This window comes from Macaca mulatta, chromosome 20 (genome assembly GCF_049350105.2).
Source record: "Macaca mulatta isolate MMU2019108-1 chromosome 20, T2T-MMU8v2.0, whole genome shotgun sequence".
In the NCBI taxonomy this organism is placed as follows: Eukaryota; Metazoa; Chordata; class Mammalia; order Primates; family Cercopithecidae; genus Macaca; species Macaca mulatta.
Window position 1 is genome coordinate 53,083,809 of NC_133425.1, and position 141,536 is coordinate 53,225,344.

The 141,536-nt window shown below is 49.4% G+C and overlaps 3 protein-coding genes across 49 annotated transcripts in view; 2 read left to right on the forward strand and 1 right to left on the reverse strand.

Annotated features, from left to right (window-relative positions):
• Positions 1-29,518: 29,518 nt before the first annotated feature.
• On the reverse strand, positions 29,519-52,990 carry CCDC102A (coiled-coil domain containing 102A). The gene is made up of 9 exons (XM_015126250.3): positions 52,347-52,990; positions 44,428-45,159; positions 42,435-42,661; positions 38,268-38,376; positions 35,921-36,037; positions 35,363-35,572; positions 33,591-33,761; positions 32,638-32,741; positions 29,519-30,068 (listed from the first exon to the last, which is right to left on the reverse strand). Exons 2-9 carry the CDS (start codon positions 45,010-45,012, stop codon positions 29,939-29,941), a joined length of 1,653 nt encoding a protein of 550 aa, XP_014981736.1. The 5' UTR covers positions 45,013-45,159; positions 52,347-52,990; the 3' UTR covers positions 29,519-29,938.
• ADGRG5 (adhesion G protein-coupled receptor G5) lies at positions 45,130-95,360 on the forward strand. Of its 31 annotated transcripts, XM_077986199.1 has the most exons (20): positions 45,131-45,292; positions 45,410-45,588; positions 47,894-48,004; positions 51,203-51,273; positions 51,533-51,667; positions 58,122-58,357; positions 58,480-58,558; positions 59,158-59,227; positions 78,793-78,894; positions 79,121-79,196; positions 79,855-80,011; positions 80,616-80,762; positions 82,348-82,464; positions 83,909-84,061; positions 84,781-84,902; positions 85,158-85,426; positions 88,581-88,698; positions 88,872-89,177; positions 92,981-93,258; positions 93,613-95,360. In XM_077986199.1, the coding sequence occupies exons 6-20, from the start codon at positions 58,302-58,304 to the stop codon at positions 93,711-93,713; spliced, it is 2,151 nt and encodes a 716-aa protein (XP_077842325.1). In that variant the 5' UTR covers positions 45,131-45,292; positions 45,410-45,588; positions 47,894-48,004; positions 51,203-51,273; positions 51,533-51,667; positions 58,122-58,301; the 3' UTR covers positions 93,714-95,360. The 31 variants fall into 31 exon arrangements, with proteins under 31 accessions (XP_077842336.1, XP_077842325.1, XP_077842337.1 ...); XM_077986210.1 differs by lacking the exon at positions 88,872-89,177 and having other exon boundaries at positions 45,130-45,292; XM_077986211.1 differs by lacking the exon at positions 88,872-89,177 and having other exon boundaries at positions 45,131-45,301.
• A 40,358-nt stretch (positions 95,361-135,718) lies between these two features.
• The window catches only part of ADGRG1 (adhesion G protein-coupled receptor G1), a 55,017-nt gene continuing 49,199 nt past the window's right edge, over positions 135,719-141,536 (forward strand). For 9 of the 17 annotated variants that reach the window (XM_015126161.3, XM_077983290.1, XM_015126168.3 and 6 more), the window contains exon 1: positions 136,331-136,472. The gene's annotated coding sequence lies outside the window, so the exon portion shown is untranslated. Of the gene's footprint in view, positions 136,219-136,330; positions 136,473-141,536 lie in introns of those variants that run through there. The other 8 variants (XM_077983288.1, XM_077983307.1, XM_077983301.1 and 5 more) reach the window with 2 other exon arrangements.

Below are 141,536 nucleotides of genomic sequence, written 5' to 3' on the forward strand. Positions count from 1 at the left end.
GCCCCCACATCTCAACCCCTTCACTTCTTCAGGAGTCGCATACACACCCAGACTCCACATCAGCTCCCAGCCCCCACATCTCAATCCCTTCACTTCTTCAGGAATCACATACACACCCATTGCTCCCCTAACCGCATCGTGACTCTCTGGACCCTCACAGCCCAGCTCCCCCAGCCTCACAGTGACCTCCTCTGCTACCCCTCCTCAAGTAGCCGCACCAGCGCCTCTGTCTCCCAGATCTCCTCTCCACCCTCAAAACATCCAGTTCTCCTATTCTAGGTGTCCCTGAGACTTTGCCCTCAAGCCCAAACTTCATTCCCCTCCATTGCTCCCCCCACCCAGCCCCCAACCCCCTCACCCCTGCTCTTCGGGCCTGAGTCAATGATCTATCGGAATCATCAAGAGAAGTTGCCCAGGGCCTCCTGTGGGGAGGAACTGACCCCTCCGGTTTTCACATCTTTTTACACCAGAGCTTCTCAAGATTTTTCACCTTTTTACACCAGAGCTTTTCTTTTTTTTTTTTTTTTTTTTTTTTTTGAGACGGAGTCTCGCTCTGTCGCCCAGGCTGGAGTGCAGTGGCCGGATCTCAGCTCACTGCAAGCTCCGCCTCCCGGGTTCACGCCATTTTCCTGCCTCAGCCTCCCGAGTAGCTGGGACTACAGGCGCCCGCCACCTCGCCCGGCTAGTTTTTTGTTTTTTGTTTTTTTTTTTGTAGTTTTAGTAGAGACGGGGTTTCACTGTGTTCACCAGGATGGTCTCGATCTCCTGACCTCGTGATCCACCCGTCTCGGCCTCCCAAAGTGCTGGGATTACAGGCTTGAGCCACCGCGCCCGGCCTACACCAGAGCTTTTCAAAGTGTGGTCCTTGGACCAGAAGCTTCCCATCACCTTGAAACTTGTTAGAAATGCAAATTCCCTGTCCTACCTCAGACCTATGAAATCAGAATTTCTGGGAGTTTCCAGCAGAAATGTGTATTTTAACAGGTTAGGTGATTCTGATGCGCACTAATGTGTGAGAACCACTGCTTTAGACCATATATACAAAACAAAACAATAGGCCACCTGAACAGCCAGAATCCTGAGAAATGAAAATATCTCCACGTCCAGCTACTGTCCGGGTGTCTCAGAGGAATAGGCCTAAAGCAGTGAGGGACCAAGGATCCCAACACCCACCCATGGAATGCATGCCCCTGCCCTGGAGACACCTGGGCCTCAGCCTTGCCCAGGGAGCTTAAAGGGAGGCTGCCTCCGGATGTCTGAAAATGTCCCTGATGGTCATTGTAGTGTCTGTGATCAGCCTGAGTTAATCAGCCCCAGGCCCATGGCCAAGCTAGCGTGGGCCTCGACCTCCTGACCTCTCTATGCGTCTTTCGAACTTGGCCTCACCTGCTTTGCTTCAAACCACAGCCCATAAAGCTCCCAGCACTTGATTCATCATAGCAAACTGTTTTTCAATACCAGAAACCTCTAGGGGAGCTTTGGCCAACAACAACAACACAAATGAATTTTCACAATAAAAAGCCATCATTTTTGGCACTGAGGCTGGAGTGCAGTGGCGTGATCTCAGCTCACTGCAACCTCTGCCTTGGGGCTTAGGTGATCCTCCCCGCTCAGCCTCCTGAGTAGCTGGGTCTACAGGCATGCACCATCATGCCTAGCTAATTTTTTTGGATTTTTTTTTTTTTTGTAGAGACAGGGTTTCACCATGCTGCCCAGGCTGGTCTCAAACTCCTGAGCTCAAGCAATCCGCCTGCGTCGGTCTCCCAAAGTACTGGGATTACAGGCATGAGCCACTGTACCCCGTATGATGATTTGCTTTTTTACTGTTGAATTTCGAGAGTTATATATTCTACCTACTAGTCCTTTGTTGAACATGTGGTTTGCAAATATTTTCTCCCAGTCTGTAGCTTGTCTTTTCATCCACTTAACAGGGTCTTTCACAAAACAAAAGTTTTAAATTTCGATAAAGTCTGAACTATCCATTGTTCCTTTTATGGATTATGCTTTTGTTGCCCAATCTAAAAACTCTTTGAATTTTCTCCTATGTTTCATTCTGAAAGTTCCATAATTTCATTTTATATTTAAGTCTGTGATCCATTTTGAGTTGAATTTTATAGGAGGTGTGAGATTTGATAGAGGTTTTGATGACTTTTTTTGGTTTAGGTTTGATTTCTTTTTTTTTTTTTTTTTGCCTGTGGATGTCTGATTGTTCTAGCTCTATTTGCTGAAAAGACTCTCATTGAATTGCTTTTACAACTTTGTAAAAAATCAGTTGGACATATTTCTGGATTCTCTGTTCTATTTCATTGATCTGCATGTCTACCTCTCTGTTAATAACAGTCTTGATTACTATACCTATATAGTAAGTTTTAAGGCTGGGAGCAGTGGCTCATGCCTATAATCCCAGCACTTTGAGAGGCTGAGGCGTGGATTACTGGAGGTCAGGAGTTCAAGACCAGCCTGGCCAACATGATGAAACCCCCCTGTCTCTACTAAAAATACAAAATTAGCTGGATGTGGTGGCATGTGCCTGTAACCCAGCTACTCAGGAGGCTGAAGCAGGAGAATCGCTTGAACCCAAGAGGCAGAGGTTTCAGTGAGCCAAGATCGCGCCACTGCACTCCAGCCTGGGCAAAAAGAGCAAAACTCTATCTCAAAAAAAGAAAGTCTCAAAATCAGGTAGACCAGTGGTCCCCAACTTTTTGGCACCACGGACTGTTTCAAGGAAGACAATTTTTCCACTGATGTTGTGGGGGTGTTTCCAGGATGATTCAAGCACAATATCTTTGTTGTCCACTTTATTTCTATTATGATTACGTTGTAATATATAATGAAATAATTATACAACTCACCATAATGTAGAATCAGCAGGAGCCCTGAGCTTGTTTTCCTGCAACTAGACAGTCCCATCTGGGCGTGATAGGAGACAGTAACAGATCATCAGGCATTAGATTCTCATAAAGAGTGCACAACCTAGAACCCTCGCATGCACAGTTCACAATACGGTTTGCGCTCCTATGAGAATCTAATGCTGCTGCTGGTCTGACAGGAGGCAGAGTTCAGGTGGTAATGTGAGCAATGGGGAGCAGCTGTAAATACAGATGAAGCTTCATTCATAGCTGCTCACCTCCTGCTGTGCAGCCGGGTTCCTAACAGACCACAAACCAGTACTGGCCTGTGGTCCAGGGGTTGGGCACCTCTGAGGTAGACTGTTATTAATTCCTCCCAAGTTACTGGTTTGCTTGTTTGTTTGTTTGCGACAAGGTTTCACTCTGTCCCCCAAGCTGGTGTGCAGTGACACAATCATAGCTCACTGCAGTCTTGAGCACCTGGGCTCAAGGAATCTTCCACCCTCAACCTCCTGAGTAGCTGAGACCAACCATGCCCAACTAACTTTTTAAAATAATTGTGTAGAGACGGAGTACTTGCTATGTTGCCCAGGCTGGTCTCAATCTCCTGGCCTTAAGTGATCCTACCAGCTTGGCCTCCCAATTGTTGGGATTACAGGCACGAGCCACTGCGCCCAGCCCCAACTTATTCTTTTTCAAAATTGTTTCAGCTGTCCTAGTAATATTCTTTATCTTTCTATGTAAGTTTTAGAATAATGTTATCTATATCTACAGAATATCTTGCTGGGATTCTGATAGAAATTACATTAAACCTGTATATCAATTGGGGAGCATTGACATTTTTACTATGCTGAGTCTTCCAATTCAAGAACACAGTATGTCTCTCCACTTATTTATTTATTTTTAACGTCTTTCATCAGCATTACGGAGTTTTCAGCATACAGGTTCTATACACATTTTGTTAGCTTTCCACCTAATTATTTTATTTACTTATTTTTGGTGATTTTAAAAGGTATTGCATTTGTAATTTTGTTGTCTATGAATGAGTTCATTGCTAGTATACGGAAATAATTTTTGTATAATTATATTTTGCAACCTTGCCGAACATATTAGTTCTAGGAGGTTTTTTTCTTTTTCTTGGTAGATTCTTTGACATTTTCTATATAGATAATCATGTCATCTGCATGCAGAAAAGGTTTTTTTCCTCTTTTTCTACCTATTTGTTAGTGGTTTATCGCATTGGCTAAAATGTTCAGCACTATGTTGTAGTATGAGCTGACATCCTTGCCCTATTGCTGGTCTTCAGGGAGAGCATTCAATTTTTCATCATTAAGGACCAATGTTAGCTGTAAGTTTTTTGTAGATTCTATTTATCAAATTATGGAAGTTCTCCTCTCTTATTTTTTGAGAGCTTTTACTATTAATGAATGTTTAATTTAGTCAAATGCTTTTCTATACTGACTGATGTAATATATGATATTTCATCTTTAGCCTGTTTTTTTGTTTGTTTGTTTTTTTTGTTTTGTTTTCCTTGAGACAGAGTCTTGTTCTCTTGCCCAGGCTGGAGTGCAATGGCACCATCTTGGCTCACTGCAACCTCTGCCTCCCGAGTTCAAGCGATTATTCTGCCTCAGCCTCCCATGTAGCTGGGATTGCAGGTGCCTGCTACCACACCCGGCTAATTTTTGTATTTTTAGTAGAGACAGGGTTTCACCATGTTGGCCAAGCTGGTCTTGAACTCCTGACCTCAGGTGATCTGCCTGCCTCGGCCTCCCAAAATGCTGGGATTACAGGTGTGAGCCACTGTGCTGCACCCGGCCAGTTTTCTTTTCTTTTTTTATGTACTACCTTTATCTGGTTTTAGTATCAGGGTACTGACTTTATAGAATGAACTGAACAGAATTCACTCCTATTTTCTGAAAACAATTTTGTAGAATTAGTATTAAATTTTTAAATGTTTGGTACAATTCTTCAGCAAAAACATCTGAGTCTGGAGTTTTAAAATAATACTAATAATAATTTTTTAAAATAAAACGAGATGGGGAGTCTCACTATGTTGCCCAGGCTGGTCTCGAACTCCTGGGATCAAGTGATCCTCCCGCCTTGGCTTCCCAAAGAGATTTCTTTTTGGGAGTTTTAAAATTTAAAATCTAATTTCCTTAATTGTTACAGGACTACTCAAATGAACTATTTCATGTTAAATGAATTGTAACAGTTTGTGTCTTTGGGGAAGTAGTTATTTCATCTAAGTTATCAACTTTATAATAATAATAAACATTACCTTATTATTATTATTACTGATGTCTTCAGGGTTTATAGCAATATTCCTTATTTCACCTCTCTGACTTTTTTTAGGTATAGGTATTTGTGTCTTCTCTGACTTTTTTTACTCTCTCAGTCTTGCTAGAGGTTTGCCAATTTTATTGATCTGTTCAAAAAACCAAATCTTTGTTCCACTAATTCTCTCTCTATATATCCCTCCTCTCTCTCTCTCTCTCATTTTAGATTTCATTGATTTCTGCTCTTATCTTTATTATTCCCTTACTTCTGCTGGTTTTGAATTTATTTCACTGTTTTTTTCTAGGTCTTTAAGGTGTCAGTCTATCAAGTTTAGATGATATAGAGTTTAGATGACAGATTTAAGACGTTTCCTCTTTTCTAAAGTGAAATAAATTTCCATATTAGTGCTGCTTTAGGTGTATTTCACAAATTTTGGTATGTTTTACTTTCACTGTCATTCAGTTCAATGTATGTTTTAAAAAATTCCCTTGAAACTTTATCCATGGATCATTCAGAAGTGTACGGTTTAATTTCTAAGCATTTAGAGAATTTCCTGTTCTCTTTGTGTTACTGATTTCTAGTTTGATTCCATTGTAGCCAGAAAAAATACTCTGTAAGATTTCAATTATTTTAAACTTGTTAAAGTTTGTTTTATGGCCAGGATGTGGTCTATCTTGGTATATGTTCATGGGCACTTGAAAACAAGGTGTGGGCCTGGTGTGGTGGTTCACTCCTGTAATCCTAGCACTTTGGGAGGCTGAGGCGGGCAGATCACTTGAGGCCAGGAGTTTTTTGTTTTTTTTTTTTTTTTGAGATGGAGTCTTGCTCTGTCACCCAGGCTGGAGTGCAGTGGCCGGATCTCAGCTCACTGCAAGCTCCGCCTCCCGGGTTTACGCCATTCTCCTGCCTCAGCCTCCCGAGTAGCTGGGACTACAGGCGCCCGCCACCGCGCCCGGCTAGTTTTTTTGTATTTTTAGTAGAGACGGGGTTTCACCGTGTTAGCCAGGATGGTCTCGATCTCCTGACCTCGTGATCCGCCCGCCTCGGCCTCCCAAAGTGCTGGGATTACAGGCTTGAGCCACCGCGCCCGGCCGAGGCCAGGAGTTTAAGACCAGCCTGGACAATATGGTGAAACCCCGTCTCTATGAAAAATACAAAAATTAGCCAGATGTGCTTGCTGGAACCCAGGAGGCGGAGGTGGCAGTGAGCCAAGATTGTGCCACTGCACTCCAGCATGGGTGACAGAGCAAGACTCTGTCTCAAAAAAGAAAAAAAAGAAAACACAGTATATTCTGCTGTTCTGAGGCAGAGTGTTCTAAAAATATCAGTTAGCTCCTATTGGTTGATGCTGTGGTTAAGTTCTGCATCTTTTCTGATTTTATATCTAGTTGTACTATCAATAGCTGGAGAGAGGTGTTGCTATCTCCCGCTGTAAGTGTGGATTTGTCCATTTCTCCTTTCAGTTCTATCAGTTTTTGTTTTGCATATTTTGTAGTTCTCTTGCTTGGTGCATATGTATTAAGGATTTCTTTTCTTCTTCTTTTTTTTTTTTTTTTGGGTATGGAATCTCGCTCTGTCACCCAGGCTGGAATACAGTGGCGTGATCTCGGCTCACTGCAATCTCCGCCTCCCAGGTTCAAGCAATTCTTCTGCCTCAGCCTCCCGAGTAGCTGGGACTACAGGGGCGCACTACCACACCTGGCTAATTTTTGTATTTTTCGTACAGATGCGGTTTCACCATAATGGACAGGCCAATCTCGAAATCCTGACCTTGTGATCTGCCTGCCTCGGCCCCCCAAAGTGCTGGGATTACAGGCATGAGCTACCATACCCAGTGCTGTATTAAGGATTTCTATATCTTCTGGATAGATTGACACTTTTACTATTATATACTGTCGCTCTCTGTCTCTGGTAGTTTTCTTTGCTCTAGAGTCTACTGTGATGATTAATTTTGTGTTAAGAGACACCAGGATAGGTGGAAAAGCATTATTTCTTTTTTTCTTTTATTTTCTTTCTTTCTTCTTTTTATTTTTATTTTTTCTTAATTTATTTTTTTTGAGACAAGAGTCTCGCTCTATCTCCCAGGCTGGCGTGCAATGGCGTGGTCTTGTCTTCTTATTTTTTTTTTTTGACTGTTCGTTCTCTTTTTTATTTCTGTGTTTTCTTTTTCCTGCTTTCCTATGTGTTACTTGAACAGTTTCTTTTTTTTTTTTTTTTTTTTTTTTGAGACAGAGTCTAGCTCTATCGCCCAGGCTGGAGTGCATTGGCCTGATCTCAGCTCACTGCAAACTCCACCTCCCGGGTTCAAGCGATTGTCCTGCCTCAGCCTTTCGAGTAGCTGGGATTACAGGTGTGTGCCACCATGCCTGGTAAATTTTTGTATTTTTCGTAGAGACAGGGTTTCACTATGTTGGCCAGGTTGGTCTTGAACTCCTGACCTCAGGTGATCCATCTCCCTCAGCCCCCAAGAGTTCTGAGATTACAGGCGTGAGCCACCGTGCCTAGCCTGAACATTTTTTACAATCTCATTTTAATTTACTTATTATGTTTTTGAGTATATCTTTTTGTTTAGCTCTTTAGCGGTGTTGCTTTAGGTATTACATCATCTCTATTTAATTTCTCTCAGTCTACTGAGATTGTTCTACTAGTTTGAGTAAAGTATAGAAATATTACCTGTTTATGGCCAGGCGCAGTGGCTCACACCTGTAATCCCAGCACTTTGGGAGGCCGAGGCGGGCGGATCACCTGAGGTCGAGAGTTCGCTACCAACATGGAGAAACCCCATCTCTACTAAAAATACAAAAATAGCTGGGCGTGGTGGCGCATGCCTGTAATCCCGGCTACTCGGGAGGCTGAGGCAGAAGAATCGCTTGAACCCAGAGGCGGAGGTTGTGGTGAGCCAAGAACGCGCCATTGCACTCCAGCCTGGGCAACAAGAGTGAAACTCCGTCTCAATAACAACAACAAAAAGAAATATTACCTCTTTATGTCCCTTTATCCTCCCCAATCTATAATTGTGTTAAAATTTTCCTCTATATACATTTAGAACTGTATCAGAAGCAAAATAATTTTACTTCAACCATGAATAATAATTTAGAAAATTCTAGAAGAAAAGCCTATCGTGTGTGTGTGTGTGTGTGTGTGTATATGTGTGTGTGTGTGTGTGTGTGTATATATATATATATATTTTTTTTTTTTTTTTTTTTTTTGAGATAGAGTCTCACTCTGTGGCCCAAGCTGGTATGCAATGATGTGACCTTGGTTCAGTGGAACCTCTGCCTCCTGGGTTCAAGCGATTCTCTTGCCTCAGCCTCCCAAGTAGCTGGAATTATAAGCAGGTACCACCACACCCGGCTAATTTTGTATTTTTAGTAGAGATGGCGTTTCTCCATGTTGGTCAGGCTGGTCTCAAACTCCCGACCTCAGGTGATCCACCCTCCTCAGCCTCCCAAAGTTCTGGGATTACAGGCATGAGCCACCACGCCTGGCCAAGCCTATTGTGTTTACCCATATGTTTGCTTAATATGTTATTTCATCCCTCCTGATTATTCAAAATTTCTTCTTTTATTGTTTCTATTTCGAGAATTTTATTTAGCCATTTTTTAGTCTAGGAGTAAATTCTCTTAGTTTTGTTTTATTTTAAAATGTCCAAATTTTCCCTTCATTCCTGAAGAACATTTTCACTGGGTATAGGATTCTGGGTTGACAGTTCTTTTCATTCAGCCCTTAAAAAATCTTGTTCTGGTCAGGCACCGTGGCTCACGCCTGTAATCCCAGCACTTTGGGAGGCCAAGGCGGGCAGATCATGAGGTCAGAAGATCGAGACCATCCTGGCTAACACGGTGAAAACCTGTCTCTACTAAAAATACAAAAAATTAGCCAGGCATGATGGCAGACACCTGTAGTCCCAGCTACTTAGGAGGCTGAGGTAGGAGAATGGCACGAACTCCGGAGGTGGAGCTTGCAGTGAGCTGAGATTGTGCCACTGCACTCTAGCCTGGGCAACAGAGTGAGACTCTGTCTCAAAAAAAAAAAAAAATTTCTTTTTCTACCTCCTTCTGACCACAATGGATGGATGCTTTCTCCCTTCCCTCCCCTCCCCCCTTCCCCTCCTCTTCCCTTCACAGAGTTTTGCTCTTGTTGCCCAGGCTGGAGTGCAATGGCATGATCTTGGCTCACTGCAACCTCTGCCTCCTGGGTTCCAGTGATTCTTCTGCCTCAGCCTCCCAAGTAGCTGGAATTACAGGCGCCCGCCACTACGCCCAGCTAATTTTTTGTATTTTTAGTAGAGACAGGGTTTTGCCGTATTGGGCAGGCTGGTCTCGAACTCTTGACCTCAGGTGATCCGCCCACCTCGGCCTCCCAAAGTGCTGGGATTACAGGCGTGAGCCACCATGCCCAACCGACAACTGTGGTTTCTGATGAAAAAATTGCTGTCATTGGAATTGTGTTTGCTTTATCTGCGAGGTATTGTTTTCTCTAGGTGCTTTCAAGACATTTTTATCTTTAGTTATCAGAAGTTTAATTATGAGATATTTTGGAGTGGATTTCTTTGGGTTGCCTCTTTGAGGTTCACTCACATTCTTGAATCTATAGGCTTGTGTCCGTTACCAAATTTGGACAGATTTCAGCCGTTATTTCTTTTCTTTTCTTTTTTCTTTTTCTTTCTTTCTTTTTTTTTTCTTTTTTGAGACGGAGTCTCACTCTGTCGCCCAGGCTGGAGTGCAGTGGCGTGATCTTGGCTCACTGCAAGCTCCGCCTTCCGGGTTCACGCCATTCTCCTGCCTCAGCCTCCCAACTAGCTGGGACTACAGGCGCCTGCCACCAAGCCCAGCTAATTTTTTTTTTTTTTTTGTAATTTTTAGTAGAGACAGGCTTTCACCGTGTTAGCCAGGATGGTCTCAGTCTCCTGACCTAGTGATCCACCTGCCTCGGCGTCCCAAAGGGCTGGGATTACAGGCGTGAGCCACCGCACCTGGCCTCTTTTCTTTTCTTTTTAGATGGAGTCTCGCTCTGTTGCCCAGGCTGGAGTGCAGTGGCGTGATCTCGGCTCATTGCAACCTCCACCTCCGGGTTCAAGCAATTCTCCCACCTCAGCCTCTGGGTAGCTGCAATTACAGGCATGTGCCACCACGCCAGGCTAATTTTATAATTTTAGTCGAGACAGAGTTTCACCATGTTGGCCAGGCTGGTCTAGAATCCTGGCCTCAGGTGATCTGCCCGCCTCGGTCTCCCAAAGTGCTGGGATTATAGGCATGAACCACTGTGCCTGGCCTCAGCCATTATTTCCTTGAGTGCTTTTTTTTTTAAGCCCTGTCTTCCTTCTTCTCTCTTTCAGGGACTCTGATGGCACAAATATTAAATCTTTTGTTATAGTCCTACAGGTCCTGTATTTTTCAGTGTATTTTCTCTCTGTTGTTCAAATTGGGCAATTTCTATTGCTCTCTCTTCCAGTTCACTGATTCTTTCCTGTTCCCCTGATTCTGTCATTCAGCCCACCCACTGAGGTTTTTATTTCAGTTATTGTGTTGTTTGAAAATTCCCACTGGATCTCTTTATACCTTCTGTTTCTTTGCTGAGACTTTCTATGTTTTTTTATTTTCACTTGTTTCAAGCATATTTGCAGTTGCTTCTTGAAACATTTTATAATGGCCACTTTAAAATCTTTGTCAGATAATTCTAACATCTCTGTCATCTCAGGGTTCAAATCTATTGATTGCCTTTTATTTTTCATTCAGTATGAGATTTTTCTGATTCTGGGGATGAGTGCTTTTTGGAAACCTGGATATTTTCATATTATGTTATGAGACTTTGGAGTTTGTTTAAGCCTCCTGTTTTAGCTGGCTTTCTCTGATTACTGCTCTAGCAGGGGAAGGGGAGCACCACCTAGTTACAGTTAGGTGGAGATAGAAGTCCTGGTTCTCCACTTGGTCTCTGTTTACATCTTGCAGGAGGCTGCCCACTCATTACTATTGGGCAGGGACGGAAGTTCCAGCGTCCTCATGTTCTCCACTGATAGCACTGTGGAGGTGGCTTCATTACTACTGGGCAGTAGTGAAAGACCTGACTTTTCACCTCTGACACAACCCCAGAAGGGAGGGAGAGGGACACCTCATTACTACCAGGTCACGTGGAGGTCCAGGCTTCCCATATGGTCTACACTGACACGGCAGCAGGAGAGTCTCGATTTTGGCTGGTGGGAAAGTTAAGGTGCCTCGTTACAGACTGACAAGGGCAGAAATCTAGAGTCCTGGACTGGGCGCAGTGGCTCACGCCTGTAATCCCAAGACTTCAGGAGGCTGAGGTGAGTGGATTGCTTGAGCCTAGGAGTTTGAGACCAGCCTGGCCAACACGGCAAAACCCATCTCTACAAAAAAAAAAAAAAAAAAAAAAAATCCAGGTGTTGTGGTGTAAGCCTGTATTCCCAGCTATTTGGGAGGCTGAGGTGGGAGGATCACCTGAGCCCAGGAAGGTTGAGGCCACAGTGAGCTGAGATCATGCCATTGCACTCCAGCCTGGGTGAATGACAGAGCGAAACCCTGTCTCAAAAGAAATCTAGAGTCTCCACTAAGCCTTTGCTGTTATGGGTGGAGGTGGGACCAATTTTGTTTGTTTGTTTTGGTTTTTGGCTGGAGCTGAGTGCTTATTGTCTAAACATTTGATGTCTAGCCAGGATGCCCCTTTCTTGGTCCTTTGGCTGGAGAGAGCAGGCCTTTCTCATTTGGTGGTATTTCTTGCTCTGTGCCCGCTGACATTTCTGGGTTGCTGGCCTTTTCAGCTCCAAGTGTGCCATGTATGAGGCAAAAGAAAAACCCAGGAAAATCACCAGTGTGTTGTTGCTTGAGTCCCACATTCCCTAGCCCGTCCGCCTTCTTCTCTCCATCTTTCAGAGTCTTCTTGTGTTTGTTTTGGATATAACTTCCAAGGTTTTTAGTTGTACTTACTGGGAGGAATAGGAAAAAGTAGGCCTACTCCATCTTCCCAGAAGCAGAAGAACCAACTCACTTAAAAAAATAAATAAGCACCAGCTCTGCTCTGCCCTTGAACTAGGAGATAAGCAATAATATCCATGAAGTCACAGATCCAATGGTGATAGTTTTGTGTGTGTGTGTGTGTGTGTATGCATATGTATAAATAGTTTTGTTGAAGTATATAACATACAGTAAACTTCATGTATTTAAAATGTACAGTCTGATGAATTTTGACATAGTTATACACCCAGGAAACTAACAGCACAATTAAGTTAGTGAGTATATCTATCATTTTATAGTTTTCTTCTTCCTTACATTTCTTCTTCATCATTTCCCTGCCCCTGTCAGTCTGCAGGCATCCATTGATTTACCTTCAATCACTATCTATTAGCCTACATGTTTGTTTATTTATTTATTTATTCGATATAGGATCTCATTCTGTCGCCCAGGCTGGAATGCAGTGGCGTGATCATAGTTCACTGTAGCCTCATCTTCCTGGGCTCAAGCAGTCCTCCTGCCTCAGCCTCCCAAGTAGCTAGGATTATTGGCACGTGCCACCACACCTGGCTAATTAAAAAAAAAATTTTGTAGAGACAGTGTCTCACTATGTTGCCCAGGCTGGTCTTGAACTCCTGGGCTCAAACCACACTCCTGCCTCAGCCTCCCAGGGTGCTGGATTTACAGGTGTGAGCCATTGTGCCTGGCCAGCTTGCGTGTTAAAATAATTTAATAGACATATATATACACATTGGAATACGGCTCAACAATAAGAGGAATGAAATACTGCAACAACATAGATGAATCTCAAAATAATTACACTAAGAGTGAAGGAAGCCAGACAAGTACATTCCGTATGATTCCATACACACACATGCGTGTGCACACACACACACACAGAGACACACACACATATGCCTACACACAACGCATGTGATATGTATCACAATACAGCATATACAATATATACATCCATCACATACCAAAATCTGAAACTGTTTCGTTCATGTGTTACCTTGAATCGAGTATTTGCAATCTATTACTACGAAAAATCTTCCCAAGGTCCAGTTTCCAAATCTGACCTTAGAAGTTGCACCCTGTAGGTGTTCATGCCACCCTTGGGTGTGGGCAGGGCCGGGGGTTGTGGGCACTGTGGATGACCAAGAATTGATTGAGTGGAGACTGAAGGGTGTGTCTCAGCTGCAGCCCGATGTTCCTCTGGTTGTGAGGCCATTGGCAAGTGCTTCTCCTTCCTGGAACCTCAGGGCCCCAATCATGAGTGGAGCTGGGTGTGGTGGCTCATACCTGTAATCCCAGTACTTTGGGAGGCTGAGGGTGGAGGATCACTTGAGGCCAGGAGTTTGCGAACAGCCTGGGCAACATAACGAGATCCTCATCTCTAAAAAAAAAATTTTTATATTAGCCAGGTGTGGTAGTGCATGCCTATAGTCCTAGCTACTCAGGAGGCTGAGGCAGGAGGATGGCTCGAGCCCAGGAGTTGGGGGCTGCAGTGAGCTATGATAGTGACACTGCACTCCATCTGGGTGACAGAGCAAGACCCTGTCTCAAAAAATAAATTAATTAAATAAAATCCTGGGAGAGACGCAGGGCTGCACTGAAATTTATAGATGACAGTCTCCGCTCCATTCCCCAGCACTGCCTAAGAGAGGTTAAATGAGGCTGGTGTGACTGGGTACACCCCTCCAGCTCACAGCCAGGGGCCTCAGCCTGTTTTAGTCCAGCATTAATGCTGGGCCTGAGGCCAGGAGGGGCTGGGGGCAGCACGCTGGTCCCAGCTGTGTTTGCTTTATTAGATCCTTTGTGCCCGAGCCTGCAGAGCCAAAAGGCCACCATCACTGTCGTGGGAGGCTCACAGTCCATTCAGCCCCAAGCAGCCCCCACCAGGGCCCCTCAGCCCCACCCTGCGGATGGATTTTATCATCTTACATTTTCATTCCTCGGCCAACACTCTTTCCAGATGGGAAGACTGGCTTTACTCCTCACCTGAGCATTATTGGGGCTTTTGGTGGCTCTGGGTGCTGGCTTTTGCCCCAATTTGTCTGGGAGGAAATGGGCTTGAGCAGCCACAAAGGAAAGAGATGGAGAGATGGCAGGACCAAGCTGGATGCTCTCATGGGCGGAATCTGGTGAAGCCTGGGGTTGTGATGGCAGCCCCAGGCTGGCGCCCAGACCTGGGGCTTCCCTCGACTCCTCAGCCAGGAAGGAACACCAAGGCCCTGGTAATCATGACCTCCAGTCAGAATGTGACGCCTAGGGAAACTGAGGCAATTGAGTAAGGGACAGTGAATGAGGCAGACTCATCTCTGCACCTCTGTTTCCTCCTGGAAATGGAGGTGGGTGAGCCTCACATGGCCTGCCCAAAAGGCTGTGCTGTAAAGGACGAGAAGATTCCAGGCAGAGAAGGGTGGTGCTAAGGTATGTAGGTTCTAGAGCCAAACCACGGTGTCCGAGCCCTGGTTCCACACTTGGGCAACTCACCTCGCCTCTCTGTGCCTCAACTTTGCCGTCTGTAATGTGGGGTTGATGAGGGTGATGATAAGAGTGTCTCTCCTTCTAGAATCATGAGGAAATAGATATAAAGCTGTTGGAACAGGCTCCAGCATGTGAGAATGTGATTGTACCTCCTCTACCCACCCACCATGGGCTGTTTTGGGGGTGGTGTGGGGATGGTGTTCCGTGAGGGGTTACATACTGGCCTCCGATTACCTCCTGAGCGCAGATGGCAGCCCACACCTCAGGTCCTAACCCAGGCATCCACTGGGAGAGGGTGTGAAGGAGGCGGTGTCCCTGGCACTTGGAAATCTACACTGAGAATGGAGGCAGGGAAGGATCTGGGGCCAATCCCAGCTCCATCTTGGGTCCTTTCACCATTGAGAACTTCATTTTCCTCCTCTGGAAATGAGAACATTAAAAGTTTAGTGAAATAAGACCTGTGGAAACATCCACCTGGTTCATGGAATGGAGGGAGGCTTGTCACAAGTATTGAGAGTTTGCGTTTTTGCTTTTGTTTTTTGTTTGTTTTTGTTTTGTTTTGTTTTGAGATGGAATCTCGCTCTGTCGCCAGGCTGGAGTGCAGTGGTGCGATCTTGGCTCACTGCAACCTCTGCCTCCCGGGTTCAAGCGATTCTCCTGCCTCAGCCTCCCGAGTAGCTGGAAATACAGGCACGCACCACCATGACCAGCTAATTTCTGTATGCTTTTGTTTTTAGAGATAGGGTCTCACTGTGTTGCCCAGGCTTAACTACAGTGGTGCAATCATGGCTCACTGCAACCTCGAACTCCTGGGCTCATGCGATCCTCCTGCCTCAGCCTTCTGAGTAGCTGGGACTACAGATGTCCACCACCATGCCTGCTTGGCTACTTTTCATTTTTTTTTTTTTTTTGAGATGGAGTCTCGCTTTGTGGCCCAGGCTGGAGTGCAGTGGCCAGATCTCAGCTCACTGCAAGCTCCGCCTCCCGCGTTCACGCCATTCTCCTGCCTCAGCCTCCGGAGTAGCTGGGACTACAGGCGCCTGCCACCTCGCCCAGCTAGTTTTTTGTATTTTTTAGTGGAGACGGGGTTTCACCGTGTTAGCCAGGATGGTCTCGATCTCCTGACCTCGTGATCCACCCGTTCGGCCTCCCAAAGTGCTGGGATTACAGGCTTGAGCCACCGCGCCAGGCCTATTTTCATATTTTTTGTAGAAACAGGGCTCTATGTTGCCCAGGCTGGCCTCAAGCAGTCCCCCAGCGTTGACCTCATAAAGTGCTGGGATTACAGGTGTGAACCACTATGCCCAGCCAACCACTGTTTTAACCATCTTCTTTGGGCCTTAGCCCCACAAGCCTGAAGTTTTCACCCAGGAAAGGCAAAGCCCTTTTGTGACATGACTTTTCCACGTCCTCGACCTCAAACCGTGTTTATACCGCACACGAACGTTTTCAGGCAATTTTTGCCCACACTATAAAAGCATTTCCCAAGCCTGGCCATTCTAGCTACTCTGTGATTTTTGTCAGATTCAAGCATCTCCTCTACTATTATTTGCTCAAGACCTTGCCTTAAATCACCTCACATTTTTCTATTTGCCTCAAGAACAAACTGTATAAATAAAATACCTTGAAAATAAGACAAGCACATTCGACTGGGGCTGGCAAACAATGCCTGCCTGGAAAGCTCTGAGGCTTTTGTTAAAAGGAGCTCAGCACATGTCGGAGAGAGGCCAAACCCATGCTACCACCTGTCTGAGGCTTTCCCCTTGACAACAGTCAGAGAAGGAAAAGAAAAACGAATAGAGAATTGCTTTCTCATAGTTCAGCCCAGTGTTGATTAAGGCCATTTTGTAGAGTGTGGCTCACATCACTGTGTCTATCACCATGGTGTGCTCCACACCTGGGGAAACACCTTACTAGCCTATTGAACCTCACGGCAGCAATTCCCATTTCACAGGTAGAGAAACTGAGGCCCAGGAAGTAGAAGAATCTGTCCAAGATGATGCAGTCATGCCAGGACTTGAACAGGTGACCCTGGAGACTCTGTTGCTTGGGGCCTTGGCATAACCTAGAAGGATGGGGGTCCCTGTTCATGTCAGCCTTCTATGGGGCCTCTAGCAAGGTCCTTGCTTCCCCCACACCCCTCAGGTCTACTCTTGGGGAAAAGGGTAAGCTCTACAGAGCCAGGTGCCAGGCCCAGGGAAGAGGATGACACCTGGAGTCCCCTGAATCCTGGGCAATGTCACCACAGCCATCAGACAGGTGAATTCTTCTTTTTTTTTTTTTTTTTTCAAGACGGAGTCTCACCCTGTTGCCCAGGCTGGAGTGCAGTGGCACGATCTCAGCTCACTGTAACCTCTGCCTCTTGGGTTCAAATGATTCTCCCGCCTCAGCCTCCAGAGTATCTGGGACTACAGGCGCCCACCACTATGCCTGACTAGTTTTTGTATTTTTAGTAGAGATGGGGTTTCACTATGTTGGGCAAGCTGGTCTCAAACTTCTGACCTCATGTGATCCGCCCGCATTGGCCCCCCAAAGTGTTGAGATTGCGGGTGTGAGCCACCACGCCTGGCCATGAATTCTTTTCAAATGACATTGGTGAGAGGCTGGTGTCTTCGAGAGCTACACAGGAGCACTGAGAGCTGGCCCCGTTGGCCAGTTAAGATTAGGCCTTGGCCCAGTGCAGTGTAATCTCAGCACTTTGGGAGATTGAGGTGGGAGGATTGCTTGAGCCCAAGAGTTCAAGACCAACCTGGACACCAAAGCGAAACCCTGTCTCTACAAAAAGTAATAATAATAAAAATCAGCCAGGCGCAGTGGTGCATGCCTGTGGTACCAGCTACTCAGGAGGCTGTGGTGGGAGGATCACTTGAGCCCAGGAGGTCGAGGCTGCAGTGAGCCATGACTGTGTCACTGTACTTCAGCCTGGGTGACAGAGCGAGACCTTATCTCAAAAAAAAAAAAAAAAAAAAAAAAGAGATGAGGCCTCTTCCTGTCTCCCTCCCCAACTCGACAGTGACACAAACCAGCCTCCCCAAGAACCTTCACATCAAAGTGAACTGACCAGGAGGGGCGTGGAGAGGAAGGAGACGGGGGCCCCCTAGCTCCTTTAGCTTCCTCCTGGGGAGGCCGGGTGAGGGGTGATTTCTGATGGGCTCAGAGAGCAGCTCACAGGAAGGAGGCCCGGGACAACATTCCTGCCCCACCTCCCCACACAGAGTTCTCCCTGGACTGCCTTCCTGAGCACACGTGTGAGACGCTAATAGCAGGTCTGACAAGCTGCTCCCTGGACAGGCAGCAGTGAAGGGAGGCCAAGTGCTTGGGCCAGCCTCCTCTCCCTCCCTGATTCATTGATCCACTCAGCAAACATCTGAGCACCTACTCTGTGCCAGGCACTGGGCACTGGGGACACAGTGTTCCACGGGAAGAGCCCATGGCCTTGCGGAGTTCATGGTCTAGTGCAAGTCACCGGCAAGTGCAACTGTGAGAAGGGCAGAAGGAGTGGAAGCGGCTACAGGGGGCTAGAAGAGATATGGGGGCCAGGCATAGTGGCTCATGCCAACACTTTGGGAGGCCAAGGTGGGAAGATCACTTGAGGCCATGAGTTTGGGACCAGCCTGGGCAACATAGTGAGACCCTGTCTGTACAAGGAAATATAAAAAACTAACCCGGCTTGGTGGCATGTGCCTGTAGCCCCAGCTACTCGGTAGGCTGAAGCAGGAAAATCACTTGAGCCCAGGAAGTCAAGGCTGCAGTGAGTCAAGATCATGCTACTGCACTCCATCCTGGGCAACAGAGGGAGACCCAATCTTTAAAAACAAAAAACCAAAGACGGAGATACAGGGAGACCTGATTTGTCTGGGAAGGCTTCCTAAGGAAGTAGCCCTTAAGGTGAAAGCGAAAGGATTAGGTAACCTGGTGAAGAAGGGAGAGAGAATGTTCTGGGTAGAGGGAACTGCACGTGTAAAGGCCCCTTGGCAGAAGAGATCCTGGCCTGCAGAAGGGCATGGGAGGAGGCTAGGGTGGCTGAGTGCAGTGAAGAGGGGAAGCACAGTGCTTGGAGAGGCTGGATGTAGGGTCTTGAAGGCCAGTCCCAGAATTCCATCTCTATCTTAAGAGTAACAGGGAGCCAGTCAAGGGTTTTACACGAAGCAGGAGATAAGATCCAATTGACTTTTTTTTTTTTTTTTTCAATAGAGTATCACTCTGTTGCCCAAGGTGGAGTGTCGTGGCACGACCTTGGGTCACTGAAACCTCTGCCTCCCAGGTTCAAGCAATTCTGCCTTAGCCTCCTGAGTAGCTGGGATTATAGGCACACGCCACCATGCCTGGCTAATTTTTGTATTTTTTTTAGTAGAGATGGGGTTTCACCATGTTGGCCAGGCTGGTCTTGAGCTCCTGGCCTCAAGTGATCCACCCGACTCAGCCTCCCAAAGTGCTGGGATTGCAGGCATGAGCCACCGCGCCAGGCCCCAATTTATACTTTGAGAAAGAATCCCTCTGGCTGTCCTTAGAGAATATATGGAGGGGCCAAGTGGAAGTGGGGGAGCAAGACAGGAAACAAGAGCAAGTCTCGAAGGAGAGAGGTGGTGAGTAGTGAGAGGGTTGGTGGCTCTGAACAGGTCTGAGAGATCTTTAGAATGACAAGTGTCCCTGACTCCTTGGTGATTGGCTACTGGAAGCCAGGACACTCAAGGATAAGAAGGAAGATAAACAATGACCCTGGGACGAACATTATCGTCTCAATGCCTCCACAGATATAGACAGAAAACCAAGCCCATGTTGGACGCTTTTTTCCAAAACTGATTTTTCACTCACTCCCTCTTCTTTCACAGGACAAAGTGAATTTTACCAACAGTCTGACATGCCCCTAGAGAAACGCACTGTCATTTATTTAGCCAGCCCCTGACCACGGCCATTTAGCTGTCTCTATTTTTGCTTTTGTAAACAGTGCCACAATGAGCACTCGTGTGGCTAAATATTTGCACCTGCACTTATAGATGATGTGTGCTTACAGATTTCCTTAGGAGAGATTTCTCAAAGTGAACTGTTTCTGCTGCATTTTGCCAGCCTGCCCTGTTCCCATCTGAGGGTGGGCATCAATGGAGGAAACCTTTCTGATGCCCATAAGGTCAAAGCTGTCTTACCTTTAATATTCAGTACCTGGGGAAAAAAACCCCTCGGGAAACCAATATGTTGACCAAAGGCTATTAGGAATTCCCCAGATGATTTACTTCGTTCCTCCTCTGCTATGTGGACTCCGAAGAGTCATACCTGTTTGGGTGAAACATTATTTCCTCAGTCCACAGATGAGGCTTGGTGAACATATGTGTTTGGGGACACCCCTTGCCATACCCTTAAGTCCCCTCCCTGGGGTCTGAGACTTAGCAATGCTTGGAGAAATCATTTCCCACAAACTTGCACATCCCCTGAAGGGCCTCTGCAGTGAGCAGCTGGGAGGACCCGGGCAATGTGAGGAGGGAAGGTGTGGGGATTAGGTCAGCCCTCTGCAGGGACAGTCCATGGCCTAAAGGTATGGGCATTGCCCTGGGGATGCACCCTGTGGCCATTTCCTGAAGCAGCACTGTCCCGTGGCAGCAAGATTGGCCGCATCATTTTCGGGGCCCAGCACAAAAAGAATATGTGCCCCACCAACAAATGATTAATACATTGCCGAGGGGTAACAATAGAGTATTAAACCAAGCCCTGGGCCCTGTAGGGCGCTGAGTAACAGCACAGGTTGCCCGCACAACCATGAAGTTGGCCTTCTTGGCAAGTCTCTTCCTCCTGGAAAAGAGGTCTTGCAGGCGTGGAGCAACAGAGAGGAGGTAAGCGTGGGACGCCAGCTCGGGGAGCAGCCCAGCCCAGCCCTGGCTCACTGCCAGGTAGACGGAGAGCCTCTGGGGCCTCCTTCAGGCTGCCTGTCAGGCTGATGGAGTGGATAGATGCGGTAGAAGCAGATGGGGCCAGTGACCTGGAGACAGGTGTTCACATAACACCTCTGCAGCCACAAAACTGTGCAAGCCCAGCATGCGGGAGGGAGTGGCGTGGCAAGAATTTGAGGGCAGCCTGCAGAGCAGGAGAAGGAAGCTGAGATTAATAACAGCGAGAGCAACATAAGCTCTTCCTGCACTCTTAAGGGGGTCAGGTGCTGTGCTTGGCCTGAAGAGCCATCCCTTGAGACTGGAGCCACTGTTAGCCCCACTGAATACAGGAGGAAAGAGGCCCAGAGGGGAGAAGTGGCAGGGTCTAGAAATCCTGAGCCCCCTTCTCTGTTCTTCCTTGTCCACCTCCAGCCCTGTCCTGCAAGGGACCAATGCCTGGAGCGGATGGGGAACTGGCCACCAGTGGCAAGGGAGAAACCCAGGAGTCCCACCTCCCAGAATGGGGCTTTGCCTTGATGTTGGGGGGCCTGTTGCCCCAGTCCTTTGTTGAGCCTCCACCTTCTCCTCCCTTTACGAAGCCTGTCCTTTGGGACTTGGGACTGAGGACAGAGATGTGTGTGTGTTTGTGTGTGTGTGTGTGTGTGTGTCCTGGATGCACAGGGGCTTCCCCTCCTTCCTCAAGGGAGTCAGCCACCCCCTGCCAGGACCCACAATCAAGGCCAGCTCCATGGCCGAACCCCAGATGTTCCTCCCTGGCGCCTCTGTTACTGTTTTTGAATCAGTCGTGCGGTAGCCCCTCCACCCTATCCGGGTTTGATCGTCCATAAAAAAATTAATGGTCCCTGCGAATAAAGAAGCACAACAACAGAGGAAGGCTTTTTAGACAATCAATTAAAAGCCTAGGAGAGGGATTATCTCATTGAAATATCAATTTTTAATAGCACTGCATCTTTGAGTTTCCTCTCAAAAAACTTTGCACAGTGCATTTGCCTGACTTGGTTTCTCCCTCCTGCTCTTGCTGCCTTCGAGTGCCCAGAGCAGGGGCCTGAGAGAGAGCCTGGGAGGTCATCCATCCATCCATCCATCCAATGCTCAGTGAGCTCCCGCTATGTGGCTGGCATAGGTGGTGGGGGCACCAAGGTGAGCAAAAAGGAGGAACTTGCTGGCTGGCAAGGGCACGGGAGGGCTGCACCAGTCAAGTGAAAACATTGGCAATGAGGAAAGTGAAGCCATCTGGAAAAATCAATGTCAAGGGACTGAAATGCAGGTTAATAGGGGCACAGGAGAGGGTGTATCCTTTTAGCTAGAGGAGTCAGGGAAGCCCTTACCACTTCCTTGCCCTTGGGAAATTACCTTTAACTTTTTTTTTGTTTTTGAGACGGGGTCTCACTCTACACCCAGGCTGGAATGCAGTGGCGTGATCTCCGCTCACTGCAACCTTCACCTCCCAGATCAAGTGATTCTCCTGCCTCAGCCTCCTGAGTAGCTGGGTTTACAGGCATGCACCACCATGCCCGGCTAATTTTTGTATTTTTAGTAGAGATGGGGTTTTGCCATGTTGGCCAGGCTGGTCTTGAACTCCTGACCTGAAGTGATCCACCCACCTCGGCCTCCCAAAGTGCTGGGATTACAGGTGTGAGCCACTGCACCTGGCCTGGAAGTGACCTTTCAAATGAGACTGGAAGGATGTGAAGGAGGGAAAGGTGGTTCTAGGCAGAAGGAACAGCATGGCTGGAGGCCCTGAGGCTGGAGTGGGACTGGGGTGTTGAGGAGTGGAAAGGAGGCCAGTGGACTGGAATATAGTCAGGGAGGGGGCGCTGTGGGGAGATGAAGCTGTGAAAAGAGACACCATCCAGACCTCAGGGCCCCAGGAGGCCCGGGAAGAGGTGTGTGTTATATTTAGGGTGTGCCACGGGCAGCAGATGCAGTGGGGTTACCAGCCCTAGTTCTAGCCCTGCCTCTTAGTTGCTCTGAGACCCCGGGAAGCTGCTGAAGATCTCAACCTCAGTTTTCTCACCTGTAAGATAATTATTATCCCCTTATAGGGGATAATTGTGATCACCTCACTGGGCTGTCAGGAGCATCAAAAGAAATAACAAAGTCAGCCTGTTTAGCCTGGTACCTCTTTTTTCTCTCTGCCCCTACCCCTCTTAGTTTGGCAGCTTCCTCAGTTTACCCTTCAGGGATTGGGGGACTAGATAAGCTTCATCTGATAAAGGATTTCTACCAGACTGATTCCTACAGGATTTTTTTATACACCTGAGTCCAGTTTATCAGCCATCAGGGCGGGGGTGGTGGGGACAGGGTGGTGGTCCAGGGACAGACAAAGGTGTCACTGCTCTCCAAGCATTGCCATTTCCCAATCCCATCCTATCCTGGAATTGAGATAGCTCGGCATTAAGATACCTGAGTGGGCCAGTAGCGGTGGCTCACACCTGTAATGCTAGCACTTTGGGAGGCTGAAGCGGGTGGATCATGAGGTCAGGAGTTCAAGACCAGCCTGGTCAACATGGTGAAACCCCGTCTCTACTAAAAAATACAAAAATTAGCCGGGCTTGGTAGTGCACGTCTGTAGTCCCAGCTACCTGGGAGGCTGAGGCAGAAGAATTGCTTGAATCTGGGAGGCGGAGGTTGCAGCAAGCTGAGATCGCGCCATTGCACTCCAGCCTGGATGACAGAGCAAGACACTGTCTTAAAAAAAAAAAAAAAAAAAAAAAAAGATACCTGGGCGGGTGATCGGGTGGAGGTTTCTGAGAGGGGACTGAGGGCAGCGGGAGCCACGTGTGGCTGGGTGGGGCAGGCCGTGCAGGCAGAGACAGATCCTGGATAAGGATCCTGCCCCAGTGTACACGAGTGTGCTTTTTTTGCCTGAACAACTGGTCTCCCACACAGACCTGACAGGTGCCCTGGGACAAAGGTGGACACACAATACTGCTGGTGCTGGACCCTGTGTGAGGGGCTTGACAAAGGTACTTTCTAAGCCCCACAACACATCCCGTGTTACAGAGGTGGAAACTGAGTCTCTAAGAGGTTGTGCGGCTTGCATGGTTAGGAGTGGAGGCAAATCCACATCTCTCTGAATTTATGATAATGAAGGGGTCAATATTTCCTTAACTATGGAAAAAAAAAAGAATGGGTGGGGGATAAAGGAGCGATGGATTACCGCCTAATTAAGAGGATCTGGGCCGGGCGCGGTGGCTCAAGCCTGTAATCCCAGCACTTTGGGAGGCCGAGGCGGGCGGATCACGAGGTCAGGAGATCGAGACCATCCTGGCTGACACGGTGAAACCCCGTCTCTACTAAAAAATACAAAAAACTAGCCGGGCGAGGTGGCGGGCGCCTGTAGTCCCAGCTACTGGGGAGGCTGAGGCAGGAGAATTGCGTGAACCCGGGAGGCGGAGCCTGCAGTGAGCTGAGATCCGGCCACTGCACTCCAGCCTGGGCGGCAGAGCGAGACTCCGTCTCAAAAAAAAAAAAAAAAAAAAGAGGATCTGGGGATTCTCAGGACACAGAGGCTGGGTACCCTGGGACAAGCCACTTCGCTCTCGGGACCTCCGTTTACTCACCTAGGTAATGAGATTCCCAGCTGCAACCCATCCAAGTTAGGGGATCAGGTGAGGCTCTGGGTGAGAAAGGGCTTTGCAGAATGATCTGAGGGGAGAGGGCTTGGTGACAGCTGTCAGGTCATCACTGGCTCGGCGCTGTAGCTGAAAATGCCCAGCCTTTGGAGCTACCTTGGTTCATTCAAATCCTGATCCTGCCACTTCCTGGCTGGGTCCTTCCCTCCCTGGGCCTCAGTTTTCTCATTTGCCATTTTTCACCTCCCAGGGGGTTGTGAAGGTAAAAATTAAACAGCAACATAGAGAAGGAGCATGAGCCCCGAATGACGCTCTCCTTCCTTTCCTGGGGACACACTCAGACTCCTGCAGGCAGGATTCCTGCCCTCTGAGCTCGGAGCTCGGGGTGGGCTGACGAAGCATGGTCCTGAATCCCTGTGTTCTCTGGCATGCAGTCAGACCAGGTCATTGGTGCTCAGGTCACAAGGCAGGTGCAGTGGCATTGCTGGGGAAGGCAGTTGGGGAGGAGGAGAGGCTGTAGCAAGAGGCCCATCTGGACTTTTTCCGAGAGCAACAGGGAGCTGAGCCCACTTGGAGAATGTGCTCAAGGGCGAGAGCCTGGGGCACCCCAGGGGCCAGGATGTGGCCAGCCCTGCTAGGCCTTCAGCAGGGGAGGGGAAGACCAGGCTGCTCCTCTCTGACGTAGGGGAAGCCTGGGAAATGGGAAAGCCTCGGAGGAAGGCTTCACGCTTCCACCTTTTCAGGCCCCCTCCCTGGGATTGGGAAGGAGTCTGAGCACTCTGGAGACCACCCCCAGTGCAGCTGGGTCTGTGGGGCTTGAGGAAGACTGGGAGGCTTTCCAGGGGGGCCCTGCCCCATTGGGAGGCGCCTGCCTGGGGCCTGGGAGGCAGATGGCATCTTGCAACCCTGCAATTAGTAAAGTAGGCAGGGGAGCCAGTGGTGGCGGGGGAGGTGGGAGGCGGCCGGCTGAGAGCTGCAGCTGGCTTCTGGATGCTGCCACTGCCTCCAGCCCCCCTCCACTGGCCCAGAAGGGCTGCCTGGAGTGGCTGGAGGGCCCCAGGAAGACAAAGCAGTGGGGGCTTGGGAGGAAATACAGGGCAGCAGGGAGAGTCAGAGAAGGAATAGAACGGCACAGTCATGTCAGTGAAGGTGGATTTGGACAGCCCATTTGTTCCTGCCCCCATTTGACAGATAGGGAAACCAAAGCCGATCAGAGAGAGGCTGGGGCCAGAAGCCAGGTTTGTCTGGAGGGCTGGAGTGCAGAGGGCTCACTGCTGGGCATGGATTTCTAGGCAGAAATCCCTAGGCGCTGCCTGGTAGAGTCAGGCTGGATAAAATGGCCTTGGCTGGAGAGGAAGGACAGGCTCAGGGCCCCCAGCCCTCCCACTACAGGAGAGGAGGGACCGGGTGGCGGGGTAGTGTCTGGCTCAGCTAGTTTTCCAGCCCGTCTGGGCACTCCAGGCCTATGAGGAGAGGCCCTGGCACTGCTGCCCCTGGGTTGCTGTGGCTTTTGGTACCTGGGCTTGGGGGACTTCCACGCCCCCCACTCCAGGAGGAAGACTTAGCTGGGCAGCAGAAAGACCCTCCTAGGACTGGCCTGGCAGTTATTGCAGTGGAGCCGGGGGTGGGGTGGGGTTCTGGTTTCAGCTTCTACCATCCCACCCATCTGTCCTTCCTCCATCCATCCTTCCATGCATCCATCACGCTTTCCCTCCTGCCTCCCCTCTAACACTTAAAGAAATGCCCACTAGGTCCAAGGCACTGTGCTGGTTGCTAGACGATTCTCTGCCCTCCAGGAGCAGCCAGGAGGCAGAAGCAGCAGACACATAAACAGCTCCCCTAACATGCTAAGAATGAACCCAGTAGACCGAGCTCTGAAGGGCTGGTGGGACTTTGATGGGTGCAGGGCAGTACTCGGGGCAGTAAGGAGGTTGGCATGGCTGGAGCTGCAGTGTCTGCAGAGTAGAGTGTGGTGGTGTGGCAGAGGGCAGGGGCCACACGGGGCCTTGCCTTGGAGGATGGGGTGGCAGCCCATGATCAGGAGTGTGGGCCAGGCGTGGTGGCTCATGTCCATAACCCCAGCACTTTGAGAGGCCAAGGCAGGTGGATCACTTGAGGTCAGGAGTTTGAGACCAGCCTGGCCAACATGGTGAAACCCCATCTCTACTAAAAACAAACAAACAAACAAACAAACAAACAACAACAAACAGCTGGGCATGGTGGCACATGCTTGTAATCCCAGCTACATGGAAGGCTGAGGCATGAGAATCTCCTGAACCTGGGAGACAGAGGCTGCAGTGAGCCGAGATTGTGCCACTGCACGCCAGTCTGGGCGACACAGAGAAATGCTGTATAAAAAAAAAAAAATTATAATAATAATAAAAATAAAGGAGTGTGGGCTCTGGCCTGGGATCCCAGTTTCATGTCTAATCAGCTGTGTGGCCTTGGAACAATCACTCTGTCTCTCTGAGCCCCTGGATCCTTAGCATAAAATAGGATGATGATGGTGACACCTACCACGTGTGGCTGTTGGGAGCGACCAGTGAGAGGATGCCTGTGAGGCACCGGGGGGTGGGACGGGGGCTCAACACATTCTGGCTGTTCTCAGCAGTCACCCCTGGAGTGACCAGGAACCTGCGGGGGATCTGAGCCTGCGAGTGACATGTGCCCTTGGCCTGACTACACTTCATGCTGGCGGGCTCAGTGCTTCCCCTTTCTCTGTTTCCTTACTTGTTCAAAGAGAAACTGGACTAAGCCTGAGGAAAAATCTTCAAATGTCTCCAGGAGTGGGGCAGTAATTTAAATGAGTGAGGGCGGTGCAGGGGAAGGCTGCAGGGAGTGGTGGGGACTGCAGTGCCTAGGGTGCCTGTGTCCCACCCCAGGGAGCAGCCTCCTCTCAGCCCAGCAACTATAGCCATGTGGGAGTGAGTCCAGACTGGTCAGAGATGCTAACTTCTCAAGAGAGGGAAACCCACGCCTTTGTGGGAAAACCTCCATTACCAATGTTAGCAATGCATTAAATATTTTTTTTAAAGTATCACATGTCGCAAAGCTAATGCTTCTGTTGGCAGCGGCCGCCATGACCACTAGGTGACTTTCTCTGCAGGTAAGGTGGGGAGCCACGGAAGGGTTGTGAGCAGAAGCAGCACGCGTTCCAGGCTGGGACCATCTCCAAGCCCTATCTACAACAGTCCCTCCCCTCCCGAGGCCTGTTTTCCTATGTACCGTGGAGGTGGGAAGCCAGACCCTCTCCTTGCTGACATTCTTAGGAGCAGTCTGCCTGGAAGATAGGGGCTGTAACGAGGCCCTGGCTCAGTGCTATCTCACAAGAGGTGCCAGGGAGTCTGGGGGAGCCTGGCCGCGCCAGACGGGGTCTGCTCTGTGTCTGGGAATGGCAGGTCCAACAGGTCCAGCCGGAGGTGGCTCTTAGAGCTAGTGTCAGTGAGGGCCTGGCTCCTGCCTCCTAGCTCTTCAGGGTCAAAGGGCAGCACTTTCAGCCTTTTCTGGGACCAACTTCCTATTTGGGGGAGAAAGCAGACAGATCCCTGGCAGGAAATGACCTTCTTCCCAAAGCCCTGTTTTCCACTGGCGCTGACTTTCCACTGGCCACAAACGGGGAGTCCCCATGGTTGTCTCACGCAGCCCCCTCCATCCCCCTCAGAGCCCAGGGGCCTCTTTGCCATGGCAGCAAACCCACCTCGCTAACATAATTCATTTAGTCTTGGCAAGGGACAATTTTTCAGTGCCCGTATTTATTAGCGCCCAGCTGGGCTCCTGGGTCTGCCTCTCCCCTCTTCGCAGTCCCCAGGTCTCCTGGTGACCCTGAGGCCCAGCACCAGGTGTCCCTGGTGCTCTAAGCACTGTGGCCTCAGGGCTCCCTCTTAACTAGGCCACACCAAGAGAGAAAATCATTTAGTGCAGCTCTCCTACCCTGAGCTGGCAGCCCCTTAATCATCTGAATTTAACTCCTCTTTGGTGCCAGGCTGGAGCCCTAGCCTCTCCTTGCACACCCCTAAACACAGGGAGCTCACCACCTTCTTTATGCTAGAATAATTCTGGCAATGCTTCCTTCTGCAGAAAGCAGGCCCGGGTACTGAGAATTTAACTAAAGGGTCCTGTCCAAAGAGCAGATGCCCTGAAAGCCACCTAGACTGTGAAAGATCAAAAGTGTATACTACTGTGTTTCTTTCTTTTTGAGGCGGAGGCTTGCTCTGTTGCTCAGGCTGGAGTGCAGTGGTGCAATCTCAGCTCACTGCAAACTCTGCCTCCCAAGTTCAAGTGATTATCCTGCCTCAGCTTCCCAAGTAGCTGGGACTATAGGCGCCTGCCACCATGCCTGACTAATTTTTGTATTTTTAGTAGCGACGGGGTTTCGCCATGTTGGCCAGGCTGGTCTTGAACTCCTGACCTCAGGTGATCCACCTGCCTCAGCCTCCCAAAGTGCTAGGATTACAGGCGTGAACCACCACACCTGACCTGCTACCGTGTTTGTAATCACTATTTCCATCAGATGTAACATAAATCTGCTGGTTATGGAAGGTGTAGAAATTAAATACCAAAAATAAAACCGCCTGTAATTTCGCTACCTAGGGCAGGGCTGGGGAAAAAAAGAAAAGGGTTTGTTATTTACTGTGTCCACACCTACCTCTAGGTAAACTTCCATCAATCACCTGAACTTCATCCCCTGCGCCCATCTGGCAAATTCCTCCTCTCCAGGGAAAACCTTTAGGTATTTAATATAGCTAACCTTTACTGAGCTCTGGGTTAACCTATCTAATTCTTGTGACAGCTCTGAGGCATCTTACAAATGAAAAAACTGAGGCTCAGAGAGGGCAAGTAACTTCCCAGAGGTTGCACAGCTAATAAGGGGCAGAGACATGAATCCATCGGGTGCCGGAACTGAAGTCTCTAGAGTAGACACGCACTATACTTTCTTCCTCCTCATCATAGGAGTGGATACCAGACTGCTCAGCAGCTCAGATGTTCGTTTATTCATTCTTTGCGGGGGTTTTTTTGAGACCGAGTCTTGCTCTGTTGCCTAGACTGGAGTGCAATGGTGTGATCTCGGCTCACTGCAACCTCCACCGCCTGGCTTCAAGCGATTCTCCTGCCTCAGCCTCCTGAGTAGCTGAGATTACAGGCGACCGCCACCACGCCTGGCTCATGTGTGTGTGTGTGTGTGTGTGTGTGTGTTTCATTTTTGTGTTTTTAGTAAAGACGCGGTTTGGCCATCTTGCCCAGGCTGGTCTCGAACTCCAGGGCTCAAGTGATTTACCTGCCTTGGACTCCAAAGTGCTGGGATTACAGGTGTGAGCCACCGTGCCTGGCCTCATTCATTCATTCTTTCTTCTTCACATTCACTCATTTAAGTTACTTGACATTCCTGAGCTCTGGTTCAGTGTCAGGTGCAGGCCGATGCCGTCCCCCACACCCCCCGCCCACATCCACCACACTTTCAGATGCCCCAAGAACTTGAACTTCATTTATTACAAAGAACTGGGTTCACTGCATTGTATGATGAACAGTGAAGCCTAGAGGGGCAGCCCAGGCTGCGGCTCCAACAACCTCCCCCAACATGGCCAGCCCTGCATGAAGTCCTGGGTGGGTGAGGTCACCTGGACTGGGCCTTGGAGCTGTCCTGTATTTATAAAACCAAATGGGTCCAAAGACTCCTGGAGATACATACATATATATATGAGAGACATAGGCTTCCTTTCCACAGGGCGTTTGTAAGTGGGACTGTTGACACCATCCCTGGGAGAGAAGAAAGTCGGCTGTGGCAGGGACTGGTCCCAGAGTGAGCCTAGGCGCTGCATCAGTTTGAGTGGCTGGTTAGCCTGGACCCTGGGCAGGTGTGGGGCGGCCCATCCTGCCAGCCACAGGAAGCTCTAGGCCACCTGGATTTGCAGGTCCTCGTCCTCGTCCAGGTCGCTGGCTCCATCCCCGGCCTCCTCGGTGCCAAAGCGAGCACTGCGGATCTTCCCGAAGAGGGGAGCGTTCTGCTGCTGCCTGCGGAGCCTGCGGGGTTGAGGTGACAGGAGGTTAGAGCAGCCTGGCCGGCAGTCCTCCAGTAAGGTGGCTGCAGCTGGTGCAGCAGCAGTTAAGCCTTCCCTGGCGCTTTCCCTGCTGTCTCATCTCCTGTAATCTCCTTATATGATAGAGGTGCCATTATCACCCCCATTTTATAAGCAAGGAAACCGAGGCACAGAAAGGTGAAGTCATTCGCTCAAAGTCACACAGATGGTGGGGAGTGGGGCAGAGCTCTGAACTGAAGTGGGTGGTGCCAGAGCAGCTGGGCGGTTAGAGAAGTGAAGGAGTTGGCTCAAGGTCATGCTGTGGGATTTGAACCCAAGCCTGGCTCTCAGAGCACAGGCAGCAGAGTTGGGTGGTGGCGACGGTGGTGGTCGGCTGAGCCCTCTACATTCCCAGTGTCAGTGAGAAAGGGCTCAGCCCCAGTTCTTCCTCACATTAAAATTCCTAAAGTCAAAATTTACGAGCAAAACTTTGACTCTAAGAAGAGCTGGTGAAGGAAATGCCGATCCTTCCCCCCACCCCCCAGCAAAGTGGCCACCCCGGCTGCATCTTACTGGAAGGCATGAATTATTAACACGCAAGGGAGGGGCAGAGGCGGGGGCCTCCATTACTGCACAGTGATTTAGTGAGCTGTCCCCGGAACATTAAAGCACAAAAAGTTGGAAAGTAAAACGACACAGCGGTCCTGGGTGGCCCCACCCTCCCGGATGGAAGCACTTGAGAGGCTCAGCAGAGCCTGCCTGCCCACTTCTGGAGTTTATGGCTCCTGAACAATGTGACCCAGACTGCGGGAAAGCCCCAAGGCTAAGTGGGCTTTTGAAGGGTGTGTCCTGCGGGGTCAGAGTGGGCAGAGCCAGCCAGGCATGGGTCCTGACTTGGACCCATGCCTGGGCCCCTGCACAACACTTTATGGGCATCATCCCAGGCGGGTGGGGAAATCGAGGCTCAGTTTACCATGGGAAAACGGCTGTTAGGTCTCTGCAGCCCATACTCTAAGCCACAAGATCTCAGCAAACAGCAGCATATAGTAAATGCTCAGTAAATAAGGGCTTGGATGGTTGATGGCCAGGGGTGATTCTGCCTGGCCACCCATGAACTGTGTGGCCATGGAAAGACTTACCCTCTTGGGCCTTAGTTTCCTCATCTGCCAGCCCCCTAGGAAAAAACATCTTTCCTTTCTCTCATAGAAGCGGTGTGATGCTGAAGCACAATATGTAACCCAAATATAAGCCCCTCCCCAGCAGTAGTAGTAATAGTAGTAATAGCAGCAGCTGCTGACAATTACTCAGCATTTATTATGTGCCAGGTGTTTTCCTTTCTCTCTGTCTCTGTCTCTCTCTCTCTCCCTCTCTCTCTGTCTCTTTCTCTCTTTCTTTCTGACAGGATCTCACTCTGTCTCCCAGGTTGGAGTGCAGTGGTGTCATCACAGCTCACTACAGCTATGAACTCCTGAGCTCAAGTGATCCTCCTGCCTCGGTCTCCCAAGTAGGCGGAACTACAGGCACACACCACCATGCCTGGTAAGTTTTGTATTTTTTTGTAGACATGGGGTCTTGCTATGTTGCCCAGGGGTCTCGAACTCCTAGTCTCAAGCAATCCTCTTGCCCCGGCCTCTCAAAGTATTGGGATTACAGGTGTGAGCTACCATGCCTCGCCTCCAGGTACTTTCATAAGAATGGATCAGCTCATTTAATGCTCACAACAATCAAGAGGTAAGAACTATCACCATCCCCATTTTACAGATGAAGAAACTGACACAGAGAGGTTAAATAAGTGTCCCAAGGCCACACAGCTGCTAATGCTGAGCCAGGCTTCACACCATTCAGGCAGTCTGGCTGCAGAACCGGGCACCCTCTATTCCACGAAAGAAGAGAATGCAAGTAAATGCATTCTCAGGGCCCGGCACCGGTCAATTCTGTGATCCGGCACAGGTCAATGCTGTGGCTCCAATGCTCCTTGGGCCTCCCAGCTGTGAAGTGGGAGGGACCTGGACTGAAGTTTTCTGATATCACCTGGCTCTGTGATTCACAGAGTGCTGGGAAGGAGACAGGGCTGGGGGAGGGAGGCAGGGCGTGCTGGGTGGGGCCTGTTGGCAGTGGAGGGGATCCAGGCCTGGGGCCCCTCCACGGTTCCCTGCTTGCCAGTCTCTCAGATCCCTGATGTCCTGGTGTCACCTGGGCCCAGTAACCCTGAGGACTGCTTATTCTTCTTGTCCATGAATCTGGAGCCCTGCTGGCCCCACCCACTGTCCCCCCCACCCCCGCCTTGGGCCTGACCTCTCCAGCCCGCCCTTCCGGCCCTCACTCCGCCCACCAGCCCTCCCACTAGAGGAGACAATTCCAGGGCCTGCAGCTGGCCTGACTTCCTGCACCCCCTGCCCTGGTTTCCTGGCTCTGGCCCTTCCTGCCCGGAGGGGAAAGGATTCTGGCTCCAGGCACCTGGATCTCTTCCTTCTCCGTCTCCCCCACCAGCCTTGGTTTGGGCTCCATCCCTGACTGGAGGGTTCCCTGGCTGGAAGTCTCTGCCCTGTTTTTGTTCCCTGCCTGGGGCCCACCTGGACTGCAGGTGCTCCAGTTGCACTTGCAGGTTCTCACTCTGCTCCGTCTGCTCGTCCAGCGACCGCTGCAGCTTACGTGCCTGGTTGTGGGCCTCGTCCAGCTGTGGGGGGGTGAGCAGGGCCGAGAGCATGAGGGTCACCCAGGGCTGGGCAAGGCCGGCCACCCGCCCAGGGACAACCACTCCCAACGCTGTTCCCTGGGAAGGTGCTCCTCCCAGAGCGTTTGCTCCTTGAGGCCTAGGCTAAGGTTTACCTCTTCCAGAAAAGCATCGCTTCGGTTCCTCTCCATCCCCTTTGCCTCCTCTTGCACATCTACCCATCCTCCCAAGCCCTGCACTACTGATGCAGCCATCCACCTCCTATCCTTCTGTCCCCATCAGTCTGTCCATCTGACCATTTGTCCAGGGAGATATTCATCTGCCCATGGAGACAGTCACCCATCACTCCCCATCCATTCATCTAATCAGCTGCCCATCCAGCATGCCTAGCCATGCCTTCCTGCTCTCCCGGACACACCTATCTTCCCATCAACCTGGCCTTTCTCCCTCTCCATTCGTTCTTCCACCCACTGACCCAGTCAGCTGTCCATCCGTTTGTCCACTGTCTACCCATCCAGCCATCATCTGTTCATACATCCATTGGAACCACCCATCCATCCGCCGCCCTGCTTCTCTCTCCCATTCATCCATCCACTCATTCCTTCATCTATCGGTTCATCCATGCACACATCCATCTTGTCTTCTCTTCATTTTTCTTCCTATCTTCCCACCCACATGTCTATCCTGCCATCCATTCATCACACACCTACCCACTCTACCCTGGGCACCTCCTGAGAGCCAGGCTTGTGCTGGGCACCAGGGGCTGAGAATGGAGAGGCCAGGAGGGCCCTGCGGCCCCCACTCCTCCCTGGCTGAGGTCTGTGGCTGCCCCTGCCCCTCCGTGGTCCTCACCTCATCCTCAGCCTGGGCCAGCTCCTTCTTGAGCTCCTCCACCCGCAGCCGCAGCTTCTTCACCTCGGCCTCGTGCTGCTCCACCCGCCGGTTGGCATGTGCCAGCTCTGCCACCTTCTCCTGGAACTGCTTCTTCAGCTTGCCATGCACATGCTTCAAGTCTGCCAGCTCCTGCAGGGCACAGGGATGGGGTGGGAGGGAGGGGGGATCAGTATCAGCCTGGGCGCCATGCCAGGGAGTCCCATGAGGTCAGGCAGTTCTAGGGATGCTGGGTGTCTCTCCTTCCCAGAATCTCTCCATCTGCTGTCTGAAATATCAGCATTAGAGGTTTGGCTGAGAAGCCAGAGGCTGGAGGTGCCTTCTAGGGAGTGAGAAGGCTGGATGGGTGGAACCTGTGGCTCCAGTTTGGATGTGTAACTTTCAGATGCTACTGGATCTGCCCTGGAGCTGTTGAAGCAGAATCGGGGTTTCTGGGGAAGGATGAGGTCTGGAGTCTTCAGGGGCATATACATGGCATTGAAAGACCTGGGTTGGGAATGAGCTAGGCTGGGGAGTAGGTGGGTGTCTCAGAGCCCAGAGTGGTTGGGGAGAGGAAGGGCAGCCAGCAAAAGAGGTGCCTATACTCTGGAGGTCTGTGAGTTCTCCCAGCCTCAGTTTCCATATCTGTAAAATAGGAATAGGCATTGCCTGAAAGTCTCGAGTCCATCCTTTTTGTTCCATCTCCACCGACTGCAACCTGGTCCAGGTCTCCTCCCTCTCTTGCTGTCCAGAGAATGTCAACAGCTTCCCCCCAGCCTGTATTCCCATCCTTTGTCCACACAGACTGCTCACACTTTCCTCCTGCTTTAAACTCTCTCGAGGAGGCCCACCACTCCTGCCTCACCTACCACATCCCCCCGCTCACTCCCCTCCAGCACACTGGCCTTGTTCCTCCAAAGCTCTGTGTCTCTTTCACCACGGACGTTTATTCATGTTAGTCCTAACTTCTCTCCATCCCCTCCCCTAAATCCACACACTACCAGTCAACAGCTGCTTTTCCTAGAGAACTCAGTTTATTTATTTATTATTCTTTTTTTGAGACAGAGTTTCTCTCTGTCACCCAGGCTGGGGTGCAGTGGTGCAATCTCAGCTCAGTGCAACCTCCGCCTCCCGGTTTCAAGCGATTCTCCTGCCTCAGCCACCCAAGTAGCTGGGATTACAGGCGCCCACCACAATGCTCGGCTAATTTTTGTATTTTTAGTAGAGATGGGGTTTCGCCATGTCAGCCAGACTGGTCCCAAACTGCTGACCTCAGGTGATCCGCCCGCCCCAGCCTCCCAAAGTGCTGAGATTACAGGTGTGTGCCACTGCGCCCAGCTGAGAACTCAGTTTAAAATTCACTGCCTCCAGGAGACATTTCCAGGACCGTGGGCCTAAGCCAGGTCTCCTGGTATCCCCTCTTCTTGCTGGTGACCATGAAGCTGTGTGATTGGCATGAATCTGTGTGACAGAGAGAGCCACGTGCACATCCCCCAAGTGAGCCTTCAGCTCCATGAGGGGAAGAGGGGAGGCCACATCTGTCTGCTCAGTGCTGTGTCCCTGGCACCTAGAGTGGAGCCTGGCACACAGTAAGTGCTCAATGAATGTGGCTACTATAATTACTAACTGGTCTAGCACACAAGGTGCTCAATACATGCAGCTACCATAATTATCACCAGGCCTGACACACAGTAGGGAGGCTACGCTCTGGGAGGTGGCGGCCCCAGCACTGGCCACTCCACTCCTTGCCCCACCTTGTTCTTCTCGAAGAGCGCGGCCTGGCTGGCCCTCAGGTCACAGTCCAGTGCGCTGGCTGTCTGCCGCCGCCGCCGGGCCAGCGCCTCCTCCAGGTCCCCGACCTGTGCCCGCAGCTTCTTGTTCTCCCGTTCAAGGCCCAGTTTCTCTGTCTCTAGCCGCTCCCGGCGGCCCCACTCCGCGGCATTTTCGGCCTGCAGCCGCTCCATCTGCAGCAGGGCAGGGCAGAGTGAGGACTCCCAGGGGAGGGGGCATGCAGGGCCTGAGCTGGATGCCCCCACCACCTCCTGGAGCCATTTTTGGCTCCAGGAAGCAGATCCAGCTGCACTGGCTATAATTAAGCTGGGCTCATTTCATGGTGTACAGGATGTGAGAGCGCTTCTGGCCTCTGTATGGGAGAGAGGCCTGCCTCCTGCAGATCAGGACACCCTTGGATGTGGCTGGTCCTCCTCAGAGCATAGGCCTGGCCCCTGCCCTTTTCCCAGTGACCCGCTGATGGAGGCAGGGCCCCAGGACCCCTAAACCCAAGTCCTCCTGGGTCCCATCCATGGCCTCACCTCGCCCCTCAGCTCGGCCATCTTCCGGTCCATGCTGGAGCGTGCACCGAGCTCATCCTCCAGGTCCTCAGACATGCGGCCCAGCTCATCCTGGTGCGCCTCCTTCAGGATGCTGAGCTGCAAGGATAAGGCCCCACCTGGTCATGAGAACCACCAGGATACAGCCTGGAACCAGCTCCAGGGGTAGGTACCAGTGCAGGAGTGCTCAGCGTAGAGCCTGAGGCAGCACCCAAATGGGGCAGGCACCAGGTATTCCAAACAGACCTCAAATCTGACCACTTCCGCTCCTCCCAATGTCTCTCTTCCTCATTACTGTCTAGCCTCCCAGTGTCTACATCTGGCCCTTCTCCGTCAACCCATTTTCCACAACAGCAGCCCAGAGGGAGCTTTTAACAAAGATGAATGCAATCATACCACCCTCCTCCCACGAAGCCTCTGATGGCTCCCAGGTGCCTTAGGGTAAAGTCCAGCTCCTCTCTACACTCACAAAGCCCTGCACGATTGGGTGCCTACCCACCACTCTCCCCTTAGTTCACTGTACTCCAGGCACCATGGACTCCTTTCTACTCCTCAGACACACCAAGTTCCTGCCCACCACAGGGCCTTTGCACATGCGTGGAACATTCTTTCTGAGACACTTCATAGGACTGATTTTTCTTACTCTCAGGCCTTGACCTAAAGGTCCCCTCCTTAGGGATGCCTCCTCTGTCCACCTGGCTTGGAGGAGGGGCCTCCTCATCCCACTCCCCACTGGAAAGCTAGCCTGGGAGGATGGGGAGCTTCTGTGTCTGTCCACCTTTGTGTCGTTGTGTGGCCTGGGCACAGGGCTGCCCTCAGTGTGTAGTGACTGATTCCAACACTGCTCTGCACACGGATGCATCAGAATTGCTTGGCATGCATTTAAGACAATAACATTTCTTGTGGGATACAGCAAACCCCAACAAACTGCTGCTCCCTGCAACACATGGATGAGTTTTCAACACACAGTGTTGAGGGAGAAACGCCACATACAAAAGAGAACCTTTATAATTTTCTACTAAATTGTACATTTGTGTTTCCTTTGCTTTTCTTCAAATGATTATACTTCATAATTTGAAAAGAATACAAAACAGGGTCCTGGACCCAAGGCTGAAAGGTGCTGATTCAGGAAGGTGGAGGTGAGGTCTGGGAATCTGTATTTTAGGAGATTTCCTAAGAGATTCTCATGTAAGACCAGTCTCGGTCCTCTCCAGGACAATTTTAGACTCTAAAGGTCTGTGATCCTCCCAGCTGCTAGAAACCGACTGATCCAGTGCGGCGTTCCGTGGCTGGCTGCGCCCTCTGGTGGCCACTGAGGCCTGCACAGGAGGCAGTAGTGGCAGCTCAGCCTGCTCTGAGCCCCCACACCGGCACTGTAGCCTCAGTTTCCCCATCTGTAAGGTAGGGATATGAGGACTCAGCTCCCTGGACTGCCATGAGGCTTCAGTGACACCTAGTACAGATAGGAGCCCAATGAACGCCACATCCAGACTCCTCCTCTTCATCTTGGTCTACAAGGCCCCCTCCTGCGGCCTCGCCTCTCACTTCCTGCTCTCCAGACACTTGGCCCTCCCTGTTTCCCGCACATGCTGGGCTTGTTCCTGCCTCAGGACTTTGGCATCGCTGTGCCTTCTGCCAGGAACACTCTCCCCTGTATCTTCTCAAGGACAGCTTCCTCTAGCCCCTTTAGGTCTTGCCTCAAATGCCACCTTCTTAGGCCTTTCCTGACTTACCAGCCCATCTCTCTCATTCCGTTTTGACTCTCTCATAACTCACGAATCTGCCTGGTGACTGTTGGTCTCCCTTGCCCTCAGCCCCCACAAAGTGAGCTCCTGAAGGCAGGGACCGTGCCTGCCCAACACTCAGGACAACTCAGAATTAAATAAATAAATAAATAAATAAATAAAGCCAGGCATGGTGGCTCACACCTGTAATCCCAGCACTTTCGAGGCTGAGGCAGAAGGATCACTTGGGTTCAGGAGTTCAAGACCAGCCTGGCCAACATGGTGAAACCCTGTCTCTACTACAAATACAAAAATTAGCTGGGCGTGGTTGTGGGCGCCTATAATCCCAGCTATTCGGGAAGCTGAGGCATGAGAATCACTTGAACCTGGGAGGTGGAGGTTGCAGTGAGCTGAGATCACACCACTGCACTCTAGCCTAGGCGACAGAGTGAGACTCTGTCTCAAAAAAAAAAAAAAAAAAAAAAAAAAAAAAGAACGACTGTCAGATGAATTAATGAATGAATTCTCTCTTCTATTTCCACTACTGAAATTCAACAGTGTGATCCTGCCACCTCCAGGAAGCCCCTCTGGTCTCCAAGACTCACCTGCTTGAGCATCTCCTGCTTGGTCTTGCTCAGCTCCTCATACTTGATCTTCCACTGGCTGAGCTCCCCCTCTAGCTTCTCAATGTTTCTGCTCAATGCCAGTTTATCCCTAGGGAAGGCACAGACACAGGGGTGAGCCCACCGAGGCCCTCTGCTTGGAGTCCTCACCAAAGGTGGCCCTGCCGTGTACCCTCTGCACTTGTTGAGCCCAAGTCCAAAATCCTTGCCTTGGTATTCAGGCCCAGGCGCCCTACGTGGCTACAAGCACCCTGGCTTTGCAGTTCTCCTGGAACTGCATTCCCTATCCAAGTGCAAGTGCCCTGCTCACATTGCGGGGAGGTGGTTGGGGTTCCAGCGCACTGAGCATCCCCGGGCAAGAACCTCTCTCCTGCTGTACTCCAGGCTCATCTGAAAATGGCTCCAGGAGGTGGCAGCCCCAGCACTGACCACTCCACTCCTTGCCCCACCTTGTTCTTCTCGAAGAGCTGTCAAAGGCCACCCTGCTCCTGTCTGTTTTGTAGACTATGTTCCCTGCAAGGCTTGGTCTGAACACACCGTTCTGCAAATAGAAACGCTGGAAAACACTGTCCAGTGACCTGGAGAGAGGGTCCTCTCTTGCCATCGTCACTGTGTGGGATCCCTACATCCTCCCATAACCGCCACCCTGCCTTGATCTTGAATGAGGCACTGTAGGTAACAAGCGTGATGCCTGGCCCTGGCAGAGTAGGTGCTCACCAATGGCTGAGCTCAGCATCACCTTCCAGCACGCTGCCCTTCATAACCCCACACCACGCTGGCCTCTCTCTCTGAGAGTGGAAAACTCCACGCCTCCAACATGGGGTTCCCAGAGGGGACGTCACCCTGTAGGAGGCATGTTGAAAACCCACGGGGACATTTTTGGCTATCCCAGTGATTAGGGGTCATTTAGTGGGCGGGGGCCAGGGTGCCTGACTCCCTGCAATGCCCTGGGCGTTCTGCCCATCAGGATGCATTCTGCATCCTACTGAATGCACGCACAGCCCACTGGACATTGCTCGGGGTGCAGATGAGCTGAGCCTAGAGCCTCACTCTGATTTACATCGAAACACAAAGTAATGTTTATACTAACACACACTGAATTTTCTAGGAATGGAATCACTGTATAAACTGAGGGAAGACTGCACTTTTCTTTGTTTTTAGAGACAGGATCTGGCTCTGCATTCCAGAGACTGGAGCGCAGATCACAGCTCACTGCCTGGAACCGCACTCCCTACCAGAGGGCAAGTGCCCAGCTCATACTGTGGGGAGGGGGTCAAGGCTCCAGAGCACTGGGCATGTCTGGGCAAGTACCTCCCTCCCGCTCTGCCCCAGGTTCGTCTGTCAAGGACCACCCTGTTCACAGGGTGAACTGTTCACAGCTCACTGCAACCCTGAACTCCTGGGCTCAAGCGATCCTGCCACCTCGAGCTCCCAAAGTACTGGGATTACAGGCATGAGCCACTATGCCTGGCTGCACTTTTCTTTGTTCAGAACTTTACCAAAGGTTGTTCATCTCTCAAGAAACCTCATCATCACAGTGACACTACTTGTGTCTTTGAGTTGCTAACTCTGCACACCTGCATGAGCCGCCTTTGTAGCTGTCTTGCGAGGTGACTTAAATGTGCAGATACATGTAAGCCTTCAACACAGCACCTGACTCGGAGCATGTGCTATGTGTTTGCTGTTGTAACTATCGTCACTATCATCCCATGTAAAGACACCCACTCTGACCACTTCATCATTTCTTCTGGAGGAGCTAGCCCAAGCCCTTCCATATCACAACATGTGTATTTTAAGTTACTTTCAGGCTGGGTGCAGTGACTCATACTGTAATCCTGGCACTTTGGGAGGCCAAGGCAGGTGGACTGCCTGAGCTCAGGAGTTCAAGAGCAGCCTGGGCAACAAGGTGAAACCCTGTCTCTACTAAAAATACAAAAAATTAGCTGGGCGTGGTGGTGTGTGCCTATAGTCCTAGCTACTCAGGAGGCTGACGCATGAGAATTGCTTGAACCAGGGAGACAGAGATTGTAGTGAGCCAAGATAGCGCCACCGTACTCCAGCCTGGGCAACAGAGTGAGACTCTGTCTCCAAAAAAAAAAAAAAAAAAAAAAGTTACTTTCACTTCTACTTTATATTTCAGTTAGTGCACTAGGTTGATTTTTTTGCTTGTTTGGCTTAAACAGTCAAAATTTATTCTCTCATATTTCTAGAGGCTAGAAGTCCAAGATCTAGTTGTTGGCAGGGCTGGTTCTCTGAGGGCTGCGAGAAGGAATCTGTTCCATGCGTCTCCCCCAGCTTCTGGCAGTTTGCTGGCCATCTTTGGTATTCCTTGACCAAAGATGCAACGATGTCCACAGAAGCATCGTCCTGATCTCTGCCTACATCTTCACAGAGGCATTATACTGATTTTTTTTTGAGACAGTGTCTCTCTCTGCCACCTAGGCTGGAGGGTACTGGTGCAATCATACAATCATAGCTCCCTCAGCCTCGATCTCCTGGGCTCGGGCCATCCTCCCGCCTCAGCCTTCCAAGTAGCTGGGACTACAGTGGCACAGCACCATTCCCAGCTAATATATATATTTTTTCTTTTTTTGTAGGCTGGGCACAATGGCTCATGCCTGTATTCCCGGCACTATGGGAAGCTGAGGTGGGTGGATTACCTGAGGTCAGGAGTTCGAGACCAGCCTGGCCAACATGGTAAAACTCCGCTACTAAAAATACAAAAATTAGCCAGGTCTGGTGGCACATGCCTGTAATCCCAGTTACTCGGGAGGCTGAGGCAAGAGAATCACTTGAACATGGGAGGCAGAGGTTACAGTGAGCCGAGACTGTGCTACTGTACTCCAGCCTGGGCGACAGAGTAAGGCTCTGTCTTTTTTTGTAGAGACAGGGTCTTGCTGTGTGGCCCAGGCTGGTCTCAAGCAATTCTCCTGCCTTGGAATCCCAAAGTGCTAAGATTACAGGCATGAGTCACTGCACCTGGCCATTATATTGATTTTTTTTAAAAGGGGTATGTAGATAGGTTATGCTATTGATGTATTTAATTTCTGGACAGAAAAACTGCAGAATATTCATTATCATCAAGCTTGGGCCCTCTAAACTGCCCTGATCAAGGTCACTGGTTACCTCCACATTCTAAATCCAATGGTCAGGGCTCAGCCCTGTTCTTACTGATCACTGTGTCCTCTGGGAAACCGTTTCTTGTGGTTCCCCTTCCCCAGCCCAGCTTCCTTCTCTTGTCTCCTCTGCTGTTTCCCTTTCCTCTAACAGACCTCTAAGCTTGGCACTTCAGGGCTGGATCCTCTGACCTCTTCCCTATCCACACTCACTCCTTGGCCCTTGGCCAGGCTCATGGTTTTTTTTTTTTTTTTTTTAATACAGAATCTTGCTCTGTCACCCAGGCTGGAGCGCAGTGGCACAATTCTGGCTCACTGCAACCTCCACCTCCCCACTTCAAGCAATTCTTCTGCCTCAGCCTCCTGAGTAGCTGGTATTACAGGTGCCTGCCACCATGCCTGGCTAACTTTTGCATTTTTAGTAGAGATGGGGTTTCACCATGTTGGTCAGGTGGGTCTCGAACTCCTGACCTCAAGTGATCTGCCCACCTCAGCCTCCCAAAGTGCTGGGATTACAGGCGTGAGCCACCGCACACGGCCCAGCTCATGGCTTTCAATATCATCTCTTCACTGGTGACTCTTGCATTTTTACCTCCAGCACAGGACCGTCTCATGAACTCCAGACTCATTCACTTCCCCAGCTGCCTCCCTGCCATCTCAAACTCACAGGTACAAAACCAAAGTCCCAGCTGCAACCTACCAACTTCCCTGTCTCCATTCCCTGCTTTTACCCTGCCCACAGCCCTCTCCCCCAGCTAGAAAGTAAGTTTCAGGAAGGCAAGGGCTTCTGTCTTATTTATGGCTGTATCCTCAGGGCTGAGCACAGTGCCTGGTCCAGAACAGGTGCCCAGTAACATATTATTTGAATGAAGAAATAAAAACTTGCATTGAGTTCTCGGGTGGAACACCACTGCTCTACAGTTCCAAGACACAGCCTAAACACTACCTGTCATCTTCGCGAGTCTAAAGTTCTGTCATTCTGGGGGTGCTCACCTGGCCCTACCGCTGCCCCCTCCTGCCTCCCACGACTCACTCTCGCTCCTTGAGCAGCACCTTCTGGGACTCATCCAGTCGTAGCCGCAGGGCAGTCAACTTGGAGGCCTCCTCCTCCGTGGTAGCTGTGTCCTCCCAGGGCAGCCGGCTCCGCTCCTGGCGGCCTGAGCTGCCCCGCGGGCCCCCGGCCCCCACGCTGCGTGCCTCCCAGCAGTCCTCAGACTCCTCCGGCATGCTCTTCAGTAGGCTCTCCACCAGCTCCAGTTCCTGCGGGGACCAAGGTGGAGGCTGGAGCAGTGGCCGCCAAGCCAGGCCCTGGGTCTGAGATCAGCTTGATGGGTAACCTTGGGCAAGTCACTCAGTGTCTTTGGGCCTCAGTTTCCTCTTCTGCTGCCTGCCTCTCCAGCTCAGACACGCCCTGCTCTGGGCCTCCCATTTCACCTCCTGGAGCTGCAGAGTGTCAGCGCCATGGTTCCCTGTATCCTAGAAGATTCCCCAGGAGAGGTGGTGAGCTCCCTGTCACTGGAAGTATGCAAACCTATAGTGGGGCACTGATGGGAACAAATGTTGAAGCAGGAATTCCTGTAATGGCTTAAGCCTAGATTCCTTCCAAAGGAATTCCAGCTCTAAGATCCTGTTTTTTAAGGGGCAAACAGTAAAGCATGGGGAGACTGGTGACATGGGCAAGCAGTGCCTGTGAAGAGAGCCAGCTCTCAGACAGCAAGCAGTGAGAAATTACGAACCCAGGGCCGAGACCCCTTCCTTCTTGCCATCTTCCCCTTCTTCTCTGCCCCTGCCATCCCCAAGGCCTGTCTCTGACACAAACCCACAAGGACCACAGCCCCCGTTCCAGCTTCTCCCACAGCCTTTCCAGATGAGTCCGGGCCAACCTCTTCCTGGCTCGGCCCTCGGTTTCTCTAGCTGGACTGGAGTGGTGGCCCTGAGGACTCCCTGAGGAGTGAGAGCTACTCTTCTGTATCTCAGATTATCCAGGTGGGGGTGGCAACTGGTTCAAAGCCCTGTTTTACTAATGGGGAACAGGGAGAGATAGGACTTGTTCTGGGCCACAGCATGAAGAGGCTGGGCTGGAGGACAAACTCAGACTGCAAGCCTAGGGCTCCTGCGACTGCCCACAGCCCTCTGGCCTGTGATGGACAACTGGAACAAGGACAGGACAGGAACGCATTGTGCACAGTGAACACCACCTCCAAACACCAGGTCGCCCCAGGGAAGAGGGGACTTCAGCCACAGGAGGCAGCAGTGCCCGAGCTAGCCTATGGGGTGGAGGGGGCTGGGCAGGAGAGAGGAGGGGGCAGTCTTATCTGGAAGAGTTGGCCTGTCCAGGGACTGAGCTGGGGACAGAGCTGGGGAGCTGAGCTTGGACCCTGCCCCTAGGTGGTTTTCTGGTAACAGGCCTGCTGGCTCAGGAGAGGGTGCCCTCTGCAGCAGTATAATCATATTTCACTGCAACCTCGACCTCCTGGGTTCAAGGGATCCTCCTGCCACAGTCACAGCCTCCCAAGTAGCTGGTACTCCAGGTACGAGTCACGTCGTCCTGCCCTCCTGGCACTTTTCACAGCTAATTCCTACTTATCATTCTAGTCTCAGCTTGAATGTGCCCTCTTCCAGGAAAGCTTCTGTGAAGCCTGCGTCAGGGACCTCCTTTGTGATCCCAGTGCCCTGATTTCCCCCACCGCTCAGCTCTGATTGAATCAATGGACTCAGCTCTGCTACGAATCAGCTAACTTCCAGGCAAGCTGCTGGATCCCTCTCCTGCTCAAAGGGGATGATTCCTTGGTTCTGTTGACTTATCAGGTGTGGGAGTGGAGGTATCACAGAACTTGGGATTCTCCACCCTGAGGTCTCCGGAAGGAAGATGATGTGAGGCCCCACAAGGGTAGAACCCGACCTGGAGAAGTGAAACCTCCAGGAGGCCAGGCCTTTACTAGCTTGTTTCTGAGCCCAGCAGCTCAGGCCAATCGGCCCCGCCCACTTCGAGACTGGGGCGCGAACGCCCCGCCCGCGCCGCGCACCTGGCTGCTGGGCGGCCTCTCGGATCCGACGTCACGCACTGGCTCGCGCTCCGCCTCCGGCTCGGGGCCGTCGCGCATCTGGTCGGCGACGCCTCTGGCGCCCCTCAGCCGCGCCAGCTCGCGACCCCGTGCCTCGCACTCGCCCTGTGCCTCCTGGCGCTCGCGCCGTGCGCCCGCCAGTTCTTTGGTGAGCGCGTCCAGGCGCTGGCGCAGCTGGCGCACCTCTTCGCGCGCGCGGTTGCGCTCAGCGCGCACCTTGCTCCACTTCTCGCGCCAATTGGCAGTGCAGTCCGACCACCAGCGCATGGTCTTCTCCATCTGCGCCGCCCGCGCCCGCGCCTCCTCCAGCTCCCGCAGCCGCAGCTCCTCGCGGCTCTCCCAGTCGCCGTCGGCCAGCAGCGCGGGCGCGGGGGGCAGGGGCAGCGCGGGGGGCGGCCCGGGCGAGGGCGTGCCGCTGGGCGGCGTGGGCGGCAGGGAGTCGGCAGGCCCCATGCGCTCCGGCGACGGGCTGCCTAGGATGGTCAGGAGGCTACCCTTGGACAGCTGCGGGGATTCGGCCAGCCGGGGGCTGGGCCCGTGGCTCATGGTGCGGCCGGGCGGGCCCTGGGCTCGAACTGGCGGCCGGGCTCAGGGGCGGCTACGGGGACGCGCGGCGGACGCGATACCACTGTGCATGATGGCGCCGCGCCCCGCTTCTCTCCAGGCCACAGGGCGGAGGACGCCTCCTCGGACCTGCGGGAGAACGCAACCGTTATTGGACTGACCACCGTCAGTCTGGAAGATCAGCCGCGCTAAGGGCCAGGCGGAGAGAACCGAACGGCCAAGGTGGGAGGAGTGAGTTCTGTTCCAGGAGCGTCCCAGTGAGGCAGGATTGGTGGCGCAAAGGCCCGCAAAAGCCTCCTCAGTGGCCTCCAGACTCCCATTCCAATCCCTTCACCTAGCGGCGCTGATCTGAAACCTTGATCTGTTCTTTATCATCCAGGTCCCATCTCGATGGCTTATACTATACTACTGTCCCACTTCCGCACGGGACCCACTAAGGGGCACTGGGCTGGTGCCAGGAGTCCGCTCCCTGCCTCTTCCTGCACTGGGCTAACTTCTTTAAAATTCTTCTGAGATATCACCTCCTCCTGGAAGCCCTCCTGGAGCTCCTCAGGCCAGGTCTGTCAGCCCCTTATGTGTCTCCATCACTGCACTAACTTACCCTGCCCTTTATGTGTCTGCTCTGTACCCTTAACCCAAGGCTGTGAGAGTTTGCTGTGGTCCGGGACTGGGTCGTGGCCACTGTTTTAGTCCCAACACATGATGACAATGATATTTGTGGAGGGCAGGCCACAAGCCAGGCATTATGCCCAGGGCTTTAGGTGAACGATCTCATTTATTCCTTAAAGAGTGGAGGTGAGGAAAATGATTACCTCCATTTATGGTATCTATGAGTCCAAATGCAAACTCTAGTAAGGATTTGCTGAATGAATGCACGCGCTGGGGATGATGATGGAAATAAACCAGTCCTCAGATGGCAGGGGCTTCTGAGAGTACAGCAGGATGTTCCCTCCCCTTCTTTGCTGGAACCACCCCTCCCTGACACCCTGACTCACTGCAAACATCTCTCTTGTTCTCTGTGTCTCACTTCAGCCTCCCCATTGCCCAGCAATGGGCTCTGCCATTTATGGGCCATGCCTCTGCCTTAAAATAAATGAGAGGCATGTCCTTCTCTGTCCCCAGTCTGACCCAGTCTCCCTCCATTGTGGCCTCTGCTGACTGCCACCCACCAATAGCCCCTTGGGACATCACACCTTTCCATCCCCATTAGGCAGAGAGCCCTGGTCCACAGATCTTCATGCCTGCCCCTAAGACTCACCCTTTCTGAGTGATCAGTGCACTGTCGGTGGGACTCTCAGCACTGGCTGTCCCCAAGGCTGCCTGGCAGCCTTCTGTGTCCCCTCTCCACCCTCTTCCAATCTCTAACCCACCTCATTCTTGGCAGATGATCTAATGTCAGGGTTTGCAGTGAAAAAGGAAGCTGTCAAGCCCCACGGCTCCCTCCTCTCTGCCCCTAAGAGGACAGAGGGGTTCTCCTTGAGCCGAAGGCCCCCTCCTGCCTGTCCCACCCTAGCCAGTGACATCCTCTCCAGGGGCCTTACCCCTGCTGAAGTGTCTCCTGGCACCTTCTTCTCCCCTCCCCTGGCTCCTTCCTTTTAAGGCCCTTCCAAAGTGGTCCACACTTACTGTCTCCACTCCATCTACCTCCTTGGTGCTCTGCCACCCAGCCACCTATGGCAGGCTGGTTTCCAGGCCCCTGTGACGGTGTCCCCTGTGGACCTACCATGCCACCTGCTTCCCTGCCTCACTTCTTCCACGTCTTCCTCTCCAGGTTTCCCCTCCTCTCTAGCTGCTCGTCAGCCTCCCAGGTGGACCCCCTGGGCTTAACCCTCGAGTGCTGCTGTCATCCAGCCCTGGGCCCCCTTCTCCTCTCACGCTATCCCTGCCCGAGCCATCTTGCTATGTCCTCAACCCTCAACCCCAAGTCTCTCTCCAGCCCAGGTTGCCCTCAGAGCCTGCCATACCTCCATCCAGATGCCTGATAGACAACTCAGGCTCGTCTTGGTCAAAATGGAACTTGCTGCCTCCATTCCCCCCATGACCAGCTCCTTCTGGGTGCTCCTCCGAGAGAAGGCACTTCCTCACTCCTACCAGCTGTGGGGGCCCCTGAAATCTGCCTTCTCTCCTCCCCCACCCACCACCAAACCTTGTCAGTCTGTCTGCCTTGCATCTACCTTCCATCCACCTTCTTTGTCCACAGTCACTAACCTGTCAGGGTCCACACCACCTTCACTCACCTGGGCAACAGTACCCACACCCACCTCCCTGCCCATCATGCACTTTTGCCTCCTTCAAATCCGTTCTCAAAAGCAACAGCCAGAGTTGCTTATAAGAACCTGACCACTCTGGTGGCCACCCCTTGTGTCATTACCAATACTGATTCCTCCCTAGCCTCAATTCTAAGGTTACTCCCTCTAGGACTCAACTCCAAATACTCTCCAATCCTAGCAAGGAGCCACAAGCCACTGATCCCACCACTGCACTGCCCACCCCCCACGTCCCTCTCCTTCCCAGCTCACCTTCGGTGCTCCTAATCTCTCCCTTGCCAGCACCCTCCATGCCCTAGGCCCCTTCTGTTGTGGACTGTCCCGGCAAACGCCAACCCTGTTCCCTCCACTGCTTTGCTCGCTCTTACCTTCAACTGTGGAGCCAGGCATTGGAGGTTTACACCACTAGGTGGAGCAGTATTTTTAAAAATTCATGACCTTTTGTCAAGGTTCCTCCATGCTGCTCAGAGACCCCACTGCATTTCTCTAGGCCATTTGCTGTTCGTTTATTGTCTGTCTGCCTTTACCATGCATGAGGTCTAGGCCCAGCTCTGACACCAACCTTATGTAAGCCACTGTCCCTTTCTGGGCTTCAGTTTCCCCATGTGTAGAAGGGAGGATGTGTGAGAGAGACCACTGCTTCTTCATCAGGGTATCCTTCAGATTCACCCGGACACTTGGCCCCATACCCGAGAGAGTCATGTTTGGTAGGTGTGGAGCTGAGAATTTGCATTTTAATCGTTTGGGGTATTTGAGTATTTGGCGTTGCTTTCTTACTACCCACAGTTCCATAAACACAACGTGTACATCCTGACCCTGATAACATCTGTGTCACACACCCAGATACAGCCATACAGATCCAGGCACTGACATCCCGGGAGATCCCTAGCAGCCTGTGCCTCTGTGACTCAGTCTCTCCACCTGTGCAGTGAGTTCGCTGGCCTTGATGCCCGTGTGTGTTCACAAACATCTGTGCACACACAGACATGCAATCCCATGCACAGATGAGAACACCCAGGGGCAGATACACATATGCTCAGATGGACCAACAGGCACACACAACTACACGGGTGCATGGAGAGACATTCGCCTGTAGACACAGACACACCTGAAGACACACACATGCCAGCACACTGACACACAGGTACAAGGACATGCAAGGAGACATGCTCATCCCCAGAAGTAGATACACACACACACACACACACACACACACACACACACACACACGCAGACACACACACTCCTCATTTTCCTGGCCTAGCTCCACATAGAGAAGCTCTTGGAAAAGAAAAACAATGTGAGAGCCTGCGGGGGAGGAGGGGGGGAGGAGGAGGAGGAGGAGGAGGAGGAGGAGGCAGGAAACCCGAGTGCCAGCCAGCAGCTGTGCTGGGTATGGGGGCCTGGGCCCTGTCGGCTGGGCCCTTCCCGCAGCCCCTGAACCAGGAGCCTGGCAGGGAGGGGGTCATTGCCACATCCTCCCTGCCTCTGGGAGCTGCCAGGCCTGGCACAGGGCTTGGCCCGGAGAGGGCCACCGGCTCCTTCCAGGAATCCAAGCCTGTTGCGCAGGGCCAGGGCAGGCACCACCCAGGCCCCTAATGGCTTCCAGGCACCCATGCTAAAGGCAGAGATGCGGGATCCAGACTCAGCTCGTTCTCCTTCCCAGCGTCCTGGCCAGGCCCCTCCTAGGAGGAAGGAGGAGAAAGGGGCACAGCAGGGCAGGGAAGTTTTGCAACAGCACTCCCACCTTTGTACTTCAGGCCCAGGGTCCCCTGGAGCGGGTGTGTGGGAAGGGGTGGGGTCAGGGTCCTCAGGAGTTTTCTGGAGAAGCCCACCCCGCCGCCAGCACACCAGGAATCCTGCACTCCCACATAGACCCAAGGGCAGCCAGACCCTGCCTAGCAACACCTCCCCCCATCCCTCCCCACTCATACAGCACAGCCCTGGGGACACACACTCACATACAGCCCCAGTAATGCACACACTCACACACAGCCCTGGGGACCCGCATTCACACACAGCCCCAGTAACACTCACACACATGGCCCCAGGGACCCGCACTCACACACAGCCCCAGTAACCTGCATGCTCACACACACATAGCCCTGGTAATGCACACACTCACATGCAGCCCCAGTAACACGTGCACACTCACACTCACACACACAGCCCCAGTAACGCGCACACTCACTGAGGGGCAGCAGCAGCGCAGAGCATGGCCCACAGTCATGGAGATGCCCCAGCTGCCCTGCCCACCCCTTCCAGCAGGCTCAGTGCCCTCTTCCCATGAGGTGTGTATGTGTGTGGGGTGGGGCCTCCTGTTCCCTTGGCATCACTGCCCCACCAAGGGGCAGGTCATGGTGGGACCACCCACCACAGGCCCCAGGGAGCCTTTCCTATCCCACTCTCTCTTGTCCTGCCTCCCAACAGCCAGACGGGTCTGTTACTGCTTTAAGTCTCTGGGTTTGTATTCCAAATGCCCCTGTCCCAGACTCCAGAGCCCCCACCCATCTGCAAGTTCAGCTGCCACCAACTCCAGGAAATGCCTTGATCTCCCCAACCACCCCCCAACCTGGGGAGCACAGCCCTACAACCTCCCACAGCCAGGCCTGGCAAGCTGCCGTCTCCTGGCAGTACAGGCTTCCCCCATCCAGATGGGACACTTGTGCCACTTAGAGCTTCTAGGACAGGCCCCACAGATACTAACTGATTAATGCTAGCTGGTGGGCTGGAGAGCAGAAGACTGAATTACGACCTTACATCCCCTTAGCTGGGCAGCAGAGCTGAGTAGAAACCAGGGCTCCTGAACCCCAGCCCCACAGCTGTGCTCACTGGTAGCTCACTCCAGGACAGAAACAGGAATATTTTGGTCTGACACTTGCTCCAGGCTAGGCCCTCATCAGCCCTGCCCACAGAAAGTGACCAGTGGTTCCTGTTGCTTGTGGACTTGTCTGGAATATCTCTCCTTCCTTCATCAGCAAACTCCTATACATCCTTCAAAACCCACCTCCAGCGTCCCCTCCCCTGGGAAGCCTTCTCTAACCTCTGTACAGAGTATGCTCCCAAAGCACCAGGCACCTCCCTATTCTACAGCAAAGGCTTCACTTTGAAGTCCACAAGTGAGGGCATCAGCACAGGGCCCAGCATACAGCAGATGCGTGATGGATGGAAGGTACCCCTAAGAAGGTAGTACCACTCTTAGGGGTACCCTTGTGACCATGCAGAGTTTGGGAAGGTTGAGTCATCCTAAGGATCAGGAGTCAGTCTGTGGCCAGGCTCTGAGACAGGTAGGTATCTGAGCCTGTCTGTGGCCATGGTCGGAGTAAGAGGTCGTCTCACGGCCAGGTCAGCTGTCCCACCTTTTACCTGGGGAAGCCTAATTGACCCAGAGGGAAACAATGTTGTGTTTTGTCCTCAATGTTTGGATGGGTCTCTCCATATCCAGTGAGAAGAATGAGTAATGCCAAGGCCTGGACAGGGGCCAACTGAAGGGATGGGGAGCCCAGTGGCCCAACCCCTTCCCCCAGGTCTGAAACCCTGTAGATCCTCCCAGAGCCTTTCAGGTAGGGCCCTGGGACAAGCCCATGGCCACAGGCCTGGCTGCGGACAGAAAGCAGAGCCCAGTGGGAAACCACAGAGGACAGCCTGATTGAATAAGTGCAGGGCCCAAGGCTGGTCAGCCCACAGACTGCGGGCACCTGTCCCTGTGACCTGCTGCCCAGGCTCCAGCTGTAGGACCTCTTGGGGGAGCTCGCTGGCGGGGAGGGAAGGGATGGAGGCTAAGCCTCCAGGCTGGACCTGAGCTCGGGGGTAGGCACCCCTGGTCTGTTCCCAGGTACCCCTATCTTAGACTGAGGAGCTACAGAGACAGCCTGGATCACTGATTTGAACTCCTTTCTTTACAGATGGACCAACTGAGGCACAGAGGTACAGCTACGTGTCTGTGTCCACACCATAGACCAGCAGAAAGGCCAGGGTAGGGAGCTGGAGATGGGATGCTTCCTCTCCTGGGTCTTGACCACCTGAGGGGCACAGTGCCCACCTACACGATGTGGGTCCTACACGATGAGGGGCACAGTGCCCACCTACACAGAGCACCTACACGATGGGGTCAGCAGGCACCAGGCGAAGTGGATACTCACAGCTGGGATGGCGGCGTGAACCTTCATGGGAGCCGACCCCGACCCCAGCCCCACCCCTCTCGGCAACACCGTGAACTTGTCACTCTTGTACAGCAGACATCCCACTAGTCCCAGCTCCGTCACTGATATGCTGTGTGATATCTGCAAGTCTCTGCCCTCTCTGGGCCTCAGTTTCCCTACCTACAGGATGGGGAGAGGCACTAAAAAGATTCCTGAACGCTCTAACAGGTGGGCAGACTTCGCTAACCCAAATCAATCCAACCCCCACAAAAGCCCTGGCAGAGCGGGGGTGGGGAGGTAGACACCACCCCCATCTAAGGTAGAGAAACTGAAGCCCCAGCCCTGGGTCGTCTTACTCCTCACTTAGTCGCCCCCTCCTAGGCTGCCGGCCCTGCTAGCCGCCCGGCTCCCCCTAGCGGCGGGCGGAGGGTGGAGGGGGTTCCCGGCCCGTGCGGCGCGGTCCCGCCCACCCCACCGCAAGGCCCCCATTGGCAGCCGCCGCGGCTCTGGGCAGAGCGCCGTGTTCTGATTGGCCAGCACCGCCCGTCCATCCCGCATTCGCCATGGCGACCACGTTGGGTCCCCCGGGAGAGTTCCAAATTCCGTCCCCGCCCGCCGCCCCCTCCCGTCCGGCCCGGGCCGCGGCATTCCGGAGGCGCCTCCCCTCCCCCATCTCCCCGCGGCCCCTCCCCACTGGAGACCTGGGGTTCCAGCGGGTGAGGGAGTCCGGGGAGGGGTCTAGAAAGTTCTGCTCTGAGTTCGGGGGTTGCCGGGGGCGCCCCGACTGTGTCTGCTCCTACAGCACGCCCCACAACTTAACCCCTTTTTTCCCGCGGAAAGCGCGCGGCCTGGAGCAAGTTCCCGGGCCGCTGTGGCGTGCCGCCCCTCGCCTGCCGCCCCCACTCACCGCGGGCCGAGACCTGCGGGCTCCGGCCGTCCGAGCCGCCGCGGCGGGGTGGAGCGGACACAGTGCAGCGGCGACCGCCGCTGGAGGGGCCGAGGGAGGGCCGCGGAGTCTCCTCCTCCCTCCTGGGGGGAGGGGAAGCAGGGGGAGCGGCGGGGCCCCCGAGGCGGTCGCAGGCTGCGGCCCCGCTGTGACCCCGGCCCGCCGAGCTGCTGTGGTGGAGGCTCCAGCCTAACTTCTGGGCGAGGGGTGCGGGCCGGGGCGGTGGGCTCTGCTGCAGAGCTGGCCGGACCCCGATGGAGGCCCCACCCCCATGAGGGGCCGAGAGTGGGGGGGCTCGCCTTTCTTGGTTCAGGTTTCCTCAGCGCCAACTAGGTACGAGGCGCCCCCCGCAGAAACGGGCACCGCGGGTCCCAGCTCGGCACGTGGAGCGAGCTTAGCAAGTCTTCACTGTTGTTACTTGCATTCTTCCCTGGGCCAGCTCTGCCACCGAGTGGACGTGGGCCAACAAGTCTGTACCCATCGGGCCTCAGTTTCTCCTTCTGTACAACAAAAGGGTTGACGAAAGCAGCCTCGCGCTTAAGAAGTGGGGGGCGCGGGGAGCACTCGGCCCGGCGGGCAGAGGCTTTTCTCCGCATCGCGATGGTGGTTAGCAGGCCCTGGGGAATTACGGTAATGCACCTTCGGGGGCGCCCGTATGTTTTGGGGGTAGGGTGTTTGTGATCTTGGCTGGAAAGCGGGGACAGGCGTCTGGAGGACTCCCCACCACATCCTGTACCCTGGAAGGCCCCCGAGGTGAATCTATTTAAAAGAAGACCAAAAATTCACCAAGACAGTGGAGAAAACCCAGCCTGATTGGGATTTTACCTAGAAAAAGAAGCTAAATATTACAAAGATAAGTTCGTTTTACCCCATGATTAACAGAGTTTAGATTATGATTGCAACCACGCACGCCTTAGAATGAACCAAGAATGAATCAAATGTTAACACTGGAAGTCTTATTTTTTCTTGTAGTGGTTGAGTATGTAGCATCCTTCCCTTCTGATTTGGTTTTTGCAGTAAGAGTCATTTTTGCAAAAATATTTGAAAGCTTCCTCAAACTCTAGGATCACTCTGAATCCTTTGGTAGTCCAGTGATTTTTTTCGGGTCTGGGTCACTTCCCTTGCAGACGTTCCCTTTCTCTGTGGGCAGCGGCTGTTCCATTTCTCCTGCATTGCTTCCACCAACTTCATGAAATCCCACACTTTGCAAGACTGGTAGTTTCACTTGTCGATTCATTTGCTTTGTATTTGTTCTGCATGGCTGAATGCTGACAGCGTCTGTTCACCAGCCAGAGACAGATAGGGGATGTATGCGGTTTGAGTACTCAGAGGACAAGGGCATCCACGTTTTACAGCTGGGGAAGTGAAGGCTCAGAGAGGCTCTTGGCTCAGACTTGCACAGGGTCCTAGAGTCAGTGACAGCCTTGGGTCAAGAGCCCAGAGGTCTTGCCCAGAGTTTTTGGAGGTGGAAATGGGGCTGGGGAAGGTGGTGGAGACTGAGTTGATGGTGCACCTGAACTCCTCACTATCAGGCCTTCTCTCCTTAGAGAGAAGCAATAAATATTGTCCTGAGGGTGTCTTTTGCAGGGGCTAGGGTTGGGTGATGTGACCCACCCGATCGTAGAACCAAGGTAGGTGCTGGCCACAGGTTCTGGCAGCTCCCATGATGTTACCTTAGTTACCTTGGGGCTGGGTGTTATTACCACCGTGTCATAATGAGAAAAGTGAAGATCAGAAGTGACTGGGCTGGGCACGGTGGCTCACACTTGTAATCCCGGTGCTTTGAGAAGCCGAAGCAGGAGGATCGCCTGAGGCCTGGAGTTCAAGACCAGCGTGGGCAACATAGGGACACCCTGTCTCTACAAAAAGATGAAAAGTTTAGACAGGTGTGGTGGTACGCACCTGTAGTCCCAGCTAACTTGGGAGGCAGAGGCCAGAGGATCATCTCAAGTAACTGGCCCGGGGTCACCCTATGAGATTTTGGATCCTAGATCTGACTGTTTCAATTTTACTGTAGTTCTCTTTCTAGAACAACACCTCCAGGTGCCTCTCTGAATGCAAGGTTGATCTGGCATCAGCCTCCCCCGTGGTCTTGGTAGGGTTTCTCTCTGGCAGTCTGTCCCACTCCTCTCAACTCAGGACAGTCAGGTTTTTGAGGTGTGTATCGATATTTTTCACACTTCAGCAGTTCTCTTCCTGTATCACTGCCATCACTTTTTGCCACTAACACATGACGCTTGTGCCCTTATTTACTTAGCATTTTTCTTTAAATCATTCCACTGTGGAGGATCTACGTGTATCTTAAAGGCTATTTCATATAGCCAGGTAAATAGAAAATTTGTATAATTTGCCAGAAGTAGAAGAAAATCACAACAATAAATAGCATGCAAATAAAACAACATTAGTAAAGTCTAGCTAGAAACGTTCTCTTTGTTAAGAAGGGGCATCATTTCTACACCCATGTTCATTGCAGCATTAATCACAATAGCTGAAAGGTGGAAGTAACTCAAGTGTCCATCAACAGATGAATGAACAAAATGTAATGTGTATTATACACATAGTGGAATGTGATTCAGCCTTTAAAAGGAATGAGAGTCTGACACACTACAACACGGAGGAACCTTGAAGACATCATGCTAAGTGAAATGAGCCAGTCACGCAAGGGCAAAGACTGTGTGATTCTACTAAGATGAGGTACTTAGATTGGTCAAATTCAAGAGACAGAAAATAGAACTGTGGCTGCAAGGGCTTGGGGGAGTAGAAAACAGGAAGTTCTGTTTCATGGGTATGGAGTTTCAGTTTGAGAATATGAAAAATGTTTTGGACATGGGATGTGGTGATGTTTGCATGACAGTGTGAAGGTACATAATACCATTGCACTGTACACTTTTTTTTTTTTTTTTTGAGACAGGGTGTTTGTTTGTTTGAGACAGAGTCTCACTCTATCGCCAGGCTAGAGTGCAGTGGTTCGAACACAACTCTCTGCTGCCTCGACTTCCTGGGCTCAAGCGATCCTCCCACCTTAGCCTCCTGAGTAGGTGGATCTACAGGGGCATGTTACCATGACCAACTAATTTTTTTTTCTGTTTTTTTTTTTTTTTGTAGAGTCAGGGTCTGCTATGTTTCCCAGGCTGGTCTTGAACTCCTGGGCTCAAGTAGTCCTACCACTAGGGCTTTGTCCAAAGTGTTGGGATTATAGGCGTGAGCCACCCCACCTGGCCTGAATCTACACTTAAAAATGCTTAAAATGGTAACTTTTGTTACATATATGTATGTGTGTGTGTGTATATATATATATTTCTTACCACAATAAAGCATTTAGAAGTCAGACATCCTGTTTTGATGTCTAATAAAAGATTGAAAAATGGGGAAAAATAAGGGACCTAGTCCTTTGTGAGAGAGGGGTTAAAACAGTTTAGCCCTTGGCTGAGCGCGGTGGCTTACGCCTATAATCCCAGCACTTTGGGAGACAAAGGTGAGCAGATCATTTGACTTGTCAAGAGATCGAGACCATCCTGGCCAACATGGTGAAACCCCGTCTCTACTAAAAATACAAAAATTAGCTGGGTGTGGTGGCGTGCGTCTGCAGTCCCAGCTACTTGGGAGGCTGAGGCAGGAGAATTGCTTGAACCCGGGAGCAGAGGTTGCAGAGAGCCGAGATTGAACCACTGCACTCCAGCCTGTTGATAGAGTGAGACTCTGTCTCAAACAAACAAACACACAAACAAACAAAAAACAAAAGAAACAGTTTAGCCTTAAGCTGAGGCTTCTGCTGGACACAACCAAGATTGAGAAAGACGTGTAAATGACATTTTTTGCAGTGTAACTCAGTTTATCTAAAGTCCTGTTGGGGTCCCACTACAGTCTTCTTGCAGCTCACCAGGATTAGTAGCCCCCATATGAGGAGACACTTTACTGGGATGGTATGTGGCCTCCTCCCTGCCTGGGGGCCTGAGAGAAGACTGGCAGGCTTCCTACCACTCAAGCATCCAGAGTGTTTTGCAGAGGGGCGGGAGGCAGAGAAGCCTTCCTGGAGGAGGCAGGATCCAGTGGAGCCCTGATGGGTGGAGAGGAGCTGGAGGGCTTCCCAGGTACATGTGTGGGACCACAGCTGGGACCGAGCAGGGAGGTGGGTATTAATATGGCAAGCACACTCAGACTGGGTGGCGGTGGAAGTTGGATGGGGTTAGACTGTGAAGGAAGCCACCACTGGTTGGTTGGTTGGTTGGTTGGTTTGTTTTGTTTTTGAGACGGAGTCTCGCTCTGTTGCCCAAGCTGGAATGCAGTGGTGTGATCTCGGCTCACTGCAACCTCCACCTTCTGGGTTTAAGCGATTCTTGTGCCTCAGTCTCCCGAGTACCTAGGATTACAAGTGTGTGCCACCACGCCTGGCTAATTTTTGTATTTTTAGTAGAGACGGGGTTTCGCCATGTTGCCCAGGCTGGTCTCAAACTCCTAGCCTTAAGTGATCCACCTGCCTCTGCCTCCCAAAGTGCTGGGATTACAGGCCTGAGTCACCGCACCTAGCCTCACCACTGGCTTTTGAGCAGGAGAGTATCTTGGTAGTGAGTTTCAGGATCAGGAGTGCAGGGCTAAGTAACAGGCACTAACTTAATCCCCAACTGAAGCACAGCACAGTGAGGCTGGTACAGACCCAGGCTGGAAAATAGAGGGGCTGTGGGGTAGGCAGGGCCTCCTCCTGAGCCCTGAGAACAGCCAGCTGGGCTCACATTCAGCATGAGGAAGGAGGAGGTTGGCATGGCAATCCTAGCGGTAGCTGGGTGACCTCAGAAAGGAAGGGCCTGGAGGTCAAGGTCTGGATCATGATCAAAGAAAACAGAAGTGCCAAGAAGGTCCAAGGCTTGTCCAAGTCACCCAGAGGGAGTGTAGCCCAGGAGTCAGGACACAGGTGCACTGGTGTCCCTGCAAAGCCTTCACCGTGCAGCTGTGGTGGGGACCTGCCTGCCCTCCAAGGAGCAGCTCCCTCCTGCTTCCGCAGAGGCACTTGTACTACCTGTGAGGTGTGCTTGGGCTGATGCGGGAAGGGTCCCAGTGAGGCAGAGAGGAGGGAGACCGTGTTAGGACCTGTCTGGTTTCTTTTGCTGCCTCTCCATCTTTCCGCCAGGGCTGGAAGAGCACATTCCTGAGTCACAGTTTTCCCAGGAGTCTGGATGGGGCCCAGGCAAGAGAGAGCACCATCTCCCCATTACCAACACACACACTGTCTCTCTCTACCCCCACACACCTCTTGGCTTTCCCTTAGAGCTCTTCAGAGGGTATGGCTGATGCAGTTCGGGCCTATCCAGACCCCTGGCTCAGGGAGAAGCTGGCCAGCTTTCCAGCCCCACGTTTTCTGGGCTCTGTGGCCAGGGAGGCCCCTCTCCACCAGGCTCTGCCACTTGGTAACTTTGGGCCAGGCCCTGGTCCTTTCTGGGCTTCAGATCCTTCATCTGTGAAATATGATGGCTTCATAGAGTGCTTCCAGTGACTTTGCCAGCCTTACCTTTTGTAAGCCCCACACTACCCTGCAAGGTGCTACTGTCATTATCTCCATTTTACAGAGGGGAAACAGGTTCAGAGAGCGTGAGTGGCTTGCCCCAAGTCACCCACCCAGCAAGTGGTGGGCTTGGTACTTGAACCCAGGCAGTCTGACCCAGCTCCTGCCTGAGGTCCTTGCCATCACCGATATGCCATCGATTGTCAAATCAGGCAGGGATCATTTTCCCTTTTCTATAGGTGGGAAAACTTGAGCCCCAGAGGGGTGACATCTCTTGCCTAAGGATGCGGAGCTCAGGTGGGTCTTGAGCACTGCGTAAGGCCATTTTGCCATGTCCTCGAGCACCTCCACAGAGAAGCCACCACCCCAGGAAGTGCTGCAGGCTCTACGGGGTGATACCATCAAAGGGTGACCAGGGCATGACCACCGGCTTGGAGGAAGCAAAGAGGATGCTGTTAGTGAAAGGAGAAGTGAAGTGAGAGTGTGATGCCTGGGCCTCGGGTGGAGGGAGCAGAGAGAAGTGCAGTGGGGGTGCAGGTGTGGGGCGAAGGGAGAGGCCACCCACAGACGCCTCCCAACTTCCCCTTCTTCCTGCAGAAGCAACAAGACAGCAGCCGAGACAGCAGCCGAGACAGCAGCTGAGACAGTAGCTGAGACGGCAGCGGCAGCTTCACAGGTCAGCCTCCTCTGGGCCTCTCCCCACTCTGCCCTGCCCAGTTCTCTGTCCTTATCCACAGGCCCCTCAGTGGGTACTGGGCATACCCACACCTAGGTGGGCACAGGCCTGGGGACATCCTGGGTGAGCAAGCTGGGGACCCACCCTCCTTCCCTTTCTGGTTGGCAGCTCCACATCTGGGGGAATGTAGAGAACTATGCTTTTGGAAGGAGGGGCGATTTAAATTAAGAAGTGGTTAGGCATGGGGCTTGAATCTTAGCTTCCCCACGAGGTCTGGGACAAGTGAAGGGTAGTTTCTTTTCTGGACCTCAGTTTCTCATCTATAAAATGGGGTGAGTCTGGGAACCTGCACCGTGGATGGTTGTCAGGGGCTCAGTAGAGGGCCTGGCACATACTTTGTGCTTGGCAGACTGGAGCAGGTGCAGCTCCTTTCAGAGCGACCTAGATTGGATCCTGGGGACAGCATGTCTCAGGGAAATGGCCCTGCTGCTGGCTTGGTCACAGACTTCCTGTTGGGCGCCGGGGGGGGCCTTTCTTTCCCAGCCTGTGAAATGGGGTCACTAATAGCATCTCTTAGGGCTTTTTTTTTTAATTTTTAGAATCTTGTTCTGTTGCCCAGACTGAAGTGCAATGGCGTGATCTCAGCTCACTGCAACCTCCACTTCCCAGGTTCAAGCGATTCTCCTGCCTTAGCCTCCTGAGTAGCTGGGATTACAGGCGCCAGCCGCAATGCCTGGCTAATTTTCATAATTTTAGTAGAGGTGGGATTTCACCATGTTGGTCAGGCTGGTCTCGAACTCCTGATCTCAGGTGATCCATCTGCTTTGGCCTCCCAAAGTGCTGGGATTACAGGTGTGAGCCACTGCACCTGGCCTCTTAGGGCTTTTTTTTTTGCAGAGACCACAGGTTGGTTGATTCCTCACCCAGGCCAGAGGCAGGGGCTCCAGACTGTGGTTGGCAGGGGCAGGTGGGGCTGTGTGTGGAGAATGGCTGGCTCAGTAGGCCCTCATGCTGCTGGGGAGAGGTGGGCTTCTGGGGTGCGTGGTCAGCTGCAGGGAGGAAGGCAGGGTTTCCCAAACCTTGTGCTCAGATGTGTTCCTGACCAAGGACTTTGGCCAGAGCCCTGGACCTGGCTCAGAGCCTGATTCCAGTAGAGGATCAGGGAAATTGTTGTTGGAGTTTCTCTTTCTGGGAAATAGGTTTCCTTGGCCTCATTTTACGGATGAGAAAACCTGAGACACAGAGAGGTCAAGTGTCTTGTCCGGTGTCACACAGCCTAGGCACTGAATACTGGCACTGGTTATCAGATTCTCATCTTCCAAAGGCTCTGTCCTGTGCTCCACAGCTCGTCATTTGTCTATTGGCCTAAATAGAGTGTTACTTGTCTACACAGCAACTCAGCTGCCCAACCATCTTTGGGAGGCTGCAGTGTGCAGGGGTAGCGCCCTGGACCCTGGAGGCCTGGGTTTGAGTCCCAGCTTGCCCACTGGCCTGCTGTAGAACTCAAGCAGGCTCCTCTGTGCAGTATTCAGTTTCCCCACCATCGACTGGAACCATTCTGGAAGTCAGGTAAGGAAGGGATTGCTATTTCCTAGAAGGCCCCAAATAATGAATTGCAGGGTGGAAAACGAAATGACTCAGCGTGTGAGATGATGGTGAAGGGATGTGGAGGGGAATTTGGAGGTTGCAAGCAGAAGTGAAGACCGTGGTTTGCTCCTGGGAAAGGGGGTGGAAACCACAGCTTCTATCTGGAGTGCCTGGGGGAGGTATCACTTCTGCTTTGGCCTCAATTTCTTCAGTTGTGTAGTAGGGTCAGGCTTGTCTTCCCTCAGTGCCTGCCTGGAACCAGTGTGGGTAAGAGCCTGGTCTTAGGGTCCACACCCTGCAGGTCAAATCCATCTATCTGACTGGACCTCAGTTTCACCAACAGTATAGTGAAGGGGCAGACAAGTTGGCCCAAGATCCTTTCTGTGCTATCAGGTCCTCCACTACTGGGCCTCAGTTATCTCTCCTAAATGATTTCCTTCAGTAGCTCAGTAGCTTCTTTTGCCTCCCCAAATCTTTTTTGTTTTTTTGTTTTTTAGACAGAGTCTCCCTCTGTCACCCAGGCTGGAGTGCTGGAGTGCAGTGTCACAATCACGGCTCCCAGGCCCAAGTAATCCTCCCATCTCAGCCTCCTGAGTAGCTGGGACCACAGGCTCATGCCACCATGCTGGGTTAGGATTTTTAATGTTTAATTTTGTAGAGATGGGGTCTCCTTATGTTGCTCTGGCTGGTCTCAAACTCCTGGGCTCAAGTGATCCTCCTGCTTCAGCCTCCCAAAGTGCTGGGATTAAGGCATGAGCCACCGCACCCGGCTCCCCCAAATCTTGTCCTTTGTCTTTTCTCTGAGGTTCTGAGAGGGTAAGTAAATAACACAGCCAAATAAATAACCAAATAGCCAAATAAATAAGAACCCAGCCTTCTGTGACTCCAGAGTCTCTATTTCATATTTAAAATAAACATATATATTAAAAAATTATGTTAAGAAAAATGGGTGACCACCTGGAAAGAAAATGAAATTGGATTTATATTTCCCACTGTACCCCATTATCAATGCAAATGGACTGGAGATTTCAATTTGAAAAATGAATCTATAAAAGGACTGGAAGAAACGGGTAGATTCCTTCATGACATTGGAGTAGAGACCGGGCTTGGTGGCTTCCTCCTGTGATCCCAGCCCTTTGGGAGGTTGAGATGGGAGGAGGGAGGATTGCTTGAGCCCAGGTGTTTGAGACCAGCCTGGGCAGCATGCTGAAACCACGTCTCTACAAAAATAAAAACATTAGCTGGGCGTGGATGTGCCAGTTGATACAAAAGTGCCCCAGTTGATACAAAAAGTTGTATACTCTACATACTATTCTACATTTTGCTTTTTCACTTGAAAATACATCTTGGAGAGCTTTCCATGTCAATAAGAGGAGAGCTTCCACTTTGTCATCTGCATATTCTAATGTTGTAGAGATAAGCTACAGTTTATTTAACTAGTCCCCTATTCATAGACATTTGTGCTGGTTCTATTTATTTGCTCTTACAAACAATGTCGCTATGCTTATATTATTTCTCACATGTGTGAGTTCACCATTTATTTATTTTTATTTTTTGAGACGGAGTCTTGCTCTGTCACCCAGACTGGAGTGCAGTGGTATGATCTCTGCTCACTTCAACCTCCACCTCATGGGTTCAAGACATTCTCCTGACTCAGCCTCCTGAGTAGCTGGGATTACAGGCATGCTCCACTGCGCCTGGCTAATTTTTGTATTTTTAGTAGAGACAGGGTTTCACTATGTTGGCCAGGCTGGTCTTGAACTCCTGACCTCAGGTGATCCTCCTGTCTCAGCCTCCCAAAGTGCTGGGATTACAGGCATAAGCCACCACGCACGGCTCTATTTATTTATTTCTGATACAGGGTCTCACTCTGTCACACAAGCTGGAGTGCAGTGACACCATGATAGCTTACTGAAGCCTCAAACTCCTGGGCTCACGTGATCCTCTCACCTCAGCCTGCCAAGCAACTGAAACTACCAGGTGCGTGGCACCACACTCAGCTAATGTTTTTGATTTTTAGTAAAGTCAAGATCTTGCTATGTCACTCAGGCTGGTCTCGAATTCCTGAGCTCAAATCTTCCTCCCGCTTTGGCCTACCAAAGTGCTGAGATTACAGGTATGAGCTACCACGCTCCGCCATTTGCCCATTTTTATATTGGGTTCGACTTTTCCTTATCAATTTCTAGAAGCATTTTACGTAATAGGAAAATCAGCTCTTGTCTGTTATACATAGATAAAAGTATTATATGCAAATAGTTTTCCTAATCTGACATTTGTCTTTTAACATTACATATGGCCTTCTTTTGGCCAGGTAGAAGTGTCTTTTTAAACAATTTTTTTTGTTTGTTTTTTTCTAAGATGGAGTCTTGCTCAGTTGCCCAGGCTGGAGTGCAATGGTACGATACCAGCTCACTGCAAGCTCTGCCTCCCGGGTTCACACCTTTCTCCTGCCTCAGCCTCCCAAGTAGCTGGGACTACAGGCACCCGCCACCATGCCCAGCTAATTTTTTGTGTTTTTAGTAGAGACAGGGTTTCACCATGTTAACCAGGAGGGTCTCGATCTCCTGATCTCGTGATCCACCCACTTCAGCCTCCCAGAGTGCTGGGATTACAGACGTGAGCCACCACGCCTGGCCTTAAATAATTTTTATGTAATAAAATGTATCTGTATTTTCTCTTTTGGCTTCTGGATTTTGAGTCATAGCTAGAAAAACCTTCCCCACTTCATTGTTTTCTTGTTTTGTTTCTGTTTTTTGTTTTTGAGACAGGGTTTTGATCTGTCACCCAGGCTGGAGTTTAGTGGCACAATCATAGCTCACTGAAGCCTCGACCTCCTGAGCTCAAGCGATCCTCCCACCTCAGCCTCCTGAGTAGCTGAGACTACAGGCATGTGCCACCAAGTCCAGCTAATTTTTTGTATTTTTTGTAGAGATAGGGGTCTTGCTGTGTTGCCCAGGGTGGTCTCGATCTCCTGGGCTCAAATGATCCTTCCGCCTTGACCTCCCAAAGTGATGGGATTACAGGTGTGAGCCACTGCGCCTGGCCTGTCCAGATTTTGCATATAATAAAATATATGATTTTTTTTGCGACAATGGAATTAGATTGTTTTGCAATGTGCTTTCTGTCTTTTATGAGCAATATGTCACTATTATTTCTTCCGTATTGATAGTCACTTGGAGCATTTAAAAGTCCTAACTATTAAAATGTTTGTTTTTTTTGTTGTTGTTGTCATGAAGGTAATATGTTGTAAAAAAAAATTAAACAATACAGCAAATATAGAAGGAAATTTAAAAAGAAAAACCTCTCCCCTCAAAAAAACATTATTAACATTTTGGTGGCCATCCTTCTAGATCTCCCAATATGCTTCAGCATGCATACAAACATAATTTTTCGTAAATGAGATTTCATGTGTTATTTTCAACCTGCCCTTTCCACTCAATGATATGCTGTGCTCTTCTTTTACTTAGCTTTATTTTTTTGTGTTATTTTTTTGAGATGGAGTCTCGCTCTGTCGCCAGGCTGGAGTGCAGTGGCGCGATCTTGGCTCACTGCAACCTCTGCCTACTGGGTTCAAGTGATTCTCCTGACTCCGCCTCCCAAGTAGCTGGGATTACAGGCGCCCACCACCAAACCCAGCTAATTTTTTTTTTTTTTTGTATTTTTAGTGGAGATGAGGTTTCATCATGTTGACCAGGATGGTCTCAATCTCCTAACCTTGTGATCCGCCTGCCTTGGCCTCCCAGAGTGGTGGGATTACAGGTGTGAGCCACTGTGCCCAGCCTTTTTTTTTTTTTGGAGAAGAGTCTCACTCTGTCATCCTGGCTGGAGTGCAGATGTGCCATCATAGCTCACTGAAGTCTTGAACTCCTGGGCTCAAACAATCCTCTTGCCTCAGCCTCCTGAGTAGCTAGGATTACACATGTGCCAACATGCCTGGCTAATTTTTATATTTTCAGTAGAGATGGGGTTTTGCCATGTTGCCCAGGCTGGTCTTGAACTCCTGACCTCAAGTGATTTGCCCACCTAGGCCTCCCAATGTGCTGGAATTACAGGCATGAGCCACCACACCTGGCCTCAAAATTTTTTTTAGAGAAAGGTTCTCGCTATGTTGCCTAGGCTGGTCATTAACTCCTGGCCTCAAGCAATTCTCCTGTCTTAGTTTGGGATTACAGGTGCAAACCATGGTGCCCGGCTATACGCATCTTTTTTTTTTTTTTTTTTTTTTGAAAGAATACACATAATTCTTAATAGTGAAATGACAATCTGTTGCATATTTTAACTTTTAATTTTGAAAAAATTATAAATGCACAGAAGGTTGCAAAAAATAGTACAGAAGGTTTTGTATACCCTTCACTTATTCTCCAGTAGTAACATCTTGCATGCCTACAGTGTAATATCAAAGCCAGGAAATTGTCTTTGGTATAGTTCACAGACTTCATTCTGTATTATAGACACTCATTTATGTGTGCTGGTTCTTTGGTAAGTGTGTTTTAACTTTATAAGAAACTGCCAGACCGTTTGCCTTGCAATTTCATGACATAAAATAAAAGATTCCTGTAAACAGCACCACAATCAAGACACAGAACTGTTCCATCGCCACAAGGATCCCTTGTGCAAGACCTTTAAAGAAACAGACTCCCCCTCCCTAACCCTTTGCAACCACTAATCTATTCTCCATCTCTATCATTTTGTCATTTCAAGACTGTTGCATAAATTGAATCACACAGCCGATTTTCAGATCGGCTTTTTTTTTTTTTTTTTTTTTTTTTTTTTTTTTTGAGACGGAGTCTCGCTCTGTCGCCCAGGCTGGAGTGCAGTGGCCGGATCTCAGCTCACTGCAAGCTCCGCCTCCCGGGTTCACGCCATTCTCCTGCCTCAGCCTCCCGAGTAGCTGGGACTACAGGCGCTGCCACCACGCCCGGCTAGTTTTTTGTATTTTTAGTAGAGACGGGGTTTCACCGTGTTAGCCAGGATGGTCTCGATCTCCTGACCTCGTGATCCACCCACCTCGGCCTCCCAAAGTGCTGGGATTACAGGCGTGAGCCACCGCGCCGGCTTTTTTTTTTTTTTTTTTTTTTTTTGGCTCATGATAATTCCTTTAAGATCCGTCCAAGTTGTGTGTGTCAGTAGCTTTTTTTGAGAAATTCATTTTTTTAACTGCTGAGAATTGTATTTCAGAGGGTAAATGTATCACCATTTAACCATTTTCACCCACTTTGAGGCTATTATGAATAAAGCTGCGATGACTGTTCATATACAGGTTTTTGTGTGAATACGAGGTTTCATTTCTCTGGGATAAAAGCCCAAGAGTGCAATTATTGGGTCATATGATAGGTACATGTTTAGTTTTATAAGAAACTGTCGAACTGTTTTCCAGAATGGCACTGGAGTGTAATTTATTTATTCTTCTATTGATAGATGTTCACATAGCTTTCAACTTTTCTTTATTAACAATACTACTCTAAATATTCTTGTATGTGTATAATCCTGGCTTGCCCTGTTCTTTCCATAGGATAAATTCATAAGAATGAGTTTCCTGGCTCAAAGGATATTCAGAACATAAAGTTCGAATGTGTTGCTAAGCCGCCCCCTTGCAGATGGTGCTCAGATCTTAGACGGAGAGTGCGGGAATGTGCCTGTCCCCACAGACTCACTGGGTGCTATCATATTTCAGATTTTTGCAGATCCAGTGGTGGAAAAATGAAAACTCATGTTCTTAACTACTTTCCTCTGCCACTACCATCAAACAGGTGTTTTGAGTTTTGTGGCTCTCCCTCTTTGAAGCCTTGCAAGTTTTCATTGACTTTCTTTCTTCTAAGAGGAGGATCATCAGTTCTCTTGCCCTCCCTCCCCTATTTCCTCTTCTTCATCCTCTTAATATGTTTTTTTAGTTGGATTTCTAAAGTCTTGTCTATAGAGGTATACATACAATAAAATTCACCCTTTTGGAGAGCAGTTTGGTGCATTTTGACAGATGTGTACCGTCATGTATACATGTATATCACAATCAAAATATAGAACATTGTTGTCCCCTGAAAAGTTATCTTGGGCCCTTTTGTAGTTAATATCTTTTACCTTCTCCCTGGCAACTACTGATTTGTTCTCTGATCCAATAGTTTTGACTTTTCTAGATTCCACTTCCATGTTACATTCCCTCCAGGAGTGAATGAGACTTCTAGCTGTTCTGTATCCTCATAATACTTTGTATTACCAGTCATTTTAATCCTAGTCATTCTAGAAGGTGTGTAGTGATATCTCATTGTGGTTTTTATATGCATTTCTCTAATGACTAATGATATTGAGCATTTTTCATGTGCTTATTTGCATCTATAGGTTGTTTTTTTTTTTTTTTTTTAAACACGTAGGTCCAGCTCTGTCACCCAGGCTGGAATGCAGTGGCATGATCTCAGCTCACTGCAGCCTCCTTCTCCTGGGTTGAAGCAATTCTCCTGCCTTAGACTCCCAAGTAGCTAGGATTACAGGCACCTGCTACCACACCTGGCTAATTGTTATTTTTTAATAGAGATAGGGGTTTCATCATGTTGGCCAGGCTGGTTTCGAACTCCTGACCTCAGGTGACCCACCTGCCTTGGCCTCCCAAAGTGCTGGGATTACAGGTGTGAGCCACCATGCCCGACCCATCTGTACATCTTCATTGGTATAGTGATTGTTCAAATCTTTTCCTATCTTTATTGGGTAGTTTGTCCTGTTATTAGTTGTGTAAGGGTTCTTTATATAGTCCACATACAATTTTTAAAAAACATCAGATACGTGTTTGTAAATGTTTTCTCCCAGTCTGTGGCTTATCTTCTTATTTTCCTAACCATGACCTTCAAAAAGCAGAAGTTTTAATTTTGATGAAATTCAGTTTATCAGTTTTTTGTTGTTGTCGTTGCCATGGATCATGTTTTTGGTGTTGTTTCTAAGAAATCTTTGCATAACCTAAGTCAGAAGGATTTTCTTTTTTGTTTTTTTCAAGGAGTTTTACAGACATATCTTGGAGATATTGTGGGTTTGGTTTTAGACCACCACAGTAAAGCAAATATGGTAATAAAGTGAGTCACACAAATTGTTTGGTTTTCCAGTGCATATAAAAGTTATGCTTACGGTGGGTGTGGTGACTCATGCCTGTAATCCCAGCACTTTGGGAGGCCGAGGCAGGCGGATCACGAGGTCAGGAGATCGAGACCATCCTGACCAACATGGTGAAACCCGTCTCTCCAAAAAATACAAAAATTAGCTGAGCATGGTGGTGTGTGCCTGTAATCCCATCTACTCGGGAGGCTGAGGCAGAAGAATCGCTTGAACCCAGGAGGCGGAGGCAGAGGTTGCCGTGAGCTGAGATCGTGCCACTGCATTCCAGCCTGGGCGACAGAGCGAGACTCTGTCTCACACACGAAAAAAGTTATGTTTACATTATACTGTAGTCTATTTAGTGTGCAAAAGCATTATGTCTAAAAATGTACATACCTTAATTAAAGGACACTTTATTGCTAAAAAATACTAACAATCTATCTGAGCCTTCAACAAATCACACACTTTTTGCTGGTGGAAGATCTTGCCTTGATGCTGATGGCTGCTGACTGATCAAGGTGGTGGTTGTTGAAGGTTGGGGTGGCTGGCTATTTCTTAAGACAGCAGTGAAGTTTGCCACATCAATTGACTCTTTCTTTCATAAGATGTTTCTCTGTAGCACGTGATGCTGTTTGATAGTATTTTACTCGCAGTAGAGCTTCATTCAAAATTGGAGTCAGTCCTCTCAAACCCTGCAGGGGCTTTATCCACTACATTTATTTAATATTCTGAATCTTTTGTGGTCATTTCCACAGTGTTCACCATATCTTCACCAGGAGTAGATTCCATTTCGAAAAACCACTCTTTGTTCATCTATGAGAAGTGACTCCTCATTCATTCAACTTTGATCATGAGACCGCAGCAAATCAGTCACATCTTCAGGATCCACTTCTAATTCTAGTTCTCGTTCTATTCTCATCACATCTGTAGTTACTTTCCCCACTGAAGTTTTGAACCCCTCAAAGTCATCCATGAAGCATGGAATCAACCTCTTCCAAACTCCTGTTAATGTTGATATTTTGACTTCCTCCCATGAATCACACATGTTCTTGCAGCATCTAGAAGGGTGAATCCTTTCCAGAAGATTTTCAATTGACTTTGCCCTGATCTATCAGAGAAGTCACTATTTATGACAACTATAGCCTTAGGAAATTTGTTTCCTAAATAATAAGACTTGACAGTCAAAATGACTCCTTGATCCATGGACTGCAGAATGGATGTTGTGTTAGCAGCACAAGAACAACATTAATCTCCTTGTACATCTCCGTCAGAACTCTTGGGTGACTAGGTACATTGTCAATGAGCAGCAATATTTTGAAATAAATTTTTTTTTTGAACAGTAGGTCTTAACAGTGGGTTTAAAATATTCAGGAAACCATGCTATAAATAGATTGCTGTCATCCAGGCTTTGTTATTCATTTGTAGAGCACAGGCAGAGTAGATTTAGCATAATTCTTAGGAGACTTAGGATTTTCAGGATGTTAAATGAGTATTGGCTTCCATTCGAAGTCACCAGCTGCATTACCTGCTAACAAGTGAATTAGCCTGTCCTTTGAAGCTTTGAAGCCAGGCATTGATTTCTTCTCTCTGGCTATGAAACTCTTAGATGGCATCTGCTTCCAATATGAGGCTATTTCATCCACACTGAAATGCTGTTGTTTAATGTAGCCACCCTCATGCATGATGTTAGCTAGTTCTTGTAGATAACTTGCTTCTCCATCAGCACTCGCTGTTTCACTTTGTACTGCTATGTCATGGAAATGGCTTTTTTCCTTCAACCTCATGAACCAACCTCTGCTAGCTTCCATCTTTTTTTCAGCTTCCTCACCCACCTTGGCCTTCATAGAATTGAGGAGTTAGGGCCTTGCTCTGAACTAGGCTTTGGCTTAATTAAGGAAGTGTTGGCGGGGGGGCTGGTTTGATCTTCTATCCAGATCACTGAAACGTTCTCCATATCAGCAATAAGGTTGTTTCGCTTCATGTGTTCACTGGAGTAGCACTTTAAATTTTCTTTAAGAGCTTTTCCTTTTCATTCATAACTTGGTGAACTGTTCGGTGCAAGACGCCTAGCTTTTGGCTTATCTGGGTTTTGACATGTCTTCATCACTGAGCTTAACATTTCTAGCTTTTGATTTAAAGTGAGACATGTGCGATTCTTTCTTTTACTTGAACACTTAGAGGCCATTGTAGAGTTATTCATTGTTCTAATTTCGATATTGTTGTGTCCTAGGGAATGGGGAGGCCCAAGAAGAGGGAGAGAGACAGGGGAACATCGCTGGTTGGTAGAGCAGTCAAAATGTATACATTTATTGGTTAAGTTTGCCATCTTATATGGGCGCAGTTTGTGGTACTCCAAAACAATTATAATAGTGACGTCAAAGATCTCTGTTCACAGATCACCACAGCAGATATAATCATGATGAAAAAGTTTGAAATATTATGAGAATCACCAAAATAGGACACAGCCATTAAGTGAACACGTACTATTGGAAAAATGATGCAGATAGACTTCTTTGATAGACAGTCTTCAATTTGTAGAAAAACCCACAAGATCTGCAAAATACAGTAAAGCCAGGTATGCCTGTACAGTTTTAGTCTTGTTATTTGTGTCTGTGATCCATTCTGAGTTAAATTTTGTATGTGCTTCAAGATATGGATTCAAGATGGTTTTTTTTTTTGGCGTGAGATATCCAATTGTTCCATCATTAATTGTTGAATCAATTATCCTTTCTCTACTGAATTACCTTTGCATCTTTGTCAAAAATTAATCGACAAAAAATCAATATATGAACAAATTTTTGGACTCTATTCTGTTATATTTATCTCTATATCTGTGCTTATGGCAGTAACACACTGTCTTGATTATTGTAGCTTTATAGTAAGCCTTGAAATCAAGTAGTGTGACTCTTCCAACTTCATTGTTCTTTATCAAAATTGTTTTGTCTATTCAAGATCCTTTGTTCTTACGTATACATTTTATAGTCAGCTTGTCATTCTCTACAAAATATCCTGCAGTGATTTTAATTGGGATTGGACTATATTCATGAGGGGTGTTGGTCTGTGTCTGTGGCTAGTTTTGGTACTACGGTAATATTAGCCTTCTAAAATGAATTTGGAAGCATTTTCCCTTTTATTTTCTAAAGGAATACATTTAGGATTGTTATATTTTGTCTCGTACATTTTTTTTTTTTTTTTTTTTTTTTAGATGGAGTCTTGCTCTGTCGCCCAGGTTGGAGTGCAGTGGCACGATCTTGGCTCACTGCAAGCTCTGCCTCCCATGTTCACACCATTCTCCTGCCTCAGCATCCCGAATAGCTGGGACTACAGGTGCCCGCCACCACGCCTGGCTAATATTTTGTATTTTTAGTAGAGACAGGGTTTCACCATGTTAGCCAGGATGGTCTCGATCTCCTGACCTCGTGATCCACTCACCTCGGCCTCCCAAAGTGCTGGGATTACAGGTGTGAGCCACCGTGCCCGGCCTTGTCTTCTATTTTTTTGTAAGAGCTTCTATAGACTTGATATTATAACTTTTTTAAATGTTTGGAAGAATTAACCAGTGAGGCCATCTGGGCCTAGTGTTTCTTTGTGGGAAGGTTTTTAAATTACAAATCCAATTCCTTTAATCAGTGAAGGACTATTCCTATTTTCTATTTTTTCTTGAGTAAGCTTTGGTAGTTTGTGTATTTCAAGGAATTTTTAAAATTTCACCTAAGTTATGTAATTTATTGCCATAAATTGTTAATATTATTCTCCTAATTTTGATACCTGCCGGTTCTGTAGTGATAGCCCCTCTTTTATTGCTGATAACTGGTCATTGTACCTTGTCTTTTTTTCCCTTTTGTCATTCTGGCTACAGACTTATCAATATTATTGAGCTTTTCAAATAACCAGCTTTTGGTTTCACTGATTTTTCTCTACTCCTTCTGTATTTTCTATTTTATTGATTTATAATTTTATCTTTATTATTTTTCCTTCTGCTTATTTTGTGCTTAGTTTGCTCTTCTTTTTATATTTATTAAGGTGGAAGCTTACATCACTGTCTTGAAATCCTTCATCTTTCCTAATGTAAGCATTTAGTGCTATAAATTTTTCTCTAAGCTCTGCTTTAGCTGCATCCCACAAATATTATGTTGTTTTCATTTTTATTCAGTTGAATATATTTTATAATTTCCCTTGTGATTTTGTCTCTGACTCATGGGTTAATAGTGTATTATTTAATTTCCAAATATTTGGAGGATTTTTTGAGGCATCTTTATGTTTATGAATTCTAGTTTAAGTTCCTGGTGGTTACTGAACTTACTTTGTGTGCTTTTAATCCTTTTACATTTATTGAGATTTATTTTATGGCCCAGAATATGGTCTATCTTTGTGAATGTTTCCTGTTGTAATTGAAAAGAAGATGTATTTTGATGTAATTAGGAGAGTGTTCTATATAAAGAAGATAGTTAATAGTGTCATTCATGTCTTCTGATATGGTTTGGCTGTGTCCCCATCCAAATCTCATCTTGAATTGTAGTTCCTGTAATCTCCATGTGTCACAGGAGGGACCTGATGGGAAGTGATTGGATCATGGCGGCAGTTTCTCCCATGCTGCTCTCGTGATAGTGAGTTCTCACGAGATCTGATGGTTTTAAAAGCATCTGGTTTTTCCCTTGCTAACCATTCTGTCTCCTGCCACCCTTTGAAGAGGTGCCCTTCCTCCGTGATTATATACCCAGTCTTGGGTATTTGTTCATAGCAGCGTGAGAATGGACTGATACATCTTCTCTATCAATTTTTGTCTACTTTTGTCAATTACTCAGAGAGAAATATTGTATTTTGCAACTATAAGTGTTGCTTTGTCAATTTCTCCCTTTAGCGTGATCAATTTTTGCTTTATTTTTCAAAGCTCTGTTATTAGGTGCACATACATTAAAGATTGTTACATTTTCTTGATGAATTAGTCTTTAGCATTGTATAATCTTTATCCCTGGTAAAATTCCTTATCCTGAAGTTTACTTTTTCAGATATTAATATAGCTATTCCATCTTACTTATTGATATGGTTTGGCTCTGGGTCCCCATGCAAATCTCATGTTGAACTGTAATTTTTCAGTGTTGTGGAGGGACCTAGTGGGAGGTGATTGGATCATGGGGACAGATTTCGCCCTTGCTGTTCTCCTGATAGTGAGTGAGTTCTCACAAGGTCTGATGGTTTAAAAGTGTGTGGCACTTCCCCCTTCTCTCTCTGTCTCCCCTGCTGCCATGTGAAGATGTGCTTTCTTCCCCCTCACCTTCTGCCATGATTGTTAAGTTTCCTAAGGTCTCCGCAGCCATGCCTGTGGAACTGTGAGTCAATTAAACCTCTTTTCTTTATAAGTTACTCAGTCTCTGACGGCTCTTTATAGCAGCGTGAGGCTGGACTAATACACTTATGATTGGTATATCTTTTTCCATCATTTTACATGTAATTTATTGGTGTCTTTATATTTGATACATGTTTCTTGAAGACAATATGTAGTTAGGTTTTGCTTTTATAATCCAGTCTGACCATTTCTGCCTTTTAATTGGAGCATTTAGACTATACTTAATGTAATTATTTATATGATTGGGTTTATATCTACCATCTTGCTATTTGTTTTCTCTTTATTCCATCTGTTCTTTGTTTCTTTTCCTTCTTGTTCTGTCTTATTTTGGGTTGAGCAGTTTTCATAATATTCTTTTATCTCTACTATTGCCTTACTAGCTATATCTTATAATTTTTCCTTTTGTAATGGCACTGTAGGATTTAAATACACATATTTAACTTTCCACAATTTACTTTCAAATAACATTACAATACTTAAAATATAGTTTAAGAACCTCACAACCAAATACTTCCATTTCTGCTCTCCTGCCTGTTGTGCTATTTTTGTGGTATGCTTCTACTTCTACATACGCTATGATCCCCACAATGCATTGTTACTGTTTTTATATTAAACAGACATTAAAACCAAGGAAATTTATTTTATATTTGACACATTTTTGCCAATTACAGTACTCTTCATTTCTTTGTTTAAGTCCAAATTTCCAACTGGCATAATTTTTCTTCTGCCCTAAGAATTTTCTTCAATATTTATTTCAGTGCCAATCTGCTGGCAATGAATTCTCTAACTCCTTGCTCATCTGAAGAAGTTCTTATTTTGTCTTCATTTTTTTTTTGATACAGGGTCTTTCTCTGTCACCCAGGCTGGAATGCAGTGGCATGATCATGGCTCACTGCAATCTTGACCTCCTGGACTCAAGTGATCCTCCAGCCTTAGCCTCTTGAATAGCTGGGACTACAGGTGCATGCCACCATGCCTGACTAAGTTTTGTATATTTTGTAGAGACAGGTTTTCGCCATGTTGGCCAGGCTGGTTTTGAACCCCTGGACTCAAGCAATACACCCACTTCAGCCTCTCAAAGTGCTGGGATTACAGGTGTGAGCCACTGCACCCAACCTTGTCTTCGTTTTTGAAAGGTATTTTCCTTGGGCATGGAGTTTTAGAATGACAGATATTTATGGAAAGATATGACTGCATTATCTTCTGGTTTTGATAGTTTCTGATAAGAAGCCTCTTGTTGTTTGTATCTTTCATTTTCTGTGTACAATGGCTCTTTTTTTCTGGCTGACTTCAAGATTTTATCTTTGGTTCTGCAGCAGTTTGACTAGGATTTATCTAGATGTGTTTTTCTTTGCATTTATTCCATGGGGTTTTGCAGAGCTTCTTGGATCTGTGGTTTGTTGTCTTTTATTAGTTTTGGGGGAAAATTGGCCATTTAAAAAATTTTAATTTTCTATTCTTTCTGTTTCTATTTATTCTTCTCTGTTCTCTCTCCTTTAGCTAGGATTCCAATTACATATATACAGACCATTTGCACAGTTCTTGGGTAATCTGTTAATTTTTATTTTCACTATTCTTACTCTTTATATTTCAATTTGGATAATTTATATTACACTATCATCAAGGTCAAAGATTCTTTACTTTACTGTGTCCACTTTGCTAATAAACTCATTGACAGAATTCTTCATCACTGATACCGAGTTTGTTTCTAACATTTCTACTTGACTAGTCTTAATAGTTTCCATTGTTCTGCTGAAATTTCCCATCTGTTCTTAGAAGTCTACCTTTTCCACTGCACCCTTCAACATATTTATCAGAGCTATCTTGTCTCTATCTGATAGTTCCAACATTTTGGCCATCTCTAAGATCTGGTTCTGTGTGTCTTAAAATCTTTGACTACCAGGCATTGTGTGTAATGGAACAGTAGTAAAGTAAATGATATTTATGCCTAGAAAGAAATTGAAATATTTCTTATGTCATGGCTTTGGTATAGGCCTCAAGTCAATCTAATCTGTAGTTGATTTAGGTTTAAGTTTTATTTATTTATCTGTTTATTTAGAGATAGAGGCTCACTATGTTGCCCAGGCTGATCTTGAACTCTTGGGTTGAAATGATCCTCCTGCCTCGGCCTCCCAAAGTGCTGGGATTACAGGCATGAGCCACAGTGCCCAGCTGGATTTAGGTTTTGTTGTTGCTATAGTTACCTTCGGTAGACTACAGGCTCCAAATTTCTCCAGTGGTGGACTGTCCCTACATTGTGTTCAATGAGGACTTGAGTCCCCCAGGGTCCCCACTCTGCACTCAGCATTGCATGCATGCAACACAGAGGAAATCTCTCTTCGTGTTCTAGTCCCTTCTCCAGCGGTGGACTGCTGTTACTTGTTGCTTGGTGCAAGGCTTGTGGTGGAGGCAGTGAATTCTTGATTATCCTGCTCTAGCTTCAGCCTTAGACAGTCTTGAGCCTGAGCCCCAGGAGTGGGGCTTTCTTAGTGTTCCTGTTTCTCCTCCAGTTTTTGACAACCTCAGCCTCTTATTCAGTGCAGGTACTAGAATGCAGGCTGACTTCCTCCCCTTCACCCCCGTGGGAACTAAACTCTGCCTTATTGGTTGGGGGATCTCAAGTGGGAGTGAGATTCCTGCTCTTTTCCCAGTAGTAGCAGCAGCCCTCCGTTTTATATCAGTGCAAAATCCTGGACACTAATGGGTTGCCTCTTCCTTGCCAGTGTCCAGCGGCTTTTCCTTTGGTTTTCTTTTCTGACTCTGTTGCCCAGGATGGAGTACAGCGGTGCTATCACGGCTCACTGCAGCCTCCAACTTCCCAGGCTCAGGTGATCCTCACACCAGCCTCCTAAGTAGCTGGGACTACAGGCATGCACCATCACATCTGGCTTTTTTTTTTTTTTTAGAGACAGAGTTTTGCCATGTTGCCCAGGCTAGTCTCGAACCCCTAGGCTCAAGCAATTCGCCTACCTCGGCCACCCAAAGTATTGGGATTACTGGCATGAGCCAAGGCACCCGGCCCTGATGGCTTTTGCTTAGTGTCACTGTAGCATTGTAGTGGGAGGGTCTTCTACTCCTCCAGCAGAGGCAGTCAACATTTGCTTTATAGCAGGTCAGGGACCTGTGGGATGGGCATCTTAAATCAAAGCAAAGCCAGGGTACAGGTGTTTATCTCTTGGCAGCAGCCAATTACTACCTTGCACTCATGCAGAGCCCAGAGCACAGATGGGCTTCTCCAGGTACTCCTGCTCCACCCTCAACCCTTGGCACGTCTTGCATGGCTGTGTTACCATGGGGCCTCCCTCAGGCCCTGTCCCACTCCACATCATTCTCATGAGTGTCCAGTGGAGGACTGTAGGAAGAAACTGTCTGGGGGTACAGGTTACCCTTGTGTCTGGGGCTCCCAGTAAACTGCCACTCTAGCTAATGCTCAGCCATTAAGATTTCATTAAGGTGTTAGTCATTTTCTCCTTATCTACTTTTGCGGCAACTACCTATTCCTCCATGCTCTGTCAAACATGAAACAGATCATGTGTTTCATCTATCAAAGATAATGCATTCTGGTTACCTCCAGAAACCAGTTTGCTTGGTGGCCTGTGACTTCAGCTCTCCAGTAGGCTAAAACAAAAAAAAAAAGATTTGGTACATTATTTAGCTTTTCCATTGTTATAATGGGAACAGTGCTCCCATCTGGCTGTCTACTTTCTAGGTGGAAATCAAAATCATCTTAATACGGTTTTTACACAATTAAAAAAATCTCTTGTTTAACGTTTCTATTATGACTATATGCATTACATTCCATATCAAGTCATGTAGCAGCATTTCATTTTCTTGTACAACTTGGTTTTCTTGAAATTAATTGCTTCTTTTTATTTTTGCATTTACAAACTTTCTGTAAGACATCTCAAAAACAGTTTTTCTAGATGTTCAAACCTATTCGGTCGTCTATCTACTCTCCTTTTCCTCTTCCTTAATTTTTTCTTGAAGAACTCCCTCCCAGGGCATTCTTTTCTCCTGCTCCCTCCGGGTGGGAAATGCCCTAGTCCTGCTGTTCTTCACACATTTTCTGGGGAGTAGCTTTACCTCTCCCATGGTGGGACACAGGATTTCCTGTACTGTGTGTCTTCTTTCATAATTTACTCTCTCATTTTGTTGGAGCACATCCTCCAGCAGCTTTTCAAGAAAGGGTGTGTGTTTTGAAATTTTCAGTAATCCTTGGTTGACCGTTCAAGAGAGGAGCACTAAAAACCTAATTGCTTGGCAGAGCTTGGTGACTGGTGAAATTTCACTGTAAGTTAGGTCTTGGCCATGACATTGAGGAACACAAAAATGGAAGCAGCTATAGGATACTATTCTGGGAATGGTTAGCTCTTCAGAGACTTTTCTCCTGCCTTGGGGCATAACCCTGGCTGCTGCAGTCTTCTGGAATCTGAGTAGGGGAGGACATGGGGAGGGGATATTGTTTAATTCCCCCTTCTGCTCTGATTATGGTGCATCCTGTCTCCAGAGAGTAAACTTTGTGTGGAGCAGGATTGGGATGGTAGGATGGTGAGGAAACTCCTGAAAACTCGAGGTGGCAGGGGAGATCTGGGGACTGAGTTGGACATTAAAGACTCGCAACCAACGAATCTTGTTTTTATTTTTATTTTTTATTTTTTTGAGACAAGGTCTCATTCTGTTGCCCAGGCTGGAGTGCAGTGGTATGATTTTGACTCACTGCAGCCTCCATCTCCTGGGCTCAGGTGATTCTTCCACCTCACCCACCTGAGTAGCTGGGGACACAAGCGCAGGCCACCATACCCGGCTAATTTTTATATTTTTTTTGTAGAGTCAGGGTTTTGCCATGTTGCCCTGGCTGGTCTGGAACTCCTGGTCTCAAGCGATCCTCCTGCCTTGGCCTCCCAAAGTGTTTTAGATCACAGGCGTGAGCTGCCATGCCTGGACAACAATCCCTGTTTTTTTTTTTTTTTCTGAGACACAGTCTCACTCTGTTGCCCAGGCTGGAGCGCAGTGGCACCATCTCCGCTCACTGCAAGCTTTGCCTCCTGGGTCATGCCATTCTCCTGCCTCAGCCTCCTGAGTAGCTGGGACTACAGGCGCCTGCCACCACACCTGGCTAATTTTTTGTATTTTTAGTAGGGATGGGGTTTCACCATGTTAGCCAGGATGGTCTCGATCTCCTGATCTCATGATCCACCCGCCTCGGCCTCCCAAAGTGCTGGGATTACAGGCGTGAGCCACCGTGTCTGACCAACAATCCCTGTTTTTAGCCTCTTCCTTCATCCCCACTTCAGAAGTTTCTGATGCCTCCAGTTCTCAAGTGCTTCCAAGGTTGTGAGGTTTCTTGTCTCCCGCCAACACCACACCTCTCCCCACTGCAGGCACTTGGGTTCAACTTTTTTCAGTCTGCTAAATGTCTTACCAGGTGCCACCTACTTGTAGCCTCCAAAGTTTAGCTGACATCTCCCATCTCTGCAGTTGTTTTCTTTCCCATTGTTCTCTCTTTGTGCCTGTTTTCTAGGGAGTAGCTTTACCTCTCCCATGGTAGGGTACAGGGTTTCCTGTACCCTATGTCTTTCATGATTTACTCTCTCGTTTTGTTGGAGCACATCCTCCAGCAGCTTCCTGAGAGGCTTTGTGCCTCTTTTCTTCCCCATTGTACTGTTTTTCATGCCTATTTTCTTTCCCATTGTTCTGTGGCTTTATGCCTATTTTATTCATTCCCTCTCATGTTAATGGGGCTTTCAGGGGCACACATAAATTTGCTCTATTGAAGCAGAAGTTTATTAATTCATTTTAAAATGGAGGAAAATGAGGGCAGAGAGAGAGACAGATCCTACCCAAAGCCACATGATGAGTTAATAGCAGGGCTGGATGGAGTTTACATGTTGCTTTCTCCCAAACACCTTCCGTCTGGGTAGAAGCTGGTGTCCTGGGGAAGCCCCCAGATAGACTGCTTTTTGGGAGGGGGAGTGTATCAGGCAGAGCTGCTAATGGCAGCCATTACTTGGTGGTCAAGGATTCTGGAGTCTTAGAGACCTGGCTTTAGGCAGGTTTAAGTAAAGCAAGACCCTTTGCCCTTCATCCTCAGCTTCCTCATCTGTGAAACGCAAGAGTGGTGAGGGTCAAATAAGATGCTGCATGTCCTACTATTGGGACATGCCAGACACCTAGAAGTTAGAGGCCATTCTTTTATCATCATGATGATGGCATGTACCTTTTCCAGGGCCAGAGCCAGTTCTTGGAGGAGACTCAGCACAGGGCATGGATCACTGTGGTACTCTTTTCCTGTGCCTGTGCCTTCTGACTTTGCAGAATGCAACAGCAGGTAAGGGAGCTCTGCTGAACTGGGGGCAGCCCTAGCCCAGTCCTGGGACTATGATGCAAAAGGGGCAGGCATCAAACCCTGGGAGATTGAAAGGGGCCACTTAGGCTTCCTGGGGGCAGCAGGAGCTGCTTGTGAACTAGACTCTCAGGCTGGGATGGAAAGCCCAGAGGTGGTGGGGCCAGAGGGTAGCTGAGACACAAGCTGAGGGGGAGGTGTGTCCCCACAGAGACATGGAAAGAACTCCTCAGCTACATGGAGAATATGCAAGTGTCCAGAGCCCGGAGCCCGTTTTTTTACCTTCGGTGAGTTGGGGGTGGCCTTCTCCTGTTTAGAGCCAGCTGTGTCTCCCACCCCAAGCCTGCACCTTGAATCAGTGGGTCAGAGTTGGTCTTGTATAGACTCTTAACTGTGCATTTTTTTAGCACTTTTATTGAGTGCCTACTGCATGCCTGACACTAGGCTCTGCGGATGCAGGGTGGGCGTGTCACTGCCCTCATGAAGTTTATCATTGAGGAATGGGGGCCCTTAATCATGGATATCATGAAACTAAGTGTAGAATTGTGGGTCTCCATGCATTTTCCTGGGAAGGGACTCTAAAATTCTGGCTGGGTTCTCCAGGGTCTGTGACCCAAAGACTGAGCAGCTCTGGGTGAGCAGACAATACTGAAGACTGGTCAGGGATAAGAGCGGCTACTGGGAAGCTGTGAGGGAGCAGTCAGGGAAGGCTTCCTGGAGAAGGTGACAACAAACTGGGACCTGAACAGGAGTTAATCGAGAGGAGGGGATAGATGGGGTAGGGAGGTAACAGTGTGCCAAGGACACTGTGTATGCAGTGGTCTGGAGGTGGGAGTGGCAGGGGTGTGGGTGGGGAGGCCCTGCCCTCCCAGGCTGTCTAGAGCTCCCTCTCAGCCTTACCCCACTCTGGGCTCTGGCCTCCCTGGCCGTCTCTCTGGGCTGCAGTCAACTTCACCAGCTGGAGCAGATGCTACTGAACACCAGCTTCCCGGGCTACAACCTGACCTTGCAGACACCCGCCATCCAGTCTCTGGCCTTCAAGCTGAGCTGCAACTTCTCTGGCCTCTCACTGAGCAGTGCCACTCTGAAGCGGGTGCCCCAGGTCAGAGGCTGCAGGTGGTGGTGGTGGGGGCGTGGCCAGCTGCCCCTGCCCTAGAAGTCCTCCAGGGGTTTAAGGTGTGAACTTTCTTTAGGCTCCACCGTCCTCCTCCCCACACCCCCCAGTCCAGGCTCTGCCCTAACTGGCAGTGAGTTACCTCCTCTGTAAAATGGGGCTGATACTCGCTGTGTGAATTGTGGAAAGGGTGGTGCTTTATGGCCCCTCCAGGGTGGAGTCTTCTTCCTGCTTTGGCTGGAGGCTACCCCCTGGGGGAGGCAGCTGTGAGAGAGGCCAGGAACCCTGGCTCCTTTTAGGACCCTGGGATGATTGGCTGGATCCCTGGCGGGGGCTGGGCTGGGGCTGAGTGCTGAGGTAGCTCCATCTTCAGGGGCCCAGTGGGTCAGGTAAACACCCCAAACTCAGGAGCAGCATGGAGGGAAGGCCTGGAATCTCGGGAAGTTTGGGAGGAGATGCAGCCTGGGGGGCGAAGGTTCTGTGGGTGGAAACCCCAAGGAAGGTTTCATGGGGAGTGGGAGGCAGTGAAGGTGTTGGGGTCAGGTCTACAGGTCCTGGTTGCCAGACTCAGCTTGTCTGTGACCCTCTGCAGGCCCGGGGTCAGCATGCCCGGGGTCAGTATGCCTGGGGTCAGCATGCCATGCAGTTCCCCGCCGAGCTGACCCAGGATGCCTGCAAGACCCGGCCCGGGGAGCTGCGGCTCATCTGTATCTACTTCTCCAATGCCCACTTTTTCAAGGTCAGTGTGATGGCGGGCCAAGGAGGGTGGGTGCCGGCCCCTTCTTGGGATCCACTGCAGGTGCCCATGTCACTGCCTGGCCTCTGGGTGACCAGCACTGAGTGAGACCAACCAGTCGGCTGTGCAATGCAAGCCAGCCATTGTCCCTCTGTGGGCCTCAGTTTCCCTGCCAGCTTTAGCAGAATGGTAGGAAGGCACAATTACAATCTGCAAATAAGACCTAAGAAACCTACTATGTGCCTGTCGCTAGGCGGGAGACAGACAAGAAGACACTTGTTCCCTGCGCTCAGAGAACTCTCTGTCTTCATGCTTAGACTAAGACCTTAGAGGTTTTTTTTTTTTTTTTTTTTTTTTGTCAGAGTCTCGCTCTGTTGCCCAGGCTGGAGTGCAGTGGCATGATCTCGGCTCACTGCAACCTCCGCCTCCTAGGTTCAAGCGATTCCCCTGCCTCAGCCTCCCTGGGATTACAGGCGTGCATCACCATGCCCAGCTAATTTTGTATTTTTAGTAGAGACCGGGTTTAACCATGTTGGCGAGGCTGATCCTGAACTCCTGGCCTCAAGTGATCTGCCCGCCTCAGCCTCCCAAAATGCTAGGATTATAGGCGTGAGCCACTGTGCCCGGCCAGACCTTAGAGATTTAATGTCAGCACAAGGTCGATAATAGCCACAAAGATCCAGAGCGATGGATGAGTCAGTGTGGGGTCAGGGCTCTTCCCAGTGGGCAGTCCAGGGGAGCTTCTGGGGAAGGCGCCTTTCAACTTTGGCTTTGAAAGTGTGTGAGGATAGTGGTGAGGTGGAGGGTGTGGGGCTGGAATGCATTAAACGAATGGGACGTGAAGCAGGGGGTGGTGAGAGGACAGCTTTCCCCCTGGCAGGAACAGCACATGCAAAGGCTGGGAGGCTGGGAGGCTGGGAAGGCTGGGAGGCTGGGAGGCTGGGAAGGCTGGGAGGCTGGGAGGCTGAGAAGGCTGGGAGGCTGGGAGGTTGAGAAGGCTGGGAGGCTGGGAAGGCTGGGAGGCTGGGAGGCTGGGAAGGCTGGGAGGCTGGGAGGCTGGGAGGCTGGGAGGCTGGGAAGGCTGGGAGGCTGGGAGGCTGAGAAGGCTGGGAGGCTGGGAGGTTGAGAAGGCTGGGAGGCTGGGAAGGCTGGGAGGCTGGGAAGGCTGGGAGGCTGGGAGGTTGAGAAGGCTGGGAGGCTGGGAAGGCTGGGAGGCTGGGAGGCTGGGAAGGCTGGGAGGCTGGGAGGCTGGGAAGGCTGGGAGGCTGGGAAGGCTGGGAGGCTGGGAGGTTGAGAAGGCTGGGAGGCTGGGAAGGCTGGGAGGCTGGGAAGGCTGGGAGGCTGGGAGGCTGGGAAGGCTGGGAGGCTGGGAGGCTGAGAAGGCTGGGAGGCTGGGAGGTTGAGAAGGCTGGGAGGCTGGGAAGGCTGGGAGGCTGGGAGGCTGGGAGGCTGGGAGGCTGGGAAGGCTTTCATGCTGCACACGTGAAACTCTTGCTGCTTGTTCTCATCCAAGGAAGCGGGGCTCAGACCTTACCCAGGGCCTCCCGATTTCCCCCCCCACTCAACCCTTCTCCTGCTGCCCTTCCAGGATGAAAACAACTCATCTCTGCTCAATAACTACGTCCTGGGGGCCCAGCTGAGTCATGGACACGTGAACAACCTCAGGGATCCGGTGAACATCAGCTTCTGGCACAACCAAAGCCTGGTACTGCTGGGGGTGCCCCCATTTCCCCTGCACCCCTGCCCCTCTGTGACTCTCCTATTGAACATTGGTTTGACCAGACCCAAACCTGTGGAACCCTCTTGGAAATCCATCACACTTTGAAAATTCCTGCTCAAGAAATAAGAAAGAGAGGTTTTTACTCATGCATTTGTCAGGATGCTTTCAGTTGCAAGTGAGAAAAGACCACCTCAAGCCAGCTTGAGCACAGAGGGAACTGATTGGCACACATCAATGAAATGTCTAGGGGTGGTCCACCAGCTTCAGGCACAGCTGGATCCAGGGACAGATCTGATGCCCTCGTGGCTCAGTCTGTCTCCATCTCAGCAATGGTCTCCTGCCTGGGCTGTCCATTCTGTGGCATGATGGATGCTGAAGAGCCAGACTTCCTTTCCTTCTTCCCATCAGGCTCTTCCCCCCACTCTCCATCCCCAACCTGCCCCAGTGCAGACCAGGGTCTCAGGATCTTAAAGGTTCAACTGGGTCATGTGTACATCCCTTTACCTGTCACTATGTCCAGGGGGATGGAAGGTGTGGATTGGCCAGGCCTGGGTCACAGGGCCCAGGGACTAGGGTGAAAGAATGAGCTCCTAGGGGAAGTGCAGATGCTGATCCTGGAACAAAGAAAGGGCTGCTCATTGGGGGTGGGGGCAGAGTGGGGTGGCTCACAAGCCTCAGTGCCTCCTTTTCTGGTTCCTGCCATTCCTGAAAAGCCCGGAGCCTCTGCTTTCTGCTCCATCTTCCCTTCAGCCTCACCAGGACTGCCCTGCACTGTAAATTTCACCATCATCCTTTCCTTTCATCTCTGGGCTTTTGCCACTATGGTTCCCTCCACCTGGAATGCCCTTGCCCTACTCATATTGAAATCCAACACATCCTCTAAGGCCTCAGGGCCCCCACCTCCCCTTCTCCCTTTGGGTCAGCTCTGCCTGCCCTCCATGGTTTTCAGTGACTGCCTGTGTCATTTCCTCCACCTCTCCACCCACGTGACTTGGCGTTAGGGTTGTCTGTAGATGCGTCTCCCCCAGCCAGGCATGGGTCTGAGCACATTGCTGTTCCCCACGGGGATGAGGGGAAGGGATCAGCTGGTTATGGAGTGCCTACTGTATAAAAGGCCAGAGCTGGACACTCAAGATTCCATGTTGCCCTTTGTTTTTCCACCGTTCTTGTAATATGGGTATGAATGATCCTATTCTGCAGATGACTAAACCGAGGCGCAGAGCAACTTGGCATCTTGCCCGGGTTGCTCTGAGAGCCCACAGTGGAGATGGGACTGGAATCTGAGACTGTCTGAGGCCAAAGGCCAGCCAGTGCCTGGTAAAATGTTGGTGAATGGACAGTTGAGTCACCGTTGGCCCCCAGGACTCCCAGACACTGATCTGCAGCCTTTCCTCTGCACCCTATGACTGACTCCAGCATCTTCACCCAGGAAGGCTATACCCTGAGCTGTGTCTTCTGGAAGGAGGGAGCCAGGAAACAGCCCTGGGGCGGCTGGAGCCCTGAGGGCTGTCGTACAGAGCAGCCCTCCCACTCTCAGGTGCTCTGCCGCTGCAACCACCTCACCTACTTTGCTGTTCTCATGGTATGTATGCATCCTGAGTGGGGCCCAGAGCTGTAGAGGGCCCTGTGTCTGTGGCAGAGGAGAAAGGCAAAAGCTGGTGCAAGGGGCAGAAAACCCAACTTAAATGGGCTTAAGCAAAAAAAAAGAAAGAAAATTTAAGGACTCATGTTCCTGAAAAGGCTGGGTTAGGCTTCAGGCATGGCTTGATCCAGGGGCTGATCACTAAGATCACTAAGATAGCACTCTATCTCTGTCCCTCAACTGTGCTTGCTCTGTGCTGGCTTAGCCCTCAAATAGGAACTCCTAATATGAGATAATAATATAGCTGGCAGCAGTTCCAGGCTCATGCCCTGCAAGCTTTCAGACCAGTGGAATAAAATCTTTTACCCAGTTCTGCCAGCCATGTGCTCATCCCTGAACCAATCACTATAGGCAGGAGGAGGGAGGGCCCTGCTTGACCAGGCCTAGCACACCTTTCTGCACAGAGAGGGCAAAGTGGTGGAACCCCCCAGGTGCATAGGGAGTAGGGGAAGGGAGGCACTCATAGCAGAAGAGGGAGATGGGAGCTGTGGCGGGGGCAAAACTCACTGTATCTGCCATGGCCTCGTTCAGGCCAGGTCCATGGCTAGGCTTGTGGGGAAGGGGACTTGGAGAGGAGGCCTCAGGAGGTCTCTCTGACTGAGGCTGGGAGGGAGGGCGATACTATGCTTCTGGCCTCCAGCCCCTCTTCCCTCCTGCAGCAATTCTCCCCGGCCCTGGTACCTGCAGAGTTGCTGGCACCTCTTACATACATCTCCCTCGTGGGCTGCAGCATCTCCATCGTGGCCTCACTGATCACGGTCCTGTTGCACTTCCATTCCAGGTATTCCACTGCCACAGTGCTGGGCCTGCCCCCAACTGTGGCACATCACCCTTCCTTGTGTCCCATTTAGTCAACTAGAACTGGGTGTGCTTCTCCAGAGGGTGGGGGCCAGGAGGTGGGAGACCAGCCTCTTGGTGCGACTGCTGTGGGATCCCTGCCCCTTCTTCACCTCATTTTCCCCATCGGCATGCACCAGTGGGTAGTGCTGCCTGGATGATGTCCCTGGGCCATGGAGGGCCATGCTCTCACCTGCAGGAAGAAGATTGACTCTTTAGCACGCATCCATATGAACCTGCACGCCTCCGTGCTGCTCCTGAACATCACCTTCCTGCTGAGCCCCGCATTTGCCATGTCTCCTGTGCCCCAGTCAGCGTGCACGGCTCTGGCTGCTGCCCTGCACTACGCGCTGCTCAGCTGCCTCACCTGGATGGCCATCGAGGGCTTCAACCTCTACCTCCTCCTCGGGCGCGTCTACAACATCTACATCCGCAGATATGTGCTCAAGCTTGGTGTGCTAGGCTGGGGTAAGCACAGCATCTCTCCTCTCCTTCTCCTCAGACCTCCGGCGGGCAGGATATTGACCCCTTTTAGTCCTTTCTTTCCCCTCCTCCTCATCATCATAGTGGCCATTACATGACCACTAGCTGTGATCTCTGTCTACACCCACCTCTACTTTCTACATTACTAATTTTATCACCTCTTCCACCTCCATCATCACCATCATCACCTCTTCCACCTCCTTCACCACCATCATCACCTCCTTCACCTCCGTTACCAGCATCACCTCCTCCACCTCCATCACTACCATCATCATCTCCTCTACTTCCGTTATCACCATCACCTCCTCCACCTCCATCACCACCTCCTCCACCTTCATCACCATCATCATCACCTCCTCCACCTCTACCACCTCCTCCACCACCACCATCATCTCCTCCACCTCCATCACCACCTCCTCCACCTCCATCACCTCCATCATCACCTCCACCTCCATCATCACCATCACCTCCATCACCACCTCCACCTCCATCATCACCATCACCTCTTCCACCTCCATCACCACCACCTCCACTTCCATCACCTCCATCACCACCTCCTCCACCTCTATCACATCCATCGTTACCTCCTTCACCTCCATCACCACCTCCTTCACATCCATCATCACCTCCTCCACCTCCATCACCTCCATCACCTCCATCATCACCTCCTCCACCTCCATCACCTCCTCCATCTCCTCCACCTCCATCACCACCATCATCATCACCTCTTCCACCTCCATCTTCACCATCACCTCCTCCATCTCCTCCATCTCCATTACCACCATCATCACCTCCTCACCTCCATCACCTCCATCATCACCTCCTCCACCTCAATCACCTCCATCATCACCTCCTCTACCTCCATCACCTCCTCCATCTCCTCCACCTCCTTCATCTCCTCCACCTCTATCACCACCATTATCACCTCCTCCACCTCTGTTATCAACATCACCTCCTCCATCTCCTCCACCTCTATCACCACCATCATCACTTCCTCCACCTCCATCGCCATCATCTTCACCTCCTCCATCTCCTCCACCTCCATCACCTCCTCCATCTCCTTCATCTCTTCCACCTCTATCACTACCATTATCACCTCCTCCACCTGTTATCAACATCACTTCTTCCATCTCCTCCACTTCTGTCACCACCATCATCACCTCCTCCACCTCCATTGCCATCATCATCACCTCCTCCATCTCCTCCACCTCTATCATTGCCATCATCACCTCCTCCACCTCCATCATCACCATCACTTCCTCCATCTCCTCCACCTCCATCATCACCATCATCACCTGCTCCATCTCCTCCACCTCCATCATCACCTCCTCCATTTCCTCCATCTCTGTCATCACCATCGTCACCTCCTCCACCTCCATCATCACCTCCTCCACCTCTGTCACCACCTCCTCCACCTCCATTGCCATCATCATCACCTCCTCCACCTCTATCACCACCATCACCTCTTCCACCTCCATCGCCATCATCATCACCTCCTCCACCTCTGTCACCACCATCATCACCTTCTCCACCTCCATCACCATCATCATCACCTCCTCCACCTCCATCACCATCATCATCACCTCCTCCACCTCCATTCATCATCACCTCCTCCATCTCCTCCACCCCTATCATCACCATCATTACCTCCTCCACCTTCATCATCACCGTCATCACTTCCTCCACCTCCATCATCACCATCACCTCCATTTCCTCTACCTCTATTATCACCATCATCACCTCCTCCACCTCCATCATCACCATCATCACCATCACCTCCTCCATCTCCTCCACCTCTATCATCACCATCATCACCTCCTCCACCTCCATCATCACCATCATCACCTCCTGTAGCTCCATCATCACCATCACCTCCATCTCCTCCACCTCTATCATCACCATCACCTCCACCTCCTTCATCACCATCACCTGATTCATCTTCCACCTCCATCATCACCATCATCACCTCCTCCACCTCCATCATCACCATCATCACCTCCTGTAGCTCCATCATCACCATCACCTCCATCTCCTCCACCTCTATCATCACCATCACCTCCACCTCCTTCATCACCATCACCTGATTCATCTTCCACCTCCATCATCACCATCATCACCTCCTCCACCTCCATCATCACCATCATCACCTCCTCTAGCTCCATCATCACCATCATCTCCGTTTCCTCCACCTCTATCATCACTATCACCTCCTCCACCTCCTTCATCACCATCACCTGCTTCATCTCCTCCACCTCTGTCACCACCATCACCTCCTCCACCTCCATCGCCATCATCATCACCTCCTCCATCTCCTCCACCTCTATCATCACCATCATCACCTCCTCCATCTCCATCATCAACACCTTCACCTCCTTCATCACCATCACCTGCTTCATCTCCTCCACCTCTGTCACCACCATTATCACCTCCTCTCCCTCCATCACCATCACCATCACCTCCTCCATCTCCTTCACCTCTATCAGCACCATCATCACCTCCTCCACCTCCATCATCACCATCATCACCTCCTCCACCTCTATCACCATCACCTCCTCTATCTCCTCCACCTCTATCATCATCATCACCTCCTCCACCTCTATCATCACCATCACCTCCTCCATCTTCTCCACCTCTGTCATCACCATCATCACCTCCTCCACCTCCACTATCACCATCATCACCTACATCTCCTCCATTTCCATCATCACCATCATCTCCTCTACCTCCATCACCACCATCATTTCCTCTACCTCCTTCACCACCGTCACCACCTCCTCCACCTCCATCACCACCATCATCACTTCTTCCACCTTCTCTATCTCCAACAGTACCATCACTGCTACCTTCATCACCGTCCTTGCCCCTTTCTTGCTTATTTCTATTTCCTCAGAAGTTCCCCAGTCCTCCCTCCCATTTGCTCCCCACCATCACCGTCCCGGTGTGACCACTCCTCCCTCCACCACTGTTCCATTGTAGAACTGAGCTTCTTCCAAACCACCAGGCTTATTGCTCTGAAGCTGGGGGCTCAGAACAGTCTCCTCCCAGTTGTCCCTTGCCCAGTGGAATTCTGTGTCAGCAGCCCCAGGGACCAAGGGCCAGCCCTCTCCCACATCTCCTGAGCCTTTGTCTCACCTCTCAGGGGTCCCAGCCCTCCTGGTGCTGCTTTGCCTCTCTGTCAAGAGCTCAGTGTACGGACCCCACACAATCCCCGTCTTCAACAGCTGGGAGAATGGCACGGGCTTCCAGAACATGTCCATGTGAGTGCCCTCAGGGCTGAGTGGGCTCCCTGGCTCTGTCAGAAGGGCCACATGGGCCTGGGACTCCAAATGGAATATTCTGTAGGCAAGGCACTGGCTGTGGGGCAGAGAGGGAGCTGGGGTTGACAGGGGAGTTTGCAGGGGGCTCCATCACATCCCTTCCATGGATCCAGGTCTCCTGCAGAGGCAGCCTTGTATTCTATGCTGACAAAGTCTACGGAGCCACATCTGTTCGCCAACATGCCAGGGCAGCCGGGCCTCCCGTCTCCTCTGTCCTGCCCTGTCCTCCAGTGCCCAGGCCCTAAGGGTCTGGCTCAGCCTGCACTTGACTCTGTTCCCCTGCAGACCACCTTGCTGCACCTACCCAGGCTCCGACTCCTCCCGATCTGCCCTGGGCACTGCCAGGCCTCTCAAGCCCTCCTAGTCGGACAAGAATGCTGTGGGGGCTGGGCTTGGGGGAGGCAAGGAGAGGCAGCGAGGTAGGCCTTTGGGGGCCGGGGGACACGCTACTGCTTTTTTTATAGCCCCTCCCTGCAGGTGAGGACATTAAGGACACTATTTTTTATTATTATGCAGCATTTCTAACAGCCAGACATAGACTAGCCTAAGGAACCCCTGCTGGCCTGTCACTCACTTGCAGTTGGCTGTGGAACCTTCTTTTTCCTTCTTGGCTGATGAAGGCTCAGGATAGCTGGGGGCTGATTCTGTGGCAGGCCTTGGGTATCAGCCGGTTTCGTTTTCACAAGGGCAAGGGCTGGGTCCTGTTGCCAGCCCTATTTTACAGTTAGGGCCCCTGAGAAACAGGCAGCTTCAGAACTCTACCTGAGGAGCCCCAGCCAGTCAGGGGCAGAGCTGGGACGTGGTCTCTGGCAGGCTGGTCCAGAGCCTGGCCCCCAGCCCCTGAAGCAAGGCCGGGGGACTGCGTGGTACATAGGTGATCCCTCACAGTGAGGCTTGGGTGTATCAGAGGACATGTGACTTCAATTTACATGAATTGTTCTCTGCAATCTCCTTGACAGCCCATAAGGCAAGTGCATAATCATCCCCATCCTACAGATGAAGAAATAGAATCTCTGGCCTCAGTTTACATACTCTTTGAAGATGTATTTTCTTTTCTTTCTTTCTTTTTTTTTTTTTGAGATGCAGTTTCGCTCTTGTTGCCCAGGCTGGAGTGCAATGGCACGATCTCAGCTCACTTCAACCTCTGCCTCCTGGGTTCAAGCAATTCTCCTGCCTCAGCCTCCCGAGTAGCTGGGATTACAGGTGCCCGCCACCATGCTCAGTTAATTTTTGTATTTTTAGTAGCGATAGGGTTTCAGCATGTTGGCCAAACTGGTCTCAACTGACCTCAGGTGATCCTTCTGCCTTGGCCTCCCAAAGTGCTGGGATTACAGGTGTGAGCCACTATGCCCAGCCTATTTTCTTATGTAATAATGTGATGAGGACAAAGGAGCTATAGTGACACATCCACAGGACCCACTAATGCACAGATGTTAGAGAACACCCACCTACGAGCCAGCTTCTCCGTGGGTCTCCCTCACTCTCCCCTCCTCTCAGGAAACAATTACCTTGGGGTTTGTGACTTTTTTCCTCTTCAATTTAAACATCTCTTACTATGTATATACACATTCCTAAACCCAAACATCAGTTAAAAACCAAAAACAGGCCGGGCGCGGTGCCTCACGCCTGTAATCCCAGCACTTTGGGAGGCCGAGGCGGGCGGATCATGAGGTCAGGAGATCAAGACCATCCTGGCTAACACAGTGAAACCCCATCTCTACTAAAAACACAAAAAATTAGCTGGGCATGGTGGTGGGCGCTTGTAGTCCTAACTACTTGGGAGGCTGAGGCAAGAGAATGGCATGAACCCGGGAGGTGGAGATTACAGTGAGCCGAGATAGCGTCACTGCACTCCAGCCTGGGCAACAGCAAGACTCCGACTTGAAACAAACAAACAAACAAAACACATCCTGGCCAACTTGGAGAAATCTCATCTGTACTAAAAATACAAAAATTAGCCAGGCGTGGTGGTGTGCACCTGTAATCCCAGCTACTCAGGAGGCTGAGTCAGGAGAATCGCTTGAACCTGGGAGGTGGAGGTTGCAGTGAGCTGAGATTGCGCCACTGCACTCCAGCCTGGAGAGAGAATGAGACTCCATCTCAAAAAACAAAACAAATACAACCCTTGAAAATCATTCAGATGTCCGCTGACGGGATGCTGGCTGAATGGACTGTGGTAGAGCTGCCCCTGTGGGGATATTCCCTAACGGTGAGAGTGAGTCCCCACTCATCAACTCGGAGGAATCCCAAAATAATGTCCTAGGACCCTTGTGACTGTAGGGGCAGGAGCCACGAAGCGAACCTAAGCAGGGGATTGTGACAGTTAGGGGCTCAGGCTCTGGGCCGGGGGCATTAGGTTCCAGCTTTGCCTCTAACTGGAATGTGTTCCTGAGCCAGAGCCTGAGTTTCCTCATCTGCAAAATGAGGATGATTATGTACTTGCTTTATGGGTTGTCATGGAGATTGCAGGGGACAATTCACATAAAGCACATCATTACTGATGGGGGGTGTCCAGGTTCTTGGCATCTTGAACAAAGAATTGGACAAGTCTAGGCATGGTGGCTCATGCCTGTAATCCCAGCACTTTGGAAGGCCGAGGCAGGTGGATCAGCTGAGGTCAGGAGTTCGAGGTCAGCCTCGACAACATGTTGAAACCCCATCTTTACTAAAAATACATAAAAATTAGCCGGGTGTGATGTTGGGTACCTGTAGTCCCAGCTACTCAGGAGGCTGAGAGAGGAGAATTGCTTGAACCCGGGAGGCGGAGGTTGCAGTGAGCCAAGATCACGCCACTGCACTCCAGCCTGGCAGCAGAGACTCCCTCTCAAAAAAAAAAAAAAAAAAAGGAAAAAAGAAAAAGGACAAAGTGTACAGAGTGAGGAATGAATTAAGCAACAAAAGCAGAGATTGACTGAAAATGAAAGCATGTGCAGGAGTGGGCCAGAGCATAGGGCCTCAAGAGTCGTGTTACAGAATTTGTGGAGATTTAAGTACCCTCTAGAGGTTTCCACTGGTTACTTGGTGTACGCCCTCTGTCAATGAGGAGGATGAAGTAAAGTTACAAAGTCATTTGACATACGCCCTATGTAAATGGAGAGGATATTTCCTGTCATAGCTGAAGTGTTTCCATTTGATTTATTTTTATTTATTTTGAGATGGAATCTCGCTCTGTCACCCAGGCTGGAGTGCAATGGTGCGATTTCGGCTCACTGCAACCTCTGCCTCTCAGGTTCAAGTGATTCTCCTGCCTCAGCCTCCCTAGTAGCTGGAATTACAGGCACCCGCCACCATGCCCAGCTAATTTTTGTATTTTTAATACAGACGGGGTTTCACCATGTTGGTTAGGATGGTCTCCAACTCCTGACCTCAAGTGATCAGCCCACCTTGGCCTCCCAAAGTGCTGGGATTACAGGCGTGAGCCACTGCGCCTGGCCTCCATTTGATTTAGTTCTAGGAAGTCCTTATGTTCCTGTCTCTGAACCCTATTCTCCTGCCTCAGCATGACATTGTGTCTGACTAAAAGGTGGCATCTGTCTTGAAGGTGTCTTGGGGAGGCAGAGGGTGAGGCCTCTGGGAGGGCCCGGGATCAGGGCTGGCTTTGGTCAGTTCTCCATGGCTCTGTGCTCAGCCCTCAGTGAGCCTCCTGCTGCTCTGCGTGCTCTCAGGTTGACACTTGGAGGGCCCTTGTCCACAAGCCATGGGTTGGCAGCCTGCCCACTGTCCAGCGCAGGCCATGGTGGCCCCGTCTAGGTGGGGAGAGGCTCCTGGGTAGGGATGTCCCACTGCAGAGATGAAGATGAGGCGGCGACAACCATGTATTGGAGTGGAAGGGGGAGTTTCCAGGAAAGAGGGCTCTGGGCCAAGCGTCCAATAGAAGATGGGGCACGCCGGCCTCGGGCTGGCTGTGGAAGCAGAGAGGAGTGAGATGTGGAAAGGAGACAGGAAGAATTTTCAGGGTGGTGAAGACACGCGGACGTGAGAGAAACCACTGTGGCTGGAAAGGTGGGCATGAGGGAGCTTCAGATCGTTGACCGAGGCAGCAGATGTGTCTTCTGGTGGTGGCCTGGCTGGAAAGCCGGGTGAGGGGCTTCACCGTGTGTTCAGTCAGGCAAGAAACAATAGAGCCTGAGCCAGGAGACCGAGTGGGGCTTCAGGGAGTGACGCTGTCCTCCGCGTGGGCCTAGGAGCCACCGTGAGCCCGACACATCACCTTCCCCTGCAGGTGCTGGGTTCGGAGCCCTGTGGTACACAGTGTCCTGGTCATGGGCTACGGTGGCCTCACGTCCCTTTTCAACCTGGTGGTGCTGGCCTGGGCGCTGTGGACCCTGCGCAGGCTGCGGGTGCGGGCGGACGCACCGAATGCCAGGGCCTGCCATGACACTGTCACCGTGCTGGGCCTCACCGTGCTGCTGGGAACCACCTGGGCCTTGGCCTTCTTTTCTTTTGGCATCTTCCTGCTGCCCCAGCTGTTCCTCTTCACCATCTTAAACTCGCTCTACGGTAGGGCTGGAGGGCGGCCTGGAGGAAGCCACCTGGCAGGGGGTGTATGGCTGGTGGGATGTTCACTGCCAAAGGGGTTCAGGTGAAGGGGGCGAGTGGGGCACTGACATCCAACCCACAGCCCCATTAGCTAAGCTGGTGGGGGCTACATCTGCATGAAGGTACTCTATGGTCTGGCCGCAGCAGCTTTTCCAGCTCTGAGGCTCTGCCGCTGCTGGCCTCCTACAGTAAGAGATTCTGAGAGTTGCTCATGGGCCCCAGAGAGGCCAGCTTGCTGCAGCCACGGAGACCCTGGCCTCTGGGGAAGCCCACGCTGCCCCGTAGCACTCCCACCTACCAGCCTTTCTCTTGCAGGTTTCTTCCTTTTCCTGTGGTTCTGCTCCCAGCGATGCCGCTCAGAAGCAGAGGCCAAGGCACAGGTAGAGGCCTTCAGCTCCTCCCAGACAACGCCGTAGTCTGGGCCTCCTGGCCTGGAACCCTCAGCCTCTCTGGCTGCCAGCAGCCTGAGGCCATGGATTCCGCTAGAGGGTGGCAGGCTTGCTACTGGACCCCGGAGGCCACTGTGACCCTCAAGGGGCCTTTTCCACTTCCACAGCCTCTCCAGGCACTGAGGGGAAGGTGTTGCTCTACCTCTCCCTGACATTTTGCTCCAGGGCAGATCCAACCTCACCTGGGGCAGCAAACTTTGTCCTGGCACCTGGGCCCAGCTGTCCAGGGATGTGGGCAGAGCACCAGCCTGGGCATCAGGAGGCCGAGTTTCAAGACCTGGTTCTGAGTCTGTATGACCCTGGGCCTGCCACTTCTCACCGACCCTGGGTATCCACAGCTGTGACATTGGGGCAAGTGGCTTTGTCCAGCTTAACCCAGGAGCTTAGTAAAGATTGCATAAGACCAGGGGGAAGAGTGTCACTGTGGGGTGGGAATTCCCACAGCTTCCACCTGCTTGCTAGGGGCAGGATCTCATCCAAGCTGCCATGGAAGCACCTGCTCGGCCCTGTCATCTTCCTCCTGGGGAGGGCCAGACGGCATCTTGGCTTGGGGCAGGTGGGACCTACCCAGGGTCTGAGACTTTACTGGCCTATGCCTGAGGCCTCTTTTCCTTTAACTCCCTAAATAATGATGACTCCAAGTCCAAGCCCACCCTTCCCAAAGACTGGGAGGTTCAGCCCTTCCCAGAGGCTCCTCCTGCGTACTCCCAAGACTTCTACAGACCATTTGGACCAGTAGCCCATCCCACAGAGTTTTCTTGCGGGGCAGAGGAAAACACTTCTTTCTCCTCCTGCTGAATCAGCTGGACCCCAGTGACCTGGCTATTTGGTGATTGGGCAGGATTGAATTTGCCCTGGTAGGCGTGAGAGTGTGGGTTTTAAATCCAAAGCTCAGGCCATAGTTGCAGAGAATCAGCCTTACCCCAGACCTGTCAGACCCTGTGGGAGACAGCGCTCATGAAGCCAGTGCGTTTCCCCGGACGAACACGAGGGGGCGCCGCTGGCCAACACTCAGAGGCCCTTGGTGCCAAGACTGCATCTGGAATAGCTCAAACACCTGTTTGCAGACCCCATGCACTAGCTGGAGGGGCCGTAATTGCAGGACTGTGCCTGCTGAGTGACCCACTTCCTCCAGGAGGAAAGGCAACACACATTTACACGGCCATTTGTCTCTTTTCCCAATGCGCCGTTGCGCTGTCACTTTTGGGGGCTGCACCCCAGATATAGCTGGCACCAGAGCAGGGCTGGGGTAGGTGCTCAGGGCCCTGCCCCAGGCCATCGGGCAGTTTTGATGACCTCGAAGGTCACAGGCAGAAAATGGGAGCAGGATTTTCTCTGGAAAAGTTCTCCTGGGACATCTTCTGCTCTTCTGTACATTTCTAGACGCAAGTAACTCCTTCACCAAGCAGTGAGTGGCACAGGCTCTGGAGCCAGGCTGCTTGGGCTCCAGTGCCAGCTCTGCCACTTGCTAGCTGTGAGACTGTGGACAAGCCACTCAGCCTCTCTGTGCCTCAGTTTTCCTATTTGTAAAATAGAGGCCAGTGGTACCTATTTTGAGGACTAAGTAAAATAATTCAAATAAAGAGACTTGGCACAGAGTAAGTGCTCAGTAAACGGTTACTGGTATTATCATTAGTATTTTTGCTATTATTATTATTAACAGTGTTGACTGAGTTTCAGAGGCCAGCCTGTCCAAGCCCCAGGCCCAGCTCTGCTCAACCTTGCAGGCACAACCCCTTCTTAGGCACATCTCACCATGCCTCAGTTTCTTTCCCCAGAGGGGCCTCTACTCCCACCTTGCTGGCTTTCTGCTGTTGTAGGAATAGTCCCCACACAGTGCAGCCTCCAGGCCGTGCCACATGTCCCCCGACCTCCCAGTTCCCCAATCTTCCAGTCTGTTGAAATTCCTGGTGGTCATTTATCACATCTTCTACAAAATCGCCCCAGTGGTGGATAGAGAAGGCCTCTTTCCCACACTAACTCACTCCAGGCAGAATCTCCCCACCCCCACCACCATCTGGGTGATGTGAGCACCCATCCAAGCTCCCATGGTTAAGCCCAGGCTCTCCAGGCCTTGGAGTGGGGGGTCCCCATGCTAATGAGGGTCCCGAGGAATCATGGGAACCTTTAGCTCTTCTCTTGGACAGCTCCAGGGGAGCTGGGGGACACAGGCTTCTGCTGTGGCTGGGTTTGCATAGAGCCCTCCAGCCCAGAGCCTGGCCCCAGACCTCACCAAGCCCAGGGATGCCCAAGGGAGGATGTGGCCACAGTGACACGGGATGAGACTGGCAGTTTCAGGAAGCAACCCCAAGCTTGTGGCCCTGAGCCCCGCTGGGGTCCAGGCCCTGGGCAGGGACCACTTCCTGGAAATGTCTCACCTGGGTGTGGGGGAGGGACTGAGGGAGATGGTGTGGAACCAGGGTCCCATGTCCCCCTTCCTCTCCCTCCCAGCAAAGCCCAGATGGGGCCCTGGGGCCCGAGGGCCAGCTCTTGGGAGCTTCCAGACTCTGCCGGAGGATGGAATGGGGTGGAGTCTGGGGACTGCTGTTCAGGGCCAGGGACTCAGAGCAGGCACTTGGTGAACGGATGACACGTAAATGTCAACGGGACCACAGATTAGGAGATTTCTGTGTGTGGTTTTGTTACTGTTATTTCAGAAAGGGGTGTTTGCATGTGTGTGTGTGTGCAGGGCTACTGAAAATAGGGTTGTCAGATAAAATACCAGATGCCCAATTTGGAAGACGTACTAAAACATTATTCGTTGTTTACCTGGATTCACATGTAGCAGGGTATCCTTTGTATTGATGTATTTTGATTTTTGCTAAACCTGGAAACTCTAATGAGAAGAGCATTGGCTCAGGAGTCCGGGGTGTGGACTCTTCACTCTCTAAATCCACCCAGGCTGTGCTGAGGGGGCAGCCCCCCGGCCCACTGGATGAGTCCCCCTCATTCACAGCCCACTCAGCTTGAGGTGTTCCTATTGCCAGTCAAAGCCGCCTCCAGAAACCCCAAGGGGTCTGCCTTGGGTGTCCCCACCCCTGCTATCAGCCCTGGTGCAGACCTAGCCTCCATCTCCTGCAGAGGCCCCGTGGCCTCCCTGCCTCCCCACTCCCAATTCCAACTTCATCCAGAAGCTAGAGGGTGTTTTCCATCCTGCAGCCTGCCCGTGTCCTCCCCTGCAGAAGCCCTTCCACGGCACCCCCTCTTCATTGCCACACTCCCCACTGGAACTGGAAAGGCTCAGGGTCCGGCTTGTGTCCCCCTCTCCAGCTGTGTCTTACCACTCCTTCCCCCATCCTCCTCGGTGCTGCCACACTGAACAGCTTTCAGTTCCCTGAACAGGTTCTTTCTCATCTCTGGGCTGTTCTCTGTCTGGAAGGCTCTCCTGTGCGTCTCGTTTGTGGAGTGATGGCGACACATCCTTCAAGTCTCAGCCTTGCACATCCTCATTCCCCTCAGTCCAGACTGGGAAGTGGTCCCTGACCTGCAAATCTAGGGTGAAGCCTCCTTTCAGCCCCACCACCCCCGCCCTCCCCCTCTGACAGATGTTCTTTCTCTGTGTTATGACTGTCCCTGTCTGTCTCAGCTGCCAGACCGAGAGCATTTTGGAGACAGGTGCTGTGTCTCATTGACTCATTCATTCACCCATCACGTAATTGTTAAACACTTGTTATATTCTAGGCACTGCACTAGTTGCTGAGGATATATAAATGAACAAGTCATCACATTCTTGTGGGGAAGGAATGTCTTACACTGAACAGTTTAACAAAGAGACAGACAGGACAGGTGGTGACAAGTGCTGAGAAGAAAAATTAAGGAGGGTGAGGGAATAGAGTGGCCAAGAGCCTGGGTTTCAACAGAAGGAGCTGGAGAATGAACCCAGGGGTGCTGGAGCTGGGGGCATGGGAGAGTATCAGAGAGCTGGCATGAACTGGCTTATTGTCTGGAGGGGAGGGCTGGTTCCGAAGCCAGTCTTATAGCAATTTTTTCCATTTGGTGATAGTGACTTTGGAAGAGCTAGGGGTGGGGAAGATGAGAAGTTGAATCTCCTCTGAGATACAACTCTCTGAGGGGACTGAGGTGGTCCTGGGTTGGGGTGCGCCCTGCTACTGGCAAGAGAGAAGCAAACTCAATATGGAGGAAAGCTTCCCTTGGTTAGGCCAGGAGGGTGCCCAGAGTGAGATCAGGCAATGGGCTTCAATACCAAACTTACCAAATCACAAGAAAGTAAGCCACCGAGTGAGAGTCAGCAGAAAAGAAGGAAGTAACAGATTTAGACCCCAGGGATGGAATACAGAATAGCCATACATGACATGTTTAAAGAAACACAAGATGCAATCGCAAACTTGAGCATATAAATGAACAGGAATGAAGAGAGAGAAATATTTGGGGGGAAAAAAAGGAACTTCAAGAAATAAAATATTATCTCAAGTTGGATATGGTATCTCATGCCTTTAATCCTAGTGACTCAAGAAGCTGAGGCGGGAGGATCACTTGAGGCCAGAAGTTTCAGACCACCCTGGGCAACATAGCAAGACCCCTGTCCTATAAAAAAAAAGCCAGGCATGGTGGGGGCACACCTGTAGTTCTAGTTACTTGGGAGACTGAGGCAGGAGGATTGCTTGAGCCCAGGTGTTTGAGGCTGCAGTGAGCTATAATCACTCCACTGCACTCAAGCCTGAGTGACAGAACAAGACCTTGTCTCTACTAAAAAAAAATAAAAATAAAAAATACCTCAAAATCTAAAATTCAACTAACAGTAAACAGTTGAATAGAGAGTTAATTAGCCCAGCATGGTGGCATGTGCCTATAGTCCCAGCTACTCAGGAAGCTACTCAGGTGGGAGGATGGTTCGAGCCTGGGAGGCAGAGGTTGTAGTGAGCCGAGATTGTGCCACTGCACTCCAACCTGGGCAATAGGGCCAGATCTTGTTTTAACAACAACAGCAACAACAAAAACAAACAAACAAGAGAGAATTAGTAAGCCTGGAGTTATATACATAAAGCATGCAACAGAGATAAGAAGATGGATAACATGAAAAGAGCTTAAGAGATACAGAGAATAAGAATGAGAAGATCTTATAAGAGTCCCAAAAGAAGAAAATAAAGGGAGCGGGAAAGAGGCGGTATTTGAAGACGAAATGGCTGCACGTTTTCCAGAGCGATGAAAAAACAGTCTCAGAAGCAGGAAACACGAAGTATCTCAAGCATAATACATAAATCCATGCTTATACACATTTTATTGAAACTACAGGACGTCGGAGAGAAACGATGAAAGCAGGCAGAGAGAAAGGACAGATTGCCTATCAAGGACAACAGAACGTGAGCTGGCTTCTCAACCACCGTGACAAAAGCTAGGAGGTGAGAGTACTAGCTTTAAAGTGATGACAGCAAATAAATGTCCACTTAGAAGTGTGTCCAGCAGGGGCCAGGTGCTGTGGCTCACGTCTGTAATCCTAGCACTTTGGGAGGCCGAAGTGGGCAGATACCTGAGGTCAGGAGTTCGAGACCAGCCTGGCCAACATGACGAAACCTCATCTTTACTAAAAATACAAAAGTAGCCAGGTGTGGCGGTGCATGCCTGTAATCCCAGCTACTTGGGAGGCTGAGGCAGGAGAATCACTTGAACCCGGGAGGTGGAGGTTGCGGTGAGCCAAGATTGTGCCACTGCACTCTAGCCTGGGTGACAAGAGCGAAACTCCATCTAAAAAAAAAAAAAAAAAAAAATGCGTCCAGCAAAACTGTTACTGGTGGAAGATATCCAAGTTACTGTTAGTGAATCCGTTTGGATCTGCAGTAACCTCTTGCCTCCTCAGAAGAAAGAATTTGACTGAGGGGTATAAGGCAAAAGGAGAGACTGAGCGAAGTTCAGAGCAGGAGTCAAAGTTTATTGAAAAGCTTTAGGGCTGGGCGCGGTGTTTCACACCTGTAATCCCAGCACTTTGGGAGGCCGAGGCGGACGGATCACTTGAGGTCAGGAATTTGAGACCCCCCTGGCTAACATGTTGAAACCATGTCTCTACTAAAAACATAAAAATTAGCTGGGCCTGGTGGTGGGTGCCTGTAATCCCAGCTACTCAAGAGGCTGAGGCACGAGAATTGCTTGAACCCAGGAGGCAGAGGTTGCAGTGGCCTGGGCAACACAGTGAGACTCCGTCTCAAACAAAACAAAACAAAACAAAAGAAGGCCAAGCGGTTGACCTGAGAAACCGAGTGCACAGCTTGGCCTCTTGACTTGGGGTTTGATACCTTGGCATACGTCCAGGATCTTGAAAGTAAGCTGCTTCCCACTCCTGAGATCTTACTGGGAAGCTACTGATCGCTTGCAGGTGTTTTCTATTAGGAGACTGCCTTTCCCCCGTACTGGCTGTGACCAATTACTTTACAGAAACAGTTAACAACCAACTGACCACCGCCTGATGGTCACCCAACACTCCTAGTGTGTGTGTGTGTGTTGGGGGAAAGTCCTTTCCTGCCCTGCTCATACCTAACTAGTTACCCACTGTAATAAAACTACCATTCAAGAACCAAGACAAAAAGGAAAAAAAAATACATATAACATATACAGGTAAATAAAAGCTGAGAATGACCCAAAGAAACTCCCAAAGGCTGTACCTCAAGAAGGAAAATGATTCCAGGTCAGCCTAAGATGCAAGAAGAAGGAATGGTGAGGTTAGAAAATGGTAAAAGGGGTCGGGCGCGGTGGCTCACGCCTGTAATCCCAGCACTTTGGGAGGCTGAGGTGGGTAGATCATGAGGTCAGGTGATCGAGACCATCCTGGCTAAATGGTGAAACACTGTCTCTACTAAAAATACAAAAAATTAGCTGGGCGTGGTGGCACGTGCCTGTAGTCCCAGCTACTCAGGAGGCTGAGACAGGAAAATGGCATGAACCTGGGAGGTGGAGGTTGCAGTGAGCCAAGATCACGCCATTGTACTCCAGCCTGGGCAACAGAATGAGACTCTGTCTCAAAAAAAAAAGTATAAGGCAAAAATTGAAAGAAGTTTTTCAAGCTCAAAATAATTGGAGAGTTATGCCATATCCATGGATTGGAAGACTCAATATTGTTAAGATGAGAGGATTCTCTAAACTGGAGAGATTCAATGAAATCCCAAGCAAAATCACAACAGACTTTTTTCCCACAAAGGCACAAAGGCAATTGAATGGAGGTAAAGGATAATCTTTTCAACAAATGATGCTGGAACAAATAAGCATCTATATGCAAAAAATATGAACCTTGACCCATATCTCACACCATGGACAAAAATTAACTAAGTGAATCATAGATCTAAACATAAAGTACAAAGCTATAATACCTCTAGAAGAAAACATAGGCAAAAATCACTGTGACTGTGGTTAGACAAACATATCTTAGGACACAAAACAGGCAAAAATAGATAAACTAGACTTCATTCATAGAGAAACCAGACCTATTTATCAAAAATAGATAAACTAGACCTCACCTCTGCTCTTCAGAAGACACTCTTAAGGAGAAATAAAAGGAAAAACTAGAAGAAAAACTTTGCAGAAATACATACCTGACAAAGGACTTATATCCAGAATATGTAAGAACTCACATGCTGGATGCGATGGCTCACACCAGTAATCCCAGCACTTTGGGAGGCCAAGGTGGGCAGATCACCTGAGGTCAGGGGTTTCGAGAGCAGCCTGGCAAACATGGTGAAATCCCATCTCTACTAAAAATACAAAAATTAGCCAGGTGTGGTGGTACATGCCAGTAATCCCAGTTCCTTGGGAGGCTGAGGAAGGAGAATAGCTTGAACCCGGGAGGCGGAGGTTGCAGTGTCCAGATCGCGCCACTATACTCCAGCCTGGGCGACGAGTGAAATGCTGTCTCAAAAAAAAAAAAAAAAAAAAAGGAAAAAAGAACTCTTACATCTAAAAAAAATTCAAATAAAAGATGGACAAAAGGTTTGAACGGACATTTCACCAGTGAAGGGATATGGATGGAAAAGAAGCACATGAAAAGATGCTCAACATCTTTAATGATAAAGGAGATGCAAATTAAAACCACAATAAGAATATGCTATACATCTATTAGTAAACTACATAAAAAACAAACGCAAAACCCCAAATTGACTATGCCAAGTGCTAACCAGGGTACAAAGCAGCTGGCACTGTCATATACTGCTGGTGGAAATACACATGGTACAGTCACTTCGGAAAACAGATTGACAGTTTCTCACAAGTTAAATATACACCGACTTTATGCTCTAGCAATCCCACTCCTAGATATTTATCCAGACAAATAAAAACACATGTCTGCACTGATACCTGTATGCAAACATTTAAAGCATAACAGCTCTACTGAGACATAATTCATATACCATAAAGCTAACCGTTTAAAGTTTTCCGTGTAGTGGTTGCGGTTGTAAAACCATTACCACTATCTAATTTTGGAGCTTTTTCATCATTCCAGAGAAAGACCTCATACTCATTAGCAGTAACTCCCCACTTCTCTCTCCTCCCAGACCCTGGCAAACTATTTATCTACTTTCTGTCTCTATGAATTTACCTATTCTGGACATTAATTATTCAATATAAATGAAATCACATATATCACAAGTAGAATCTTTTGTTCGGAGATTTTTTCTTAACTTAGCATGATATTTTCAAGGTTTATTCATGTTGTAGAACGTATCAGAATTTCATTCTGTTTTCTGGCTGAATAATATTCTACTGTGAATATACCACATTTTGTTTAACAATTCATCTTTTTTTTTTTTTTTTTTGAGACAGAGTCTTGCTCTGTTGCCCAGGCTGGAGTGCAGTGACGCAAACATGGTTCACTGTAGCCTCGACTTTCTGGGCTCAAGTGATTCTTCCACTTCAGCCTCCCAAGTAGCTGGGACTACAGGCACATGCCACCACGCCAGGCTAAATCTTTTATTTTTTGTAGTGATGGGGTTTCACCATGTTGCCCAGGCTCGTCTCAAACTTCTGGCCTCAAGGGATTCCTCTGCCTTGGTGGCCTAAAGTGCTGGGATTACAGGTGTGAGCCACAAAATCCAGCTGGGACTTTTTTTTTTTTTTTTGAGATAGAGTCTTGCTCTGTCCCCTAAGCTGGAGAATAGTAACACAATCTTGGCTCACTGCACCCTCTGCCTCCCAGGTTCATGGGATTCTCCTGCCTCAGCCTCCCCAGGTAGCTGTGACTACAGGCGTGCGCTACCATGACCGGCTAATTTTTGTGTTTTTGGTAGAGACGAGTTTTGCCATCTTGGCCATTCTGGTCCTGAACTCCTAACCTAGGGTGATCCGCCCGCCTCAGCTTCCCAAAGTGCTGGGATTACAGGTGTAAGCCACTGCGCCTGGCTGAGACTTTTTAAGCTATTAAAAATATAATATATTCTGAGAGTGGTGGTGATTGCATAACTGTATATATAAAAACTCACAGAACTGCTCATTTAAAAAGTACATTATATTGTGTTTAAATTTACTCCAATAAACTTGACTTCTAAAAGTTGATAGAGGCCGGGCGCAGTGTCTCATGCCTGTAATCTCAGCACTTTGGGAGGCCGAGGTGGGGCAGATCACAGGGTCAGGAGTTTGAGACCAGCCTGACCAACGTGGTGAAACCCTGTCTCTACTAAAAATACAAAAATTAGCTGGGTGTGGTGGCACATGCCTGTAGTTCCAGTTACTTGGGAGGCCAAGGCAGGAGAATTGCTTGAACCTGGGTAGGGAGAGCGGTTGCAGTGTGCTGAGATTGCGCCTTTGTGCTCCAGCCTGGGTGACAGAGTGAGACTCCATCTAAAAAAAAAAAAAAAAAAAAAAAAAAAAAAAAAAAAAAGGATAGAATAGGGAGAAACTGACAAATGTACCACCAACGTGGCATATTTAAAATGCTTCTCTTAATTATTGATAGCAAAGCTGAAAAAAATAGCAAAGATGTGAACATCAAGATTAAACTTGATCTAATGGACAGTGATTCAATCCCACCTTCCACAGTTAGGCGCTCCCCAAGCAATCACGGACCATTTACAAAATCTGATTGTATGCCAGGTTAGAAAGCAAGTTCCAAAACATTTCAAAGAAGAGATACAGGTCGATTATCCCTTACCTATAATGCTTGGGATCAGAAGTGCTTAGGATTTTGGATTTTTTTTTTCTTATTTGAAATATTTGCATTATATACTTACTGGTTCAGCATCCCTAACCTGAAAATTTGAAATCCAAAATGGTCCAATGAGCTTTTCTTTTCTTTTCTTCTTCCTTCCTTCCTTCCTCCCTCCCTCCCTCCCTCCCTCCTTCCTTCCTTCCTTCTTCTCTCCTTCCCTCCCTTCCTCCCTCCCTTCCTTCCTTCCTTCCTCCCTCCCTCTTTCCTTCCTTCCTTCTTCTCTTTCCCTCCCTCCCTCCCTCCTTCCTTCCTTCTTCTCTCCTTCCCTCCCACCCTCCCTCCCTCCTTCCTTTCTTTCTTTCTTTTTCTTTCCTTCTTTCTTTCTTTCTTTCTTTCTTTCTTTCTTTCTTTCTTTCTTTCTTTCTTTCTTTCTTTTTCTTTCCTTTTTCTTTATTTCCTTTCTTTCTCTCTTTCTTTTCTCTCTCTCTCCCCTCCTTCTATCCCCCTCTCTCTCTGTTTCTTTTTTTTTGGGACAGAGTCTTGCTGTGTTGGCCAGGGTGGAGTACAGTGGCACTATCATAGCTCACCAAGTATACTGGGCTCAAGGGATCCTCCTACTTCATTCTCCTAAGTAACTGGAACTACAGGTGTGCACCACCACACCTGGCTAATTTTTAAAATTTTGCAGAGACAGGGTCTCACTATGTTGTCCAGGTTGGTTTCGAACTCCTGGGCTCAAGTGATCCTCTCACCTCAACATCCCAAAGTGCTGGGATTAACAGCGTAAGCTACTGTGTCCAACCCCAATGAGCATTTGAGTGTCATGTCTGTGATTTAAAAGTTTTAAATTTTGGGCCAGGTGTGGTGGCTCACGCCTGTAATTGCAGCGCTTTGGGAGGTTGAGGTGGGCACATCACTTGAGGTCAGGAGTTCGAGACTAGCCTAGTCAACATGGCAAAACCCTGTTTCTACTAAAAACAGAAAAATTAGCTGGGCATGGTGGTGCACACCTGTGGTCCCAGCTACTTGGGAGGCTGAGGCAGGAGAATCACTTGAACCCAGGAGGCAGAGGTTGCAGTGAGCCGAGACTGTGCCACTGCACTCCAGCCTGGGCGACAGAGTGGGACCCTGTCTTAAAACAACAATAGCAACAAACACAACAAACAAAAAAAATATAAAAGTTTTTTTTTTTTTTGAGACGGAGTCTTGCTGTGTCGCCCAGGCTGGAGTGCAGTGGCCGGATCTCAGCTCATTGCAAGCTCCGCCTCCCGGGTTTTTACGCCATTCTCCTGCCTCAGCCTCCCGAGTAGCTGGGACTACAGGCGCCCACCACCTCGCCCGGCTAGTTTTTTGTATTTTTTAGTAGAGACGGGTTTCACCGTGTTAGCCAGGATGGTCTCGAACTCCTGACGTCGTGATCCGCCCGTCTCGGCCTCCCAAAGTGCTGGGATTACAGGCTTGAGCCACCGCGCCCGGCCAAAAGTTTTAAAATTTTTGAGCATTTTGGATTTTGGATTTTCAGATTAGGGATACTCAACCTGTATTTGATAGAGGACATTCTTAGATCATAATGCAATGAAGTTAGAGGGTAATAACAAAAATACAATTTAAAAAATCCCCATATATTTAGGAATTTGTCACAGGGATCAACAAACTGACCAAAGAAACAGAGAAGAAAGCCCAGAAGCAGATGCAGGCAGACGTGGAGCTCTGAGCTCTGCCAGTGGGAACATGTCAGATCAGTGTGCAAGAGCGACTGTTCATTACTCAGAGTGGGTAAAGTTGGTTGTTCATGTGAGGGGAAAGTGCAGTTGGATCACTACCTTACAGCATAACCAAGACGCAGTTCTAAATGGATTAATAGAGGTACAACTTTAACACTGTTTGGAGAAAACATAGGTTAATATCTTTCTGCCTTCAGGGAAAGAATTCTTAAATAAAATACACCAAAAAGCATTAACTGTGATACAATAATTGATACAATTAAAAAATAACAATTTTGTTTCCCCAAAGATACCATTAAGCAAGTGAAAACACAAGCTAAATCTGTGAGAGACATATACACATATACATGTATGATCAGGATTGGTATCAAAAACCCCTATGGACTAGCAAGAAAAGGATAAATGGGCAAAAAAACCCCCATGAACCAGCATTTCACCAAAGATGAAACAGCTATGGCCAAAAAAATCTGACGAGATGCTTAAGCCCACTGGCGATCAGGCACATGGAAATCAAGACCACAACGAGGCATCATCCTCCACACATTTGATTGGTAAACATTATGATGTCTGACACCGCTCAGTGTTGGCAAGGACGTGGTTCAACAGGAACTCTCAGAATTGTTGGTGAGAGTGTAATTAGTTCAAGCACTTTGGAAAAGCAGTTAGGCATTTCTCTTTGTACAGAGCAGGGGTCCCCGACCCCCAGGCCGTGAACTGGCTGGGGAGAAATCATTATCACCTGAGCTCCGCCTCCTGTCAGATCAGGGGCAGCATCAGACTCTCATAGGACTGAGAACCCTATTGTGAACTGTGCGTGCGAGGGATCTAGATTGTATACTCCTTATGAGAATCTAATGCCTGATGATCTGAGGTGGAACAGTTTCATCCTGAAACCATTCCTCGCTGTGCACCCCAAATCTGTGGAAAAATTGTCTTCCATGAAACCAGTCCCTGGTGCCCAAAAGGTTGGGGATCGCTGGTATGGAGGCACACTGGCACACCTATGCTCTGGCAAATCTACCTCCCTACTATATTTAAGGGGAAGCCTTGCAGTGTTCCTAGAGACACACCTGAGAATGTTCATAACAGCGTTGTTAGTAATCACAGAAACAGCCCAACTTCCCCTTGATAGGAGAGTGGCCTTGTGGTATCATCACAGAACAGAACATTCTAAACCTCTAAAGCGAATGGACCACAGCTACCAGCCACAGCGTGGGCGAAGCTAAGACACATAGGTGTTGATTAAAAAAAACAAACAAAAAAAAGTCCCAGAGACTACAGTTTCATACCTTTAAAAATTTTACTTAATTATTTTACTTTTTTTTTTTTTGGAGACAGAGTCTTACTCTATCGCCCAGGCTGGATTCCAGATTCCAGTGGCATGACCTCGGCTCATTGCAACCTCCACCTCCTGGGTTCAAGCAATTCTTCTGCCTCAGTTTCCCAAATAGCTGGGACTACAGGTGCACACCACCACGCTCAGCTAATTTTTGTATTTTTAGTAGAGATGGGATTTCACTGTGTTGGCCATATGATCCTCCCACCTCAGCCTCTGGAGTAGCTGGGACTACAAGCACACCACCACACCCAGTTATTTTTATTTTTTATTTTTTGTAGAGACGGGGGCCTCACTATGTTGCCCAGGCTGAGATTACAGGCATGTAATCTTGGTGGATACGCCTTTTTTTGTTTTGGAGACAGTGTCTTGCTCTGTCACCCAGACTGGAGGGCAGGGGTGCAATCTCGGCTCACTGCAACCTCTGTATTCCAGGCTCAGGCAATTCTCCTGCCTCAGCCTCCCAAGTAGCTGGAGTTATAGGCATGTGCCACCATACCTGGCTAATTTTTTGTATTTTTAGTAGAGATTGATTTTCATCATGTTAGCCAGGCTGGTCTCAAACTCCTGGCCTCAAGTTGATCTGCCTACCTCGGCCTCCCAAAGTGCTGAGATACAGGCGTGAGCCACCCGCCCAGCCCATACATTTTTAATAATGGTTTAATGCCAAGAAAAAGTAAGTAATACGTATCTAAACACTTACACTGCACTGAACTTTACAGACAGAGCTGTAAAGGGTACATACAAAATTCAGGATGCCTCTGGGGTTGGGGAGGGGAGATAAGGAAGGGTAGAGGAGACTCAGGAATTTGGATTTTATTTGCAGGCAAAGGAGGGAGCACTGTTTCTAAGACGAGTGATGATACCACCGTATTATTGAAAAATGATGAAAGAGAGCGTGGGGGAAACTGCTGTCTTCCATATTCAGGCTTTTTCTTCTCTGAGCCCATTTCCTCCCTAGCAATGATAAGAGGAAAACACTCCCGGTGAGTCAGATGCTCTCTAAATATGGTTGCCTGTTGAATGTTGACACCAGCCCTGTGTTTAGTGTCATCCTGGGAACATGCATGAGAAGCTGAAGCACAGACAGGTTAAGTGGCTCGCCCAGGGTCACATAGGTACTCAGCGCTGGAGCTGAGATCACACCAGGCTCTGCTTCCCCACCAGAACCGTGAGAGGTTAGGAGTGACCCTACTGGACAGGGATATCTGAGGTGGGAGGGGCTGTGTGTGTGCTCATGCTGAGGCCGGCATGCTGAGAACATCAACCTCAATTTTCCTCCCCACAGGGTCTGGCGGGGAGGCAGGGAGCAAGGTCGTTAAGGATGGGCAGGGTGAGGGGGGGATTCCCTGACAGCCTGGGTTCTGCCCCTCACTCGCTACAGGCCCACACAAGCCTCTTGGCCTCTCTGAGGTTCTGTATTCTCACCTGTCAAACGGGGGTTGTCTTGGGTGTTACTTCAAGGGCTGATGAGAAAGGGATGAGTGTCCTGGCTCACTGCCTGGCGTGACAAGCAATGCATAAATGTATGCTGTATGAGTCACCTGTCCACGGTGGCCCCAGCAGCTCTCTCTAGCAGGGTTTGGCCAAGACTAGGTCCTTCAGAGTGCAAGCAAAGTCCTGTTTTAGTGCCTAGCACACTATAGATGTGGCAAACTGTGTCCAAGAGTGTTTTGATGGGAACCTGCCTGGATGACAGAAGATCAGAGTGTTCTGGAAGGTCCCACCCTTCCCAGCTTCTCACAGCCCCTACGGCCCCCAGCAGCCAAGCCAGGCTCTGGGGTGATCATTCCCATAGCAACCACCAGGGGTCAGGCTGGCCACTTCTGCCTTCTTCTCTTGTCCCAGCACCTGTGGGTGGCGATGACGTCCCTGCCATCTATGAGGAGGAGCATTTCCAACAAGAGCAGATTTGAGGCCCTGGCTTGACTTTCCCAGTCCTGTTAAAGAAGAACATTGGTAAGTGTGTCCATCCATCTGTTGGACTGTCTGTTGTTCTAACCCATCCATTTATACGTCTGTCCATTCATCCATTTATCTGTTCATTCTTTTGTCTGCCCATCCATCCGTTATCCCTTTGTCTTCTATTTCCTCAGCTATCCATTCATCTCTTCCTTCATCCAGCCATTCATCTGACTATCTATCTGTCCATTGTCCTCCACCCGTCATCCATCCATCCTTCCTCCTTCATCTACTCATCTGTCCATCTGTCCATTCTAATGTCTGTGCATCCATCTGTCCATCCATCCATCCATCCATCCATCCATCCATCCATCCTTCCTTCCTCCTTCATCCGCTCATCTGTCCATCTGTCCATTCTAATGTCTGTGGGTTTACCTCTCCATCCATCCATCCATCCATCCATCCATCCATCCATCCAATGTTCAAACACCTGTCCATCTACCCTCTGTCTATCCAACATGCAGTGAGACCTTCTGTTGAGCCAGGACTTGCTCAGCTCCAGGGTACCCTATGAAGGAAGGAGACCTGGTTCCCGCTTCTGCCACTTCACTCCCCCACCTTTGGCTCACCATTTGCTGGGGCCTGGAGAGGTATTAGGCAGTGCTAACATAGTGAGATATGTGTGGTCAAGCTTGGGAGTGCAAAAATGTCATATTTCTTTATTATTTTTTACATCACATTAGACTCCAAGGCCTTCCATCCCCTGCATGGGTAGGAAATTCAATTTGTCTTTTGTGGAGAAGGCCCTTGGGTTAAACAAAAATCTGGGTGGCTTAGGTTGCTTGCTCCTGGAAGGAAAACGGGGAAAGGGCCTGGAGTTAGACTTCATGGTCTCATCGTGGTTCTCTGCACCCTCCAGGCTTGGTCCAGGGAAAGCTTTGCTAAGGCTGAGAAGCCTCCTTCTCAGAAGCACCCCGGACCTGCTTTCAGGCTGTGCCTGGCACAGTGGGAGTCTCTGGTCTCAGACAGGCCCTGCATTTGTTCCCTTACCCAGGAACCCAGGCTGCAGGAACACAGACCTCTCTGGAGTGCCTGGAGCCTGTGGGCTTGGCTGCTTCCGCTAGTGGGTGTTAGAGTGGGGAGAGAGGTGTCAACCAGCCTGAGTCAGGCGGTGCAGGGCAGGAGGGTTTCCTATGGAAGGTGACTTCTACACCAAGACCACAGTGTCGAATAGGGTTAGGCAGGAGAAAAGGGAGGGGAAGTGGCACAGGCTTGGGGTTGGGGGTGATTGGGTGAGAAAGAGAATGCAGGAGAGTGGGCTTGGTGAGCAGAGTGGCGGTGGGAGGAGCTGGAGAGAAACTGGAAAAATAAGGAAGGGCCAATTATGGTGCTCGGGAAGTAAGGAGATACTGAAGGTCTTTGACCAGGGGAGTTCCTGATCCAAGTGGTGTTTCAAAAAGATCACTGTGGCAGTGGGTGGAGACAGGTTGGAGTGGCATCCAGGGAGGAGTAGCTGTCCTAGATTGTCCTTGAGCATCAGCAGCAGATGATGGTGAGCCACCCCACCTGGGACATGCTGCCACCAGGAATGAAGGGAGGGGTGAGGCTCTGGGAGGTGTTGGGAGGTAGAACCCACACTGCAGGTCAGGTGAGGGTGGGGCATCATCAAGGCTGAAGTCTTGGACTCTTGTGTAGTTGGGGTGGCCTGTCTGTAACTAAGGTGAGGAACCCAAGGGAGGGAAGAGAATTGGTGATGTGTGTGGGTCAGTTTGATTGATAGATTGATGGATTTTCAGAGACAGGATCTACTCTGTTGCCTAGGCTGGAGTGCAGTGGCACAATCAGAGCTCACTGCAGCCTCAAACTCCTTGGCTCAAGTGATCCTCCCATCTCAGCCTCCTGAGTAGCCGCAACTACCAGTGTGCATCACGATGCCCAGCTATTTTAAAATTTTTCTGTAGAGATGGGGGTCTTGCTTCATTGCCTAGGCTGGTCTTGAACTCCTGGCTTCAAGTGACCCTCCTGCCGCAGCCTTCCAAAGCATAAGGATTATATGTGTGAACCACCATGCCTGGGCTAGTTATTTATTTTTAAGCATTAAAAAATGGTGAACTATGCAGAATACACAGGATATACCCATAGTTTAACAAAAATGATAAAGCAAATCCCTATGTAACTACAACCCTGGTAAAGAAAGAGAACATTGCCACCACCCCAGAAACCCCCATCCCCAATCCTCCATCACAACCTCACTGTGCTGGAGAGGGAAACACTATTCCAACACTTAGAGGAATCTCTCTCTCACTTTTATTTATGATTTTACCACCTGTACAGTTGTAAACAATACAGTTTTAGCTCTTTCGTGTTAGTTTTGAAACAATACAGTTTTAGTTTTGCTTATTTTGGAAGATTACATGAATGAAACTCACCTTCCTTTACTCAACGTTATGTTTGGAAGATTCATCTGCATTGCTGTATGTAGAAGTAGTTCATTCCTGTTCATTGCTGTATACTATTCCAATATGTGAACATACTCTGATTTATTAATCCATTCATTTCCTGATGGATGTTGGGATGTTTGCAGGTTAAAGCTGTTATGAACAATGCTACTATAAGCATTCTTATAAGTGAGTAGGTACAAATATGCATGTACTTCTGCAGGCTATGTATCTGGAAGTGGACTGTCTGAACCACAGGTCATGAGCATCTTCAATGTTACTAGATAATGCCTGGTTTCTAAAGTGGTTGAACAAATTTACAGCCCCATGTAGCCATCCTCTGCCCCCTCCTAAGTGCTCCATAGAGCCACACTCTGTATGGTTAATTTGGGGGAAATCTCATGGGTGTGTCGCGATGGCTCATTGGTATTTTAAATTGTATTTCCGGCATGTATTTATCGGCCAGTTGGATTTCCTCTTTTGAAGTGCCTATTCAAATGCTTTTCCAGCTTCTTATTGGGTCATTTGGCTCTATAGCAGACACATCTGGGGCCAGCATCACTCTGATTTCAGCCTCCATGTCATGGAGCCTCCCACTGCCAGAGAGTCAGTCTTTCCACATTCTACCCTAGGGACTCCTCCAACCATGTGGGAAAGCCTGGAATGGTGGAGAAATGCTCCAGCCTCCTGACCTTCATGGAAACAACCCTGGAACTCTCAGGGGCCTTGGAGGTCCCAAAGGAACCCAGTCTTCAGTACCTATAGCAGTGACCTTGACAATGCCTGTGAACTGGGTTTCTACCTCCCTCCCCCACCAACTCCTGCTCCTGGCATGACCTTCTAGATATACTGTACCCAAGTCTTTGTCTCAGGCTCACTCTTCATTTCTTCCTTGTCCATTTGTAGGAGGTATTTATGTATTCTGGATAGTACTCCTTTGTCAGTTATATTATTGTCAATATATTCTCCCATTCTATGAATTTTCTTTTTCACTTTTTTTCCCTGCTGTCTTTTGACAAACAGCCATTCTTTAGTTTAATATATTCTAATTGATTAAACTCTTACTTCTGGTTAGTTTATGTTATGGCCTGGAAATTTAATAGCTTTTCACCCATAGATCTTTAATTGATTTTGGTGACTGGTACATGCTAGGGTCAAATTTCATTTTTTTCCCATAGGGATACCCAACTGTTCTAGCACCATTTATTGAAAAGTCAACTCTTCCTTCAATGTTCAGAAATGTCACCTCTGTCATAAACTAGGCAGCCACATATGTATTAGACTACTGGTGAGTGCCCTAACTTGTATATTTCTGCATGTCTTAAATTATTTCTCAATTCAGTTTTAGAATTTTATCTGGGTTTTGCACATTTCCATTTAGATTTATTTCTCAGTACTTGATATATTTTGAAGTATTATAAATGATGGTCATATTAGTTATGGCCATGTAACAAATCACTCCAACACTCAGTGGCTAAAACAACAAATATTTATCTCCCCATTTTTGTGTGCCAGGAATCCAGAGGTGGCCTAGCTGAGTGGCTCTGGCTCACGATCTTTTATGAGGCTTCAGTCAAGTTGGAGGACAGGGCTGAGGTCTCATCTGAGGGCCTGACTGTGGAGGTGATCCACAGGGCTGCCTCATGACATGGCAGCTAGCTTCACCCAGAGCAAGTGATCTGAGAGAGAGAGAGTATGAGAGAGAGAGAGAGAGAGAGAGAGAGAGAGAGAGAGAGAGAGAATCCAAGATGGAAGCCACACTCTTTACAGCCTAATATCAGAAGGGACATCCCATGATTTCTGCCATATTCTATTCATTAGAAGTTAGTCACTAAATCCAGCCCATACAAGAAGATGAGATTACACAAAGGAGTGAATACCAGGAAGTAGGGTTCACTGGGAGACTGCTTTAGAGGCTGCCTATTGCAGTGATTTTTAAAAATTTTCATTTCCTAATTCTTATGGCTACTATATAGTATTACATAATTATTATTATTTTTGAGATACAGTCTCACTCTGTTGCCCAGGCTGGAGTGCAGTGGTGCCATCTTGGCTCACTGCAACCTCTGCCTCCCAGGTTCAAGTGATTCTTGTGCCTCAGCCTCCCAAGTAGTTGGGAGTACAGGCACATACCACCATGCTCAGCTAATTTTTGTATTTTTAGTAGAGATGCCATTTCACCATGCTGGCCAGGCTGGTCTCAAACTCCTGGCTTCAAGTGATCCACCCGCCTCAGCCTCCCAAAGTGCTGAGACTTCAGATATAAGCAACTATGTCTGGCCTCATAATGATGTTTTAAGATTGATTTTTGTATTCAGCAACCTTGCTAAACTCTCTTGTTGAATCTAATAGTTTATCTGTGGATTGCTTTGCATTTTTCATGTACTCATCATATCATCCATGAATGATAAAGTTCATTTTTATCTTTCCAATCCTTGTATGTTTTATTTTATTTTATTTCTTTTCCTTGGTACACAGGCCAGGTCTTACAGAACAAGAGTTTAACAGCTGTGGTAATGGTGAGCTTCCTTATCTCGTTACCAATCTCCAGGGAAAAGTTTTTAACAGTTTCACCTGAAAGTATACTATCTGCTGTAGGGTTTCATATACCTGTATATTTAATCAGATATTATCAAATTTAGGGAGTTCCCTTCTGTTTCCAGTTTGCTAAGGGTTTTTGTTTGTTTTAAAATCATGAATGAATCTTGAATTTTGTCAAACATCTCTTTGCATATATTACGATCATTATTAGAATTTTGATATTTTAATGTCATGAATTACATTAATTTTTTTGGTAATGTAAACTATGTGTTGCATTTGTTAAACCTAACATTATCCTTTTATATGTTACTGGATTTAGTTTACTAATTTTTTAAAAGAATTTTTGCATCGATGTTCTTGAGAAAGAGTAGCCTGTAAGTTTTCTTTCTCATACTGTCTTGTTGGGTTTTGGCGTCAAGAGTATGCCAGCCTCATAAAACGAGTTTGAGTCTTCATAAGAGTTTGGGGCCAACTTGGAATTATTATTTGTTCCTAGAATGTTTGGTATAACTTGCCAGTGGAACTTTCTGGTCTTAAGTTTTCACTGTGGGAAGATTTTTGAGTATAAATACAAATCCTAGAATGTCTAGGACTGCTCAGAATTTCTATTTCTACTTACATCAATTTAGGTAAGCAATGCTTTTCTAAGGCTTTTTATAAATTTTAAATTTATTGGCATAAAGTTGTTCATAATATTATCTTCTTATATAATTATGGTCATAATAATGTTCTCCTTTTTCTACCTGACATAGGTTATTTGTGCTTTTTTTTCCTAGGGTCTTCGTTATTTCTCCAGAGGTTTGCCAATTTTGTTAGTCTCTTCAAAGAGCCAATTTTGATTTTTGTTCATTTTCTTAATTGTATGCTTACTATTTTGTTAACTTGTGCTTTGGTCTTTCCTATACTTTTTGGGTTGAATTTACGATTATTTTTCTAGGTTCTTTGAAATGGATACTTAGTTCATTAATTTTAAGTCTTTATTCTTTTCTAATATATGCTATATATTTTCTTGTAAGTATTAACTTTAGAAAAATTTCCTACCAGCTTTGATATATATATTTTCATTATTATTCACCTCAAAATGTTTTTAGTTTTTAATTGTAACTTCTCTGTGATATATTATAAAGAAGTATGTCTTTAAATTTTCCACATTATGGGGATTTTCTAGTTATTTTTTATCGATTTTAGCTTAATTGTATTGTGGTCAGAGCAACATTACATGAATGGTTAAAATTCCTAGAAATTTATCAAGATTTGTTTTAGGCTCAGAATATGAGCCAAATTTATAAACGTTCTGCTTGACACATGTATCTTACAACAATTGTGTGCAGTGTTATACACATGCTCATTAAGTCTAGTTTATTAACAGAGTTCTTCAAATCTTTTATACTCTTTTGTCTTGTTTTTAAAATTAAACTGACAAAGGTGTCTTAAACTCTTCTATTATGGCTGTTGATTTTTCCATAGTCTTATTAAGTTTTGCTTATATATTTTGAGCTTATGTTGTAGGCACAAATTTAATATTGTTATGTCTTCCTAGTAACGTTTGTTATCTTTACCTCTGGTTTTTGCCTTGAAGTTTATTTTGTCTTTCATGAATATAAATACATCTGCCTTTGTGTGTGTGTGTGTATGTGTGTGCGCGTGTGTGAAATAAATTGTGTGTGTGTGTGTGTTAGATTCAGGGAGTACATGTGCTTGTGCGCTACATGAGTATTACGTGTGTAATGGTGCAATTGGGCTTCTGGTATGCCCATCACTCAAATATTGGACACTGTATTCCATAGGTAATTTTTCAACTTTCTCTTCATTAGTATTTTTACCTTATTACTTTAAACTTTATTCTTATGCTTTAAATGTATCTTCTCTTTTGTAAACACCATAATTTCCCCTCCCCCCATTCCAAATCCAGTCTGAAATTCTTTGCCTTTTAACTGGAGCATTTAGTTCATTTATATTTAATGTAAATGTATATGTAAATGTAAACATAGTGTATACTTTGTAAATGTTTAGAATTAAATCCATTACTTTATCTTATTTGCTTATTCTGTTCTTTTTCTCTTCTTTCTGGACTTAAAAAATTATCTGCAAATATTTTATCATTTAATTTTGTCTCTTGGCTTGTTTGAAATGACATACTGCTTCTATTCCTTTAGTACAGGGGTTAGAGACCTTTATTCTGTAAAGGGACAGATAATATATATTTTAGAGTTTGTGGGCCACAGTCAGTGGCTTTTATTAGGGTCTGTGGGCCACAGTCAGATTTTTTATAGCCATTTAAAAATCTAGAAATCATCCTTAGCTTGCAGGCTATATAAAAACAGGCTGCAATCTGTATTTAGCCCATGGGCCATAGTGTGTAACCTCTTCCAGCGTTCACTCTAGAAATTATAACATGCACACTTAACTTATCAAAGCCTACAATTAATGAAAACCTCTACCCTTCTGGACAACACATTGATATTAGAACATTTTGAGTCTATTGCCTTCCTAACCCCAATTCCTATGTTATGTTGTCTGGTATTTACATTTTTTTCCAAACTCTACTAGATATGATCATTACTGGATTTTGTTTGTTTGGTTGTTTGTTTGTTTTTTGAGACACAGTCTTGCCCTGTCGCCCAGGCTGGAGTGCAATGGCACGATCTCAGCTCATTGCAACTTCCAAGGTTCCAAGGTTCAAATGATTCTCCTGCCTCAGCCTCCTGAGTAGCTGGGATTACAGGTGCGTGCCACCACGCCTAGCTAATTTTTTGTATCTTTAGTAGAGATGGGGTTTCACCATGTTGGCCAGGCTGGTCTCGATCTCTTGACCTCGTAATTCGCCCACCTAGGCCTCCCAAAGTGCTGGGATTACAGGCATGAGCCACCACGCCCAGCCGATTAGTACTGTTTTATGCAGTCAATATTTGTGCACATTTGTCTGCATATTTACCGCTTTCTCTGCTCCTTATTCTTTTTGTGACCTCTGACCTTCTATCTGGATCGGGTCCCTTCCACCTCAAGTACCTGTGTTAGAGTTTTCTTTAGTGAAGGTTTGCTGGTGGTGAACTTTCTCAGTTTTTATTTGCCACAAAGTGTCTGTATTTTGCCTTCATTATTGAAAACAGGATTCCCAGGATTCTAGTCCCAGCTCTCTCATCATAGCTGCTGTGTGACTATAGCCTAGTCCTGTCTTTTTGGAACTCAAGTTCCCCAGGGGTGAACCAAGAGGAAGGGCTAATCATCTCCCCTCCTGCCACCAGCTCATGTGACCAAGTCCCAGTGTTGTGTCTGTACGGGGAAGTTTGTTATCAGAGTTGCTGAAGTTACTCAAGGCCCCTGAAGAGCTGGGTGGTAGAGAGTGAGCTGATGAGATGAAGCTGCCTCCCCAGAAGCCACAGTCTTCAGAATCTACTGCCTCTAAAGTTACCACAGCCATAGCACCTAGGTAGGTGTTACCCAATATCTGGCTTGGGCCAGCAGTTTCTCACAGGGATGGATGAATAATTCTAGGTGAGAACTTGCTGCTCCCCTTGGGCTGGACAAACTCAAGAAGGCAGGCTTCCCTTTCTTGGCCTCCAGGCCCACCTGAGACCTGCCTTCCCTGAGCCCAGGCAGGATACCCGGGTTCCAGCCTCTAACTCTGTACCTCAAACCAGTCCCTGTCCTTCTCTGGGCTCCAGTCCTCCCCACCCCCTCAGTGAAATGGGGTAAGGCACAGTTGAGATAAGTCTCAAGGGCCCCTCCTGCCCTGCCCATCAGGCAAAGGTGTGACGGTCCCTCCTAGTGTGTGGCCCTGATCTCCGTCTGCTCCCGCGGGGGAAAGGGCAGTGCTGAGTGTGGGCACTGGGGCAAGGACGTGACCACCGAGCACTCCTCACCTGTGCCTGCAGGTGGCAGCAGCACTCACCTGGCAGACCCTGCGGGATTGCAGGAGCTAATTTGCACAGGGCCTGGGAAAGGGTCAGCTCAGTCATGCAAAAAGTAATTCCCAGCCCACCGATGCCCGCTTCCTGCCTCTGCCAGGCCCTTGCAGGCCCCTTGCCTCCACCCTCAGAGGAAGCCAGAACTGGGAGAGGCCTTGGCCAAGGCGTTCCGGAGTAGGTGCTGCAGGCCCTCTGTGGCCAGAGCCTCTGCTCACCCAAATCCTGCCCTGCTTCTAGGCCAACCCCCGAATCCATTCTCATTTAGTTAGGGCTGCCAGCCTACAGGCAGTTAACTGCTCCCACTGGCAAAACTTTAACGAGAAATTAGTTAATAAAACTCATGACTGCCAGCCCCACTTCTTTCAGTGGGGACTGATTTTATTAACTACTCAATCACTGGGCAAAGGCTGATATCCACGTGTTTGTATCCTTCAGGATCCTAGGGCAAATGAAAGGTGACTGGTTATCATTTCTGGGCAATGTGCTTTATAAACCACACTTCTTTCAGTCCTTACAATGAGGTACTACTATTATATCCATTATACAGATGAGAAAACTGAGGCCTTTCTGTTTACTCTCTTCCCCAATGTCACCTAAGTAGAAGTGAATCCCAGTCTGTCTGACTCCAAAGGTATTTTCCCCTTGAGTGGCCCCTCAAAAACCGCTCTGTTTCCTTTTATGGCTGGAAGGTCCTAGAACCTATGAGCTAAGGGGATGTTTCTCTACCTTCTCATGGCCTTGCAGGGAGGGATCGTGTAGACTCAGGTTTGTTCCCAAAGCAAATCCTTTGCTTTAGTGATGAAGGGAGCCCTCACCCCTTAGCTCTGCTGAGACAGCCCTTGTGCCCCTCTGCCTCCCCTCTAACCACCAGCCTCCAACCTGAATGAAGTTCCAGATTCTTCCTCTGCTTTTCCCTTACCTCTTTCATGTCTGTGGTTGCCCCCGAGGCAGTATTCATATGATTTCAGATGACACAGAAGATTCATTTTTCATTTTGCATAATCACTAGTCCTTTGTTAATTATGGCATGTGCCCTTCATCATTTAATGGGATATTATATTTTATTTTAAAAGTGATCATTTTGAATTACATGTAGAAAGACCAATTGATCTAGAAGAAAATATTAAGTAAATATCTGGCCAGTTTCTAGACTTGTTGAAAAACCACTGGAACAGAACTTGCCTACCTGAAGTTGGGGAGACCTGGTTTGGGTTATCCCATTTCTTCTTAACCAAACCAGCCCAGGGAGGAGTTTGTCGGCCTCAAGAGAGAAGTCCTGTCCCTTAGGGGAAGTTGGCCTTCCTCCTCAGCCAACAAGCTCGTGCTGCAGCTGGGTTATTTATTTCTCTGACAATGTTATCAATGTGCTACACACGTGTGGTTTCAGATAGTCGTGGTTGCCTGGGGTGGAAGTGGAGGGGAGGTTGACTGCAAAGAGCCCCAAGGGAACTTTCTGGAAAGATGGACGTGTTCTGTATTATTTGGTTGGCATGTTTGGTCCAAGAGTGTACATGTTTGCCAAGTCATCGGTCATCACCCTGTACACTTAATATGTGGAAAAATTATTGTAGGTAAGCAAAGTTGTTTTGAAAACAACATCAAAACCAAAGCCACAAATATTAACTGATGTTGGGAGCCATTCATATTCATTTCTGGTTCTGAGTTCTGAGCTGCAAGGTGAGCTCTGGTCAACTGCACTGTGGCATATGCTCGCTCTCATTCAGCCGACATTTCAGCTGCTCCCAAAGTCAACATTCATGAGTCCTGCCATGTGCCAACCACAAGAAGAATGCATAAAATGACAGAGAGACGCTTTTGACAAAGGGACATCACAAGTCAGGCAGGAAAGGGTGACTTAATCGATAAATTATGTTGGGACAATTGGTTCTCCATTTAGATGCAAACAAAATTAGATCCTAGTACGGTAACTATAGTTAACAGGATTTATAGTTTATTTCAAAATAGCTGGAATAGGAGATTTGGAAGGTTCCCAATGCAAAGAAATAATAAATGCTTGAGGTGATGGTTATCCTAATTATCCTAATTTAATCATTACGCATTGTGTGCACGGATCAAAATATCACATGTACCTCATAAGTATGTATGACTATTATTTATCAAATTTTAAAAAGACTCACCCCACAAAAAATTAGACTCCTACCTCACAACATGTTCATGCACACAAACATTCCAGATGAATTAAATGTTAAACAGATACTATAAAAGTATTAAAAAGAAAATATAGGAGAGTATTTTTAAAATAAATTCCAATCAGAAAAAGCCTTTTAAAGCAAGACATGAAAACCAGAAATCATAAAGAAAGACTACATCTAACTATAAAAATGCAAAACTTTTCTATGACCAATGACACCAAGAATTTAGCTAAAAGCATGCAGAAGACCCTGGGAAAATATTTGGCTCATATGTGTTAAAGAATTAAGGTTTCTAATATGCAAAGAGGTCCTATGAATCAGTAAGAAAGTGGCAAAAAGCCCAATTAAAAATGCGTAAAGCAGGTGCCCTGCGTTGCCCAGACTAGCGAACAATACAGTCAGGATGGCTAAAGATGACCTCCAAGAAACCAAAAGGTGAGATATCTGGTTATGCCTTTTTTATGCAGATGTCAGAGAAGAACACAGGAAGAAAAACCCAGAGGTACTTGTCAATTTCACAGAAATTTCCAAGAAGTGCTCTGAGAGGTGGAAGGCAATGTGTGGAAAAGAGAAGTCTAAGCCTGATGAAATGACTGAGGTGGTTGAAGTACTCTATGATTGAGAAATAAAGGATTACAGACCAGCTAAGGGAGGCAAGAAGAGGACTCTAAAGCCCCCAAAAGGCTACCATCTGGATTCTTCCTGTTCTGTTCAGTATTCCACCCCAAGGACAAATCCACAAACCCTGGCATCTCTATTGGAGATGTGGCAAAAAAGCTGAGTGAGATATGGAACAACTTGAGTGACAGTGCAAAGCAGCCTGACATCACTAAGGCAGTGAACTGAAGAAGTGTGAGAAGGGTGTCACTGACTCTAAGTCTCAAGGAAAGTTTGATGGCGCCAAAGTTAAAATTGCCTGAAAAAGGTAGACGAGGAAGAGGATGAATTAAAAAACCTGTTTATGCATCTCCTTGTCAATATCTTAGAGCAGAGGAGTGTCAGAATTCAGGAGTCCCCAACCCCTGGTCCATGGACCAGTACTCACCTGTGGCCTGTTAGGAACCAGGCATCACAGCAGGAGGTGAGCGGTGGGTGAGCAAGTATTACCACCTGAGCCTCCTGTTGGATCAGCGGTGGCATTAGATTCTCATGGGAGCCTGAACCCTGTTGTAAACTGCGTGTGAGCGGGATATAGGTTGAGCGCTCTTTAAGAGAATCTAACTAATGCCTGATTATCTGAGGTGGAACAGTTTCATCCCAAAACCATCCCCCTTGCCCCCACCCCCGGCCCCTGTCTGTGGAAAATTTTCTTCTGTGAAACCGGTCGCTGGTGCCAAAAAGGTTGAGGACCGCTGCTGTAATTGACTCATCTCTTATTTGAGAAGTATCTGTTGCCCTCATTAGTTTTACTTACAAAATTTGATCACGATCATGTTGTAGTCTCTCAGAGCGCTCTAGAAACTGTCAGTGGTTTACATAAAGTGGCCATGGGTGTCCAGAGCACCCTGAAACTGTATCAAAGTTGTACATAATTCCAAACCTTTTTTTTGTTGTTTGTTTGTTTTTTGAGACAGGGTCTTGCTCTGTCGCCCAAGCTGGTGTGCAGTGGTGTGATCTCGGCTCACTGCAGCCTCCACCTCCTGGGCTCAGGCGAATCTCCCACCTCAGCTCCCCCAGTAGCTGGGATTACAGGTGCATGCCACCATACATGGCTAATTTTTAAATTTTTTGTAGAGGTGGTATTTCACCATGTCACCTAGGCTGGTCTTGAAATCCTGGGCTCAAGCCATTCACCGTTCGCCAGCCTTGGCCTCCCCAAGTGCTGGGATTACAGGCATGAGCCACGATGCCCGGCCTCCAAACATTTTAAAATGAAAAGGCATTCTCATATTCTCACTCTGTGCACTTTGCTGTTGGTGTGACAGGGCATTTAAAGATGTTTCTGGGCCGGGCGTGGTGGCTCACACCTGTAATCCCAGCACTTTGGGAGCCTCAGGTAGGCAGATCACCTGAGGTCAGCAGTTCGAGACAAACTTGGCCAACATGGCGAAACCCTGTCTCTACTAAAAATACAAAAATTAGCCGGGCGTGGTGGCGCATGCCTGTGGTCCCAGTTACTTGGGAGGCTGAGGCACGAGAATTGCTTGAACCCAGAAGGCAGAGGTTGCAGTGAGCCAAGATTGCACTACTGCACTCCAACATGGGGGACAGAGCGAAAAAAAACCAAAAAAAACGAGAAAAAAAAACCCCAATAAAAAAAAAAAACGTGTTTCTGGGATTTTTATAATTTGTAAGATGGTGTTAACTATGTGGTTATTGGCTAGAAATCCTGAGTTATCAACTACATACGTCTATAGTTTGTAAAAAGAATAAAACAACTGAGGCAAGCTCTTGATGCTTCTTGTCTGGCGTTGAGGCTGTGGGGAAGGTGCCTTTTGGAGGGGCCATAGCTCAGGGCATGCACCGTGACGCTAGACTGGTTGACTGCAGTGGGCATTCATTTAGCTTCAAGTTGTCTTGTTTCTGTATATGGTGACAGCTTTCTGCTGCCATTCTTAGCTAGGGGAAAAGGTGGGGGGTCAGCTGGCATGAGAAGTGTTTAGTTTTTGTTTTGTTTTTTTAGTTAAGTGTGGTGGTTTTTAAACAAACTCTAGAGCTCTTCATTGTCAGTAAAGCAAAGAGCCACTGCAATGAAAGTTCAGGAACCTTCTCTCCGTAAACACGATTTGCAACATTCTGTTATTAATATTTTTTGTATGTTTAGAATGCTGAAATGTTTTTGAAGTTTAATAAACAGTATTACTTTTTTTCAGTTGGGTAAAGGATATAAACATTTGTTTCACAGGAGAAGAAATAAAAATGGATGATGAAGTTACGAAAATATGCTCGGTTCCACTCAGAATTACAATAGGCACACTAAAACAATTTTTTGCCAATCTAGAGAGATCACCTCCACATTGGAATGGAAATGCTGGAACTCTAAATTGGTACTACTTTTTAAGGGGGGCAATTTAGCAGTGTCTATGCCTTTTTATTTTAGACAGAGTCTTGCTGTGTCACCCAGGCTGAAATGCAGTGGTGCCATCATGCTCACTGCAGCCTTGACCTCCCCGGCTCAAGTATCTGTACAATTTTTAATTGCACAATTCTATAACCTATTAATCCCTCTTTTAGGTATCTATCCTTTAGAAATAGCCACATGTGTGCCAAAATATATATGTTAATTACTGCAAAGTATATTACACCAAAGAATAGGACCCCTAAATTTCCTTCAGTAGAGGGTTATGGCTAAATAATTTTACATTTTATGCAATGGAGTTCTTGTATTAATTAAAAAGAATGAAATAGAACTGTACATTCTAAGCTGAAATGATATCCATTATAACTTGGCAAGAGAAAGAAAAGCAAGTTGCAAACACTATGTATAGCATACTAATTCTATTTTTGTAAAACAATTGCATATATGAATTAAAGGGATATATAATAAAATGTCTTGCAGTTACTGAATGTTTACTGTATATACCAGGAGCATTGAATTATTATTACTCCTATTCTACATATGAGAAAACAGGAACAGAGTGGTTAAGTAATTTGCCCAAGGCGGCACAGCTGGTAAGTTACAGAGCAGGGATTTGAACTCTGGTAACCCAACTCCACAGTCTGAGCACTTAATCCTATACATGGCCTTATAGGCCAAAAACACTTCTGTTAACAGTGATGACCTGGAAAATCAACACTGGAGGGGCAGGGTCACTTTTTAATAAATAATTCTAAACAGACATTAAAAAAACATGAACTGGTAAAAAGGACTTGTAATGAAAAGCCCCAGTTTCCTGCAAGCCCCATTCCCAGAGGCAACCACTTCTAATAGTTTGAGCTCATGTGGCGTTACCTCCAGAGCCATAAATAACATGCTTATACTGCCATTTCCTGATTTATTAACCTTGGACATTGTCTGTTGACTTCTACAAACACTCAGAAAAGGAAAAATCAGCTTATCTTTTTTCTCCTTTCTTCTTGTTATGTTGCTTCTTGATAACAAGGCTGTTTGCTGCCACTGACTCTGGTCTAGACCCTGGACTGGACACTCGACCACACAGTTGCCAAGACTAGGCCCACTGAGGTTCAAGACGGAAAAGGGACTTGCCCAAAGTCACTATGAGTTGGTGCTGGAGGTGGCACCCAGCCCCTGATGTGCGTGGCTCCAGGACCGGCCTGTCTCTGTGATACCCTCTGGCCCACCCTGAGAGTGACTGTGACACGGGCCTCTCTCACTCTGGCAGAGGCTTAGCATGGCTGGGGTGGGTGGCCCTGGCTGGGTTCCCGCTGAGGGCTGGCTGAGGCCTCCTGCTGCTAAGGCAGGGGCAGGCGTATTTGCAGAACGGCAGGTGCAGCCTCCCAGTGTTTTATTCTCCACCACTGCCGGGTCTAGACTTTGACCCTCAGGGACTTTTACACAGCTGGCCTTCCAGATCACTGCCCCCATAGCCTCTCTGTCTCCAGGGGAAAGTCTGAGCCAGTGGCTGAGACTGGCAAAGCGCCGAGCACTGGATACCTGGGACCCTAAGGGCGAAACCACCTGACTCATGTGCCCTGACCCTGCAGTCACCTGGGGCCATCGGGCGGGGGTGGGGGTGAGGGTGTATAGGGGTGGAAGGAGCTTTAAAAAATTACCAATGCAGGCCAGGCACGGTGGCTCATGCCTGTAATCCCAGCACTTTGGGAGGCCGAGGCGGGCGGATCATTTCAGGTCAGGAGTCTGAGACTAGCCTGGCCAACATGGTGAAACCCTGTCTCTACTAAAAATAGAAAAATTAGGTGGGTGTGGTGGTGCACGCCTGTAATCCCAGCTACTCGGGGGGCTGAGGCAGGAGAATCACTGGAACCTAGGAAGTGGAGGTTACAGTGAGCCGAGATGGTGCCACTGCACTCCAGACTGGGCAACAGAGTGAGACTCCATCTCAAAAAAAAAATGTCCTGAAGGCCTCTTCAGCCCGGAGAGACATGAGCTCGGGGACTGCGGGCAGACAGCAAAGAAACACGGGGTTAGGGTGCAAGCCTGGGACTTGTAGGGGCCCCTAGCAGTGAAGAAAGGCTTTGCCTAGCACACAGTGGCCCCTGAAAGGGTGCGGGTGGCACGGTCCCCACCCTTGTAGTCCCTTTTCCCAGATGTGAGCTCCTGGTAGCTTTATTTGGGGTAGAGGAAGGGTCCTGTTCATGATGTGTCTGCATTTACAAAGGCTGTTCACTCATGAAGTCACAGACTCCCCACCTTTCTGAACCTTGGTCTCCCCATCTGTAAAATGGGTACATGGGCAGGAATGGGGGTAGGAATTGAGGATTGCGGGAGCCTTCTGGCTTTAAAATTATGAGCCCTGAGGAAGGTCCCTGAAAAAGCCATTAGGTGCTGGAATCTGATGGGTCTGGGTTTGAATTTTGGCTCTGTCACTTTCCAGGGCAAGTAACATCAGCTCTCTGAGCCTTATTCTTTTTCTTTTTCTTTTTTTTTTTTTTCCTTTTTTGGACAATGGAATGGGATAATAATAGAGTTTGCCTAACAGAATCACATGAAGATTAAAGTGAGGTGCAGGGCCATTGGCACTGATGGTGGGCACCTCCTTACATGTTACACCCTAAGTATTTTGCTCTTTTCAGCCTGCACAAGAAATACTAATTACTGGGACAGGAATTCAGAGACAAGTGGAAAAGCAGAAGGCTTTATCCCTAGGCAACTGGGGGACGTGGCTTCCCCTTCTGTGCAGTGCAGCTCAGTTTCCTCCCTGTGGGGCCACCGCAGCCCCACACTGCTGAGACCAGTCTGCAGGGTGAATAGAATCTGTGTCAGGCTGCAGAGGTGGGCCTGAGCCACGTCTGTGCCAGACTGTCCCGGAAACACAAACACCCTGTCTGTCTTAGGAGCTGCGCCCACTTGCCCTCTCTTTCTTCAGCAGCCAGAGCTGCCTGCTTGGGTTATAGTTCTGGCATGAGTTGGCATAACCTCAGGGAGGCACCACTGCATCTCCTGTCAGCTCTTCTAAAGCCACGCCTCCAAGTATGGCGTGCTTTGGGGCCAGCTGTGACAGCTGGGGGGCAGCCCCAGTGCAACCCCACCACAGTCCAACGTTTGGTTTCAGATTATATTTACATAGATTTATGTACCTAGATACTTGTGGGTTTGGTTTGGTTTTGTTTTGATTGCACAAATAGCATTAGAACAGCTATAATGGAAACAATTCTAAAATGGAAAAAAAAAAAAAAAGGCACGCACAATGCTATCAGTTGGTTTGGCTTCCTAAAAGCACTGCTTAAGTGCTGGCAATAAGCCCAACACTGTGCTGTCTATGGTTGATCTCACTAAAGCTGCACAACCACCCAGTGAGGAAGAAACCTGTCACAGATGGAGAAACTGAGGCACCTAGAGGTAGGTCACTTCCTCAAGGTCACACAGCGAGGACTGGAATCCAACTCCAGGGTCCTGTGCTTGCGCCCTCCTCAGGGCTGCCTCTCCTTGCCTCTCATCCCTGCCACCTCTCAGCTTGCCCTGGAAGCATCAATTTGACATCATTGTTCACTCTGTGCAGAGCTTTTCCAAGTGGCCCCTGGGTAGCAGCCCTGTCTTTGAGTGGGGAAACAGGTCCCTGAGACAGGTGGAGACATTGCTTTTGTTTTCTGCTTATTTCACTGAATTTTATATTACAGTCATCCCCCAATATCTGTGGTGGACCAAATTGTAGGATGCTCAAGTCCTTCAGTCATGCCCCCCATGACTTGTGCAGAGGGCCGACTGTATAAGCATTTTCCTTTTATTGTGACCATATGACCATGAGCTGCGGGTGACCAGCTCTCAGTTTACTGGAACTAAGGGATTTCCTGGGAGGCAGAGCTTTCAGTGCTAAGCAGAGACAGTCCCCAGCAAAATGAGATGGTTGGTGACCCCAGAGGACAAAACTGGGTTGTGCTTTCTGAGCCATCTCCTGGCTCAGCTGAGCACTTGGACAGCTTCGGCTCTCCACTGGTCAGGCTGGACAGCCCTGTGACCGCAGCTTGTCCCTGGAGTGTCTTTTCTTCAGGACCCCTCCTGGGTAGGAGGAGACCAGGCTTTGGAGGTTCCTCAGAGGAGATGTATGGGACCTGAATACAGCTTTCCTGACCCGCCGCTCAGAGGAGCCTGCAGGGAGGTGAGATACAGACCCAGGACAGGGCTGAGGGCAGGCAAGGACCAGGGGCATGTTGGAGCTTGCTGTTTTGGCTTGCAAGAATGGTGGTTAAATTTTTAGGCATTTTGTGAGTTGGTTGTTAAACATAGCCACTGTTAAGAATTAAATTACATACACAAATTTTTTTTTTTTTTTTTTTTTTTTGAGACGGAGTCTCGCTCTGTTGCCCAGGCTGGAGTGCAGTGGCCAGATCTCAGCTCACTGCAAGCTCCGCCGCCCGAGTTTACGCCATTCTCCTGCCTCAGCCTCCCGAGTAGCTGGGACTACAGGCGCCTGCCACCTTGCCCGGCTAGTTTTTTGTATTTTTTAGTAGAGACGGGGTTTCACCGTGTTAGCCAGGATGGTCTTGATCTCCTGACCTCGTGATCCGCCCGTCTCGGCCTCCCAAAGTGCTGGGATTACAGGCTTGAGCCACCGCGCCCGGCCTACATACACAAAATTAAATTACAGTCATGCATTGCATAATGATGTTTTGGGCAATGATAGACCACATAGATGATGGTGGTCCCATAAGATTATATGGGGCTTGTAGAGAAAGCTACATACAGCACTTGATATTGGCCTTGCAGGTCAACTAGGGGGAAATGATTGATATTCAGTAATGGTGCTGGGACATTTGGCTTTCCATGTAAGAATATATACATTTTAAAATGCATCCTCTAGGCTTGGATAAGTGCACTCTATGATGTTTGCACAACAGCAAAATCACCTAATGACACATTTCTCAGAACGTGTCCTTGTTGAGTGACTCATGACTGTATATTTAAAAAGATAATAAATATTCAGAATGAAACACTTTCTGATTATTTTACCACCATCATTCATTGTAATAGATTGAATCCTCTTCCTCTTTGCCCTAAATTCCTATGTTAAAGTTCTAACCCTGAGTACTTCAGAATGTGAGCTTATTTGGAGATAAGGTCTTTACAAAAGTAAGCAAGTTAATTGGCGTTTATTAGCATGGGCCATAATCCAATATGACTGGTGTGCTTATAAAATGGGGGAATCGGGCAGAGACACACACACACAAGGAGGGCACCATGTGAAGATGAAGGCAGAGATCGGAGTGAAATTTCTACAAGCCAAGCAGTGCCAAAGACGGCCAGCCAACCACCAGAAACCAGGGGAGAGGTGTGGGACAGATTCTCTTTTATAGCCCTCAGAGGCACCAACCCTGCCGACACCTTGATCTTGGACTTCTAATGTCTAGAACTGGGAGAGAATACATTTCTGATCAAGCCACCCCGTTTGTAGCCCTTTGCTGTGATCGCCATAGCAAATGAATCCCTCTGTGCTCTTGAGGTTGCCATCTGTTGCATTTGTAGAGCAGAAAGAATGGTGAGTTTCTGTGCACCTTTTCCAAATGCTGTGCTCGTTTGCTATCTTGCAATTGGCCATGGCAGAAGTATTTATGTATTACAACTTTCCTTTTTTTTTTTTTTTTTTTTTTTTTTAGGTAGAGATTGGGGCGAGTCTCAGTAGGTTGCCCACGCTAGTCTTAAACTCCTGGTCTCAAGCGATCCTCGCACCTTGGCCTCCCAAAGTGTTGAGATTACAGACACTGCACCTAGTCAGAGAATATTAAAACCATGGAAATCTGCAAATGTTACAAATCAGGACTTGCTTTGTTGTTTTGTTGATTGTCTAGATAGAGTTGACAAAGTGATGAAATGTTATTACGGCACATTCCATGCAATCGATATGTCATGTCTGTAGCAGTTACATCATGAACAGCACAAACAATTTGAAAACCATGATCGGATTCAGCCAACTATTCAAAACCTGTATTCAAAATCAGATTCAGCAAAGATTCCAGTATCTGAAGACTATTATCCCACTTGGCAAAAAATTGCTCACGTCATTGATGGACAAATGAGATACTGACATATCTTTGCTGTTTCCCTTTTTCTTTGTTAATGTAAATGAAAAATAGCAATATAGGTATCCAAACAACACTTAGAGAGCCAGTTGTTAATGTTTAGTAGCCCACCACTAATGTGGGGTGGAGGAGGCCAGCTCTGGCCCGTCCAGGACTGAGGGGCCCAAGGCTGCAGGGCCTGCACGGGTGGGTGGACCGACTGCCTGCCTTTCAGCTGCTCTGGGTAGACCAGTTCCAGTGTCTCCTCCCTGGGAGTGGGGTAGGGGGGCTGCCTTCCTACCCTCTACCCTGGGGGGCTTCTGTAAGGCTTCTGCTTGGTCCCTAGTGACCTCTGGCTATCAGGATCCTGTGGTGTTAGCAGCTGAATTTATTTTTCTTTTTTCTTTTCTTTTTTTTTTTTGAGACGGAGTCTCTCTCTGTCGTCCAGGCTGGAGTGCAGTGGCACGATCTTGGCTCACTGCAAACTCCACCTCCTAGGTTCAAGCGATTCTCCTGCCTCAGCCTCCTGAATAGCTGGGATTACAGGCGTCCACCACCACACCTGGCTAATTTTTTGTATTTTTAGTAGAGACCGGGTTTCATCATGTTGGCAGGCTGGTCTCGAACTCCTGACGTCAAGTGATCCGCCTGCCTTTGTCTCCCAAAGTGCTGGGATTTAGGCATGAGCCACTGCGCCCAGCCAGCAGTTCAATTTCTTGATGGGGAAGTAAGAGAAGAAATTAAAAATCAATGAAGTAATTAATCAAAGTAATTCAGTAAATATGAAGACAAATATATGTAATGAAAGGGCAATGAAGAAAGCAAACTAAAAAACAAAAGAGTGGAGATAATTATGCCTGGTCTGGCATGCAGGAGAGGCTGCTGGGCCTAGCATTGATCAATAGCCTTTATCTCGTCAGAGCAGAGCTGAGTCCTTCAGCTACCCTCCTTGAAATATAAATTGGTCCCCTCACTCCCTGTTTGAATCCACCCATAGCTTTCTGCTGCCCTGGGACTAAAACTGTGCTTCCGTTTCTGTCTTCACAGCCCAGCTCTTTGCCCTCATCTCTTTTGCCTCTGTGCTCCAGTCACAATTACCAGATGCTAGTTTCTCCAACATGCTGAGGATATTCCTCACTCTGAGCCTTTGCACATGCTGTTCCTTCTGCCTGGTGTGCTGAGCCCCAGGCCCACTCTTTCCAAGGCTGGCTCCTCCTTAGCCATCAGGACCTTGTTACAAACGTCACCTCCTCCAAGAAGCCTTCCCTAATTACCTGGCTAAAGTGAATTTTCTATTTCATTTCATTTTCACTCTTTCGTTGTTTAGGCTGCTTTTTAAATTGCCCTCCCATTACATGTATTTGTCTTCATATTTATTGAATTATTTGATTAATTACTTCGTTGATTGTTTAATTTTTTACCTTACTTCCTCATCAAGCTATCAGCTCCGTGAAGGCAGGGATGGTTTCTGGGCTCTGTCATGTATGCAGAGCCCAGCTTGAGGCCTGGCACTTGGTGGGCACTTAGGAAGTGTTCGTTGAATGTATGAATAAAATACATTCACTGAGAAACTGTATGACCTAGAGATAAATCATGGACCTATGGTCCAACAGAGATATGGATTCAAGTCCTGTCACTGGCACTGATTGCTGGTGTGCTCTGGGGCAGGTTCCTAAATCTCTTTAGGCCTCAGTCTCCCTGTCTATAACCCCCTATGTAATTCCCTTCAAATGATTGTTATGGTGATTAAATAAATCAATCCATGCAGTTTTAGGAATGGACCTGCCACAGAGAGGTGCTTGGGAGTGTTGGATGTCAGTCTTCTTATAAGTGAAGGGATGTGGGACTTTGGGGTTCAGGGGTTCAGGGGTTCAGAGCCTGACTTCCTATAAAAGAGGATGGGGGAACTCCAAGAGGACTTCTTGGAAGAAGGGGCACTTGAACTGGGCCATAAAGGGGGGTGGATGGCATTTCTCTAGGCAGAGATGACAGTAGGGAGATGAGGAGCCAGGAGGGACATCTGGTCCCAGAAAGAGATCTGCGGGTAGGCCAGGCCTGCTCTGGGGCTGGGAGGAGAGCCACTGGGTGCCAGGGATATGCTCAGTGTGAACTGCTTTGTTCTAGGCCACAGCCTCTGCCCCCTAGTCTTGACATTTGGTTTTCACCTGTTTCCTCTGTGTAATTGACACAGCAGCTGTTGACTCTGAGGAGGCATGGGGAGGCCTGGCTGAAAATGCCCCCAGAAGAGGTGACTCAGTTGCTCCTATCTCGACCCTGGCAGAACTCAGGTAACTCAAAACACAGGGCAAACCTGGAGAGGCCCCTGATGCCATGCCAGGACAGCTCTGCAGTGTCACGGAACACACGGAAGTGGCCTGATGCTACTGACTCATGGAGGCTTGGTGGATTGCTCTGAGTTGTTTTCGGTCACCCTCCATCTCCTTGTCTGTAAAACGGGGATAGGCACTCCTCAGAGCTGCTGGGTCTGTCAGGGGAGCCTTTCGGTTGGCACCGAGTGTTTCAGAGTGGTTCTGTGTCCCCTCGGCCCCAGGTGTCTTCATGTGATTCGCTTGAAAACACAGAAGGACAGGTCCTGTCATTATTCCCATTTCACAGATGAGGAACACTGAGGCTCAGAGGAGGGCCCTGACCTGCTCAGTACCACACAGCTGGAGAGTGATAGACCCAGGGCTGGAGTCAGACCCCAGACAGTGCACAGGTGGATGATCACGTATTGACAGAACTTGGGTGTGACCACAGGATACAGAGAGTGGAGAACTGATCTGATGAACTGATTGCAGGAGGCATGGTAATACCATTTCCTTTCTAGAAAGCATGGTGAGGATGGTGGGGCTGATCCTAGTGCTGGCTGCAGAGCAGTGGCATGGAGACCACCTTCCAGATGTGGCCAGAATGCAGGAAAGTTTTCCTATTGTTCTAATATGAGGAGGCAACACTGCAGCCAGAATGGTTTAAAAGGTCAGTAATTTATTTTTATTTTTATTTTTTGAGACAGAGTCTCTCTCTGTCACCCAGGCTGGAGTACAGCAGCACAATCTCGGTTCACTGAAACCTCTGCCCCCTGGGTTCTAGTGATTCTCCCGCCTCAGGCTCCCAAGTAGCTGGGACTACAGGTGTGCACCACCATGTCTGGCTACTTTTTTGTATTTTTAGTAGAGACAGCGTTTTGCCATGTTGGCCAGGCTGGTCTCAAACTCCTGGCCTCAAGTGATCCACCCACCTCAGCTTCCCAAAGTGCTGGGATTACAGGTGTAAGCCATTTCGCACAGCCCAAAGGTTAGTAATTTAAATTCTCCTCTGGATTTTGATGTGGCAAATGTTTACTGAGCACTCAGCCACGTGCCAGCCATGGGTGGAAGCGCTTAGCATTCGTTTAGTCCTCACAACTCCATGGATAGATACTGCTATCACGTCCATTCTGCAGATGAGCAGACTGAGGCTAAGGGAGATAAACCAGCCGGTCAGTGGAGCTGGATGCCGACCCCAAGGCTCATCACACCTCTGCTGCCTGCTCTGTGGACTGTTTGTTTTCTAAATAAATCTAAGGCCCTGGTACCCAGTAGTTGCTGTGCAAATATCAGGTTAGTGGATGCATACATGAATTAGTGAAAAATGGCCCAAGTGAAATAACCTGTGAGTAGGAAGAGATTTTAGAGACCATTTAGACCTCCCTGTAGATGTGGCAAGTGTCTTATCTGCAATGCCCTAGCTGAACGACTCCTTGGCTTCCCTCTGAGACAGGTAGCTCACCCCCTGACCTTGTGGACGGCACCAGCTCTCAGAGGGAGCAGGGAGGCTGAGCCTGCAGCTCTGCTGGAGCACAAGACATCAGAGTTGGGGACCCTTCCTGCCCCTCCACACCTCCTAAGTGCCCCAAGAGGGAAGGAGTCTGCATTTCCTGAGGCCCTCCACTGAGGGGGGGTGAGGGGTGTGCAGGCTGAGACTGGCTTGGTAAGGGGCCTGGAGTCCTGGTGGGAGTTCTGGAGTCAGACTGCCTGGGTGGAACCTCCATTGTGTTCCTGAACCCCCGTGCCCTATCTGTAAAATCCACATTATAAAGTGGCTCCCTGAGGTCAGGAGTTTGAGACCAGCCTGGCCAACGTTGTGAAACCCCATCTCTACTAAAAATACAAAAAGTAGCCAAGTGTGGTGACACATGCCTATAATCCCAGCTACTTGGGAGGATGAGGCAGGAGAATTGCTTGAACCCAGGAGGCAGAGGCTGCAGTGAGCCAAGATCGCATCACTGCACACCAGCCTAGGGGACAAAGTGAGACCCCATCTCAAAAAAAAAAAAAAAAAGTTGTAAAGTGGCTTCTGCCTCTTGGGGTATGGTGAGGAGTCCGTGGGCTGATCCCTGTAATGGGCCTAGCACAGTGCCTGGTTGCCAGGATTACATAATAGCTTTATTATTATCATCTATGGCCACCAGACATAGAACTGGACACTCTGGCTCTACCCCTTCATCCCAGGGGTGCTGGGCTAGGTCCTGGATTGGTGGTGGGGAAGGAGTCCCAGAGACAAAGCCCTCACCTCACAAATGCTCCCTAGGTACCTGCTGAAGCAATTTCCTGACGCTGTCTCTTTTCTTCCCTTTATTTTTATTTTATTTTATTTTATTTTATTTATTTATTTGAGACAGAGTTTCACTCTCGTTGCCCAGGCTGCAGTGCAATGGCACAATCTCAGCTCACTGCAACCTCCGCCTCCTGGGTTCAAGCGATTCTCCTCCCTCAGCCTCCAGAGTAGCTGAGATTACAGGCACGCGCCACCACCCCTCCTACTTTTGTATCCTTAGTAGAGACAGAGTTCACCATGTTGGTCAGGCTGGTCTCGAGCTCCCGACCTCAGGTGATCCACTCGCCTCGGCCTCCCAAAGTGCTGGGATTACAGGCGTGAGCCACTGCGCCTGGCTTCTTCCCTTTACTTTTAGAAGGCAGACAAGGCAAAGGCATGTGCCCTCATTTACTAGATGATCTGAGGCACAGAGAGGTTAAGAAACCTCCCCAGATGCACCTAGCAAGTGAAGGTCCCAGCCCAGGGTCTCAGGCCCAGCCCCTGCTGCTCTATCACAAGCCAGGGGCCCTGAGGCCAGAGGGCATGGGGGATGGAGCATGGGTGTCAGGGGTGGAGGAGTTGCCAGCGGATAGACAGGAAGTCACTGGGACTCCCCTGGTGTTCTTATCGGGGTAGGTGGCATCTCTGGGGCTGTGGGGAAACCCTGGAGCCTAGAGGTCAGGCTGTCATCCCGCAGATCCCCCTTTCTCTGATACTCCACCTCCCTTCTGGTACCCCAACCCTGTCTGTACTCAAGCAGGAGACTCGTAGGGCAGAGCAGGCCTGCAGGCCCATGGTGTAGCAAAGGTGGCATCGGCTGTTGGGAATTTGCCATGGGGAACAGGGGCAAGAGGAAGCTGGGACTAGGAATGCCAGTGGGGTCTGGGCTGGTCTCCAGGAATGGATCTGGGCTGTGGCCAGCAGATACCCCTTCTTTACCACCTTGGGGAGTCAGAGAGGGATCCAGTCCAGACCTGGCTCCACCAGACCTGGATTCATCTCTGCTCCCATCTGACCATCTGTCCACCCATCCCTGTTTCACCTCTTGCGTCTCACCTCTACCTCAGCTCCTTTTTTCAGCCGTGGAATCGAGCTGGCCTCCTCCTCCTTGCTTCTTAAACACCAAGCCCGGGCCTCGAGGGATGTCCCAAAGGCCACTTTCCTCACCATATTCAGTCCTCATGTTTCACTTCCCAGAGAGCATCTAAGCTGCCCCACCCCACCTCCATCACTCTTTCCCCTTTCCTGGCTTAATTTTGCTCCATAAGTCTTACCACTGGATTTATTTGTTTATTTATTTGAGACGGAGTCTCACTCTGTCACCCAAGCTGGAGTACAGTGTCACAATCTCGGCTCACTGCAACCTCCTCCTCCCGGGCTCAAGCAATTCTCCTGCCTCAGCCACCTGAGTAGCTGGGACTACAGGTGTGTGCCACCATGCCTGGCTAATTTTTGGTATTTTTAGTAGAGACAGGGTTTCACCATGTTGGCCAGGCTGGTCTCGAACTCCTGATCTCAGGTGATCCGCCTGCCTCAGCCTCCCAAAGTGCTGGGATTATAGGTGTGAGTCACTGCACCCCACTGCCACTGGATATATTTAATACTTATTTGCTTATTCATTTCTTGTATCTCTGCCCACAGTTCTGAGGGCAGAGCTTTCTGTGTTTTCTTGGCTGCAGGATCCCCCATGCCTGGCACAGGGCCTGGTGCACAGCAGGCCCTCAATAGACACTCGCGGAAGGCATGGTTCATCCCCTGCCTGTCCGCACTTCCATCCATCCACTGTCTGTGCTTTCTTCCCACACTTCTTCACCCATCAATCACCCAGAATTTCTCAATCCCAGGCCCTGTGCTGGTTCTCAAGTTTGGTGCGCTAGCAGGGCACACAGATCAGGAAAGAAAGAATTCCCACACTTAGGGGTTGGTCCCAGTCGGGGGGGAGCCTGGGGGACTGTGGGAGAAGCAGTGGGGTGAGGGGAGGTGAGGGAAGGTTCCTAGGGTGCATTTAGGTGCATGCAGCACCTCGCACCAGCTGTGACCCACAGCGGCACCTGACAGAGACTTTGTAGAATAAATCAGCCATTGCCCAGATGGCTTCTAGAAGGGGTGGCGGGGCTCAGACGGTGTTCTCAATGTTGGGGATGTGACATAGGAATCAGAAAGCATCTGGAGGAGGGGTGCCTGGGTGTGAGAGCTTGAGAAACTTCCCCTGGAGAATTGCCGGACTGAGACAAGGAGTGAAGGGTGGGGCAGGGGCCAGGGAGGCAGGGTTAGGGGTGAGTGGGCCAGGGCTGCCTGGAGGACTCCACTCAGCACCCTCCCAGGACACCTGGAGGAGTGGCCGCTGAGCTCTTTCCAGGAAGAGGCTTCCATCCCTGCCCCTTTTTCTACCTCAGTTCTCCCTTTGTCCGGTGTCCTGCAGGAGCCTGGACACTCAGAGAGCAGAACGAGTAGGACTCCCCATCCCCCTCACTTCCCGCCTCCTGACCCCACCAGCTGCTGGCCGGGGCCTGTTTTTATTACAGGCAGGTGAGTCTGGGCCCAGGATTCCAGGCGGGGCCTGGACTGAGGGAGGAGGCAGGAAGAAACTCACAAAGAGTTGGCAGATTACGGATGGAGGGCAGCATCTCCCAACAGCCTGGGCGGCCGCTGAGACCCTAAAACAACCAAGGACTCCCCCAGGCTCATCCAGCAGCCTCTGCTTCCCAGGAAAGAGGCGCTGAAGTCCATGGAGAGGTGAGGGGTGGGGGGCTCAGCACCTACGGGCCGGGTTGGCCCCTGCAAGGACACCTGGGAACAAGAGAGGGTGGCAGCTGCAATGGCTGTGGGGCAGCCGGAAATGGAGCGAGACAGGCAGGCGGAGCCTCACCTGGGGCTGCCCGCCAGCCCAGACAAGCTCAGACTGGGTGCCTGTGGCCCTGGGAGGAGGTGGAAGGGGAGGAGCAGGCCACACAGGCATAGGCCGGTGAGGGACCTGCCCAGACCTGGAGGTAAGAGATGGGTGGGGGACAGGGGTGGGAAAGATAAGTGGGGTGCCGCTGCCAGCCTGTCCCCTTGACCTTGGCCATCCCTCAGGTCTAGTTCAATGCCCTGAGGGTCCCGATGTGTGTGGCCTGGCCCTTGGCCTGTTCAGGGTACTGGGCGTCTCTCAGCGGAGGCCCTGGCTGTTCTGGGGTTACCCCTTGCAGTGCACAGCGTGGCCGGGCATGCTGGCATGGTGGTCATCCTGGCACCGGGAAGCTGGCAGGTGTGAGGTGTGTTCCCGGTGTCCAGAGGAGGACACTGCAGGACGCAGGGCAAGGGTGACGCTGTGGAGCCTGAGTGTGGACGGGAGGCGGGCGGCAGGACCTGAAGCCTCCTGCCTGCTTTCTGCAGCGCCCTGAGCAGCTTCCTGTTGGGATCCCACGGAAACTGGTTTGGGAGCAGGTTGGCCGAGGTTGTTTGACTTTTGACGGGTGAAGAAGGCAGCCTCCCCTGGCGAGCCAAGTGGAAGGAACGGGGTACAGGCCTGGGGGTGTGCCTGGCCAGTGGCCAGCAGAGGGTCCCCCTGCTCCCCCCAGTTCCCTGCACCCAGCAGCACAGCCCTCCCTGCCCTGGCTGCAAGAGGCAGGAGAACTTCAAACGGTCCCTCCCTCCACCGGCTGCTTGTCTCTTCTGGGCCAGGCCCCTCAATGGTGGCTGAGGACTCTTTGGAACAGGGTACTGTTGTGGAAGAAGGGGCCCGGCCCTGCCACTGCCTCCTGTGGGGCCCTGGGCCAGGCTTCCCTTCCCTCCAGGCCTGTTTTCCTGTCTGTTCCATGAAGGAGATGCAGGGGCACTGGTCTGTAAACCCATAAGCTGCAGCAGTAGGCCCCTCGCCTGGTCTCACGGGCCACACACGCCAGCCACCAGAGGTGGGTGTCTGGAGTTGCGGGTGGGATGCTGGCACCATGCCTTCTCTACCAACTTGGCTCCCTGGGGTGTGTGGGCAGCAAATGGGCCCCCCGCATTCCCTCTGTTAATTAGGCAGCACCTGCTAATGAGTGGCTATCATCATTGCTCCATTACGCCTTCTGAGCCATCTGTGCCCCAGCACTTAGGGGGAGACCCCAGGGGCTCCTGGCTGCTGGGCAGAGGCACATGCAGAAGGCGGCATTTCTGGGATGTGTTGGGGGACTGGGCGCTCCGTGGGCTTTCCACAAAGTAGTTTCAACTTCTGCTCTTCATTTTACCAAGAGAGAAGTGGTGGCAGTCCTGGTGTCCAGGTGAGGAAACAGTGGCGCCCTGTTTATGATTCTCCCAGTGGGAGGTCTCTTGTAGCCAATACCTTAACACATTCTGTGCTGGGCACTGATGGGGTGTGTGTATGTGTGTAGGGAGTGGGGGTGGAGGTGGGGTGCACAGGGAGATCAAAGCTGACATCCGGGGACACTGTGGCATCGAGTGAGATGATACACAGTCCTCTCGAGATGGACCAAGTCCTGCCATCTTTGCACACTGCCGTGCCGCCTTGTGGGTAGTCACTAAACCTCTCTGGGTCTCATTTGGCTCCCTTGGCACAGGAGCGATGATGCCTCACTGCCTGACCAGAGGCACCTGACCCAGGTCTGGCATCCGAGCAGCTGCTGCTCAGACCTCACAGGCCAGGGCCAAGGATGCTGCTGATGCAAGAGGCACAATTTTAGAGGCAAGAGCAGCAACTGGGATGGTCTTGAGGTAAGGGGTCTTGCTGGTGACCCCATGCCAAGGCTGGGACCCCTAGTTCAGGAAGGGAGGCTTCTACAGAGGAGTCAGAAGCCTCTCCTGCTGCCCTCTCCACTGGGGGAATTTGGATTTTAAAAGAGAACCCAAGCTGGGCGTGGTGGCCCACCTGTAATCCCAGCTCCCCGTGAGGCTGAGGTGGGAGGATCATGTGAGCCCAGGCGTTTGAGGCTGCAGGGAGCTCTGACTGCACCACTGCACTCCAGCCTGGGCGACAGAGCAGGATCCTGTCTCAAAAAAAAAAAAAAAAAGAGAGTGGGGAGTTCATGCTAAACCAAACATACAGCAGTGGCAGTGACAGGTTCTCCAAGATAGACGGATATCCCCGTTTTACACATGAGAATGCTGAGGCACAGAAAGGTCAAATTTGATGCAAAATCTCACGGTTGGCTATTCGGAGGGCTTTAGGGTGACGCTGGTGGCATCTAGGTGGAGTGATGGGCAGTTTGGAGCCTCCCAACCACTGGCGCTCCTCCAGAGCGCAGGGATCCTCCCAGGAGCCACACTCAGAGGAGGGGCTGTGCTTCTGGCTCCAATCCCCTGAGCTGCAGAGGGCACCGTGACATCCAGGGATGTGTAGAGTCTCACCCAAGAACCCAGACTTCTGGACGCCCAGCCGTGCACACTGCAAGAGGGGCCCAGGCTGGCAGGCATATGACTGGGTGAGGAAAGGGCTTGATAGAGGTGGCCCAGCCTTGCTCTGGGCTCAGGGCCTTCTGAAGGCTGGGAGCAGGGGTATGGCCAGAATGACCTATTCTGGATGGATCCAACCTTCCTGCCAAGTGCTCTTGGGAGGTAGGCAAAAGGTCAGACATTCCGTCATGCTTAGGGAGAGGGGTTGGCCATGCTGCCTACCTTCTATCTCGGGCAGCGGGGCACCCAGGCGTGCCTTCCCCGCTGGGGAGGTCAGCAGATGGGGGTGGGCCTTGGAGGCCCAGCCAGCCTGAACCCTAAGGAACTGCATTCTGCAGTGGCCCCTCCCTGGCAGGGCAGGGACAGGGTGACCCTGGGGGAGGGAGAACGTCTGCCTGCATCGGGCTCAAGGCCATTTTTTGTTGGCAGGTGGTCAAGATGCCATTGGAACCAAGAAGCGGGTATGGAGGGAAAAGCAGGACTGAAATAAGGCAGCTGTAACCCTGCGTGACCTGTCAGCCCCTTTCCCTCTCTGAGTCTCAGTCTTCTTGTCTCACAAATGGGGAAATCCTCCTTGACAGAGTTGTGGGGAAAAACGCGTCACCTGCCTAGCACAGTATAAGTGTTCAACAGAGGTCCACCTGCTCCAAGTCTGGAACTTTCGGGGGGTGGGGTGGATAGAGGCCAGTGCTGCAGCCAGGTGTGGACACAGGAGCCTGACTGGCATCCGGGCAGTGCCTCCTCCCTGACCACAAGCTCCAGCGCTTTTGAAACCAGATGCAGGTTAAACATGGGCAGGGCACCTGCCCAGGCTCCACTCACCAAGGGAGCCAGCTAGATGGAGTCTGTCCTTGGAACTCCAAATAAGGTATCAGAAAATAGGCTTGGACCTGGGCACGCTCGCCCCTCCTGTGTGCCCAGCCTTTCATTCTATCATCTGAACTGGCACCGACCTCTTGCATCCCAAGGCTAGACCTGAAGCGCCATTAGATTTGTCCCATTTTAGCGGTGAGGATGACCTTGCTTCCCCCGCATCTCGGCTAGGCCAGGCTCCCTGCTTTTTCCCCGACTGGGGGATGGGCAGTGCATGGGGGAGGCAGGCCTAGGGAACCAGACACACAGCTCCCTTTGTGAAGGAGGCTGAGTCACATGTGCAACGCAATCCCTGTCGGGCCCTGGGGCGGGTGTGATGGGAGATGGCGTTATCATGGGACTGTGGGTACCCCCACGCCTGTGTCCCGGAGGCTTTCCCACAGGAGATAGCAGGGAGATGGCTGGGAACACTGGCCGCCAAACACACGGTCTGAGCTCAGGTCCTGACTCTGTTGCCGACTTGCTGCAAAGCTTTGGGAAGGTCCTCTGTCTGAGCCTCAGTTTTCATCTCTGTGAAATGGGAATGATCATCACTGTTTTGTGGAGGAGGTAGTAGATGTGAAAGGGTTCTGCAAACTGCAAATGGTGGAGTGCCGGGCCTTTGGCATTCATGTGGGCTTTATGATGATAATAATGATGTTGGCAAAGGTTTATTGAGCACCTACTGTGTGCCAGGCATTGTGCTCAATGATTTACATAGTCACTCCGCTTGCAAGGGGAGAAGCCTGGATGTGAACAGCTCTTGTCTAAAAATACCCACCTCTGAGGCTGGGTGCAGTGGCTCATACCTGTAATCCTAGCACTTTGGGAGGCCAAGGTGGGAGGATTGCTTGAGCCCAGGAGTTCAAGACTAGCGTGGGCAACATAGCAAGACCCTGTCTCTCCAAAAAATACAAAAGTTAGCCTGGTGTGGTGGGACATGCCTATAGTCCCAGCTACTTGGGAAGTTGAGGTGGGAGGATCGTTTCAGCCCAGGAGATTAAGGCTGTAGAGAGCTATGATTGCATCACTACATTCCAGCAAGGGCAACAGAGCGAGACCCTGTCTCGAAAACAAACAAAAAACCCACTTCTGAGCTGGCAGTGGTTGCTCATGGCCATTTGCACAGGTAGGGACATCTTTTCACTGTTTGCTATGCTGGTTCCCACTAAATGCTGCGGCTCTGGCTGGAGGGTTAGAGGTAGAACAAGGGGCTGAAGACCTCCTCCTAACCCTCCCAGCCTCCCCATGTCTTCCTGCTCCCCCAGGCCTCAGTCACAGCAGACAGTAAGGATGCCCTAACCTCTTATCCCTGTCCTGAGGCCGTCATGTTCTTGGAGATCTCCTACCTCCCTGGCAGCCCCCTCTCTGCCTCCTTTGCAGGCCACTCTGAATAACAGTGTCCTGGCCAATGCATCAGGGTGCCCATTGTCTGCCAGGCCTGGGCTGCAAGATTTACGCATGTGGCCTCATTTAACTGCCCCAATAGGAGGTGCTATTTTGGTCCCCACTTGGCAGGTGAGGAGATAAATGGATGGAGAGATGCTTGCCCAAGTCATCCAGCTGGCCGGCTGGGAGTAGAGGCCAGCTGGCCTGAACCCAGAGTCTGTGATCAGAGACTCCGGGCTCAGAGAGGGGGCAGCAGCATTGCCCCCTCTCCTCTGTCCCTCAAATGAAGGGCTTCCTGCACCTTCAGCTTTCTGCTCTGTTATAGAAAGGCATGGGTACCTCCCTGTACCTCGATTCCCCTTCTGTAAAGTGCGGATAGACTGTTGTGAAAACCGAAGGAGAAGATGAAGTGCCTAACAGGGGCCAGATCCCTGGTGTCC

What these genes read in the sequence shown, in the direction of transcription:
- CCDC102A (XM_015126250.3), bottom strand. Translation starts at nt 45,012, where the DNA reads ATGAGCCACGGGCCCAGCCCCCGGCTGGCCGAATCCCCGCAGCTGTCC. An exon ending in AGAGGCCGCCCAGCAGCCAG is followed by an intron (nt 42,662 to 44,427) that starts GTGCGCGGCGCG and finishes TGGTCCCCGCAG; the next exon opens with GAACTGGAGCTGGTGGAGAG. An exon ending in GTGCTGCTCAAGGAGCGAGA is followed by an intron (nt 38,377 to 42,434) that starts GTGAGTCGTGGG and finishes TGCCTTCCCTAG; the next exon opens with GGATAAACTGGCATTGAGCA.
- ADGRG5 (XM_077986199.1), top strand. Translation starts at nt 58,302, where the DNA reads ATGACCACCGGCTTGGAGGAAGCAAAGAGGATGCTGTTAGTGAAAGGA. An exon ending in AGCCCGTTTTTTTACCTTCG is followed by an intron (nt 79,197 to 79,854) that starts GTGAGTTGGGGG and finishes TCTGGGCTGCAG; the next exon opens with TCAACTTCACCAGCTGGAGC. An exon ending in CCTACTTTGCTGTTCTCATG is followed by an intron (nt 84,062 to 84,780) that starts GTATGTATGCAT and finishes TCCCTCCTGCAG; the next exon opens with CAATTCTCCCCGGCCCTGGT.